This window comes from Copadichromis virginalis, linkage group LG3 (genome assembly GCF_057382275.1).
Source record: "Copadichromis virginalis isolate Kocher_CV1m ecotype Utaka linkage group LG3, C_Virginalis_male_GT1.1, whole genome shotgun sequence".
NCBI lineage: Eukaryota > Metazoa > Chordata > Actinopteri > Cichliformes > Cichlidae > Copadichromis > Copadichromis virginalis.
In genome coordinates, this window is record NC_140620.1 from 56465811 (window position 1) to 56609989 (window position 144179).

At 40.4% G+C, this 144179-nt stretch overlaps 2 protein-coding genes and 2 long non-coding RNA genes across 5 annotated transcripts; 1 reads left to right on the forward strand and 3 right to left on the reverse strand.

Annotated features, from left to right (window-relative positions):
• Positions 1-6872: 6872 nt before the first annotated feature.
• LOC146715353 (uncharacterized) lies at positions 6873-12724 on the reverse strand. Its single transcript, XR_014919346.1, has 4 exons — positions 12666-12724; positions 8255-8399; positions 7682-7808; positions 6873-7572 (listed from the first exon to the last, which is right to left on the reverse strand). It is a non-coding gene; the product is annotated as an uncharacterized LOC146715353 (long non-coding RNA).
• A 2146-nt stretch (positions 12725-14870) lies between these two features.
• Positions 14871-84246, forward strand: pde5ab (phosphodiesterase 5A, cGMP-specific, b). Its single transcript, XM_085451780.1, has 22 exons — positions 14871-15147; positions 18384-18906; positions 19718-19891; positions 25429-25518; positions 26215-26286; positions 26597-26686; positions 26780-26917; positions 39794-39876; positions 53332-53440; positions 53520-53604; positions 54557-54732; positions 59684-59734; positions 61995-62141; positions 65243-65368; positions 66351-66445; positions 66539-66626; positions 74529-74629; positions 75326-75403; positions 75787-75850; positions 80166-80240; positions 81107-81190; positions 81305-84246. Exons 1-22 carry the CDS (start codon positions 15050-15052, stop codon positions 81422-81424), a joined length of 2667 nt encoding a protein of 888 aa, XP_085307906.1. The 5' UTR covers positions 14871-15049; the 3' UTR covers positions 81425-84246.
• A 290-nt stretch (positions 84247-84536) lies between these two features.
• On the reverse strand, positions 84537-91482 carry LOC146715355 (mitotic spindle assembly checkpoint protein MAD2A-like). Its single transcript, XM_085451781.1, has 5 exons — positions 91289-91482; positions 90685-90831; positions 89035-89155; positions 85143-85246; positions 84537-85069 (listed from the first exon to the last, which is right to left on the reverse strand). Exons 1-5 carry the CDS (start codon positions 91350-91352, stop codon positions 84897-84899), a joined length of 609 nt encoding a protein of 202 aa, XP_085307907.1. The 5' UTR covers positions 91353-91482; the 3' UTR covers positions 84537-84896.
• Positions 91483-92410: 928 nt separating this feature from the next.
• On the reverse strand, positions 92411-96396 carry LOC146715356 (uncharacterized). Of its 2 annotated transcripts, XR_014919348.1 has the most exons (5): positions 96331-96396; positions 95554-95726; positions 94534-94599; positions 92950-93227; positions 92411-92774 (listed from the first exon to the last, which is right to left on the reverse strand). It is a non-coding gene; the product is annotated as an uncharacterized LOC146715356 (long non-coding RNA). The 2 variants fall into 2 exon arrangements; XR_014919347.1 differs by having other exon boundaries at positions 92411-93227.
• Positions 96397-144179: the final 47783 nt, after the last annotated feature.

Here is a 144179-nt window from a genome sequence, read left to right on the forward strand (position 1 = left end):
ATTAACAGTGGCCTCACTGATTTTCCTTGCCGGGTTGAGCTGTGTTTTAGCTCAGTGAGATGAGCATCCGTTCTCGGACGGAGGCCGGGGTTCAAATCCCGCTTATGGCAACATTTCTTTCAGTCAACACTTAAACTTTTTTAACTCTTTTCAACACAAATTTAAGCTTTTTCTCCCCTTTTCAGCATATTTTTCAGTTTTTTCACCACTTTTCAGCACAAATACCAGCTTTTTAAACTGTTTTCAGCAAAAACCTCTTTTCAGCAGAATTCTACTCATTTAACTCTTTTCAGCACAAATTCTTCTGATTGAACTCTTTTCAGAAAAGTTTTTCAGTTTTTTCTGCTATTTTCAGCAAAAACCTCTTTTCAGGAGAATTCTGCTCATTCAACTCTTTTCAGTAGAAATTCTGCTGATTAAACTCTTTTCAGTAGAAATTGTGCTGATTGAACTCTTTTCAGCAGAATTTTCATCTCTTTTCAGCAGAAATTCTACTTATTCACCTCTTCTGTAAAATTTTCAGCCTTTCCACCTCTTATCAGCCCAATTCTCCGCAGCTTCTGCTCATTTCAGCACAATTGTCAGTCTCTCCACCTCTTCTTTGTGAGAAAGAGTGTGGCGCAGTGAGATATGTGCCTTCCTTGAGTACCAGAAGGGCCAGGTTCGAATCCTGCTCAGGGCAACTTTTTTTTTTTTTTTTCAACCTTTTCTGCTTTTTTCAGCAGACATCTTCAGCGTTAAGGCATCCACACAGCATTTTCGCAGGAAATGCAAATTTTTCTAGTTTATTTTAGTTGTAATGGAAATAAAGATAAACATAATGCCTTCTAAATTAGTGATGTGTCGGTCGCGAACGAAATGGCTCTTAGAGCCGGGTCTTTGACGTGAACGACGCAAGTCGTCTCCTTATCGCAAGCCGTGGGGTTTTTTTTTTCCTTTTCTCTCTCTCTTTTTTTTGCACTTCACTCTGCACACAAGCCTTGTGCTTTGCGCTGGGAAGAGGGGGGAGGGGCCGTAGTTACACTCACAGTAGCACAGGAACAGAGCGGGAGGAAGAGAGAGAGAAAGAGAGCCAGGGACAACAACGTCACATTAGAAAGGTATAGTAATCATCCACATCCAATAAAGGATTCAGAAAGTTTATTCATGCAGGTCCATATGACAGAGAATATGCATCTTCTTTTTGTTTTCATATTATAATTTATATTTAATTGTGTTGTGGTTTGCAGTGTTTTGTGTTGTTTCACTTTAAATTTGTTTAAAAGGAAAAAGCTGAAAATTTAAATAGTTAAAAGTTGAACTGTGACTAGTTGGTTTTTGTATTATATGATTTATTTATTACATTTTATGTGGAGTGAATAAATAAAAGTATATTTACAGTGGCCCCTAGAGACAAAGCACGTACAAACTCCAAAACACGTAAAAACTCCAAAATACGTAAAAACTCCAAAATACGTAAAAACTCAAAACAGGTACGAAACACAACAGAAGTGCTCCAGGATGCTAGGCGCAGTGCTGAGCTTTTGTTACCTAGTGGCTACACAAGCCAGCAAGTACCCACGACCAGATTTGGTGTGTGGTAGTAACAGGTAAATGAACATTTTTTTAAAATTATTTGAATATATATGAGTGCTTGTGTATAAATACACAAACAATACACACATGCTTTCAATTGTGTAATTTAAGTGATCTAGGTAGCTCTGTTTTGGAAGTTCAGTTAACTCTAGGAATGTGTTTTGGAGTTTGTACGTGCTTTGTCTCTAGGGGCCACCACATATATTTATATATAAACATATATAAATAAAACCACTTTTGTTTTTACATTAGTAATTCCTTTTGTGCATAATTTTATATTATTGTTAATAATAAATTAATTAAAGCAACAAAACAACCTGAAGAGCCGGTTGGGAGCCGAAAGAGCCGGCTCTCTAAAAAGAGCCGGAAATCCCTATTCTAAATGCATTCACACTCTGAAAGTAGATGAAACATCTCAGAAAGCTTTTTTTTCTAAGATGAAACTGCTGTGCAAACACATATACACCCTCTGTCTTTGTCATTATAATTTCCGTCTATTTTCACTCTGTGCTGTCTAACTGGAAACCTGCCAAAGTACAGTCAGAGCAGGCGAATGAATTATATTCCTCTACAAAAAGAGTCATTTTCTCTTGTCTCTTTTCTGCTGCGTAGGAATTTGCCTTTTTTTTCTAAGTATTGGGTGCATCCATTTTTCTGTATGTAGACTCAGACCAACAACACACCAACAAAGTGGTGTTTCTGGGGACGGTAGTTCAGTTTAGTAATGTGGTCCTCATTTCTAGCACAGGATAGGGGAAGATTATGTGATATTTGTACAGTAATTGTCATTTTTAGCTCGGTGCAATCAAAGGCTTCTCTGTTATTTCTGAGAAAAACAGCTCCATTTGAGCTGGAGGAGAGCAGCTCTCTGTCACTCTGACTCTCTTGTGAGAGTTATTCCTGCTGTCCTCACTCTGTGCTGACACTGTGCAGACACACATCTGTGTTTTCTCCAACTTTACTGGATGGAGGGAACCCATTACAGTTTTTGCTCGTTGCTTGAACACTATAAACCCATGCTTAGACTAAAGTAACACAACTTGAAGCTTTTGTTACCATACCTCAAACACATGTACCCATACCTTAAACAAAAGTGCTGCTTTGCACTCTGGTTGCAATTATGCAACACACTTACTCCTTTATGCAACACACATGGTCCTGCATACTACACTCTATTTCATACATAAGACACTTCGTTCAAAAATGAAATTTCAGGGTGCCATTTGGAAAACACATGTATCCAAAATACAAAACACATCGGGTAATTGCAACCACTCAAATATACACCTGAAGGCACTTACTTGCAAAACTGAACACCAATTAGCCAACCACAAACCACTTCAAATTGATTGTGGTTGGAGAACCAGGCCTGGACCAGAGCAGCCCGATGGAAACTGACATTATCCCATATCACCACAAACCTGGGCTGATCTGGTCTGTTCTGTACAACTATATCATGGAGAGCATCTAGAAATGTGAGTATGTGTTGGCTATTGTATGGACCTAGTATTGCATGATGGTGCAGAAGCCCTCGAAGGCATATGGCGGCACAAAATGTGATGTTTCCCCCGCGCTGCCCTGGGACGTGCACAATTGCCCTTTGGCCAATTACATTACGACCCCGTCGTCTTGTTTTGCTCAGGTCGAATCCAGCTTCATCAATGAAAATGTATTCATGAGGCTGTGCAGCTCCATCCATGGCCAAGATTCTCTGGAAAAAAGGGGAACATATCACTGTACTACAGTGCTACACATATAGCACCCTCACCCCATCACACAGGTACCTGTGTAGCTCTCAGAATAGATCCATGTGGTACTGATATGGTACATATTCAGCTGCTACTGGACTTCACCAATACTCTATTGTAAATGTAAGGGACAGTTACACGTACCCGTACATATTCAGCTCGAAGTCCTTTGACCCTGTCACTGTTCCTCTCGAATGGGACTCTGTAGAGCTGCTTCATGGTGATGCTGTGTTTACCCAAGATGCGTCTGATGGTGGTGATGCTCACATGGTTTATGCTGTTGAACACTTGCCTGTCTGCAAGTATTTTCCGTCGTAGCTGGTGGAGACAGATGGCATTGTCTGCCCTCACTAGGTCCACAACGGCAAGTTCCTGCTGTTGTGTGAACAGGCGTTGCCGTCCTCCCCCAGAAGGTCTTCGGGTCATTCTGGAGGAATACAACCACATATTGTCATCGGTTTGCTTATTTTTCTTACAGTACTTTACTGTATGTACTGTGTCATCCACTGTACAACACTGTACTTCAATATAAGGAATCAGCCACTTTGGCTGCAAAAGGAGCATTAGCACCCCGTACACTTGATATGGTAATGTGATATACTGTAGAACAGTGCTATGAAACCATCTGAGTAGAGCAGAAGGTATGGAGGTGAAGACATACCTGTTTTCTGGTCGGAATGTTCGTATTACAGATGCCACTGTGAAGCGGCTTAGATGTGGGTGGACTCTCTGCCCAGCTTCCCTCATAGTCAGGCCATGGTTGATGACATGGTCCACCAAAGTTGCTCTTATTTCATCAGAAATATGGGTCCGTGCATGGCCTCTTCGGCCTCCTCCTCCTCTTCCTCCTCCTCCTCTTCCTCTTGCTCTCCCTCCATCCATGCTTGCAAAGTTCTTGAAATGGCTACGCTGAGGGCTTTTTGTAGTTGGCTAATTGTTGTTCAGTTTTGCAAGTAAGTGCCTTCAGGTGTATATTTGAGTGGTTGCAATTACCCGATGTGTTTTGTATTTTGGATACATGTGTTTTCCAAATGGCACCCTGAAATTTCATTTTGTGAACGAAGTGTCTTATGTATGAAATAGAGTGTAGTATGCAGGACCATGTGTGTTGCATAAAGGAGTAAGTGTGTTGCATAATTGCAACTAGGGTGCAAAGCAGCGCTTTTGTTTAAGGTATGGGTACATGTGTTTGAGGTATGGTAACAAAAGCTTCAAGTTGTGTTACTTTAGTCTAAGCTTGGGTTTATAGTGTTCAAGCAACGGGCAAAAACTGTAAAAAAAAACTGATTGTGTGTGTATTTCTGTGTGTGTGTGTGTGTACCTGTGTAAATTTGGTCCCATTATGGGGACCAAAATACCCGTCCCCATGTGCTTGAAAGCATTTTTGAGGCTCAAAATGTCTTTTAGTGTTAGGGTTACAGTTAGTTAATGGTTAGGTTTAGGGATTCGTTTTTTATGGTTAGGGTTAGGGTAAGGGAAAACATTATATCAATGAGATGTCCGCACTAGGATAGCAACACCTGACGTGTGTGTGTTTATGCGTGATACTGTAAATGTTAACTCATAGTTTGCGCTGCTTACAGTGGTGACCTTCTTCTATCCCACAGCAGGCGTCTCAGTCCTTGTTTCATGGGAGAGTGACAGCTGAAGTCATCTCAAAGCTTTTCTGCTTCTGTGGGAAAGAATTAAACTGGAACGTTTTGTGGTCCTGAAGCCTTAAAAGGACAATTTGCTTTTTAAAGTTTAACACACTTGAACATGACTATGTTCATTCCATTTAGCTGACAAATGACAGTGTCGGTTTGTCCCAACCTTCAGTTCAGTACAAGACTGTAAGTTGTCTTTGAAACTTCTTTTGGTACATCCTGTGATCCAAACATTACTGTCAGATGTGTATTACCAACATACTGCCACTCCTAAAATGGAAATTCTACATTTTGATATTGTTGCTGTTGTTATGTGTCAGGTTTACTATGCTGTTAGTTTTACCCTTGAGAGCAGGGCAGACACTAGATTTAGGCAAATCAAATCAAGTGTTCTGCTTGCATTTCTTTTCAACTGATTGCTCAGTTGCTGATTGTTTATGGTTGAAGAAGAATGTCCTATTTCTTTGCCTTTAGAGATCCTTTACAAACTTTCTTGCTTTAGATCGTTATTCACTTGCACTATGAAGCACTGTGTGATCAGTTTTGCAGCCACTGGTAAAGCTCTACAGACTCCACAGTTAATCCTGCTTCTTCTGCCAGCTCTCACATTAATAAACATTAGTGACGTAGTTCCACTGGCGGCTATACATCATTCTGGTATGAGTTATTTATTTTTTCAGAATGCTGCAGGCTCTTTGAACGTTATTTGAGACATTATATTAATCTAATATGGCCTTCCTGTTCTTGTAAACAGTGGATTATTTTTCTTAACCATGGCATGCTTTATTTGTCCTGTATGGTCATTCAGACCTCTTGGTGTTGGTGAGTCTGCCAGTTCATTAAATCTTTCTAAGAATATACCAGATTGTTGGTGTGACCACTCTTAAAGTGTTTGTTATCTCTCTGATAGGTTTATTTGCTTTTCTGTTTTTTTTTTCAGCCTAGTAACAGCCTCTCTCACATGCACTTAACTCTCAGTGAAAAGCTATAAAAACATATTAACATTAACTTCAGATGTTACTGTATGTCTGCTTCATTTGTCATGAAAGAAAAAGGAGAGTAAGAAAGTAACCTAAAGATTTCTAAAGGCAACGAAACAGCATATTCTTTAGTCAGATAAATGATTACAACCTAACAGAGCACCCACAAACAAACAGCAACTGAGCAGTCGAGGAAAAAGAAAGCAACTGACTGAAACTGCTTTTCAGTCATTCCAGTAACTTTTGAGTCTCTAAAAAATGTGTTGCTAAACAATTAATATAATACTTTTGTTAAACCCCTTGAACTAAAGCCGAACTAAAGCTGAAAGTCTGCACTTCAGTCACATCTTGATTGTTTGATTTAAAATCCAGTTTACAGAGGTAGAACTAACAAAACTGCCTTCAGCCAACTAATTAGGGACCTAACTATTATTTTTCAAAATGAATAACAAAAAACGTGAATGGATGAAAATTCTGTGATTGTTCTGCTGTAACGAAAACTCTACTAAACAGTTATTTTATGTAACTTATTCCAAATATTCTGGTTTTCATTCAGAAAGCTTGCATGACTAAATCTTTAGTGCCTTGTGATGTTATGTTTTAATAATAATAATGGATTGCATTTATATAGCGCTTTTCGGGGCCCTCAAAGCGCTTTACAATGCCACTATTCATTCACTCTCACATTCACACACTGGTGGAGGCAGCTACTGTTGTAGCCACAGCTGCCCTGGGGCAGACTGACAGAAGCAAGGCTGCCATATCGCGCCATCGGCCCCTCTAGCCAACACCAGTAGGCGGTAGGTGAAGTGTCTTGCCCAAGGACACAACGACCGAGACTGTCAGAGCCGGGGCTCGAACCGGCAACCTTCCGGTTACAAGACGAACTGCCGATTCTTTGAGCCACGACCGTTTTAGCAGCTTTTCTATCCATGAAACTACATTACAGGGATACACTTAACAATGATTGTGAAAATAAAATTTATTTTTTATTCTAGCATTCAAATGTGCATCTACAATGCCTCCCAAATTTGGACACTCTCTCTACACTGCACACACACACACACATGGCACACACACACTCAGGCAGCCTTTCAATTATGTCAGTTCTGATCTGACCTGAGGGGATAGACAAAGAGAAAGAGGAGTCGGGTGGGGGTGAGGTGGCTTCCTCTTCCACAAACATTCCACTTTAATGTTCACACACATACAGATAGGTCCAGATATATTTGGACACTGACACAAGATTTTTTTTTTTTTTTTTTTACCAGTTTACTGAAACATATTCCAATTATAGTTATAAAATGGGCATGGGAATAATGTGTAGACTCTCAGCTTTTATTTGAGGGTATCCACATTCAAATTGGATGAAGGATTTAGGAGTTTCAGCTCTTTAATATGTGCCACCGTCTTTTTACAGGGGAAAAAATAATTCAACAAGTGACTCAAAGGCTATTTCATGGTCAGGTGTGGGCAGTTCCTTTGCCATGTTATTATCCATTAAACAGATAAAAGGCTGGAGTTGATTTGATATGTGGTGTTTGCATTAGAAAGATTTTGCTTTGAACAGACAACATACGGTCAAAGGAGCTCTTCATGCAGGTGAATCAAGCCATCCTTAAACTGCAAAAACAGAAAAAAAAACCATCTGAGAAACTGCTACAATAGTAGGAGTGGCAAAATCTCCAGTTTGGTGCATCCTGAGAAAGAAAGAAAGCACTGTTGAACTCACCAACACAAAATAACCTGGACTTACACAGAAGACAATTGTGCTGGATGATCGCAGAATCATTTCCATGGTGAAGAGAAATCCCTTACCAACAGCCAGCCAAGTGAGCAACACTCCAGGAGACCCAAGTCTACCATAAAGAGAAGAAAATTGAAGTAATACAAAGCATTCACTCTAAGCCCAAAATCACTCACAAACCTCAAGAATACAAAGGCTAGATTGACCTAAAAAAAAAAACATCAAAAGGAGCCAGCACAGCTCTGGGAAAACATTCATTGGACAGATGAAACCAAGATCAACATCTACCAGAATAACGGTAAGAAAAAAGTATGGGGAAGGCATGGAACAGCTCATGAGCCAAAGCATAGCACATCATCTGAAAACACAGCACAGGCAGTGTAATGACTTGGGCGTGCATGGCTGCCAGTGGCACTGGGACACTAGTGATAAAGGACAGAAGCATCCAAGTCTGAGTGTTCAGAGACATACTGTTGGCTCAAATGCAGTCAAATTGATTTATTTATTATTAAATACTGAATAGAGATATAAATAAGAAAAAAGAAACATTTGACTGACCAGAGGTTATATTGTCTCTGATTGGTTGGGTGTGTGTGCTGTGCGGTTGGTGGGAGGTTGAAAGGGGGTTGGGATGGATCCCCCGTAGATGAACAACCACCATCTGCTGGTAAGATGACACCACCAATGGGGTGCAAGTGTCCAGCTGGGAGGGACACGAGAGACCAAAGAGCAGACACACTAGATTTTATCAATAAAATCTGGAGCTCCTTCAGGCATGTGATTTGCTATAATAATTGAAAAGCTAATTACTGGGAGAGTTGATTGTGTGTAGTTTAACTTTGAATTAGTAGTTTTATTACAATGCACAGGTTAAGAAAGATCAGGGCAGATAAACAATGCATACTTTGAGGCGAACCTTGAGGAATTTCTGTATTTTCCTTCATTCACACCAGTTTTAACTGATAGAAATGATCACTTTTAAACAAAATACTGAAAATCTTGGTGACTGTTTCTTCCTTAGAAAAAAATGCATTGATATAATTCATTATAATTTAGTATAAAAACTCTTTGTTGCTTGTTTCTCAGCTTTTTATGCATTAGGATTATATTACACTCATGCATGTGTATTTACTGTAACTTGTTATAAATGCTGATTGTTCCATTGGATCTTTACATGACATATTTCAACATCTGTGACTTAAGAATCTGTCTGTAGCTTATAGTTGTGAAGTGTCTTGTAATTTCACACTATCAGTGTACTGTATAAGTTTTCAGTCGTTTAACAAGCTGAGGTCTAAAGTCACCATCTGTAGTTTTTGAAATATTTTTTTAGAATCATCTTCCAAGCGTTGGCAGTCAGGGGAAAAAAACAAAGGGTGAAAGGTTCTGAGATAGGTTTGGGGTTATCACTGATGATAACTTAAAACTCAAAAGGTTAAACAAATAGTTAAATATTTTCTCCAATAATATGCTAAGATATGCTGCAAGGTGAGTGGAAGCCTTTGTGTGGACATCTGTTTGTACTCTGATCAAATGAACCAATGCTGCAGTCACACAAGGGAAAACTACTTGGAAACCACAGTGGAAGCAAAATTAATACGAGCATGACCTTTGAGATGGTTACTTTGAAGACAGAGACCAGGCCTGTGACCACTCTCAGTTAGTTGCTGCCTTCAAAGTAACTTTGGTGTGTCAGATAACAAGAATAAAGATCAGTCTACCATCAGTTTGTAATTCAAGTTGGTGATTGCATTGCAATTAAATGATATTTAACTATGAAAAATTGGCAAAAAAAAAAGAGTTACTCCTCTAAAAATAGTGACATAGTTGTGTAATTAACAGCAACATAATAAAAACACTTAGCAGACTTGCTTTTATATAATCATAGCAAACCCAATTAAGTAGAGTCCTCTTTTGCAAAGGGACACGTCACAGATAAATGGTACTCTCTGGTGCAGACTCAGATGCATTGACTTAGATTTGGAAATAATTTGCATTTAATCATACACTGGGGAAATTCACTTCTTATAGCAGCTTTGTGAAGGTGCAGCAAGAAAAGGTTAATTAAAAATATATAAGAAAAAAATTATAAATAGAAAAAATAGATAACTAAGATAACAGTGTACAAAAAAACCCCAAAACTATGTAAAAGTGAATATATAGAGTAAAATACATCAATACTTTTCTTTTAATATGTACATCATCACCAGTGGGTGTGATAATGATACACCTGTGTTTTTAAACATTGCAGTGTCCTGGCAGTTGGCAGTCCTTTCACGATAACAAAGTTGGATGGCAGTTATGTGGAGAAACCCTCAACCCAGATGACCAATTGGATGCCACAACTACTTGCAACCATTTGCAAAAAGCAGGGAAAAAAACAACCACTGACTGCAAATTCACAACGTACACAACGTATAAAAAACAAAGAAATAAGAAATAAATAGAGATTATTTTTGTGTGCTAAACATATACAATCAAATGCACAGGAGAGACAAACAGACAGACTTAAATGCCAGTCAGTAAAAATAAGTTTTATGGGTAGACTCAGTGGAGGGAACAGATTTGACTCTCCTATGAATTTAAACCTGGAACCTGGAACCAAACCATGAAGGGGCAAACAGGAAGATCTTGAAATTGATTCTGAACCTCACTGGCAGCCAGTGGGGAAAAACTAAAAGAGGTGGGATATGATCTCTTTTTTGGGTGCCTGTGAGGAGCTGGCACCAGTATCTTGGACAAGATGAATATGGGAAAGAGAAGACTGACTGAGTCTGGTGTGAAGTGAACTGCAGTAGTCAAGTGGGAGGAAATTAGAGCATTAATGACAATTTCACGACAACGAGATTGCAATCCTGTTTTTACACTAGTGTGACTGATTCTTTACTCACTGGCATATGCATCCTTCTACTAAATGGACAAGCAAATAGTCATAGAGTAAATAGAAGCAGTAAAATAAGGGTAACTTCTGCTCCATTATGTATGCAGCTCTTGGTGTGTCCAGCCATAAGATAGTGGAATCCTGCAATATAGGCAGGTAGTCAAAAGCTAAACACTAGTGAGATTATTGTACAAGAAGAGGAAATAGCTTTGATTGATACTTCTATTTACTATTTACAGAACAATCAGCTGTTCTGCATCAAATTTGATGCCACACAAATTATTTGTGTCACTCCAAAAAATAATTTCTGTCCACTATGAGATAAAGGAGAACAACAGCCTGATACCTTCAGGCCTGACAACAGGAGATGTATCACTCCTGTAACACCTGTAACATTCAGCAGTTGCCTCACTGTTCTGACACACACAACAAAACTATTGACTACACTACACACTAACTACACAAGATTTGCGCTAAACGTGGCAAATCTCTCATCTCAAAACACCGCAGTCACTCCTAAAACTTCCCCCTTTCCTAAACAACTAAATGCCACGTTGCCATGTAATTTTTTGATTGGTCAACATGGTAATTTTTTCGACAAATAGGAAAGGGTGGGGGTGTTTGGTTTTGTTTTTGCTTACAGGCGGAGAGTGTTTTCGAACGTTTTCCTTATAAAATGCAGTTTTTACCGTTTCTTACCACAGTAAATATAAACAAACATAGCATTCAGGAAAAACAAACATTGCAGATATTTTTATCATAACTCTGGTTTTACGTGGCCTATCAACACAATTTAAAAACTGGTATAAAGTCCACACTTTTTCCGTCAATTGTTCCGTCTGTCCTGCTCACATCTCCAATGGTTGTACACGTTGTCATTAACGTGGCTTCACTCCACATCAGCCACGACGCTTTGCTAGCTAAAACACCGGTGTCGCACATAAGGACGCTGTCATAGCCTGTCAACCACGCTGATTAACTGCTTATATACGAATGTGAATCGCATCATCGGCTGGACTACAGGATAAGGTGGCATCGTTCTAATCCCATACAGGGAGCAGCCAGTCACTTACTGACTACACTGCAAAACAGAATTGTTAAAGTTTTATTTTCAATTCAGGTTAGATTTTTTTTTTTCACAATGCAGTTTTTCCTGTGCGCAGAGACCGAGCCCGCAGTGCGCAACTGCGCATGCGTGCAGCTTAGGGGGAACATTGGTGAATGGTGATGGGATTTCCGGCTCTTTTTAGAGAGCCGGCTCTTTCGGCTCCCAACTGGCTCTTCAGGTTGTCTTGTTGCTTTAATTAATTTATTATTAACAATAATATAAAATTATGCACAAAAGGAATTACTAATGTAAAAAAAGTGGTTTTATTTATATATGTTTATATATAAATATATGCGGTGGCCCCTAGAGACAAAACACGTACAAACTCCAAAACACGAACAAACTCCAAAACACATTTCTAGCATGAACTGAACTTCCAAAACAGAGCTACCTAGATCACTTAAATTACACAATTGAAAGCATGTGTGTATTGTTTGTGTATTTATACACAAGCACTCATATGTATTGAAATATTTTTAAAAAAAAAAGTTCATTTACCTGTTACAACCACACACCAAATCTGGTCGTTGGTACTTGTGTAGCCACTAGGTAACAAAAGCTCAACACTGACACTAGCATCCTGGAGCATTGTGTTTTGTACGTGTTTTGAGTTTTTATGTGCTTCTGAGTTTTTACGTGTTTTGGAGTTTGTACGTGCTTCGGAGTGCGTACGTGTTTGTACGTGCTTTGTCTCTAGGGGCCACCATAAATATACTTTTATTTATTCACTCCACATAAAATCTACAAAAACCAACTATTCATATTTCAACTTTTAACTATTTAAATTTTCAGCTTTTTCCTTTTAAACAAATTTAAAGTGAAACAGCAGAAAACACTGCAAACCACAACTCAATTAAATATAAATTAAAATATGAAAATAAAAAGAAGATGCATATTCTCTGTCATATGGGCCTGCATGAATAAACTTTCTGAATCCTTTATCATCTGCAAATGAAAATAGTTGTGGATGATTACTATACCTTTCTAATGTGAAGTTGTTGTCCCCTGCTCTCTTTCTCTCTCTCTCCCTCCCGCTCTGTTCCTGTGCTACTGCCAGTGTAACTACGGCCCCTCCCCCCTCTTCCCAGCGCAAAGCACAAGGCTTGTGTGCAGAGTGAAGGGGAAAAAAAGTGCGAGAGAGAGGGTGAGAGAAAGAAAGAGAAAAAAACCCCACAGCTCGTGATAAGGAGCCGGCTCGCGTCGTTCACGTCAAAGACCCGGCTCTAAGAGCCATTTCGTTCGCGACCGACACATCACTACTTGCTAGTAGTCCTCACTGCTAACCAGTTTTATTCAACTGGCATAACCTGAGGCAATTTTGGACTTTGCACAACTTTCTTTCTCCTCAGCATGAGTTACCAGAAAGAAGCAAGCTGTAAAATCTCTGACTGTAATGAAATGTTGTTTTTTGTTCAGAATATGGTCTTACTGAGATCTAGTCAGAATAATGTGGTAGATGTGGTGAGCATGATCTGACTTTTGACTAGCGGACAGGAATTCTAGTTTGCTTTGGGGCCATTTTTAGGCTTTGGTGTCATTTTCCCATTGCTGTTTGTTTATATTTCTGTTTGAATCACAAAAAGTACTTGGTTAGAGTTAGAAAAAAAAATTAAAACACATCTTTTTACAATGTGAACCACAAATGACAAGCCATATTTGACATACATTACTGCTTCTTTCTGTTAAAGGATACTTGGGGCTATAACACAATATACAATATATATCAGAATATGTTTAAATAACCTCCAAAAACAAATGTAATTTAAACCATATTGTGCCTGAAATTGCACTGGTATACTCATTCAAATCGACCACTCAGTATTTTTTCTACATTTAATACAACAAAATCTGAATTAATAGAAATGTTTTATTTTAACTATTTTAACTCGATGGTTACCATAAAGCTGTTTTAACCATGGTACGCGGCAAAACCTGTCTTACAATTAGTATATTAGATAGGTCGCCCAGTCCTAGTTTGAAACTTTAGTATCCTATAGTAGTTTTGCTTTTGAGACAAGTACTTTATTCACAGCACTGATGTACATATCACACACTGCAGTGTCTACAGTAAACACTGACAGACAGGGATCTGACATCAAATGTTTTAACATTTGGTAATTATTACTTGGGTTCTCTTAAACAAAGAATGTTTAATAAATGTGCACTTTTCTTAGTGTGAAAGGTGGCGCCAATGCAAAAAAAAAAGCTTAAAACCTAATAGCCAGTGAAGGATGCCACATCTGGTGTCAACAAGCTGGTTGTATGCAAGTTTATGGGAAAATAGCCCTTTGCCTCCCTTATCTATGACCTCAATAAACACATTCCTTATGACTTTATGATCTCAGTCACAAGCTCACATGTCTTATTGAATACAATATGAAGTTTATTTTGGAAATATTACTGTCAAACAGAAGGATAAACAAGATTAGACTTTACCCATTTGATTGAAACACAGCTGAATATTTAGAGCCAGACAGTGTGTTCTACATCCAGTTTCAAAACACCACAAATATGGGACCTTACTAACCAGAGGCTGATGCCCATTGTTACAGTACAGATAGAATAAAGTTGGGCTAGTTTGGTAATGTGTTCCCAGGTTGAAAAAATCTAGGGAAGTAGCAAGAATAGGCTAACTAGTTAATAAAAGACAACGATTTATCTACGCAGAAGTGTGTGGAACAATGGCCACACGATGCTATTTTAGATGCAGAGTTAGTCTGATTGGCTGACCCATGGAAGCAAACATATAAACATCTAATGGCAAACATCAGTGACTGGAAGCAAAGCAGAATATTTCAACAATACAAATCAAACCCATGTAGCAGTAGGTTACATTTGTTATTTCTTTACTTAAATTATCATTAGACTTATATATATATAGACCAATTGTTGTCGTGTTTGCCGTCCTCCAATTTAAAATAACCTTAAGCATTATTAATATTATATCTAATAATAATAATAATAATAATAACAACAACAATAGTTAGTAGAAATAACTTTGTCAGGCTATAGCCTAACAATGTGGTTTCTACATAAAACAAACAAACAAACGAAACTAAACTATAACATCTCTCATACTTGGGTTTTTCGATTGCTATCCCCTCTCTCCTCACTCCCTCGCTCACTCGTTCTCTCTCTCCAGTTCACTCAGAGTCGCTTGACCAACTAGGAAGCGCGCAGTCACAGCTCTGATCCGCGCGCACCGACCTACCAACCGGCTAGCGAGGAGCTCTCTCTCGGATCCCCCTCTTTCTCTCCCGCCTTGCTCCCTCTTTATTCCTCCACATATATTCGGTACCGGGTCTTCCGCGGATAAATGTAATCGGAGCTCACAGTGGGGAGACGCTGTTGTCGCTTTTCCACCATGGAGGACTGTTGTTCCCTGGAAAACGAGAGGATGGAAGCGTGGCTGGACGACCACTTGGAGTTCACCCATTCCTACTTTGTCAGAAAGGCGTCAAGGTAAAAATAAGAAAAAAAATAACAGTGGAGAGGTCAGTGTACGTTCAGCCGGGTGTATGTGACTTTCCAGGGCTTTTCTCTGCAAATAAACTATTTTATGTGCAGCCGCGCAGGCAATCAGATTCCCTTTGTTAGTTCTGACTGTTTCCATTGTAGGTGTCACTTTACCTCGCTGTTTATTCAGGAAGACTGTAAAACCTGCACTGATCGTATCTTGACACCAATCATCGTGTGCAGTGGAGGTGAGCCTGCTCAGGTGCGCTACCTGCAGTGTTTTGGATGTCACAGAGCTGCTGTGCTGGCGAGCTCCTTTCAGTCTACGACTTTATTTCGTTTCACCGTCCACGTCACAACACCTCTGAGAGTTAGACTGAGCCCTTTAATCATTAACTTTTACTGCTGCCAGTGATTCTGTTTAATTCTCATAGTTTGCTGTTCAGTGATAATTACACTTACCTTCCATATAAAAGAAAGCACTTCATTTGTGTTGTAGCGTTCAGTTTTTGAACCTCAGAGAGTGTGGTTTGGAACAAATTAGCCTTTCAATTTATTCGGCAAACACAGAATCCAAAGCAGTCTTTCTGGAACTGTAGCGGCTGTGTAAGACTTTTTTACAGCATGCATACCTGGGAATTTCATCAGTGCACTTCATCAGGGCACTTTATGTCTGTGTTTGCTTTAGTGACAAACCCCTTCAGACCTATTTATTCACTACCACCAAGGTAATGTCACTCAGTGTTTTTTCATCTGTCACAACATCCCAAGTCCATCTTGAAATATTTTCCATTGTCAGAGGACATTTTTTTCTCTCCCTCCTGCATTTTTTGACCACATTACTAAAGCAAAAAAGTTGATTGGCTTGGAGCAAGAGGTTTGCACACATCAGCCATTCTGCAGTTCTGGTTGAGAGGCATTTCTTAGAGAGGTATTGATTCAGCCACACATCCCCTGGATACATTAGGGTCAGCCCTGTGGGGAGTCAGGCAGCTCAATGGGAGATGGAGGAGGAGAGGACCTCTGAGAAACTGCACATAACGAGCACTTTGTCTCCTACAAAGTTTTACTTGCTTGGATATGCCCAAGATACCACGGACAATTTCACAGCCAGCACTTTTTATCACCTTCTCAAGGTTCTGACCTTCCGTTCAGGTGAACAGAGCTTTGGTGACAGGCATAGAAACAGAATGAGTCACATGACCTTCGGCGCGTTTGAAAACTGGACCTGAAGTGGAGTGCATGCTCGAAATGTGTGTGGGTTGATTAGACAATGTGTTGGCTGATTGGAGAGATTCTCCATAATCACATTCAATTTAATGTTTCTGTTTACACACTAGCATACACTCTGTCTAATACACACACTCATATTTGATTTGTTCCAGTAAATGTCATCATTAGAGGCTTCCAGTGGTTATCTCACACACAAACACACATAAACACATAGCCTTGATAAAAGTATTCTGGCTACTGCTGCATTTACATTCATTCAATTTACATTGTTATCACTGTTTACTGTTATTTAATATCATATAATAATTTCATCTTCTAAGCATGTAAAGAGCACTCTGCTTGCTCAACATTTCATCTCTTTCTCACTCTCACTTGTACATTTATTTCTAAATCTTTTTGCAAGCTTTCTCTTATTAAATTTAAAGGCTAACTCTGAATACTTTCAAGTATTTGAGATTCATTTTGAAGGTGGTCTGGCTGTTTATGAACACAATTTCAGCTGTTTGTGTCCTGAGCCACAGTGAGAGACAGCCTGCTTTTAGTTATTTCTTTTGCATAAAGTTTGTGGTTAATTTTATAATAAGAAATATTGCAGGTTGTATAACTTACTGTATGCTGTTTGTTAGTGTACTTGGAAATAATTGGCAGGTCAGCGTGGGTAGTCTTCTCAGATATATAGGCTCAGATGGGGTTTTGCAAAAGTAGAGCCATGGAGGACTTTGGAATTCAGTGTTTTATCATTGCATTTAAACATCTGTAAACTCCTGACACTTTTATGTCGAGGTGTCTGCTGATACTGAGTTGATGTTGATGTGTGATGTCGTAAATGCAGAGAATAGAATTGAATTTCATAAATCTCCCAGCAGTCATTGAGACCCTGTCCAGCTTTCTTGAGTCAGGATTAGATTGCATCCTTAGAAGTAGACTTAAGAACCAACAGCTTGTTTCTCCAGCAAATTATTGACTCTTTTCTGTCCCACGTGCCCTCATGAATGTTGGTCAGCAAAACTTCCATTCTCCCTAAAGGATAGCATCAGCTTCAGACTTAAAATGCAAGAAGGAATAAGAAGGAATAGTTTTCATGAGTTATTACATTGAATGAAGAGCAGCTGAAGACGCATGTTTGTTTGTACATAATCAACAATTCTTTTGTAACTTTGGTCATTTTTGCACTGTTTTCATTCATTTGAGTTGAATTTCAGTTAGTTGATGTAAACAGGTTTTATGGAACCTCTGTAATTTATGTTCAGTCGATGCTGATCCTGTTCTTTTGGTGTGGAAGCTCTGTGATCCTCATCTCAACTAAGTCCTTTTGAAGTTGAAGCTTGTGAGCTTTGATTAGGTACAAAGAAGAGATTTTTATTAGATTAAAGTGTGTATAATGTGATCATCTGGTTAAATTTTAATGTTCTTCTTCTTTCCACTACACGGGCATGGAACTCATTTCATGATAGAAAAAATTTAAAATTCAGCCTGTAATGAGATGCCTAACAAATGATTTGAATTCGTATCGTTCTCCATTTTTATTCTAATTGCAGAATAAATTTCGGCAAACTGTTCTTGATTTTTTTGTTTTGATGCAGTAGCAGACAAGAATTTGTGCAGGAGTTTGGCTTTGATTAGCAACACAGCACTACTCACAGTCTACCTGTCAATCAATTTGCCTTGTGCATTTACTCAAAAAGGCTTCATATATAATATAGTATATCTGCAGGTAATCTAACCCTATGAGCCAAAACAGTATGTCTAGTCACAGTTGAAGCAAATTAGACTGATTACCTCCTAACAATAGATCTAACAATGGAGCATATTAAGGTTTGAGATATATGTGTGGGTAAGTAAGACAGTTCTTCTGGTCAATATGTGTACTTGTGCAGGCAAGGCTTATGTGGTCTAAAGCTGTTTTGGTATCATGCCAAGTGCCAACAGCCTTTTAGTTGTGGGTGGTCATAATGTTTTGGAGATATTCTAAAAACTTCTGACGGACATTTTCTTTTTAATTTTGACAGGGAGATGGTGAATGCCTGGTTTGCTGAACGCATCCATTCCTTTCAGCCATCTGTGTCCAAAGAAAGTCCTTCACAGCAGCGAGCCCACCAGCCCACCACTGACCTTGGCCCTTCCTGTGCCTCCACCATCCTCCCACCTACCCTCAGCCACTTGGACAACCGCTGTCCATCCCCAGCTACAGTCTCCAGCCCGGCCCCTGGTACCCCAACTCGCAAAATCTCAGCGTCAGAGTTTGACCGCCCACTCAGACCCATTGTGGTTAAAGACTCAGAGGGCTCGCTGACATTTTTGAGTGACGCTGACCGTGAAATTGTCCCTGTGAGGGGCTTGGTGATGGGTGAGGGTGGTATTGGTGGGGGAGGTGGGAATGGAGGTGGTGGTGGTCTTGAGGGTGACCGCTGTGCCAGGCTGCTGGAGCTGGTGAAGGATGTATCGAGTCATCTGGATGTGACAGCGCTCTGCCATAAGATCTTCCTCCACATCAATGAGCTGATTGCTGCAGACCGCTACTCACTGTTTCTGGTACGTCAGGAAAGAAAGCTACAGTTGTAACTGATTTAACTGTTGCAGAGCACAAAAAGAAGATACGCCTCTTTATATGCTCACTAGTATGTTACAAGAAGCGTATTACATTGCCACCCTCGTTTTATTTAACAGTTTATGTAGAACAACGTAAATCTCCTGTCACTAAGCCTGTCACTGTGCTCCCTAACAAAAAGTTACATGTATGCATGAATGTTATTTCATTTCATAAGTTTATCATTAGCGGTAAGCTTAAAGCAGTAGTTACACATTTAAAAATTTGATTCTGAGCAGTGTTTTTCAGAGTTGGATGGAGCTTTAATACAGGTATCAGGTACTTGTGTTGCAAGCTAGAAGTGATTAGCATGCTTAGCTAAGTTAATTACCCTCTGGCTCTAGCTCTGCACGCAGTTGTTGTTCTTGTCTCATCTTGGAAAGAAAGGAAGTGACTACAGCGCACGGTCATCTGGTAAAAACAAAAGCAGGCTGTGGTTTATTTCATATTTCACAGTTATTGTGATGCTCTCTTAACACTGTGATAAAAAAAGAGTGTAGCAATATTACTTTGCTATAAATGCTATGTTGTAAATGCTAAAAATTCCTCTATATCATTTTTTTTATGATTTAGTCTTTTGGAATAAAAAGTTAAACTCTAAATATAAGATGCTAACAGTCACCAAAACTGGAACATGCAAAAAAAAAACCCACAATTATTTGTGTTTTTGTCATATGTACAGTATTGGCTTATAACTTCTATTTCAGTCATTAGTTTTATTTCAGTTGTGTTGCTACTTTTTGTTTTTGGTCTCAGGTGGGTGAGGATAGCTCAAACAGGAAGTTCTTGGTCAGCCGGCTGTTTGATGTGGCAGAAGGAACCACACTGGAAGAATCTTCCAGTAACTCTATCCGACTGGAGTGGAACAAAGGGATTGTGGGACACGTAGCTTCTACGGGACAACCACTCAATATCAAGAATGCTTACGAGGTGAGCACTTTTAAGTCTTCTTTAAAAACAGAGATCTTTAGCAGCATCAGTTAAAGTATCTTACATGAGCTGATTTGCCGTGTGTATGTGGGTGTTCAAAAACAGACTTACGTATGCTTTAGTTTAGTTTGATCATTCTTGCTGATAGAGCTCAGTGGATATGAGAGGAACCAAAGAGGGTGAGTAGGTCAAAGTGCTCCTCTCGAGTTTCAGCTTTTACCACACATGTGGACGTATGGACGTAATACAAACTAGCGATTTAATTTTTGGGAGGCTTGCAGTGCCTGTTGGCTTTGGTCATGTAATAAAACATACATTGGTTGTGTTTTTTCATATCACTCTGTATAGCCACATGGCAAAAACAGCTGCTGACAACAACCAAACAAATAAAAAAGAAATACATACAGTCAGAAAATTATTTAAACCCCTGCTGATTTTGTAAGTTTGGCCACTAACAAAGAAATGATCAGTCTATAATTTCAATGGTAGGTTTGTCTGAACAGCGAGAGACAGAACAATAACCAAAAAATCCAGAAAAAAGTTAATAATTTGCATTTTCATGCAGGAAATAAGTATTTGATCCCTTTGAAAAAAGTGCTTGGTCGCAAAACCGAAGGTCAAACGTGTCTTGTAGTTGGCCACAAATTTTGCACACATCTCAGGGAGGATTTTGTGGCATTCTTCTTTGCAGATCCTATCCTTGTCATTATTGTTTTGTGGCTGATGTTTGGCAGCTTGAACCTTCAGCTGTGGGATTAAGGTCTGGAGACTGACTAGGCCCCTCCAAGACCTTAATATGCTTCTTCTTGAGCCAATCCTTTGTTTCTTTGGCCGCTTGTTTTGGATCATTGTCATGTTGGAATACCCACCCATACCCATTTTCGATGCCCTGTTCGAGGGAAGGATGTTCTCACCCAAGATTTGACGGTACGTGGCCCCATTCATCCTCTCTGTGATGTGGTGCAGTTGTCCTGTCCCGTTGGCAGAAAAACACTCCCACAGCATAATGTTTCCACCTCCATGTTTGACGGTGGGGACAGTGTTCTTGGACTCATAGGCAGTTTTCCTTCTTCTCCGCCAAACACGAGTTGATGCCAAATAGCTTGATTGCGGTCTCATCTGACCACAACACTTTCACCCAGTCCTCCTCTGAATCATTGAGATGTTCAGTGGGAAATCTCAAACAGGCCTGTACATGGGCTTTCTTGAGCAGGGGGACCTTGTGGGCACTGCAGGATTTCAGTCCTTCACGGTATAGTGTGTTACCAACTGTTTTCTTGGTAACTAGCGTTCTGGGCTGGTTCCAGACTGTTCTCATTGTCATTGAAACTCCACGGGGTGAGATCTTGCGTGGAGCTCCGGATTGAGGGAGTTATTTTATGGTTCTTCAATTTGCGAATGTTCGCACCAGCTGATGCCACCTTCTCACCCAGCTGCTTGGCAATGGTCTTGTAGCTCATTCCAGCCTTATGTAGGTCCACAATCTTGTCCCTGACATCCTTAGAAAGCTCTTTGGTCTTGGGCATGGTGAACAGCGTTCTTTTATACAGGTAACTAGTTGAGAAGGCTCCCAGTGTCAGCTTGTTACCTGTATAAAATACACCTAGGATCCAGAAATCTTGCTCACTAATAGGAGATCAAATACTTGTTTCATTCATCAAAATGCAAATTAATTTGTAACCTAATTTATCACTGTTCAAATAAACCTACCATTGAAATTATAGACTGATCATTTCTTTGTTAGTGGGAAAACTTACAAAATCAGCTGGCAGTTCAAATATTTTTTCCCTTACTGTATAATTAGTCTTCTTATTTTTTTGCAAGCTTTATGTAAAGCTTTATGTAATGTAACACAAAGCGACAGGTACTAATAGCATCAGTGTTTGATGAGCATTTATTTACAGATATGAATGACAGCACATTCATTTCTGCACAGTGACCCCAAACTGCCACTGCATTAAAAATTGTTTTGCTAAATATATTTACAAACATAAATTAGGCACCATGTTGTTAAAATATAACAACGTTATATAGAGCATATTTATAAAAATATAAATAACATTTCTTTTAAACAAAAGCTCATTTTGTATAAATGCTGTGTAGATGCTGTGTAAACCAGAAAACATGAATGCCATGTGGAGGTGCTGGATTGTTGAATTCTTGCCAATAGAACCTTAATGTGTTTTGGCACATGAATAATTAGATGCCTGTTTCTACTGTCATGCATAAGCTGCTCTTCTTTTTTGCACCTGTGCACAGATAAAAGGCAAATTAGAGGCCTGATTACAGCTATATAGGACAAAAGCATCCATGTTCTACAGGACAAATCCCGAGTACAGGGGAAGCAAGTACCTGACTGTTAGCATGCTGCTGTTATGCTTGTACTGCATTGGCAGTGTGTTTGGTATCGTTGTCATACTGAAAAATGAGCATGTTGCTAATCACATACTTTCCAGATTGCATTCATAATTTGATCAATTTTGACAAGATGCCCAACACCACTCGCTGAAATTTAGCTATGAGTAGATGCATCTGAAGGGCCAAATGCATCTCCCTGTTGTTGTTTCTCTGTATTTTTTGATTCTGTCAATCTGCTGTAAATACTATACGCCACACACCATGATAAGATATGCCAAGTTTTCAGCTAATAGTTCTTTGATAATAATGTTGTTGGGGTAAAAATGCAGTTTCATGCCTGTCAGACTGTTTTATCTTTGTAATTTTTCAAAGATTCAGCTAAAGAAATTGGAATAACTGTGTTATGTGTTTTTGTGACAGGCTTAATTAATAATCTCTGTTAAGTGTCTCAATAAATATAGAACCATTCCTCTGAAAATAGTCCGGTACAAGGACTAGAGTAAAAAAAAATCCACCAATGCCCAAATAAACCCTTTGAAAGACCTTCCAAAAGCCTGGAATACTGCTGCCCAAGACCACTTTAAAAATTACAAAATGGTCTGGTAGGCTTGAAGCAAAATAAAGAAATGAAGGGAAGCTCAAGACTTTTTGCATGACACTGTAAATCAAAACATGCACAGCAGCAAATAAGATGGACTGGTGTGGTGTGATTCTGTGTGTGCAAAAAAGATTTCCTGCTGGGTACCATCCTCCTTTGATAACACTGTCATCTGGTTGCCTGCCAACCACAAGATGATGATTATGGAGCTGGAAGAGAAAGAGAGAGAGGAACAGATCAAGAATGACTTATGGGATGTGCATGTGCATGTGTGTGTGTGTGTGTGTGTGTGTGTGTGTGTGTGTGGGTGTGTGTGTGTGTGTGTGTGTGTGTGGGTGTGTGTGTGTGTGTGTGTGTGTACCTGCTAAGTGTGCACTTGGGGGTTCAAGTGTTTTTGAGTGTGTCTGTGTGTGAATCAGAATCAGAGTTCTTTATTAATCCCAGAAGAAATTATAATTGTGTATAATTAATGCCTGCATGGATTTGTGTCATGAAATGTAAAAAAAAAAGTGCACATATGAGATTTGTTTTCCAGGTCAGATTTAATTTGTGCTTCTATGGCTGACCTTATTTGCTTTATAGTTCCTCGTATTTGTGTTCAAATATAATAATGCGTAATGTTTGTGTATGCATCGCCTCCCTGCCACAACTGCAGCTGTGTTGGTAAATGCAGTGTGTTAGTCTGACAGTCAGTGTAGATGTGGCAAGCTGTGTGTGTGTGTGTGAACACACATGCCTGTGTGCTGCTGCAGAACCTCGTACTGCTTCCAGGAAGTCTATCGACATCATCTGACGGAGTCCCCAACCCTCTGATTGGATCTTTAACTTCCCATTAGTCTGCACAGGATTACATTGACTTCAGCAGCACAGGCCAAAACAGCTCCACCTCTGCCCGTTTATATTAATACAGCTCTCTGTGGAGTGGACTAAATAATGTGTTTTCGAAATAGCCTGGACCAAACCAATTTACAAAGGAGCTTGTGTGTGTGTGTGGACGGTGATCAGCTTATTAGTGCTGCGTGCTGGATTGCTGAATTAAACTGGGAGCACCTTTTCAGGAATGGAACCAAATGTTTGCCAAAGTGCTGTGTCTCACTGAATGGCCTTTCACTTTGTAGAAAATGAGTCATATAATTTATACTGAAATTAAGGATTTCTGAGAAAATTAAAGCAACAGATTGAGTTTTGAGGTGATAATTCTTTCAAAAAAACTACTGGACAGCTCGAACACATGCTGACAAAAAGCAATACAACCTGTAATACTATTTAATTCAATTTTTTTTAAACTTTTATTTATTGTTTTATTTATATAGCACTAATTCACAACAGTCACCTCTAGGTGCTTTGTATTGTAAGGTAAAGCCTACAATGTTATAGAGAAAGCAGCAGCAATTTAACGAATTCTTCCTTATTAGTATCCCCCTCTTAACACAAAGAGATCCCTGGTAAAATCAGTTGAAGGGAGGAGCAGCGGTGAAGTGAAGAGAGATGAGAAAAAAGGAGCGTATACAGAGATAAGGACTAAACACAAACTATGGGAGAGAAAAGGTAAAAGTTGAGGGCATGCAGTAGTTGTATATAAAACACATGGGTAGCAAAAAGAGGCGAGGGTAGAAGAAGGGTAAAAGAAATCCTAAAAATAGAGGTGTTTGTCTCCAGAACCCAAACTGGGAGGGTCCTGATATCTGACAGCTCTGCCTCCCATTCTACCTTTAGAGAATGCAGTCTGAGACCAAAGTGCTCTGGCGCTCCCTATTATACTTTGTATTGCAGCACTGGACATGAAGCTACTACAGATTGTACATTGTTTGCATGATGCACTGTGTGCCTGTATTGTTTTCATAGTATCAACACACGGCGGTGTGTACACCACTGAGGGCTGAGCCAGTCATATAATCCATTACTTGCTGTGTTAAGAGTGTAACTGTGAAGTCAGTGTAGGACTCCTCTTGTATGCATGTTTTTGTCAACACACAAACACACAAATCTCTTGGGTCTAGAGAATCATAGAAATGGACATAGAAGCCGAGTGTTTAAAGGTCAGCTGGTGGGTGGCAGAGCTGCAAACAGGGGAATAGTTCTCTAAACAAAACATGTCTCCATCCGCGGTCCTAGTATGCTCTTGTTAGCCTCTTTGTCACTGATCCCAAACAATAAGAGTTCTAATGCACGTGAGGTGTTTGTTTTGGAGAAGAGCGAGGCATTTGTTTGCATAATGATTGTAGCTGCAGGTGTTCAGCTACTACAGAGTATCTGCTTCTTTATGCAAATTGGACACCCAGTTGTGGTGAGTACAGGTCACTGAACTGGTTGTTCAACAGATGGGAGTGCCTCACGCCTGCTTGTTCAACAGCTTGTACTTTGATACACTACAAAAACACAAAAAGCTGAGCATTCAGAGATGTTTGAAGCATAAACCTTTTGGCTCACAGGGTTAGGATCACAATATTGCTTTTGCATTTTCATTCAAAAGCTACAGCGCAAAAAACCACAACAGTGTCTATTGAAAGCTAATGTAAGTATCAAAATGTTTGATAGCAGCTCTTTGAAAAGGGTTATATGCATGTTCTTGTTCCCCCAGGACCCCAGGTTTAACGCTGAGGTCGACCACATCACAGGTTACAAAACCCAAAGTATCCTTTGTCTGCCTATCAAGAACCACAGAGACGAGGTGAGATGCCATGATCAATATAATTTGTTATGGTTTGTTTTAAACCTTACTTTACCTTTACATAGATAAGATGTTTAAATTCTAGTGGAGCTTCTTGTCCAGTGTGTGCTGGCTATTACAGCAATCAAATCTGAGATCTCGAATTATCTGCTTGAGAAAGCGTTTCTTTTTTGACAACCTTTTCTTTTTTTTCTCCAGCGTACTAGCAATAAGACTCTCCACACACAGCTTAGCAGTTTGGCAGAGTTTACTGTACTTATTCGTTTAAAAGGCACATTCTTTTATTCTTTTTAATTCTTTTTAATTCTTTTAGAGAAGCCCCTTACTGGGCATGCATCTGGACGATGATTGAGCATGCATCTTTGAGAGAAGCTAAAGATAATTCATGCATTATGACATGACTCGTGATTTGCAGTTGTGTGAGCCTCTGCAGCCATTAAAACATTACATAGATTTGTGCCCCCATTCTCCATTTAAAAAGAACCTTGATACGTCTTATCCAAACCAAACTTTCAGTTTTCCTATTAGTATAACTTTTAATAACATTAATTAGCAGATAATTTAAATGTAATATGAATGAAGTATGCTCACATCAGTGCACATTCAGACTGATGATGTTTCCCTTCTTATTGCAATACTAGTTTAATATGTTATTTTGCTGGTTTTCACTTAACATTTTCTTTTAATTTATCGCAGGTAGTTGGAGTGGCTCAGGCTATAAACAAGAAATGCGGGGACGGTGGAGCCTTCACTGAGCAGGATGAAAAGGTTACATCATGGTTCCACCTAAAATAACACTTTTTTCAATTTAAAAACATTTGAATTTTCACCAAGACATCATCAAAGTGTGTTACTTTGTACTTGTGTTGGACAATATGACTTATATCTGTTAAAATATAACTGCGGATCAGATTTTAAGAAGCCATCCTTTAATAAAATCCTTCTTTCTCCATATTTCCCTGCTCATGTCATCCTCTCGTTGCTCTCTAATTTGCTAATTTATCTTTTTGCGTACATTTTTCCCTTTATTTTTCCTCTCTTTCTGGTACTCAGATGTTGCTCTGTTTCTTTCCAACAGGACTTCTCAGCTTATTTGGCGTTTTCAGGCATCGTACTACACAACGCACAGCTGTATGAGACGTCGCAGCTGGAAAACAGACGCAATCAGGTATGTGCGAATGTGTTTTTCTGAAGGTTAGCGTGAACATACAGTCACGCTCAGATCCATAAATGATGTTTATGTGTGTGTATGTGTTTGTAGGTGTTGCTGGACCTGGCCAGTCTGATCTTTGAGGAGCAGCAGTGTCTGGAGGTTTTACTGAGAAAGATTGCAGGAACCATCCTGTCCTTCATGCAGGCCCAGGCTTGTACCGTCTTCATCGCTGACGAGGACTCAATGGTCAGCACACACACACTAACACACATGCTCGCAACATGCTAATGTTTCTGTACTTGGTGTGCAAAATCTATTTTCAAAGAATGCAAACTGAGGTGATACGATTTACTGGCTAAATGGATGTTCGATCTGTACGATAGTGGTTGTTTGAATGCAGCGCATTAAGAGCTCAGGGCAGGAAGATTTTGATTTGATGTCATTTAAAGTGAGGTTACAAAAAAGCAGCACCTCAAAGAGTTCATGTGTTTCATTACAAGACATGATTGATATCTTGTAGACAGGTCATATATAATATGTGTAAATTATTTTAGCTGGTTGCATTTTTTATTATAACTGGACATTTTGTGTGTGATAGATTCTGGCAAATATATTGGCTGTGCGTGTCTGACAAAGAAGAAATATCAGATGATATATTGGAATATTGGATTTTTTAAATTCGTTTTAAAAATCCTATTGTAGTTAGACTTTAGAACTTGAGCTATTGGTTTGAGTGATTTGAATCTTTCTAGTGTCAGTTACTAGATCACAGAGATTTCAAAAAAGAAGAGAGAGCAAAACTCCCACATAAAGTGGCGTAGTGTTTAATGATAGATTTATCAGCATGTAAAACTTGCTTCTGGTTTTATGTGTAGTTAAAATAGACATACATTGAACTGATGCTGCAGAATGCCTTCTTATGATATAAATTTAGTGCAATAAAAAGTGTGTTTCATGGTAATTAGAAAACAATTTAGTACATGTCCCATATTTACTGTCAGAGAGAAAATACAATCTGATAAGGCAGGAAAAATTTCATGAATAATTCAGTGGCACAAAGAAAGACAAAGTGAACATTTCTTAGTGCCACTCTGTGCAAACATTAAACTACAGTACACAGCCTCCAGAGAATAAAGTCAAAATTAAAAAATGACAAATGCACCAAACAGGAAAGTGCAGTGAAGCGATTTGGAGGAAGAATTCCCCTACAGTATAGTGAGATATTAAATAAATAATAAGCTTTACTATCAAGTACAAACACATTGTAAACTTACCTTGTTGTTTGCTATATTCCTTAAAATATTTAAAACATTTTCAGTTGTGCTTTGTCTCTAACTGTAGATGACAAAACAAGTTAAGGTTATAAAACAGCAAAGTGTGATTTTGAGCAGGGCGATATGACCAAAATTATTTATCACGATATACATTTGAAAATTTGCGATAACGATATAACTGACAATATAATTGACACTAGACAAAATACTTTACAACTCCACAACTTTATTAGTGCAAAAAAACCACTTAAACAAGCAGCTGTTTTCTAAGTGCATTAAAGTTATATAAAATTTAACAGTGCAAATGAAAATTCCTTGCTGACAGTTTAACCAAAAGGCATTTCCAGTGGAAATTGGCCGACATATCCTCAGCATAACCATGTATAATATCCACAAATCTTAAAAAGGGGTTATACACACAACACGGTAATATTATGTTGAAGCTTAGCAAAGTCGTACTGAAACATTTGACAGATTTTCGAGCGCCGTGTACATAAAATCGTTTCAAGGTCAGTAAACACAACCAGAGTTCATACATGAGGCACACGGGATTATAACTTTTATAACACTGTCGATTTTCAGAAAAATCAAAGGATTGATTTTAAGTGTGCCGTATTTTCCAAACAACACGGTAATAATGACGGCCCGCTGGCATGCTCTACCAAAAATAGTGCTTTGTTGTGTATCTGACGGACGAAAGCCAACCCAGTTCCACACCACTGAAGCTGCAGCATTTTTACAAACCAGTTCTGGTTCATCTGTTTCATTCAACTTTCAGCTTTCGCCCTTCTCATTCTGCGTCGCCGACATGCTTTTTCTGCCATGTGCGTATGAAAACAAAGGCATTGTGCATGTGCGTTTTACCCACATTCTATCACGATATTTCATTTTCTTATCGTTGCCCAACATTATGCCCGTAATTACTGTGAATGGTATGATATGGCAAAGCGCTAATTCTATTTTAATTGTTAATTCCAGCAAGCAGCGTGTCAGAGTAGATTTTAAGAAGGACAAATCATATTTTATATATTTTATATCTTTTTAAAGATATATCTGGTACTAAATAGCTGTTTCAAAATAGTTAGATTTCAAAATTGGCTATTTTGACTTCCTTGTTTTAAAGACTCACAGTGTCAAGCTTTCAAATGGAAATCTGTTGCATTGCATTCTCCATTGTCTTTTTTTTTTGGCTCCTTGTGATCATTCTCGTGTTAGAAATATCTCTTATTACCTTCCATGACCTGGGATTATTAGTTGCTTTACATTTTTTTGTGATCTTTAGACAGATTGGTGCCTTTCTTCAGGATTTTGTCTGTGCACTACTTTGTAGTGTGGTGACTGTTTTATTTTTTCACCTTATTCCCTTACCTTTTCTTCAAAAAAAGATATCCACCTGGTGTAACAAATGCCTGATTACCTGAAGTGTTGCTAAGTCAAGCTTTGACACTATTTCTAAGGGGATTATTGGCACACCTTTAGGGGCACCATGCATATTTACTTTTTGGATATTTACTTGGCTGGTTTACACAAATGAAAAAAGGGTTGCAGTTAGCAACCTTAACATATTGTGTCTATCCATGTCACAAATTATCACTGTCAACCTCAAAGAAAATGCTAATTCTTGTTTAGCACCTTTAAAATTTATTTTATGTGTAGTTTTAGGCTCTAGTCATCATCTTTGTGGTTATTTTACCTCCACCAACATGTTTTTAGTAATGCGTGCATGCAAATCATCGTTCTGTCTGTAAACAGAATCGCTCTAAAAGTTTTGGATGAGTTTGGGTAAAACTTTGTATGGTTCTACAGTGTGTTCATTATAGCAATTCATTAAAACTGGCCTTGCAGCACCCAAGGTCTTTAAGGTCAGCTAAATCGTTTATTGGTCAAAAATTAACAAAGAGCCCTAAAACTTACAAACTATGATTCTTACAACTGTGGTGTGTATTGTCAACATATAGAAAGTACCATAAAGATATAAATAAATAATTAAGGATTTCAAATATCATGTCACATTTGACCTCTGACCCCTCCTTCAAGGTCAAATAAGTTAAACCTTTCATAAAATATATTACATTTAGAACTATGCTTAAAATGCCTTTGTTTGTATTGGTAACATTTAGGAAATGATACAGATATATGGTGACTTTAAATATCACATTATAAGTATCATGTCAACTTTGACCAAATATCTGACATCTGCCTTTCTTTGAAGTTGACCCCAAAACGTGCTATTTTACTGCACTACAAACTTTTAAAGATACATATTAAAAAATAAAACAAAAGTAAAAGCTGCTGTGAGCAGCCTTGGTGGAGGTTTGCACTCGCTGAGTGCTTCTTGTTTATTTTTCTTGTTTGTGTATGTTTTCAGGCAAGTTGTCCTCAAGAAGTGCAATGGATACTCTCTTTTCATATTGTGTCTATTTGAACAGGCCCTCTGTCCTTTTGCTTGACCTATCCAAGAGCAGTAATTCATTGAGAAGATTAGAGGTGTGGTATTGCTTCCAAAACATCATGTTACACCCTACATGCTATTTTTATCACCTTTTTTAAAACTATCATGGAGTTCCTTTTATGGTCAGAAATTTTCAAAGCTAACACTACTGACAGACACTTCAGGTAGCTTATGTAGGCCTTATGTAAGGTGCTTTATGTTAACATTAGTACAGTGGGGAATGTGGCAGATCAACCTTTGAACAAGAGATATTTTGGGAGATGGAAGAAACTTTTACAAAGCAGGTGCTCCAGGGAAATATTCCACTGCTGAATGAAACACTGCATTAAACAGTGGTTTGTTAGTGTTCCCATTCCTCTGTCTTGAACAAGACCATTCAGTTTTTAGTAAGGCAAAACATGTAAAATATTCTTAAGCAAGAAAAAATAGGCAGTGGAATAATTTTTTAAATTCATTTTTTAATCATAGTGGTGCAAACTTTGGAGAAAATTAGAAGTTTTGATATTTTTTTGTTAGTTTGTTTCCTTTTTCAACTTTTATTTCTGTCCAGCAGTCAAGTGGTAATTTGTTTTTTTTTTGAGCAATGACACCTATTGTTAGAAAGTGAGGAGCAAGCTGAATGCACCTCCAGTGCAACTCTAAAGAGATGCATTGATGTCACAGTACATATGCAAGCAGTGACCTATACTGTAATATCAAAAATCACTACATCAGTGTAACTTGTTAATTTGTAGCTATGCTTTTATGAGTAATAGTTATTTTTAAAAATTAGAGTTAATATTACATGACTATGCTACTTAACTAAGATGGCACAGGGTTCTGATGAGTAGAAAATGGCCTTTGGTGCATGACATTCATCTTTATGTCTGTATTTTTAATGTAGAATTAAAGGTTTTAATAGATATATTAGTATATATATCAGTCGAATATATGTGGTAATCACATTGCCACCATCGTCCCTGCCAATGCGCAGCACAGAATGAGACCCTAGGGCTGGAAGATAATCCACAGATAACACAAGAAAACTTGGAGCAATGAGCATGAGGAAGCAGGCAGGCTGGCAGCTGAGCAAAACACACAGTATTAAACTACAGGGGTTCCAGTGACTGGGCAGGCACAGTGGGATTGTCTATACAAGAAGTCACAGAAGCTTTAGTCACAGGAATATTTACGAAGGATGAATGGTGACCTGTCAATGCGTTACCGGTGTTTGAAAAGAGAGCACTGCCTTTAGCTAAGACACATGGAAAAAGGTGTGGATCTTTATGTGTCTAGGAAGTTTTAAATGGACAGTCACAGGATTAATCTATGAATTAACTTCAAAGGGGCCTACAAAACTCCAAGATTGTTTTCTGGACTAAGCACATAATTGACTGTGGTTACCCATCAAACACCTTCTGACCAGGACGGTAGACATGAGCAGCAAGCCGGTGCTAATCGTCCAGGCATTTGTTTTGTTGTACGTACAGAGGAGAGCCGCCTGTGTGATTCTACAGAGGTGGTGTTCTCCTTCTTGCAAGCAGAATAGGGTGGCCAGGTGGTCCATTTCCAGGATGTGGTTTGGAGAGCTAATCACTTCTTATTTGGCACTCAGTTTCCCAAGTAAGAGTTCCCACCACAGACGTTGGTGAAAGGATAGTTTCTGGCTTGGAAGAGGTGTCCTTGGGGGAATATCGAGCATCTGGCTTTACATTTTGTGAACATTGGCGGTAAGTTATTTTGAAATTTAAATGGGTACAGAGCAATGCCCACCTGGCCTAACAAGAATTGAGATGCTTGACTGCTTGGATGTATGCTAGGTCCAGACATTGAATAGTTTTTCTGTACCCTCGAGCCAGTGCCTTGACTCCTCTGATGCCAACTTACTACAGTCAACAGCTCACAATCACCCACACTGTAATTTTTGCTCCTTGGAAGTCAAACAAAAGGAAAAGCAGGCCTAGGGATGCATTTTTGTTATGATGATGTTGACAAGGGAAAGGATCAGGATCAGGTGTAGGACCTGATTTTGGGGTTCCCCTGCCACGATGAACTTGCCCTGGATGTTGGGTTCTGTGAGGACCAGGGCAAAGGAGAACTTGTCCTTCGGGAAGTTAAACGTACGTCGGGCCGTCAGCTCCCACTGAAACAGGGCCTTGGTAGATGTTAAACAGGTAAATGAGGAATATTCACGATGGTCAAATGGTGGCCTGTCAATACATTACAGGTGATAACACGACAAAATGGCATCAACTGGAGAATTTCCACAGCCTTAAGAATGCTGGGAGAAAGGTGAGTGACCTGAGACCAGAGGCCTGCTGCCAGGTGTGTCCAATAAAAGTGGACACAGGGCACAGCAAGGCAGAACCTCCGGAGACAATTAAACAGAGAACCAAAGAGAGAGTGACGGAGTGCGAGACAGAGAGCGAGCAAGGACGAGCAAAAACCACCACACACACCAAAACCCAGAGCCCAGTAGGGCTGCCCAGGAGGACAGAAGAACTTCAATACTGTGGATTTGGAGTTGGAATAGCTGTCTGTTGTTCTGGATTAGATTAGATTATTTTGGCTTAATTCAAAAAAGGTTGATTAGATGTATTTTACCAAACTTTGAATTGTTTCTTAGCTTTTCTATATCTTGCAATTGGTCACTTGACTAGCCCGGGTTCCATGGTTCCAGAATTTCTGCATCTCAAAAGGTACAAGGACCTCAAATCACAATGTGTGGGTGCACACAAACTGAAATTTTTGTTTTACTATCAGCAGATTCACACAAACATCCAAAGATTAGGGGCTGACGGCCAGTGACCTCCACTGGTCATGGAAAAACAGAGCAATGAAAACCTGTATGATTAACCCCTGGTTAATGATCTGACTGGAAGTCAGATCATTACAAGAGCAACATTAAAAGCAGTCACACTGACCAAGAGAACTGTTCTGATTGAAAATTTCAGATCCTTCTGTTTATTATTCCAGGAAAAAGAGGTAGCGTATTTAAAAGTGTTTTCTCCTAATTCAGTTCTGTATTGTGAGAGTGTAGGTAGTACTGTTTTCGCTTTTGTACACATATAAACACACAGATAAGAATGACCATTCCCAAAAAGAGATGTATTTACAAAAATAACTAATAGGCAAGTCTGGAAGCAGAGATGACAGCTTAGCCGCAGCATAACAATGATGTACATGATTTTGACAGTCAGTAATAAAACATAAAGCACAATTATAGTTCTTATTAATCTCTGGCTCTCTTCGACAGCATGTCTTTTATTCCGTCTTTTATTTTATTCCTTCTCTCACTCCAACCAGCAGATGGCCGCCCCTCCCTTAGCCTGGTTCTGCTGGAGGTTTCTTCCTATTAAAAGGGAGTTTTTCCTTCCCACTGTCGCCAAAGTGCTTGCTCATAGGGGGTCATATGACTGTTGGGTATTTCTCTGTATATATTATTGTTGGGTCTTTAACTTACAATATAAAGCGCCTTGAAGCGACTGTTGTTGTGATTTGGCACTGTGTAAATAAAAGTGAATTGTATAGAATTGAATAGACATTATCCAGCTTCTTTATGTGCTGACCAGGTGCATTCCTAAAGAGCAGATCTAATATCACCTTACTCTAGTAAATTTAAAAACAATTGCAGAAAAGAAGTGCTCTTAACCTGAGGTAAGAAAGGGAGTTTTACCTAAGGATGGAAAATTGATAAAAATTCAAAATCCATTACGATATCACTTTGATTCAGTTGTCTCATAATTACCATCTAACATTATATACCTGTAGGCTACAGTTCTAGGCACCAACAAAAATCTCTATGCTAATGAGGACACACAAATAGTCTTTCTCTTAGTATTTATGTATGAACACGAAGCCAACAGCACAAAGCAAAAATAAAAAACAGCACAAAGAGACTTTAAAGTGATCACCACAATGATTCTATGTTACAAACAAGAACAGGTGGAAACAGAGGCTCCAGCCTGACTGCTAATGACTATTTTTTGTTACCTGTTGAAAGTCCAGGTCTGGCTACTGGGCTGTGGTTGGCATTCACTCAGCTCTATCACTCTGGGTTCTTGGCTAGCTTAGCGTTAGCATGAGGTGTGTGGAAGTGCTTGCAAAGAGCCGAGGTTTTGTTATCAGCATAATGCAGATATTTCTGCCTGGATACAGTTTTCAACTTTATCATTGCACTCTTATCTTTGAGTGCAATAAAATATAAATAAAATGTTCATGTCCAGACTGTAGACTGTGCCACTAATTTCTTCCTCCGGAAAACAGCAGCAGATTTGCAATCACAGTTCATCACCATATAATTAGTTACTTGACAGGACTGAATCAGAAATTGATTCCAGACTGACTCCTCCCTTCTACCATCTTTATGCACCAAAGTCAAAGGAGCTTGCAAAGAAAAGCGTCTGGACTTCTTTAAGTTGCTTGAAGACGTTTCACCTCTCATCCGAGAAGCTTCTTCAGTTCTAAGGCGTTAAGGCGCCCACTCACATCCTGGGCCATCTGACCTCAGGAATTCGCATGATAAGGTGGGGCCAGGTTTCACAATGAACGCACCCGAAACTCTGGCTGATTGGGACCCACGCCCAGTTTCCCACCTTGGCTCAGGCGATTAGAGGATCATCAGGGGGTCCTTTTGTCCCTCTGTGGGGGGAAACTCCCACTAGGTTTATATCTGGGACTCTCCACCATTTGACCTTAGAACTGAAGAAGCTTCTCGGATGAGAGGTGAAACGTCTTCAAGTAACTTAAAGAAGTCCAGACGCTTTTCTTTGCAAGCTCCTTTGACTACGATGACCTGGATGACTGAGAACATTCACAGATTTATGCACCAAAGTTGCTATGAAGACAGCAACTGACTGGAAGTGCTCAGAGACCTGGTTCTCTGTCTTCAAAGCAAAGCTTTGTTTCCTTTGAAATAAGGAATCAAGTTCATTGCACGTGGTTGCACTAATTTTGGTCATGCTGCACATGTTCCAACCACTTTTTCCCCCTAGTACCACTGTAGGTTGATGCAGTGAGTGAGTGGACAACAACAAAGATGATGCCAGAAAGAGATGTTACTACAGGGACCACAAGGAGGAATTCTTTGGTAGGAAAGCTGTGATTCAGGGTGATTCAGAGAGGAGAAAATAAAAAGATCTAATTTTGTTGTTGAAAAAATAATCTTTTGGGGCTTAACGTTGTCCAGCAGACGTAAGGCTCATCAGAATAGCTTTTCCATCATTAAATATACCTGGTAGTAATCTATGATATGTTCACTCTATAAAAATACATATTAGCAGCTGCAGGCTAAAAAATAATATAAAATAATATAAACCACATTTAGGCACAACATTCTAACTATTATAATATCTAGTTATTTTATTTAATATTTAATTAATTGCTATATTTTTTTCATTTATGTGTAAAATGAACCCATACTTAGTAATATAACAGCTTTTTAACAGTATGTACTAATGTGTAAACATTATGTGCATGCCTAAATCTGGATAAAGCTGAAACCATTAATACTTTAAATCACTCAAGTCAAGGCAGCACCAATGCAACCTTTAAACAGCCACAACATGATGGATACTCGCATGTGCTCTTCTTATGACCTGTCACCATAATGTCAGAATATATTGTCTTGTTGATATCTGTGATATGTATATACTTTTATATATAGTGAAGTGGATGACGGAGCACCAGATGTGTTGGGTGGACTGCTGGGTTGGGTTTATTTTTCAGGAACGATCCGAGCATGTACAATGTCTTATATTTCTCATTAGAGATATTTTTCAGGAAATAGATTTCAGCATTCATTTATCTTCACTTACCTACATCACTGCACTTGGCTAAGCAGTGCAATTCCAATCTCATTGCCAGTCCCAACATCAACAGATCAGTTTTATATTTCTTTCCATCTGGCTAGTGGGTAACTGTACTGAATGTTGAGTTTTTCTACATATTGGTTTTGTAAAGCATCAACTGCACAGTCAGTTCACTGTTTAATGTTTGTGTTTAGGCCTGATTTAACTGGCTTAGGAATGATGAAATGGTTTGCATTAGGTTACAAAACACTGGTGCTTTACTTTGTCTGGTATTTATTGTAACCCAGTTAGCCCAATTAAGATGATTGCTTGTTCTGAATGTTATCCAGACAAAGAAAGCAGCTGTCATAACGATTTCAGAATAACCATTGTATGGAAAATAGTGTAAAGCTATGTCTACCTTGGACTTCACTATGAGGAGTATAATAAAATTACTTTGCACAGAGGGAGAGATTACCCAATAGGTCCCAAACCCTCACTTTGTTTGAGACCTCATGCAGTATGTCCTCTTGCAATTTAAAGGCCAGAAGATAATAAAAATATAATCTTTTACTTACCAGGTTCTGGATTTCTGCTACAAAAGCAGTGAAAAACTAACCTAAGATTCACTAGCTTGTAGAACTATTTTTAGCAGCAGTAATCTGAGTAACTTGAAATAATAATTTTCTGTAAAACTTTCACATCAGTGGGGAGGGATTTTGGTCCAATCTTCTCTATAACATTGCTTCAGTTCGTTGAAGTTTGTGGTCATTTGGGTCTCACTGTGGTGAGACTACAGTCATGTTGAAGGTTGAAAAGCAGAGGGTTTCTCCTTGCAGCCCTTCCAAACAAGCCATTCTTGTTCAGTGTTTTTATAATTCTACTGTCACAAATTTTAACATTGTAACTGAGGCCTGTAGAGTCTGAGGTGCGGCTTTTGGTTTTTTTGGGGGTTTTTTTTGCAGTCATCAACTGACTTTGGGGTGACTTTGCTGGGATGTTGATGCCTTGAAAGACTGGCAACTATCTGTGAATAATCTTTCACAGTGTAAAATGATGGACTTCAGACTACAGACTACAGGACTGTGATTGCAGCCATTACCCAACTCTCTGTGAATGGTACTCATGGCCATTGATCAGTGGGCTTTGATCAGTGGTTGTTGATCAATGGTCATGAGAATTTGCATAATTAAGATTAAGGAACTGACCTCCCAGCCCACTGTTCCTTCAGTGGGCTGTTTTCAGTCATTGTGGTGATCGTGGTTCAAGAGTTAGCAGTTCGTCTTGTAATCGGAAGGTTGCCGGTTCAAGCCCCAGCTTGGACAGTCTCGGTCGTTGTGTCCTTGGGCAAGACACTTCATCTACCTCTTACTTGTCAGTCTGCCCCAGGGCAGCTGTGGCTACAACTGTAGCTGCCTCCACCAGTGTGTGAATGTGAGAGTGAATGAATAGTGGGATTGTAAAGCGCTTTGAGGGTCTCGAAAAGCGCTATAGAAATGCAATCCATTATTATTATGCAAATGTACTGTTTATAAGATTTGGGGAAACCTGCAGTCAGCTGAGATTGAAGAAGTCACCTGGATGAGTGACGAAACGTTTCTCCCACAAAACGCTACGTCCAAATGAACAGAATCAACTTTTGGAGATTTACTTAGCTGGATGATTGAGCGTGCATCAAGATGGACTTCAGATAGTGTGGAAATGGCTTTATAACCTTACAATGATTAACTGAATTTCAAGGGTTAAAGAGTATCTCAAAGTGATTAATATGTCAAAACCACTTCACCCGCAATTCTTTCAGGTGCTCTCGATGTTTTTGGGTAAAGTGACTCCTTTTTACAAACCACTGCTTAAGTTTGCGTATAGATTCTGGGCATGTGTGTGTGTCTTTGTCCCTCTCCTGACCTCACAAGTTGTCAGACTAGCTGTCTCCCTTTCTTTTATACCAATCCCCCTTTCTCTCTTACCTCTTTCCTTTCTTACTAAACATTTACTCTGAGAAGAGACTTCTTCTAACCTTATCTACAAGACAGCCCTCTGTATACACGTGTCAGTGTTAGATATCTGTACTTTTTCAAGCAGGACACACAAGTCTTTGGATTTTAACATAACATTTTGTCTAGGAAAGGAGCTTTCCTGTAGGAAGTCTACTAAATGAAAGTGCTGTTCTTAAACACTGACTGTACCAACAATAACATGGAACTTTTTAAGATGTGAGCCTGCATTAGCTCACTTCATTTTACTGCAGTACATGGTATCTCTTTGGACACAGTGCTATATATTGTGTGTGTGTGTGTGTGTGTGTGTGTGTGTGTGTGTGTGTGTGTGTGTGTGTGTGTGTGTGTGTGTGAGAGAGAGAGAGTCTGCTTGTATGTGAGCGCCCATATCTAATATATGGGCTCTCGAATGCATGCACTTGTATGGTGTTTAGCATTTTGCATGTAAATATGTGCACAGTAGATGTTCATAGTGTGGAGATGTGGATGTTTGGCTTGGTGCGTGAATGTGATAGGGTTTGACATTTGGCACACCACCATAACTATGTTGTTGTTCTGTATAGTTTAGCTCTCCCCAGTAGAAATAAATCTGAAATTGTTTCCTAAAAACATATTACGCCATTAGCGTGAGTGAATTTGTGTGCGTAGAAACCAGCCAATGTTTTAGACTTTCTTTTTATCATTTTCTGATTTTCCCATTTCCGACCGTCTTATTATTTTCCTATCTGAACAACAAAATAGGGCTTTTTATATCAACATAAACCACCACTATGATTTCTTTAATGACTTGTATGTTTAATCTGTTTAATCTATAATCTGCTGTAGTTAACTATTTCTTCGTCTTTCCTTCACATGATGATGCTTCGAATGAATATAAGACAAACCTAATTTATTCCAGTGTTCCCACATGCAGGAAAACATTCCACTATCATGTGTCATCCTGTTATAAACTATTCCACTTGCCAAAGACCCCAATAAATGTCATAACATCGTTTGGTCCTATTTATGTTTAAAACAGCTTTATTACACTCACCTAAAAAGATCAGTTACCCAAGAGCAAAACTATGTGTAAGTATGTACAATAATGGGGGCAATCTTTCCAAATGAAGAAAGATCATTCGTCTTTAACATCCTGTCCCAACCTTTTTAAAATAGAAAAAAAAGTATCCTTTGTGAAGGGTTGGGAGTGCAGATTGAGAGAAACAAGTCCCTATAAGGGGGGAAAGGAGAAAAGAGGACTGGAATGTCAAAATAAACTCTCATTCTGGCAAGGCTTCATAGGTAATAGATCAACATCCCTTTTTCATGCTAGGAAATCTGTTTTAGGCGCTGTGCACAGTACCTCTGTTTAACTTGAGGCATCTGGATGCTGGGTTTTGCTTTAGTAGCTTAACTGAAGGGCAAGAGGAAATCAATATAGCCAGAAAACACACAGTAGACCTGCAGCAAGTCATAGAAATGTTTATGTTTATATTAAACCACACAAAATTCTGAATGTTTTTTTTATAATCTTGCTTCTAATAGCAACTTCTACCTCTTGTTATCCCCTACACCTCACCAAACTCCACCATCCAAATTAGTCATGTTTTTGACATCTCAGAGACGTAAACTGTCTTTCATTCTTTTTGCAGAACACTTTCTCCAGCGTCTTTCACATGGATTATGAGGAACTGGTGAAGGACTTTACTGGTGAAGTCCTAGATGCCCCAAAAAGGTAAGAGGATCACCCTCAGCACAAGCCTGTTAAAATGGCATTCGAGTGTTAATGACTTTATGCCTTCAGGCATACTCTAGCTATTTTCATCAGTATTTTTGCAATGTTGAAAACTGTCCTTTCTCTCTCCCTAAGAGGCCTTTAGATGATGTTTGCATAATGGGCACTTGCACAAAGATCTATTATCATCATGTAGAAGGAGATGTTTTGGAAGTAATGAAAGTCTTATTATGCCCCTTCAGTCACACTGAATTGATACAGTGTAGACAAGAACGAGGGGTTCAATACTCTTAAGTTTGCTGAGCTGATTTGCAGCCTGTTGGGATCTTTTTAAGGTAATCCAAATTCTTCACCTGCCATGTTCCTAGATATTCAACTGCAGGATTTCAATACAAAGCTTTTGGTCCTCATTAGCTGGGCCCTTTTGGCTTCATTGCACTGTCCTTAGGTTAAAGTTGACAGATCTTGGGTTACAACCCATTTACCATGATGATGTGGACACTTTTACTGACTTGGAGGCCATCTGAAGCCTTTCTCAGACACCATCCATTATGAACATTGTTTTGAGATACATGTGCACTAGGGCTGCTCAATTAATGGAATTTTAATATCGATTACGATCTGGGCTTTCAACGATCATTAAAAATAACTGAGCCGATTATTAGCCCCTCCCTCGTGCTTTACTCTCGTGCTGCTCCGTTATTATTACTAAGCAGTTTTTGTGGCGTTGTAGGGCACATGGTCATATTGGTGGAAACAGCTGCCATTTCCATGAGCTGTGTGCTTGGTCTATAGCTCAGGTGGTAGAGCAGATCACCTACTAACCGGAATGTTAGATGGGAAGCACTTAGGAACAGCATAGAAAAAAGTGCTTGTGCAATTTGGTGTGAATATGTGAATGTACAAGTTGTGTAAAGCGTGTTGAGTGTTCAGATAGAGTAGAAAAGTGACATATAAGAACCAGTCCATTTAACCTGCAACTTTCCAGTTAGTACCATTGATCAATGGGGTTTGATGAGTGGTTGTTGACCAGTGGTCATGATAATTTGCATATTAATGATCGAGGAACTGACCTCACAGCCCATTGTTCATTTAGTGGGCTTGTTTCAGTCATTGTGAAAATATACTGTTGATAAGATTGGGGAAACCTGCAGTCAGCTGAGACTGAAGAAGTCACTTGGATGAGTGGCGAAAAGTTTCTCCTGCTGAAAACGCTGCGTCCAGATGAACAGAATCAACCAGTCCATTTACCATTTAACAGTCATTAGGGGTAGTCACATCCATAGCAGGACATCTCTGTCATGGTCCTGGGTCGTTGATCCAGCATTTTGTGTTCATTATTATTATTATTATTATTATTATTATTATTATTATTATTATTATCATCATATGTTTGGGGGGTTCTGTCTATATGTATTTGGGGTTGGATGTTCTAGGTCTTTGGTTATAGTTTATGCTCCCGGTTAGGTTTCGTCAGTGTATACTTCCTGTTTTACTTTGTATATCCATGTATGACTCCTCTGTGTTCAGTTTTGTGCTCTCCCTGCCTCGTCTGTGTAATTAGGATCAGCTGTGCCTCCCTCTGGTTTGCCATTTTGTGTTCCTCAGCGTGTGCATACATAGTGTCTGGTTACCTGTGTTCCCCGATGGTTCGTCTGTGTTATTCTGCGTCATTGGGTCATCTTTGCGTCTCTCTGCTCCACATTCTGCTCTCCATTTGCAGCTCTCCATCCCCTGTGTACCTCCTTATGTCTTTCCCTGCGTGTGACTTTGTGAGTTATGGTTTCGTGTTTTGTTATTATTAGTGTTCCCCAGTTTAGGTTTATGTTAAGTTCTGCCCTCGCTTTTGTTATTGTGCACTGTAAATAAACTCACTCGCACCTCCGCCGCTGTCGGCAACATTCACTCCACCACACGACTGCTGCCCCAGCCGTGACAATCTCACTCCAACTAAATAAACAATTTCATTCACAGTATTCTCAAACTTGGAGACTTGAAGACGGGTGATTGGTAATAACAGTGTGTCCGGAAGGGATGTGACTGGGAAGGACCTAAACCCAAGTGGCGTTCTTTTATTGGACTTATGCGCTAACCACAGTTTGTCCATTATAAACACCAAATTTAACCATAAGGGTGTTCATAAGTACATGTGGCAAAAGGACAGTTGCAGGTCGACAATCAATTTTGTAAAAGCAGGTTTGCAAGCTATATTCTGGACACTAAGTGTAAACAGGCACTCAATTGTGAACTGATCATCACCTAGTGGTGAGTTGGCTCATGTGGTGAAGGAAAGGCCTGGTGCATCCAGACATATAGTGAGGGTGTACTGGCTTCATCTGGAAGAGGCCCAGTAAGCAAGGTATTCGGTTCCCACTTCCAACATGTTCTGCACCTCCTCCTGTCATGGTCCCATTTCAAATCAGATAGAGGTTGCTGGAGGTGACGGGAGCCATCAAGCTGAAGAAGAGGTTGTATGGGGGCTCGGATTGTCTGTAGAACTCTGGAGGGAGCTGGCAGGCACTGGCAGGCCAAGTGGAGTGCAGTTCTTGCAATAGCTCAAACAAAAACTCGGATGTGGGAAGAGCTCGGTAAGGTTATGGAACAAGACTTTTGATTGGCCTTGAAATTATTCTGGTAAACCACCAAGCAACTAAGAAGTGAAAAGTAGTGCTTTACTCACACAGTGTATGATGTGCTGCTGACTTCCACTGAGCATGTATTTGGGCAGTGGAAGGAATACTTTCAGGGTCTCCTCAATCCCACTGACACATGTTCTGGAGAGGAAACAGAGTCTGGTGACGAGGGGTGACTCGTCCATGTCAAAAAGCTTCCACTTTGATGGCCTCATCTCTGCTTTTGGTGAATAATGTGGTCCTGTCAGCTTCATTGGTTGGTGCTGACTTACACTTAATTGTCCTGGTCTGTTGGTCATGAGTCAAGGGAGAGAGGAGCAGGTGATTGAGAGATGGATTCATGAAAAAGTAGATTCTATTAATCTGGATGTAGGGTTTTTTAGTGGGAAAACTAAAATTGCTAGATGAACGGAACAAACTTTTTTGGATTTCTTTACCTGGATGATTGAGCATGCATTAAGAAACAGATGGATTTACAACCTCTGAGCAATAACAGAAAGAATTACATTTTGGATACAAAAAGCAAAAATTATCTTTCTCCAAAGGCTAGCCGTTCCTTAGAGATAGAGTGAAAAGTTCAGTCATTCAGGATGAACTCAGAGTCACTCCTCCTCCTCACTAAAAGGAAGTAACTGAGTTGGTTTGGGCATCTGACTAGGATACCTCTTGGGTGCCTTCTGGGCAAGGTTTTCTGTGCATATCCTACTCATAGGAGTCCCCACGGTGTTAAGTGACGGCTGTGTGCAGACAGGAATAGGACCCAAGGTGCAGACTCCAGAGACAAACTTAAACCGAAACAGCTTTAATGCTGAACTCAAACATAACATAACTGGAAAAAATCAAACTAAACTAACACCGGCGGACTGACAAAACACACAGCAAAATAAATGGTAGATCACGACACGGACACAGCGAAACACAGGGCTTAAATACACAGAGGGAGCAATCAGGGAATGGGTAACAGGAGGGAAACACAGCTGGGGCAAATCAGGCCTAACGAGACAAAGGAAGCAAAACACGAAATTAACATGAGACATGGACTTTCAAAGTAAAACAGGAAACATAACAGAGATGGAACAAAAGACACAGACTCACATGCAGTCACTACAACAGAGGGAACAGAGACGTGGGACCAGGGCAGACACAGACACTGACTGGACACAGGGATATAGCAGACAGGGGAGACAGCAACTAAGGATTACACAGACAGAAAACCAGAACACTAAAACTCTAACCAAACCCCACCCAGAGAACCTTAACTAAGAATAATCCTAAGACCCGTAAAGCAAAGCTAGAATATAATGAAATAACAAAATCAAAGAACCAAAAACACAAAACACTGGGTCAACGACCCAGGGACCCTCACACACGGTAGACCCAGGGAACACTGGGAAAGATTACATCTCTCAGCTGGCCAAGGAATGCCTTGATGTTCCCTCGGATGAGCTGAAACAACTGACAGGGGAACTATTGAACTGTTCTATATATGGTTTTGGTTGCTCATTAAAAGTTTGTGTACATTATGACTACTAGTGCATTCTTATGCTACGTCACTGGTTGCCTGTTAATATGATGCAATTATAATATGTCATGCATAATTAAGGTTTTGTGGGTCTAAATTGGAAGTTATTTTTGTGATATTAAAATTATATTATACATTTATAAGGTCTTACAGGTGCATAAACTTTACAAATAAGCCACTTTAGCAAGTTGTGTATATATTTGCCATGGCAGGAAAAAATTAATGATCAGTAGTTTTTATCTCTGTGTCCTGTTTGTTCTCTAGAAATGATAAAATGTCGCAAATAGTATAATGGTCATTTGTAAGGGAGAAACGGGAAAATAAGAGTCGTGAAATGATTAGAAAGGAAACACAAAGAGGTGAAGACTGAGTTCCCAACACAGGGTTAAATGGTTTTAGTATTTACAGCCAGGATGAGTAGAGGGCCATGGTACAAGGGAAAGGATTTGGGAATCTGCAGTTGTAGACTTGGGTTGCAGCCAAGAGGGGTGAATAAGAACTAATCTGATTTAAGATACAATGAGATAGAGATCCTTCCCCTTTACTCCCTCCCACTCACTCGTCTTTTGGCATGCTGCTCTCTAGGGCGGCCTGACCTCCACAGTTGCTATGTAGCATCTAAAATTCAATCTTAATCTCATCCTAAGCAATACAATTGGATTGCATGTTTGTATTTGTGTGTGTGTGTGTGTGTGTGTGTGTGTGTGTGTGTGTGTGTGTTTGTGTGTGCAGTTAAGTGTGCATTCACTACATTTTCTGTGTATCAACATATCCATATATAACCTATGCATATATGTTAGTGCTTTATGTGATTTTGATTAGTCAGTTTGGTTTGCCTGGGGTAAGAAGAAGAAAAAGAGGTATGCTATAGTTTGATGGACTGCATATTTATAGGAGAAGTGAGAATAAGATTTTATACTAATAAGAAGCAGATAAAATTGGATTTTAGTTTCTGATAAGTTTCTAATTAATGACAAGTTTCTGAAAATAAACTCTGCATGAAGTGCAGCCATATCAGCTTGCAGCCATGGATAAGTGTAAAGAGCTCACTGAGATTGAGTGTGGTACTATAACGGGATGCTATTCCTAGATATTGTGCTATCAACTTTCTAAATAGTATTACTGCAAAGTGAAAGTATTTAGGAGGCATAGTACCTCAGACACAAGGCTGAAACCCACATAAAATGACAGAGCATTATTGTCAAGTGCTGAGTCATATAGTGCATAAAATTCACCAACACTCTGCTGCTAAGAGAAGTGTGAAACCCCAAAAGTAGGGATATTACTATTTTCCACCAAAAAACATTAAAAATGTAGCTTTATGAAAATAAATACAATATGACAGAACAAACCAACTCAATAAGTAAAATATTAATACAGAAAAGTTAGGAGCTTAATAAATTAAGATCTAAATATGATTCAACAGGGAGCTTAAAATGAATGCAGGTATTGTGGTAGTAAATATACAGTACATGAACGTAGATAAAACTTTAACCAAACTTTAAAGTAGTTCCTTAACTTTAACGTAACTCTTTAATTCTGTGATATTATTTAGTAATGTGTGTATTTTTTATTGCATATTTCATAAACATTCCTAACTGTAAAATTGCAATATAAGCAAACAAATGAAGCCTGAATATAACATGCTATGTAATGTATTAACACTGCAGTTTGTAGACCCAATTTGAAGCTAATCTACATAAGAAAATATACAGCTCAAGAATCGAGAGGAAAGCTCAAATCACACATGAGATTTTGACTGAAATATTCAAGTTGAAAAATATTTTATGGCGTGGACAACAAATTGATGTGACAACATTACATATATTTCCTACAATATACAAGTTTAAGTTTTTTTTTTAACAAAGAAGTCAAATTATTTTGAATTCAGCTATGCTACTCCAAATAAAAATCAAAAGCATGTCATGCACTACTCAACGACTCACTACAACGTCTTTGAAAATTAATTTAAAATCTGAACCACATATTTGTGGGTTAATTCCAAATATTAGGAGGGGCCAAAGCTCTTTGTGCTGAGAATCACAACAAGAAAGGCATGTCATAAGATTCTGAGAAATGGAATAACACACTGATTAATGTTCATGGGATTTGGTGACGATAATAATGTAAGTGGTCTTTAAATGTAACCTTAATGCATTTAAAATAAAGAAAACTAAAAATACAGAGAATTCATGGTTTGGTATATTTTTATTTTATTATTATTAAAGATCAGGTAATACATAAAACATGCTTTTGATCAGACTTTAATCACTTTTTCCATTACTTTTCCCATTCTGTGTCTCTTAGCTATATCTTTATAGCTAAGACACAGCTAGGACACAGTAAAGGAAAGTTTGGTGAAACAAATGGACCTGTGAGTTTCAAAACAGAGTTTTAACATCCTTTTCTTGTGTGTGACTGATTTAAACCCAACGTACAGATATTCTTCTTACTAGGTCTTTTATTTTTTAGATATTCTGCTCTCCAGGCCTCCTATTTTTGTGTCTGAAATTGAAATAATTGGTAGATGGACCAGACACAAACCAGACCTTGCCTTGTCTTCTATAGGGTCTCATTTTGTATATCCCACTTTCATTCCAGTTTCTCCTAATCTAATAATTCTGTTTAAATGCTGCTGTGTGTATGTGCTAGATTTCCTCTGGGACAGCTGCGAAATGGCAAAAATGAGCAACTCCATCTGGGCCGATGTGGGAAGGGAGGGAGGAGCAGTGCAGGATGTTAGCTTTGACTGTCTGGAACTGCTGGAGGCTTTTTATAGTGACATTAACTGCCACGGCTGTGGCTTCCCAGTGACACGAAATCTTTTTCGCTAAAGCTGGAAGTTCAGTCATGCTGAACTGATGCTGTAGATACAGCTCACAGGAATGGCAGGCAGATGATTTCAAGCAGACAAAGTGGGACAATGAAGTTTGTGTGGGTCTGGAGCTTGATTGTTGCCCGGAATCAAAACCCAAAATTTTCTGTCATGGTTTACATGATGCCGGCAGGTTTTCTATGACCTTGTTTAAGTCAGTCACAGGGCAAGGGAGAGGAAGGGTGGATTTTAGTGTGGATTTCAGTTTGAGTGATTAAACCCAAACACAAATGCACATAGTCTGCTCCTTTTCCATCTGTGTGTGGGTGTATACTGAGGTCACTTTGGATAGGACACATTGAGGTAATTAGCTTGAAGGATCAAATTTATCCAAATTTAAAGGCCTACCATGCATTAAATCTTGGAAATCAAAGAAAAATACTAAAAGACTCACTTTTACTTGAGTAAACGAATGACTATCAGAGACTTAAACACTCCATTGTGCTACAAATCTGCACACACATACACACTACAAAATTCATGTTTTAATGTTAAATGTTCTATTTTTGCTCTTAATAAAAAACTAGACAAATAATTTAAGTAAGTAACTTCAAGGGCCAAATACATTATATTTCTTTACGTCAATATAGTAGGGGTGTCGTGGACCGCAAGTGGCCCCCGGGCCACGAGTTTGAGACTCCTGCTCTAGTAGAACCAGGCTTAGGGAGAGGCAGACATCTGCTGTGTTGGGAGGAATTTGCCAGTAAGTGTACTTCAGGTCTACTTCACTGGATGGTTAAGAGTGTAAAGAGTCTCAGAATCTGTGGGCACAGTTGGCTGGAATCACTTGCCCATAATTTTACCTCTAACCCTAGCCAGCCAATGGAAGAACACCCACTGGTTGAGGAATGTCTTCTCCTGGTCCACAGAGATGTTCACTTGCCCTAGTGCCCCATATTAATCATTTGCCAGTAAAGCCTTGCATAATGTATAATGGGCTTCTAAATAGTTCAAAACACAAAATACATCAATATTCAGTTTTTTGTTTTTTATTTATTTATTTATTAATCAATCGTTGTTTTTTGGGTCATCCACAGGATTTTTCTGCTGGATTATTTGAAAGAAAATTGGAAAATTCACAAGTAGGCATAGATTTCACTGTACTTTGTTGGACATTAATAGCAGATTAACACAACGGATGCAAAGACTATGCAATGCTCTTAAAAGTTAGTTAAAGAACCAAATTCTTTAACTAACTTTTACCACATGAACATGAAACCAGCCAGTGTTTGTGTCCACTTTTTTGACAGTGTTACAGCAAAGAAATAATTTAACACTATAAAGCTATATAGTAATCTACCGGAGATGGAACGGTCTCACCTTACTACACAACAACAGCAACGGGACTTGAGGCTAACCTCAAAACTGCTTTCACCTTGCTGTCTGATCACTCCATTTTTTTCTGCTTCCTTTGAGATTTAAGCTTCTCTCTTGCCAAGGTTGTGGTCTTTGGCAGGGATAGCTCAGTTGAGGCAGGAATAGCTCGGTAAGGAGAGTGGTGGTCCCATGATCGGAACATCGGGGTTTCAAATCTCCTAAACAGCTACTCTGAGGTACCCCTGAGCAAAGTACCTACACGCTGCTCCTCAGGCGCTAGATTCGGTGGCTTCTCACTGCTTTACTGAGTGAATGGGTTAAATGCAGAGAGGAATTTCCCCACAGGGATCAAGAAAGTATACAATTTTTATTTATTTATTTTGAGTTTCTCATTTTAAGGACGTAAGAGATTATATTTCTGTCCTTAACCTGATCCATTTCCTCCCAAGTCTCCCTCTAGTAAACCTCTGACCTGATGGGCAAACAGAAACACAAAAGGTGAAAAACCTGTAGAAACCTGAGGAAACTTACAATAGACAAACAGGAGAAGGTCTACCAGGTCTGTAAAAGGTTTACCTGTACAGTTATGACAGATAGTCTTGTCTGATCATCAACTGATGCTAAATGCTCTGGTCTTGGCACATAACACAAAACCAGAAGCTCTGTATATCTTAACTGGACAAACTGATATGACCTATCTACACCCATTATAATAGACTACTTCTGCTGTTTCCTTTGGCGGGGTTATGTTTCCCTTGTGTGAAGTAGATAAGTTTGCTAGATCTAGTCTAAGAAAATGAATTACTGAAATACTCCTTGACCCAAATCGTTATCAGCTATTTTGAAACAAAAAAAAGACACTTTTTATCCATAACAAGAACTCCATAAAGCAAATGAACTGTACAATAGAAAATGCAAATGCTATTTATGGTCTCCTCACAACAATGATAAGAAAACTAAACTGGGCCAATATGGCATGTTTGTTAATAGAGGGATACACATGTTAATGTGATCTCTGGTCTCCCACTCAGAGACACAGGACTCCGAGCATCCAGCATTCAGACGGCTACCTGAGGACACTCATGTGAGAGATATGTAGAACCAAATACTGTCAATAAGACAGTATTTGGACAGTTAAACTTGTCAGGTAGTGATTTCCAGCTGGTGAAAATGCAAGCTCCATGAACACGCACATATATGGATTCCAGCTGCTTTGATGTTGCATTAACTGGCATTACCGGGCATTTTGACTAGAGACCGGCCTACCAGGTATTAAAGCCATAAACTCCACCTAAACTTGGTTTATATCTGACCCAGATAGACTGCAGGTCATAACTTCTCACCTGAAGTTCAGTTCACCCGACACTCGGAGCGGCGGCTGCCTCGAGTCTCTCCTCTTGCCTCCCCTTTCTCTCATCCACCCGCTGGCCTCCACCACTTGCTAATGTTACTGAATCTGTGGAAGCTACGCCATAGCCACCACCAAACAACTGAGTTGTTTTTACACACCGACCGGCATCTGGCCAATCCACCACCTTTCATTGTTTATACCGTTACAAAAAAATAAATAAAAAAATCATCGGCCCACCGAGCAAGCAGCCTGGTATGCCTGATGGCCAGTCCAGCTATGGCCGTGCCATCAGTTAACCTTTCGCGTGCCACATGTTGCCGACCCCTGCTTTAGATAGAGCACTCTGAGATACTAGCCTAGGACAAGAGCTTCCATCATCCAAGACCGTTCTCGTCCATGATGCATTCACACTCGGTCTTCACGGAAGGTCTACTTTGCGCAGTCTCCTCTGAACAGTTGATTTAGAGATGTAACTGCTGCTGGAACTCTGTGTGGCATTTATCTGGGCTCTAATCTCAGATGCTGGTGATTTCTGAGGCTGGTGACTGAGATGAACTTCTCAGCAGCAGAGGTGACTCTTGGTCTTCCTTTCGTTTGGTGGTCCTCGTGTGAGCCAGTTTGGTTGTAGTGCTTGATGGTTTTTGCAACTGCACTTGGGGACACATTCAAGTTTAGCAACTTTCCGGACTGACTGACTGTTCCCATCTTCCCATTAAGAAGGCAAAAAATTCCACAAATGAGTCCTGACAAGGCACACCTGTGAAGTGAAAACCGTTTCAGCTGACTATGTCATGAAGCTCATTGAAAGAGGGCCGAGGGTTTGTAGTGCTGTCAACTAAGGAAAAAAAACATATTTAGGGGCGATCGTGGCTCAAGAGTTGTCAGTTCGTCTTGTAACCGGAAGGTTGCCGGTTCGAGCCCCGGCTTGGATAGTCTCGGTCGTTGTGTCTTTGGGCAAGACACTTCACCTACCGCCTACTGGTGTTGGGCAGAAGGGCTGATGGTGCAATATGGCAGCCTCGCTTCTGTCAGTCTGCCCCAGGGCGGCTGTGGCTACAACTGTAGCTGCCTCCACCAGTGTGTGAATGTGAGAGTGAATGAGTAGTGGAATTGTAAAGCGCTTTGAGGGTCTCGAAAAGCGCTATATAAATGCAATCCATTATTATATTTAGAGTTATTTATCAATTTCTTCTTTGCTACATAATTCCATATATCTTTCCGCATATATTAGATGTCTGTAGTACATATCTACAATGTAGAAAGTAGCTAAAATGAAGAAAAAACATAAATGAAAGAGCACATTAAATGTTTATATACTGTCCAGTATGGTGCAGAAACTTAAATAAAGACTTTCCAGTGATCCACGTTCACTGTTGACTATAAGGAAAAATCTGTAAGGTCCATCCTTGATCATTTTCATAATATAATTGCTAGATTTCATCAAAACATGCTTAACAGTTTGTGTCTCTCATCATGGGGTCCTTTCTGTCATTTGCTAACACATGCTCATATTCCCTCCCAGTCTTACTCACACACCACTTACACCACAGCACTACAGCCAAAATCCATTGGCTTTAACTTTAGCTGACTTTAAGCTTGTGCCATGTTTATATATCCTTTTTCCATCATTTCTCATGCAGTATTATAGCTGGACTCTGTGGTTAAACTTGGAGAGACAAAAGATAACAAACAGGGTTATTAAGTGGTGACAGACATGACTGATGGCTTTAGCTCCCAGGTCTGAGCCAGGGCACACTGAACTCAGGTGCGGCTCTCTAGCTCCCCTAGTTTTTATTAGCCAGCAGCTATTTTATTATTCAGTGCTGTTAGCCTAGAGCAGGGGTCGGCAACCTGCAGCTCTTTAGTCTTTAGACTGCGGCTCCTTGGTTTGAGAAAATAAATTGTAAAAGTATTTAGCTGAAGTGTATTTTATTTGTGTTAGTTCTTTTTATTTATTTATTTTTTATTTAACTTGTAGTTCTAAATTGGAAGATTATCATGATCTTGAAATATAAAGTAGTACTATGTATAAATACATAGTAGTGTGCCACTACTATGTCAAAGTTGATACTATACATACTACTTAACTGCTTGTTGCTAATTTTGGCTGTTGAAAATACTCAGGGCTGCTGTTACTTCTAAAAGTCAAAGTACTGATACAGCACCACAAAGTCCCCCCTAGTAGAATTAATAGAAAAGGTTGCGCATTTTAAGAAAAAAAAAACTATTAATTGAGGAAGCAAAAATACTTAATACACATTATGCATGCATATTATGCCATGACCACCACATAATAAATGTTGCCACCCCATAACCAGTAGCAAAGTATGATAGAAACTGCATACTAGAACTAATAACTGTTATTTCTCTGCCAGAAATATTAAAATTGATACAAGGCAGAATCCATTTTATGTTGTTTATCCCAAATTCTGACCCTCCCTATTGCAACAGAGACTCATCAACCCAGAGAATGTCTTTCCTATCCTCTGTTGCATAATTTTGGTGAGATGCTCTTCTGCATATCTTGAATGTGTTTTGCTTTCCTATAAACTCAAAGTCATCTGGGTATTCTCCTCTGACCTCTGGCATCAATAAGGCATTTTCTCCCGGACAATTGCTTCTTACTGGATATTTTCTATTTTTTTGATCATTCTCTGTATAACTTGGATAGTTGTGTGGGAAAATCCCAGTAGGTCAGTGGTTTCTGAAAAACTCTGGTTAGAACAACCATGCCACATTCAAAATCACTCAAGTCCCCTTCTTTTTCCAATCTGTTGCTTGGGAGATCTTTTGATATCAGCGTCCCTCAATTCATTGAGTTGATTGGCTTATTACGCATTTGTGTTAATAAGTAGATGAACTGGATATACCTAACAAAGTTGCTGGTAAATGTATAAGAAATTATAAGAGTGACCGAAAAATGTGTCTTCTGCTTTCAGTGATATGTGGGCCTATGTGATAAACCGTTCTACCATAGCAGTTTTTGGACAAAGCTGTGTCTGTTAAAAGAAATGCTTTTTTAAAAATGGTCGTCAGGCACATTTACTTAACCGCCCACATCTTGTTTATTTACCTTTTCACAAACAGTAATGTAGAACTTTCAGTTTTTGGTTTTAAGTGCAGTTAAATGGTGTAAATATTTCCTGACAAACACCAGTTTCACCATCTGCCCAACAGGCTGCCAGCAGGGTGGTGGCAAACCTGGCAGGGTAATAAATCCCACTCCACCCCCCAAATGTATTTTTTTAACATCTGTTTTACATTTCATTTGGAGCACTTGAAACCAACAACATTAGTCAGGTTGTTGGTAGCTGTACATTTAAACAGAGCCTTTTAGACGAATCCAGCTCCAACTGGGAGCTAATATGGTCAGTGCATTGCAATCAGCGACAAAACACAGGCTGCAAAGCCAGTCAAATTAACAGTCACATAGCAGAGATGGTCCCAGTCATGATGGAATTATCATGACTGGGACCATAATGTTTCAGCTCTTTTTTAGTCTTAAACCCTTGAAATGCAAATGTTTTAACATTTTATACAGTTGTTGCACAATGTTTGTATTTATTTCCGCTTCTTGGAAAATGTCTTCATTTTGGGGGAATATTATGCCTTTTCTCTTTTGTGTTTTATGTTTGGTTTTGAGGATAGCCCTTCTATGGTATCATAGTGTCCACAAGGGTTCAATGGATTATTCCAAGTGAGCTTGATACTAAATGCTTAGTTGTGAAGCTCTTTCTCTTTGTGTGTTTCTTCTCAGGGGCCACGATAACAGCCAGATTAACTATATGTACGCCCAGTATGTTAAAAACACCATGCAGCCTCTGAACATTGCCGATGTCACCAAGGACCAGCGCTTTCCTTGGACGGTCTGTACTCTTTTCTTTTCTTTTTTCTCTCTTTTTTTCCTTTTCCAAAAGTGAGTAATTATCCATCTTTTTCTCACAGAGTGAAAACCCAGCTCACTCCAGCAATCAGATAAAGAGTTTGCTCTGCACTCCCATCAGGAATGGCAAGAAGGACAAAGTCATTGGTAGGCTTTGCTTTGTTGCCCGAATACAATGTTAGCATTGAAAGCATTAGCAGTTAGAAAGTAATATTGTGTTCTATGTCCAGATACATAAAAGGGAATAATAATTGTATATATTTTTTTGATAATGTAATCAGGAAAAGATTTTTGCATTACAGCATGTACTGTAGACAAAGTGTCTTATCACTGTCTTCAATTAATACCTTAGTTTTGTTTTTCTTTAAAAGTAATATAAATTATTTCTGTTTTGTGAAGCTATAGCATTAGCTAACCTTAGATTTTATGAGTTGCACCCTGAGTCAGTTGCATGCATGCAAGGAGAATACTAATGGCCTTACAATTAGTGTAGACTTTGACCATTATCCTACTCAAAACAAATGAAAGCATAAAGTTAAATTGAAAGCTTTGAAATAACTGACTAACTGGTAGCATTGTAGAAGTGCTTGTGTTTTGTGCTTGCAGGGACATTCTCCTGGTACTATGGTTTCCATTTTAAAACATGCTTGTTTGTTTTTTATTAATTACATAACACAGAATGATAATAAGATTTGGACAGTACAGATCCTGCATTAATATGGAAGCAATCCCTAAGAAATTCTGATCAGAGAGGGGTTTTTTCTCAGCAAGTTTTTCTCAAGATCGTTCTTACCTAAATTATTAGCTAGTTGTTTGTTAGTTGGTACAAACCATCATGAGATGGGATAACTATGGGCAAACTCATGACCCTGAGTCAGATGTTAGGTATTTAAAGATTTTGTTGGACGTTGTTCATTGACTCCAATTCTGGAAGAATGAACTGATCCAATGACAAGATAAAATTGTTGTTATTCTAAAGCTCATAATCTTACCTGAAGGTTTGCTGAACTAACCTTTATATTAAGGCCTATTTAAAGTGAAGTGTTCTATACTAGACATTACCAAATATAAACAGTAATGTGTTTGTGTTTGCATGTAGGTGTTTGTCAGTTGGTGAACAAAATAGATGAAGTGTCAGGCAGCGTCAAGGCATTCAACAGAAATGATGACCAGTTCCTGGAGGCGTTTGCCATTTTCTGTGGTCTCGGCATCCAAAACACACAGATGTATGAAACCGTAGAGAGAGCTATGGCCAAGCAAGAGGTCACGCTGGAGGTGAGTCAAGCATAAACTAGGGCTGCTACAAACGATTGTTTTGATAGTTGACTAGTCACGGATTATTTTTGTGATTAGTTGGCTAATCAGATCATGCATCCATTGGACGTAAAATGTACAGCTTATTGCACCAGCAGCATCTGCTCTTATATAACTATTATTAGCTTACAGCTTTAAGTGTTTAAGGTATGTGCTAACTAAAAATAAAGACAAGATGATAATTTATTAAATTTTAATGAAATTTGCAGATTGTTTCAGTGGAGTTTAATAAACTCAGCCGTATGCTCCTTGCTATCTAACATATAACAGGACACCGGAGTATATTCTCGAGCATCTCACACTTCTGATAATCAGTTGTCTGCTTGACGTTTATTCAGCTGTGTGAAAACTTAATGTAATAACTTTAATCTCAGCCAAACCGATTTACTCAGGAGCAAATAAATTACTGAAAAAAGCCAAACAATAACATTTCTAAGTTATCTAAGTGTATTATATATCATGTTTAACCTGAGTAGCGAAAAACGGCGGTGGGTTTGAAAACGATTTCCCGGGAGTCCGGTGTTCTCACCGGCTCTAGTGAGCCTTGAACCCCAGCTAGCATCAAGCTGGTGGGTAACAGACGTCTCCGAAAACGTTGGAGCGCTTTTGAAAATATGTGGTGTCTTGATAAACTGAGCAGATATTTGAAGTTTACACAGCTACATTCTTGCCTGAAAGAATAATAAGAATAATATTAAAACTAAGGAGCTGCCGCCATTGTTGGAAACTGAGCAGGACTGCGCTATGAAGGATGGGCCACGAAGTATATACCCGACCCATCCTTCAGATCTGGGGAAATGAAGGGCGCATTTGTCGGCCGCATTTGTCGGAGTCTTCGAATGTGGACAGTCTTCGTCGTGTCGCTGTAACATAAACGCCCTACTAATGCAGGCACAGGAGGATGCGGTTCCTTAATTTGGACACAGCTACGATACCGGACACTGCTTCTTCTTCTTCGGGGTTTAACGGCAGCTGGCATCCTTGTACATGCAGTGTTGCCATCTTCTGTTTCAGTCCGTTATTACACTCTTAAATCCTTCTACTTATTCCTGCGTCTTTTGGGATCTTAGAAAGCTTCAAACCACGCGCCGACTATTGAATTAGTCATCGACGATTTTGACTAGTCGACTCATCGTGGCAGCCCTAGCATAAACACACATATTGTACAAGTCTGTTTCTCCTCCTTTCCAACTCTTAGAAGGATATTGTAGATTTTCTTATTGTTAGCAGCCTCGCATTTGCATTTGCAAGGCCATTGTTTCAACTAGTGGTTTGAAAGGACGTTACAAAAAAAATAAAGGAACGAAAAAAAGGAATTTTAAGCCCCATTTTCACTAAAATGAATCTTTGTAGAACTTTAATTCACATGAATACTTTTCAGGGGGAAAAAAGTCTTTCACACTACATTCTCTAGATGAGTAAAGATAATTTGTTTGAAAAAACTGAATTTCATCTTGCTATCAAAAGGGATGACAACCATTACCTATATATAAATATTGTATAGTGTTCTGAGATTTCCCTTCATTTTTTTAGTGAAGTGAAACCCTGAGGTATCTTCTCATCTCTCTGTTGGAGACACAAGTATCTAAGCTGATGTTAATTTTGGTGAACTGCATTTATCGATGGCTGTCAGCCCCTTAGTTCACTGCAGAATCACAGAAACTGCATCTGAAATCTCTTACATTCCACTTTTTTTGGAGCACTAGAATTATCTTAATTTGTTCTGCATCTAAAGACTGCAATCAGATCTTCTTCTTTATGCCCAAAATCACACGATGTAATGTGGATCATTTTTCAGATGTTGGTATTTGACTCAGCAGCTGGTTGGCTGGTGATGACAGTTAGTTACCAGTGAACTTTGAACTGTAAACATGAGTTAAAACCACACAAGTATTAGACAGCTGTAGCCTTAAAATGTTGAAAAATATTACATTTTAAATGCAACAAACAGGAGATGAAATCATTTCAAATTAGTCAAAATTGTCCACAAATCCAAAATGAACACTGGTCATTTGGACTCTGAGTCAGGACGCCAGTCAGTTGCTGTAGATGGCACAGCAGTGAGCTGTGTTGATGAGGAGGTGAGCAGATTAATCTTTTGTGACATTTAACTGTCGGCTCTGTCCTAAAACACAAGCAATCACAGCATGTTTTCTGGACTTCAAAGACATGATTTAATATTTAATATCTCTTCCACATAGAGAGGATCAATGAGCACTTCTACTAGAACAAACATTTTTGTCCAAGTTCCAGTGTCAGCAATCACGTGACATCAGACACACTTTTGATTCTAAAGGAGATCACTGTCACAGTGGGGAGGCTTTGATGACACAACAACACATTTATGTGGACAGTTCTGAAAGCATATGAAAGGCAGCCACTGGATTACAGGCAGGGAGAAATAATAAGTTTTGCAATGTTTGCTGCAGGGCATGAGTAGGAACAAAATGGATAACCCTGTTCCATGTCCTTCATCATGTTCTCACTGAGCCATTAATCACACTATTTTATGTTTTTAAGCTTGAACAAAACAAAGGAGCTCTTCTTATTTTTAGGAGAATGCCATTGTGTTTTCACATATGTGAATATGTGATAATATATGTGAGACAATGACATTTTCATAAAAATGCACTTCCATTCTGAGCTAAGAAGCTACAGTGAAAGATCTTTATTTGTAAATTTGTATCAGTTATAACAGTGACAGCCAGTGCATGTTATGTTTACGGGCAAAAGAAGGAACAACACGTCTACATGGCTTCTGTAATAAAACAGCAGTCAATGAATTTGCTCCAATTAAAGCCACATGATACTGAAATATTACAAAAAAACATGTCTAATTAAAAGCTGATGAGCTCTGAGAAATTCACCTGTATTGTCACGCTGGAGATAAAACTAGAAACCACAGCTTTATTGCTGGCACAAAAGGCAATGGGGAAAAAAGCTAAACTATAACAGAGCATGGAAGGATCTAGCTGACTGACTACAGACCAACAACAAGCTGAATTGACAAACAAACTGAATTCACACACACAATGAGGGAGAATGTGATGATGAACAGAGGGAGATGCAAACAATATACACACGGAGGGTGATTAAGGAAAGCGGACACACCTGGAGAACACAGCTTAAAAGAATCATAACTAACAAGACAGGGGAAGCAAAACAGAACATGACAAGACACGAGACTCAAAAGAAAACAGGAAGTAACACTGACACAGACACACACACACAGACACTCAAGACTAAGACGTGACGTTGACACTGGGACTGGGAACATACACAGAGACGTTTACAAACTGGGGAGACAAAGGGACGAAACACAAAGAGATGAACATGGGAACAGGAAGGGAGAAAACACAGGGCCAGGACTACAAAGGTATTCACAGAGACAGAACACAGAGAGACCAGGTAGAAACAGGGACATGACTGGGGAGAAAGGAAGTAAACAAACACAGGGACACTGATGACAGGATACTGAGATGAGACAGAGATAGATTGGAAACGAATGGGAAGAAAGATAAAACAAGAACCAAGAGTTTAAAATAACAAACTTGCAACACTAGTGAAATACAGAACTCAAACCTAATACAAAATTTGAATATAAACAATTAATACATTTAAAAGAATGAATAAAGAGTCCAGAACAACCTTAAAAACTGGGTCGAAGACCCAAGACAATGACACGTATCAGAAGATGTTCTCTGATCTTCTTTAGGGTCCTAGATCCAGTATCAACAAAAAGAAGAGCTGTAATGTGTATGGATCCAAAATTAACAAGACAACATGCATGCATCAAGTGCAAGAAACACACAGCAAAATGAAATGTTATGACTATGATTTCTGTCCCCTAAAGGAGAGAAATGAGTTGTCGTTGCCCCCACACTTGGGGGCTGACCCTTATAAATTTCACCTCTCAAATGGTAAACAGCCACCACAGTTCTGGGTGGATCATCCCTCTTCCCACCTGAGAGAGGAGGTCCCTGTAGAGACTGATTATCTCTGCATATCATGGCCACTGACAAGCCTTTAGAATCAGAAAACAGCTCCGCTGACACACTCTCCTTTGAATTGGTGGTATCATTTACACTGGGGGAAATGCACACAGCAGAGAGTGATACAGCTTTAACAGGGAAAGGCGTACTTACTGAAGCTGCTATGAGTCCTATCATGCAGAAAGGCTAAGGTGCTCCTCTCTCAGTGAGGAATTAATGCTATCTTCGTAAAGATGTAGGGAGCAATAAGATAACTTCACCAGGCAGCAGCACCAGGAATTTGTAGGATTATGCTGTTGAATGCATATGCACATATCAGCAAGTGTTTGCGGTCTGGATCTATGGCCACTTGAAAGGAAGTATCTGTTAGATCGATTGCTTTATACCAATCCCCTGGTCCAACTGCTGTTGGACTTGGAAGGAGCTTCCTACACTCAGAAGGGAGAAGGTCCACCCGACCGACAAGCACTGCACAAAACACTGATTGTATTTTCATCTGTTGGTAACTAAAAATAGTAAACACAAGATTTAGTCGCTGTGTTTGACAGTGCACTCCTCTTCATAAAGGATTCTTTTTTATTTTGGATTTGACTGACATCTGGTTGATGAGTAGTGCCACTTTTCTTTTTTATAGCCTGTCAAAAGCCTGTTGAGCTGTCCGTTTCATTTTGACAGCCTGCAAGTATCAGAGCCCACTTTTTTTTCTTTATAATTTCCAAAAGTCTCTGAACATGGCATGTTTACATCTTGTCTTTTATACTGATGTCTATTAACATGCACTGTGCCTGCTAAATAAAAGAAAGGTCATGCAGAATGTCCAGTCAGTCAGACATATTTGTATTTGGTGAAATAATTACTTGTGCAATAATCATATCTTTTTTTTCTGCAAAACTCATCTTTTTTAAATACATGTGTTGCAGGTCTTGTCGTATCATGCCTCTGCTGCAGATGAAGAATCACGGGAACTCCAGGTAGCTGAAGTAAATTGAAATGCATTAATTTAACATTATACACTTAGCATGGAAAGAGAGAAACACAGGCAGGTGATGTTGTTAAGAGAAAGAAGGCTTCGTGTAGAAATAACATCTTTGGCTGAATCAGTAAGAAAGTATGGGAACTACATGGGCCCAAAGATATTTGGCATGTAGACTGAAGCAGACGGGGATCAAACCACCAGCCTTCCAGTTAGTAGGTGATCTGCTCTACCACCTGAGCTACAGCCATCCATGACTGAGTATCTCAGAGATAAGCTGAGATACTCAGTCATTTGGGAGAGGCTTAAAGTAGAGTGGCTACTCTTCCACATCAAAAACAGCCACTTTTGATGGTTCTGGCATATCCTGGATTCCTCTTAGGTGACATGTTTTGGATATGCTAAGGATATGCTGGATAGATTATCTATCTATCAGTGGGATTTGTAATGCCACAGTTAGGGATGGGTATTGATAAGATTTTCACGATTCCGATTCCATTTTCGATTCTGTTTAACGATTCGATTCTTTATCGATTCTCTTATCGATTCTTATTTTTAAAAAAGGAGAACACTAAGGTCGATTAGCTTAGAACTTTGTTTTATATCTTCTCTTTGAACAAGACAGACATTTAGGAGTAACATGGCCTTACAAACCCAACAGTGAGATCTTAAGAGATCCACAGCCTACGGCTCTTTAATGGGGTGTCACAGGGTCCCCAGGAAAAAAATTGTAAATGTAAAATAATAAAATAAATATTCTTCTGTAGCAATAACAAAGTATAGCATAAATTATTCTGTAGCAATTACACAAGAATATCCAGTAATGTCCCTGCCTACAATTAAACACATTCACTTACTGAAAATCGGGGGCATCTGCTGTGGCAAAGCCTTTTACCACAAACTTAGTCACTGCTCGGTGACATTCGTCTATCCTGCCTGAAAGGAGACGCTACCGGTAGACTGCAGCGAGAACTGCCAGCATCTGAGCCAGCCAGACTCTGTCTGTCTCTCTCATCATGGTCACTAAATGCACAGTAATGGCAGGTTTGTAATAAGGCAGATCTCACTAACATAATATGCACTGTTAGTTGATTATTTATCTGCCACATTAACGGGAGAGGACGTGCAAACGTTACCGCTGCTGCTGGGTTGAGATTTACGAGTCCGGAGCGGAATTAAAAACACGACATTCATTTAAGGTTATCACGTGTTTTGTGAGCAAATGGTTTTGCATATTCGTAGTGTTTCCTCCCTTAAATGAAATATTTACTTTGCAAGTATTGCAAGTTGCCCTGTTGTCATCCGTTCTCGTAAAGTATAATCAAACTTTTGAGCGTTGAGCTTAGGCGCCGTGTTTCCTGTCAGGTAAATGACGCTCCGCAACGACTGGAATCGATAAGGGAATCGTTTGCAAAAATGGCAAACAATTCCAAGGAATTGACAGTGGGAACCGGTTCTCAACAAGAACCGGGTTTCGATACCCATCCCTAGCCACAGTATCCCCCTGGAACACATGGAGGAGAATGAATTGATGGACGGATGGAGTTTTGAATCCATGTGTCTTGTTTATGGGGACATTAGCACTTAATTTGATAATGTTGGTGGTAATATATCTGGTGATAATATATACTTCTCTTCATTGGGATTGGATCATTAATATGATTCTTTCTACTATTAGTATTTTGTGTCTAATTTAAATATTTTTGAGCAAATCGTGTATGAATGAACCCCACAAATCAACCAAAAAAAGAATAAAGGATATTCCAAGTGATTTTGAGTAGCTCATTTGTAGCATCTAACTGGCTCATTGACTTCAAGGTACCTCTTAAAATATGAACCAATTAGAGCAACCCATCTTCCCCACCAGCACTAACAGTGGCACTGCTTGACCATCTGAAAGGATCCTGCTCTCTTCCTCTCTCCTTATAGCAAACTGGCTGAACTAATAGCGTAGTGTCCTCCCTTGGGCACAAGAGAGAGGATGTGTCACTTGGTAACTAGGACACAGAATTGATTATTTTGGTAGTCTCTACTCAAGAGGTAGCTACATACTGTATATTTGGCACATTGCACACCTCATAACTGCATTTTAAATTAAAGTTGCTTCTGTAACAGCAACAGAATTAAGAATTGAGATTTGAATCTGATTAATATTTAATCATTAGTCTTTAGTTCAACTATATAATGCAGAATTTCTGAATTTGAAGCCTGTTGTTTTTCCTGCTGTTTGCATGTATATATTCTGTGTGTGTTTGAAGTTAGCAACCATTCCATCAGCCCAGTCGCTCCATCTTCTGGACTTCAGCTTCAGTGACTTTGACTTGTCAGATAGTGAAACCACGCTGGCTACTGTGCGGATGTTTGTTGACCTCCACCTGGTCCAAAACTTTCAGATGAAGTACACGGTAAGAACTGACCTGGGATTTTACACAAACAGGTTAGACTTAACATGTGCTCCATTAAAATCCATGAGAACTGCAAACTTGCTTTAAAAATACCACTCAGGCCTTTGTTTCAGAGGTGATGCTCTGTTCCCACTGCTCTTCTGCATAGGCCTCAACCACCTAAGCCAGCTCATCACTAAGAATGAATACAGATATAGATTCAGTACTGATTTAGGTCAAGCTGAGTGACCACTAGTTACCTCCTGTACAAGCTCTATGCCAGTAAGACTTACTGATTCACCTCACCAGCCAAATGTTTGCAAAAAGAAGAAAGGGGATCCGGATTGAAGGGATGAAATTCTCAGAAGGGAGAATAGCAGATGTAGAGGACAGCTTCAACTACCTGGGTATCCCACAGGCCAACAGGAACCATGATGAATATGCACTAAGTTAAGCCACAGCCAAATAAGGTAAGACAGGTGCTGAGAAGCCAGTTGAGTGTTCGGAATAAGAATCTGAGCCATCAGTACATACATCCTACCAGTCATCAGATACCCTGCAATAATAAGCTGCCAAAAGGAGGTTATTACTATGTCAACGCACAAGAATTCCCCACAGTGCATGGTAGTCTTCAAGCAACAAGCAACGGAAGATGTCCAAACTACAATTCAGGATGAAACACTGATCATGCACAAATAAATCAGGAAGATGACACCCTGAGTTGAGCTGCTACAAAATGCCTCAGGCAGCTTAAGACAGAGAGTGACAGGACGTGGAACAGAATAAAAACAGAGTTGGTCTAGTGTTCCACGACTGGGATGAAAACCGCATTGTTCCTCCTGTATCCGAGGTTTGACTAACTGACGGACTCTCCCTTCCAGCATCCTGGCATAGACTTTCCTGAGCAGGCTGAGGAGTGTGATCCCCCTATATTTGGAGCACACCCTCTGGTCCCCCTTCTTGAACATGGAAACCACCACCTCACTCTGCCAATCCAGAGGTACCGCCCCAGATCTCCTCAAGACATTGCAAAGGCATGTTAACCAAGACAGCCCTACAACATCATGCAATGGAGGCGCTCAACATGCTCCATTCGGACTCAGTGTCCCCAGTCTCCCTCAGAATGTTGCCGAAGCTCTAACAGAGGTGAGAGTTGAAGCTCTTGTGGACCAGGGCTTCAGCTAGGCATTCCCCATCTGAGGTGGATCAGTGAGTCTTGCTCAATACTGGCATACAGCTTGTACAGGAGGTGACTTGGTGCTCATTCAACTTGACCTACGATTTAAATAGAGCTAAAGCGTTTTGGGTTTTTTTGGTTTTTTTTTAAAGGCTCAGCTACTGTACATGCACTGCAAGCCAAACCATTCATAATCTTAAGAGAACTAGCCTTAAAGTAGCTCTTATTGTGCAACAACAGATATTTTACTCAGAGTAGAAGGTTTGACTTTAAAAGGGCAGCACAGAAACAACCAATATCTTCAGTGTATATGATGAACTGTTGCAAAAAAAACAACCTCCTTTTTGTCAGCAACATTAAACCATTACATTATGAGCAAATGTGTCGGAGGACAAATAAATGCATTTACAGCTGAAGAAGTATCATCACACAACAGTATCACACAACAGTATCATGCACATAAAACAATACCCCTCCAAAAGTCACCGACACGAGACTGTGTCGGTGACTCTGTCATCGCTGTCTGTTAAACCCAATTCTCTGCTCATCTGACTTTTAATTGGCGCCAGCATCAGCAGATCATTGGCAGGATTGGCTCTCCACCTTTAGGTGCTCTTGGTGGCTGACCCCTGGGTGCCTGCGGGGAGAGGCCTCACAAAAAGAAACTTTGACTGGAGGAAGTTATGGCCCTCCAGCAGTGCAGGCTGTCAGTTTAACTGTCACACCAATAGCTGACAAACTGGCCATCCCAGAGCATCACACCCTGGAAGCTGAACTGCACACCAAGTCATGATTTGATTGCAATCCTAACATGTTATACAGACACTCATTCAAGTCTGAGATCAAATTATAATGTTTCCTATAGAGAAAATGAGCCCCGATTTGATTAGATGAATAATAATTTGGATTCTCGTGGTGCCTCAGATTGGAATTAGTTTTATTCACAGTGTGGTCATGACGAGCGTGCAGCTTAGCACCCTGCCAGCAGATCAGGGCTCTCTGCTTTGTTCCTGCTAAGTGTTCACTTTCGGAAATGGCAAAGAAAATGACCCTGTGCTTGTCACATTTGCCTTTACTTTCAATTGCTAAAATTGTACCCCACTTACAATGTACTGCTTTAGTTTGTTTTTCATTTTCATTTTGGTCCCATTGTAATAACAATAATAATATTTAATATTTATAACAAGGTGCAATAATAACAGTGTGCGATACACATACACTTATTCTTCTTTTTTATACTAAGTTAATATACTGTGTTGTGTTGTTTGTCGCGTTGTGATGTTTCATATCGTGTCATGTTGTCTTATATGTAGTGCCGATGTAGGACAGTTTTCCAATTTCATTGTACTACTGTACTATGTATGACTGTGCAATGACAATAAAGAGTTATCTTATCTTATCGTATCTTATCTTGTACGTGTTGTGTTCTTGAAAAAACATTGTTCCTCTAGCATAAATTCTGTAGAGAATAATTTAACTTTAATTTATAATTCATTATTATTTTCTTAACTTAAATTAGTTTGTACTAGTATTAGTTCGTAAAGACATGATGGCTTGGCTGTCTGTGTCAGACATCTTCTAAGTGCTCAGCACATTAAAACCACACTGACTGTAGTAAGATCTTATTGACATAACATGGACATAAATGTCAACCCTTTTTATTTTAACCTGTGTCACAGTTTGTATCTCAGTGGACACAAATTTAAAAATTATCCCTGGTTGCTGTTGCTGTGGCCTTAGCCTTTTTCACCCCTTAGAAATGTGTCCCTTGTTGTAGGAAACTTACTTTCAGACAGATAGAAGCAGGGTAGTATTCTGCATACAAATAGCAGTCAATTTAGAATGATTGTCTCTACAATCAGGCGATGCAAAGAACAAAACCAAATTAAATTTTGTATATGCTTTTACTTTGCAACATTTTTATAACACTGGCTCTCTTCTGCAGAGTTTATGTCAGTGGATTATGAGTGTTAAGAAGAACTACAGGAAGAATGTGGCCTATCATAACTGGAGACATGCCTTCAACACAGCCCAGTGCATGTTTGTTGTCCTCAAGTCAGGGCACTTACAGGTAAGTGCAGTCAAAAAATATAGTCATTGATTCCCAGAGCATTCTCATTCCCAATAAGTAACATACCGAGGATTTTCCAAGGCATCTCACAGTAACAGTAATCTTGCTGCAAAGGGCAACCACTTTTTTTCTAAGTAATCCAACATGTTTTATTGACATTTTACATAGTTACAGTTTGTCAGAGCCACTTGCTACTACATTTGAAAGCAAAGTGTACCTTTTTAAAATTAATTTTTAATGTGTAGTAATGCAATGTGACACTAGTCAAATGTCCTCTTGTACAGAACTTGTACTGAGGTAAAGAAAAATGATAGAGAATATTTTAGCAGATGCAAGAACTTTGCTGTTTCAGATAGTTAATAAAGCCGTGAATGGTTGTTTTTAACCCAAACCATTCTTTTTTCTGACCATGCATTAAGTGCTTCTGGTGCTAAAATGTAAAAAGTACCGGTAGTCATTGCCTGACAAATTCAAATCAAACCTCACCAAACTTAATATGAAATCAAAGTCCAAAACAAAAGTCTAAAACTTAAAATGAAGTAAAATGCTAACACCCCCTCATTCACCTTTTTTCAGTTATTTGTGCGTTTTTGGCTCTTTTTGAGGTGAGGTGAGACATAAAAACCAGCTCTCTTAAAAAGAGCCTAAATTCCAATTAAGAATCCTTGGCAAGGACTCCAGAATACCAATATCAAATAATTTTTGATTCGGGAATAATTCACATTATAAAAACTAGTGATTTTTGTGTGCAAAATTGGCAGCTGGCTGCATAAAAGCTTTTGTGTCATATGCAGAACCAGCTTTGATGTCCACTCCAGGGTGCATGCTGAGCACACACACTGCCAAAAGTGTATTATAACAGCATTGTGTACACAACTGTATTTTTTGGTTTGGTTGTGGAGGCAGTATGTCATCTGTTAACCTGCTGCCATTTTTCCCGCCTTCCTTCCTTGCCTTAATGTACTTATTCATCTCCTAACAGAGCTATATGAGTGATTTGGAGGTGCTGGCTCTAATGATTGCAACACTCTGCCACGACCTGGACCACAGAGGAGTCAATAACTCCTACATACAGAGGTACATCAGAGAGCATGAGTCACAGAGGTGTGTGCATGATCATATATGCATGCGTGGGAGCACACTATTCACCCTCGGTTTCTTCTTCTCCAGGAGTGACCACCCACTGGCCCAGCTCTACTGCCACTCCACCATGGAGCATCACCACTTCGATCAGTGCCTCATGATCCTCAACAGCCATGTAAGCACACTCACTTGCTCACTCACACACGCGCTCATATGTAGGAAGCCTTCTAGTCAGACTATCATTCTTCTCTCTACTCTATCCCTCTACTTGCCACCTGTGTAATTACATAAAACATTAGTACAGAATGGCTTCTTACTTTGTCTAATAAGCAGCAGACAACTTATATTGTGGGCTTTTTACATCCCTTCAGAAAGGCCTTCAGGAATAAAGATGTGGTGTGGTTCAACCATTGCCTCACAATACAATTCTCACACTGCATCCACAAATGCTAATTAAAAATTTCCCAAAATAAACGTAAAATCCATCCATCCATCCATTCGCTTCCGCTTATCCTTTTCAGGGTCGCGGGGGGCGCTGGAGCCTATCCCAGCTGTCATAGGGCGAGAGGCAGGGTACACCCTGGACAGGTCGCCAGTCTGTCGCAGGGCCAACACACAGGGACAGACAACCATTCGCACTCTCATTCATTCGCACATTCACACCTAGTGACAATTTGGATTATCCGATTAACCTATCCCCACAAGCTGCATGTCTTTGGACGGTGGGAGGAAGCCGGAGTACCCAGAAGGAACCGACGCAAACACGGGGAGAACATGCAAACTCCACACAGAAAGACCCCGGCCTGATGGTGGAATTGAACTCAGGACCTTCTTGCTGTACGGCAACAGTGCTAACCACGGTGCCACCGTGCTGTCCTAAACGTAAAATATATAAAAAGAAAAAAGAAAAAAAATCCAGAAACACATTTTTTGGTGCCAGGAATGTAGACATTTGGATATTTGGTCATGGACACAAACAGCTGGAGACCTGACAGCCGAGTAGTCAGTCCTGTTATCCCGTCGTTAAGTGATGACGCGACGAATCCTACTTCCGGGTCTAAAGTAGTCTGCGTTTAATGTGGCTTTTGTGTTGTTAACATGTTTAATGTTATGTATTTTCTTCTATTTAATCTCAAAAAGCTCCTAAAACAGTCAGTGATCACTGTTGACCTCCCTCTGCTTTTATTACCGCTAATCATTTATTTAAGCTCAGTTTTTAAAACCTTAGGATGTAACTACAGCCCAGCCCATGCAGCAGTATATGAATGACTAACCTCGTATTGTGGATGGATTATCTCAGTTGTTCTCCTGACTGAAGTTTGGTCCTTTTACAGCATCCTGCCATGCGATTACATTTGTTCCTGACCACCGAGAACACTCACGTTAACTTTTATCGAGTGGAAAAAAAGTTAGCTTGTTTATATTATGCTAACATAGCTGTGTCGCTAGCGGTCACGTAGCACATCATTATATACCAGCTAGCCCAACTTCAGTAACCCTACAAATGTCACTGCTGTTTAGTTTTCTGTCTTCATTTATGTTGGAAGTGATAACAGAGCTGTACGTTTTAATTTGTTTCCAAAACCCCGCAGTCAGGACATGGTATATTGTATTTAGATAGAAGCTAGCGAGCTAACTTCCTGCTAACTTCTAACTCCGTTAAATGTCATAAATTCCGTTTTCATGGATGCCTGGATGTTAAACTCAATTGTTACACCTGGTAGAGCAGAACGCTGATCATTTTATTAAAGATGAAAGACTTTAGACAGTTTTTCAACTCTCAGTAATGCCATAGTGATCGTTTGATATATGGACCTGCAGCGGAGTTTAGGTCCAGACACGGCTAGTAGTGACGTCAGACTGAACAACCGGATACTTTTTTTGAAGTCCGCTACTTTGGGTGCAAGCATAGTTGGTGCACTGTGATCTAAATTCTTCACATACAAGTCTCTATGGTCACAAAAATAGGCAGGCATCTCGACCTCCTCACAGACCCTTGTGCTTACTATCTGATTAAACTTATGTAGTTTAAACTTATATGGAATATTTCATAGCAAGGAAATTTCATACCGACTGGGATCCTATCCTATGGTACAACGCTGGAATTCACAGAGCTCCTGAGACTGACCCATTCCTTCACAAATGTTTGTAGAAGCACTCTGCATCGCTTGATTTTAGACACCTGTGGCCATGGAAGTGATTTGGATGGATGAGTAAATACAGGGAGTGCAGAATTATTAGGCAAATGAGTATTTTGTCCACATCATCCTCTTCATGCATGTTGTCTTACTCCAAGCTGTATAGGCTCGAAAGCCTACTACCAATTAAGCATATTAGGGGATGTGCATCTCTGTAATGAGAAGGGGTGTGGTCTAATGACATCAACACCCTATATCAGGTGTGCATAATTATTAGGCAATGTCCTTTCCTTTGGCAAAATGGGTCAAAAGAAGGACTTGACAGGCTCAGAAAAGTCAAAAATAGTGGGATATCTTGCAGAGGGATGCAGCAGTCTCAAAATTGCAAAGCTTCTGAAGCGTGATCATCGAACAATCAAGCGTTTCATTCAAAATAGTCAACAGGGTCGCAAGAAGCGTGTGGAAAAACCAAGGCGCAAAATAACTGCCCATGAACTGAGAAAAGTCAAGCGTGCAGCTGCCAAGATGCCACTTGCCACCAGTTTGGCCATATTTCAGAGCTGCAACATCACTGGAGTGCCCAAAAGCACAAGGTGTGCAATACTCAGAGACGTGGCCAAGGTAAGAAAGGCTGAAAGACGACCACCACTGAACAAGACGCACAAGCTGAAGCGTCAAGACTGGGCCAAGAAATATCTCAAGACTGGTTTTTCTAAGGTTTTATGGACTGATGAAATGAGAGTGAGTCTTGATGGGCCAGATGGATGGGCCCGTGGCTGGATTGGTAAAGGGCAGAGAGCTCCAGTCCGACTCAGACGCCAGCAAGGTGGAGGTGGAGTACTGGTTTGGGCTGGTATCATCAAAGATGAGCTTGTGGGGCCTTTTCGGGTTGAGGATGGAGTCAAGCTCAACTCCCAGTCCTACTGCCAGTTTCTGGAAGACACCTTCTTCAAGCAGTGGTACAGGAAGAAGTCTGCATCCTTCAAGAAAAACATGATTTTCATGCAGGACAATGCTCCATCACACGCGTCCAAGTACTCCACAGCGTGACTGGCAAGAAAGGGTATAAAAGAAGAAAAACTAATGACATGGCCTCCTTGTTCACCTGATCTGAACCCCATTGAGAACCTGTGGTCCATCATCAAATGTGAGATTTACAAGGAGGGAAAACAGTACACCTCTCTGAACAGTGTCTGGGAGGCTGTGGTTGCTGCTGCACGCAATGTTGATGGTGAACAGATCAAAACACTGACAGAATCCATGGATGGCAGGCTTTTGAGTGTCCTTGCAAAGAAAGGTGGCTATATTGGTCGCTGATTTGTTTTTGTTTTGTTTTTGAATGTCAGAAATGTATATTTGTGAATGTGGAGATGTTATATTGGTTTCACTGGTAAAAATAAATAATTGAAATGGGTATATATTTGTTTTTTGTTAAGTTGCCTAATAATTATGCACAGTTGTCACGGCTGCTGAGACGAGCCGTGTGGTATTGAAGGGAAAAAGGACCCAAAACACAGGCAGTAGATGATAACGCTGGTGATGATTTATTTACACAGTGGTGAGAAGGCAAAACAGGCAAGAGGGAAGACAAAACTAAAGACCTGAACTGGGAAAGCTAAATGACAAACCTGAGAAGATACAAAAAGGGATGAGAGGCAGAGAGACGAGCAGGACACCGAGTAACACAGACTGACACGGAGGAACACAGACAAACCGGTAACAGGCAGGAGAACACACAGGGCTTAAATACACACACCAGTAATCAGGGGATGAGAGACAGGAGGGCAACACAGCTGGGAGGAATCTGGGCTGACGGGACAGGGGAAACGTAAACTGATCACACTCACATACGACACGGACCTTCACAATAAAACAGGAAACTCAGACACATGTAACCAGACAAGACATTGAACTAAACAGACAGATTCACAAACAGATGGGGTGACACCATAGACAGACAGATACAGACGCAGACTCAGAGGCAGACCGAATATAACACAGAACTTAAACAATCATCATCTAGAAAATGATAACAAACTAAAAGCGCTGGGTCACCGACCCAGGACCATGACAATAGTAATAGTCACCTGCACACGCAGATATCCCCTTAAAATAGCTAAAACAAAAACAAACTAAAAACTACTTCCACAAACATTCAGCTTTGATATTAATAAGTTTTTTGGGTTCATTGAGAACATGGTTGTTGTTCAATAATAAAATTGTTTCTCAAAAATACAACTTGCCTAATAATTCTGCACTCCCTGTACTTCTAAAGCCCTTGTTAACGTGTACCATCTTCTACTGTATTGTTGTGTTTTATAGCCCATTTAGATAATCAGACATTCATCAACTCCCACAGGCAGCAGAACCAGCATTAACAAAAGAAGCCTACAAATTTGTTCTTTGGTACTAAACGCTAGCTATTCTGCCTACACCTGAATGCCTCCTCTTTTAAACTGCACTGCATACTGATAGATGGAAATACAGACTGTAGCTAGCATCACTAATACAAGAGCAATACTAGGAAGACAGAGGGAGCAAATCTAGATCTTTTTCCACACCCAGATTTTAACCCCAATACTGTTATGTAAAACATGGCTTTAGCTGGCCTTTCACAGCTGCAGCTCATTCTTTATGCAGCAGCTGAGCTCTTGGCAGACTCAGTCCAGAGAATCCATCTCCACCCTCTGGTGTTCCCACATGGCTCCCTGCCAGCAGAAATTATTTCAAACTTTATAATCTACAAGGTTCTGTGTTATGTCCCACAAGATCAGGATGTCCAAAGTCTCCCATTTATGTTCTTTTGTGGAACACTGAAAAAAATTGCCAAAAAGTCACAGAAGAAAATGATAATTTAATAACTACCTCCTGGTAATGCAATAGCATGCCCATAATCCAATAAAAATACTGAGCATATAAAGTAATACATTTTTATGTGTAATGCAATAAGCATAATGTGTGTCTTCACTGAAAAAATTTAGCACAAGGAAACATTCATCTAGGCTCATTTCCTTAACTGGCGAAAGTTCCTAGTGTAAAAACAGGATATTATCTCTAACTGGCTTCCCACCCTCCACCTACAAACCCTGGCCAGGTTTTATGACTTCCTGCCAAAGACTAAAGTCAACTCTTGTGAGTCCTGTGAATTTTGATCTGTGTTTCATGTGAGGCCTGATTTAGATTTCTGGTAGGAAACATTGTAGAGCCTACGATGTAAGCTATGTAAGTGGCCGACGCTATTGCATTTATGGTTGTGAGTGGTGTATTATGTGTTAATTATCAAGTGTTTTACATGCGGTGCTGCCTCATAGAAACAAATAAGATGCTGGGACCTTTGCCACCCTTGTGCCCACTCTTTGTTTCTGAAATAAATTGCTGATATTTGTGAGTCCTTATATTGATGCTATGATTAGTATTCTCATATTGAGGCAATGATTGTTATTCTCTCACTGATAAATTTAAAAATTGTGAAAAAGTACCCAGAAATAGACAGAAGGAATCAACTGAATAGTGTAATCACTATAGTTTCGGGCTGCGTTGATCCAATGCATAGTTATCTTTCTTGGGAGTTTTACATTAGGTTGTCCTGTAGGTTATGTACCGATAAGCCCAAAGTAGAGATGTTTGACAATAATGCACAGTGCCACATTTGGTAAATATAGCATAAACATGTCATACCAACTGCCTAGCACAGTGGTGGAAGGGTAATGATTTGAACTTTGCAGTCATTAAATCAGCTTTATTCTAGAGTCAAATATGACGCTAGTTGTCTGACAGCTAAAGATTGGGCAAAACTCGGGCATGCAAGCGAACAGTGATCCCAGCACACCAGCAAATATACAACAAAAGGGTTAGAAATAAAAGAATTAAGGTGTTGCAGTGGCTCAAAATCGAGACCTCAACCTGATTGAAATGCTGTGGTGACACCTTAAGAAACCTACTGTATATGTAATCAAATACCCACAAACCTCAATGAACTGAGGCAATGTTGTAAAGAAGACTGGGGGAAAATTCCTCCACAACTATGTGACAGACAGATAAAGTCATAATCTTTAACTTATTGCTATAGGTGGTTTTACAGGCTATTGAATCTTGAGGTATATTTATCTTATCAGAGAACTGAATATATATTTCAGTTTTACATGACTGTTTCACCCTGAATGTGTAGAGAACAATAGGAGATAGCATTATCCTAACAAACTCCATATCCTGAAAAATCTCAAAGTGTAAACTCCCCTCGCTCAGGGTTAAGTCAGACACTGGGATGAAGACATAGATACCAAATCAAAATCTTAAATGGGGTTCTTTATCTTGCTCAAGAATACTTTGGCATGCAGAGTGTCACAATCTGGTTGTAGGAATTCAGGCGCAGAGCGGTTAGACGTCTCCAAAAAACAGTTTATTTACAGCACCAGTGCACAGTGAAGGGAATCCAAAACTCCAGGGAATCACAGGGTAGCTCTCTCACACTCGCTCACGTCTTCTTGCCCGCACTCACACATGTTCACACGGCAGGGAGGTCAAAGGTCCGGGGAGAAAGGTCTGAAGCAGAAGAGAAGGGAAGTCACAAACTAATCACGAATCTCAAATTACTAAGCACAAGTCTACAGGAGCTGCGAGAAACACTAACGTCAGTAGTACAATCATCCAGCGACGAGAGGATCTGTGTTCCAGCCTCAAATAGTGCTCCCGGTGATGACAGGTGATTGTTGTCAGGTGTGTGGGCCAAGGGCGGGAGCCCACAGTGAGCTCCGCCCAGGCAGAGAGGGAGAGAGAGAGAGAGAGAGAGAGAGAGAACCAAAACAGCACATGTAGCCTTGTGGGGCCAGCCGGGCAGGCACGGAGACCATGGATCAAACCACCAACCTTCTAATTGGTGGAAGACCTGTTCAACCTCCTTAGCAACAGCTTTCCTTATTGAGATACCTAGATGTTCCACAAACTTTTGCCCATGCTCATAGCGTAATTCAGTGAAGCTCAGACACATATACATTTACCATTTCACTGCTGCACCTGTTGGGAGGAAAATCATTTTAAAGTTCTTGCAATGAACTTTGTTTATTATGCGAGAATCACTGCACAGTACTACAGAGTACTACAGTTTTTTAATATTTTAAAAATCTTTTTGGAAATCAAATGTGCAGCAGGTGCTAACTTGCCTGAGAATATTACAAATGGGACTGTGTATTACTGCGGCTAACTATTTATTAGCTGTAGAACTGCAGCTTCACTACTTTCAGTCTTTTCTCAGAAAATTGCATTGAACACAGTATCATTTAGTTTTAATAATTACGTAGAGAATCAGACAGAATCAGACAGCTAACCCTACCCTGACCTTTAACAAAAGATTTACACTGTAGACCCAGTTGCTTGATAGTGGATAGCTATTTTAATGCCATTGCCCTCTTCTGCTGAATATCCCCATTTTATTTATTACGCGTATTATTCCGGTCATTTTTGAGCTGCTAGCCTACCACATATCTTTCAAATGGTCCAACAAAATGCAGAGAAGTACACCCTGCTCTGATTTCTATGGCCTCAAAGCAAACTCTAAATGCACTCCCAACTTCACAAACACCACTTAAGGCCACTGCTGCTGCACACATAAACACAGATGGAGGGATACAGACACCTTATCATATGTAGTGTGATAAGCCGTAATGCAAGTAATCACTAAACAGTGCTCAGCATTGAAGGGACATGTAATGATGTGTCAACATTTGCATATAAACACTCTGTTTATAGTTTTTGTGCAATCATTGCAATTGCCACAGTAAAACCTTAGTAGTGAAACCTGCAGTTAGCTCTGTTGCTACCTTACTGCGAGGACATGAAAATTAAACTCCCATCCAGCAACTCAGTATGAGTATAACTCATGATATAGCATGCAGAGGTTTTCCTGCACTTACACTGTTTTCTCTCTGTCCCTCTCTCTCCAGGGAAACCAGATCCTGAGCGGCCTTTCTCTGGACGAGTACAAGGCCACTCTGAAGATGATTGAAAGGGCTATTCTGGCCACCGACCTCGCCCTGTACATGAAGTAAGTACTAAACATCAAGCCTCAATGGAGACTGAATGAGAGGAAAAGAACGGAAGAAGAAAAGCAGTATTTTAAAGGTTTTTAATCAGTGCAAAATTGAGTACAATTGAGATTACACTCACCTTGTGACTGTTAAAGCCTTCATCACTTAAGTTCTACTCACTCCTTATAGTAATTCTGTAGGTCTAGATACAAGTTAGTGTTTAAAAGTTGTGTCTTTCTTCTGGTGAGTGTGCATTTGTGTGTGGGTGTGGTGGTGTGGGTGGGTGGATGGAAAGGGGGTATTTTCTTTCTTTGTAATATAATTGGCTTAGAACTCATGTATGTCTACAGCCCCAGAGCAGCTAAAAGTTAAAATGAAAATAAAATACAGACTGTATAAGTACTCAAGCAATTTACCTGCCAAGTACGTTTGAACTGGTGGGATTTTAAGGGTGGCTTCACAGAAAATTTATAGTTTTTCAGTCTTCACAGTGTTGGTTGTTATACCCAGTCTTCTGAAAAGAGGGGTGACAATTTTTTACTACATCTTAATGCATTCATGTTTTTTCTTAACTCCCTCCTACTACCTCAGTGACTTCAGCTCTTATCTTAGCCCACTTTTAGTCTAGACAGTGGGTGGTTTGGGGGCTAAGTGGGTTATATATGAGGATAATTACCTGCTGTGACATTGTTCATGTGGGTGTGTGCTGTCAGGAGGCGAGGGGAGTTCTTTGAGCTGACCAAGAACAACCAGTTTGTTTGGGAGGATGAACACCACAGAGACCTGCTGAGGTGAGTATAGAGTCTCAGATGCCTGCATTTACATCAACATAAGATAAATGTTCGTGAGGGACAGGCCACCTGCTGTGCAAAGTCTGAAAAGTAAAAAAGCATCATGACAGCGTGATGATTAACACTTCTATTGATCAACATATAGTTGTAAAAGTTATGTGTTGAAACCATTTCTTCAAGAAAAATGGTTTAGCCATCAATGCAGGCATTCTTTGCATTATAGGTTGCCAGATATGGGTTAAGACCAAAGTTTTAGGTTTTGCTATACAAACCTTATATTCAAACCTGGCAATACCATGGTAACAAGTCCAGAGTTTCTCCTGCTATGAGAAACTAGTGTGTCTGTGGAAATTTAATGTCTGTAACTTTGTCACCCCCTTCAGGTCAATGCTGATGACCGCATGTGACATCTCTGCCATCACTAAGCCCTGGCCAGTACAAAAAAGGGTAAAAAACAAACAAACAAACAAACAAACAGAAAACCCCGCAACCTTTACCTGTCTGTATGTTGGTACGCTGCTTTTCTGTGTATTTATGTTTTTACTGTGGTATACACACACATCCCCTCATTTCTGTTTTCTATAGTTACATAGTGTTTCTATGAGATATAAAAAAAAAACCAGCTGAAACTACTCACTTTACATATAAAGGGAAAATGGCAATGAGTAAAATATTAAAATGTATTTAAAAAATATAAAAATGTATCAAAAACTCAAAATGAAGCAAACAAACCAAATTTTAAAAATAGATTATAACTGCTAGTTAATTTGTTTAATGTAATTTAAAATCTTAGTTAAATTGATGATACAAAAATAATTAAGTTCCTTAGTATCAAGACAGTTAACACTTCTGCTTTGCAGAAGATGAGAGAAACTCAGGGAAAGAGAGTTAACTTCAACTCTGTGTCAGTTACTGGGGTAACAGAGTCTGAACTAAATTTTTGTCTCTGACTCCTCCCCTTCTGAGCTGGCTGTGTGACATCCTGATTCATTCATTCATTCATTAGATTACAGTTTTTTCTGATTGCTTAAGCACATTTTTTGTAACTATTGGCTAATTTTGCAAAACTCTTCACACAAATAAGAAAACCTGTCACCCAATAATCAAAACATTGTAGTTCTCTTGCAAAAGCAAACACAGCTAGATTAACTCTTCACACCTTCGTAAAAATGGTGTTTCCGTATCGAACAGTACACACAAGCCATCATCTACTAAGCACACAATGCGCCAACTGCACACCGATGGTATGAATACAAAACACATCTGGCGTTTGCCTTCCCTGTGCACAAGGTAGGCTATGTCAGTTTGAGCTCATACTTCTGTCATAGATCCATAAGCATGGAGGGATCCAAACTTCAAGTACTGGTGTTTAGTCAAACACATCAAAACAAACACAAGTGTTTATTTCCAAGTATAGGATTATTTGCAATCGCCATAATGACTATATGGGTTACGTGGTCTGCAGTGAACATGCTTCCTCTGCCCCCTCCTCGTCTTCCTCTTGCTCCTCCTTGTCCTTGTCGTCCTCTTCATCCTACTTCTTCACCTCCACGTCCTCTTCCTCGGCCTCCTCTACTTCTCACTCTTTCTGCTCCCACCATTGTACTCCGCACACACAGCTTACCTGTATTATAGTGCTTAGGCTGATTGCAAAGTGAACGAATTATCTAAGAAAGTTTTCACATGTGAAAGTGTGCCAGACAGTTGGCAAATTAGTGTTAATGATAGCCATACATGTGTATACTTTTGCTAGGAGTGTGTTGGAAATTTGGAAATTGAGTGTTGTGCAGTGAATTGTGCCTACAGTCTTGCAAAGTGTGTGTTACAAAATTGCAAACTGAGTGCAAAGCAGTTTTTGTGCTTTTAGTTTTGCAAACTCAGTGAGTGGTTTTGCTATAAGTCTGAATAGTTTTAGAGATTGTGCTACAGGATTCACAGTTAGTGTTTAGGCATTCGGTAAAAACTGTAATAATAACTAATGATTAAATGAAATGAAATCTAAAAAGGTGAGTAAAGAAGAAACAGGAAGTACATCACGAGAAACTCCCAGCAGCCTAGACCTATTGAAGTGTAACTAACTGAGGATTCAGGGTCACCTGATCCATACTTAACTATGAGCTTTATCAAAAAGAAAAGTTTCAAGTTTTATCTTAAATGTAGAAATCCAGGCCTGGAAGCTGAAAGCTTTATATCAGTATAAATGGTTAAACTGGGCAACATTAAAGCAGAGTTTTTCTCTAAATCTCATGGAGCACTTTCATTCAGTAAGTACAATTCTGTCAAAGGATGGAAGGAACACATTTCTTACATTTTTACTGATTAATTATTGGAACAAGAAAATAATCAGACTCATAAAAGCTGATTCGAGGGTGGATCTTCAGGTTTTATCTTCAGTTTCTGTCACCTGCATTTTGTCTCAATTGAATCATTACATTTAACAAATCAAACATAAAGAAACAGAATTCCAGCTTCATCTTATGAAAATTCAAGTTGGGTAAATGATAACAGCAGACACCATAAAAAAAAAAAATTATATTATATTATATTATATTATATTATATTATATTATATTATATTATATTATATTATATAACAAGCTTCCTGGAATAGAGCCCTGCTGACTGTGACCTGAGGTGCAACGTGCCTTAAAATGTATTCTTTGTTATTCATATCTGATCCTACAATTTCTTACTCTAATTACCTTTCAGAGCTCCTCCTTGTTTTCTCTTTTTTTCTTAATCACTGACCTACTACACACACACACGCACGTGAGCGTGCACTATATTCAATGCTGTAGTGTGCCTGCTGTCCCCCAGTGACCTTCATTAGTCTGTGTCTTGTTAGGAAACTCAGGCCCAGAGGAATTGTTATACAGATAAACATTCTGTGTGTGTGTATGAGAGTGCTGATAAATGAGAGCTTGTTAATAAAAACAGCTGGGCCCTGTCCTCAGATGACAACTCTAAAAAAAAACATTCAGGGCAGCAAACAAGTACATACGTTCCCTGGCTTACACACACTCTGGCAAATCACCTGCTCCTCATTAACAGATTGCGCTAAACCCATACCCCTCCTTCCCTGGTCTGTTTTACTTTCACAGCCTCCATCCATAGACTTTATATAAAGATTAACATATTCACTGTGACGTCACCCAATGGTTTTGGATTCTGGACTGATTCTAATGGTGTTTTCCTAGCATTTAGGCTGATCTGCCATATTGTTTTTGTTTTTTAGACTAGCTCTAAATCTGAAACTTCCAGTCATACTTTTTTCAGTCAGGTAAAGTCATTATAATCATTTAAGGTTATCACTGAGACTTAACAACATAAAATATCATAACGAAAAAGTTGTATTTAAAAAATGCAGTAAAGTCACCACGATTTACAAATATAGCATTCTTTAATATCATGCCATGTTTTTTACTTAAGAAATACATTCTGGTTGGTTTCCACTTTTGATTTTGAAGACCTTAAATAAGTGTCAGTGTTGATGGTATATTTGCACATAAACCACTACATTGGACACTGATGTGTCACTCCATACTCTGCCACACACTCCAAAAGTGATGTTGTTCACCTAAGTGGACAAGTAAAAAACTATTTAAAAAGTACCTGTTTAAAAAAATGTATTTCAAAAATCTTTTTTTCATGCCTAAACAAAAATACTTTAACAATAAAGTATAATCCTGATTGAGGTTGTCGTGATTCATGCATGAAAGGGTTAAAGAAATGATATGAGTTTGTGAAAGTAACCTCCATAAGCACTGCTAAAATATTTTCATAGATCATGGAGGAAGTAAAGGCAAAGCTTCTTAGTTTCAACAATTAACAACTGCATCATAGTACTTACGTTCCTTGCAGCACCACCGACTCAATCAAGAGCTGAAGACGGCTTCAGCAACACGTTCACACAGAGTGATGTTGATTGATCTTCTTTATCTCTTTGTTAAAAACTTGAGAACACTAACTTTGTGTGGCGCTTTTGGGAGAGCTCTTGCTATTCACTTGTTTCATTTTCCTTCTTCCTTCCAGCTGTCACACAGGCTGTCAGTCTGTCTGGGTCATTCCCAGTCATTTCCTCAAGATTAATGTTCTAACGATGCTGCCTCCAGCAGCAGTATAAGCATTTTGTTATTTCCATGTAGGAGACCTCTTTCTTATTACTCAAACTGCCACAATATGCCACAAAGTTTCCAAGGTTGCAATGACACTATGACTTGCATAGTATACAATTCACCCAACTTAGTCTTCTGTCCAACAATAAAAGAGGATTTAAAATTGATGCTTTCAGAGCAAATTATAAATGGATTGATTCTTATATATATATATATATGTATATATATATATATATATATATATATATATATATATATATATATATATATATATATATATATATATATAAGCGCTATATAAATACAGTATTCAAAAACGGTCATTCATCCCTTCACACAAGCACTTTTTCTTTACTTTCTATTTAATTCATACACATTTACACTCCAATGAACATATCAGAGAGCAGCTTTGCATTCGCTATTTTGCCTAAGGATACTTTGGCTCACAGACTAGAGCAGCTAGGGATCCAATCACCAACGTTCCAATTAGTAGATGCCCTGCTCTAACTCCTGAGCTACAGCCACCCCATCGTAAAAGCTTACTTTGCTTCTATCTTTGGTTTTACATTTAGTGTTATAAAATTTTCCTTTTAAGAACTAAAAGCTCATAAAATGTTTCAATGTTTCTGCATTTGGTTTCTGATGCAGATAGCAGAGCTGGTGGCCACTGAGTTTTTCGAGCAGGGGGATAAGGAGAGGCAAGAGCTGAACATTGAACCAATTGTAAGTAATTTCAGGGTTCATTTGAATGATATTGGATAAATCCTTCTCAACAGTGCAACATTTGCCATCGAGTGCCCGGGAATCTGTTCTGAATCCTCTGGTATTTCATCCTACTGCATTTAAATATATTCCCTTTCAAATCATGAAGTATCACAACACATTTTCAAGAACTGTGCTGATGTTACAGCCATGTGAAAAGAATGTTTTCTTAGGACTTTATGCAGTCTGTATTGGAAGATCTTTGTCCTACAGTATAAAGTGCCCTGGGATCACTGTTATTGTTATTTGACACTATTTAAACAAACATTTGCATTTACAGTCATGATTAGTTAATCAATTGCATTTGATAAGCAGCACCTGGCCTCTACTCACTCTTTTAATTACCTTTTTAATTCCTATTGAAGCAGTGGGAGGGTACTCATTCTTCACAGACGGTGCATTTATGTGACAAATTTCTTTTTTACATGACTATAAATACCTGTGTCTTATCTTGTCTCAGTTATTTTGTTTGTAAAATGATGTTGGACACACATTATAAATTTAACTAATTGTCATATTTTGTGGTAATCTCTCTCTCCCTCGCTCTATATATATTCTCTCTATATCTATATATAGATAGATATAGAGAGAGTGAGAGATAGCTATATATAGCAATATATATATGTATGTATGTGTATGTGTACACACACACACACACATATATATATATATATATATATATATATATATATATATATATATATATATATATATATATATATATATATATATATATGTATACACATTTTCTCATAGATTTGTCTGTTTTGGGGATAAACAGTTAACTTATATAAAGTTTACATCTCATTTTTTCAATCCTTTCACAGGACCTGATGAATCGTGAGAAAAGGGATAAGATACCAAGCATGCAGGTGTCCTTCATTGATGCCATTTGCATTCAGTTGTATGAGGTAATTCAGCCCTTGCTATTTTTGCTGACCAGTGTAGCTGATGAATAGCAATTCTTCCTGCATTCAGTTCTGCCTCTGATTTCCCATGCTGAATTGTCTTTATCACTGTCACAGACCTTGGCTGGCTTATCGGAGTATTGCTCCCCGTTGTTGGAAGGATGTCAGAAAAACCGGCAGCAGTGGAAGTGTTTAGCCGAGGAGTGTGAGAAGGGGCTTGTCAACGGCTTGGTGTGATCCAAACACCAGTTTGGTTTTCATCCAACTCAGATTTCCAGAGTTCTACATTTTCAACCTAGTCTCATTAAAATTATCTAATAGCGTATTGTGTGGACTGACAGTGAGGTAGAAAAGTAATTTTCCTATCATGAAATAAAACACTAGCTATGGTCTGATAATAGAAGAGGTCACCTGCCTTGAGCAGTCTTAATACTTTAAGACTTAATCTATTACGGTTGAGGTGCCGCAGTCAGGTTTCACAGCTTGTCTTTCTTTTCCTTGTTGTAATCTGGAGTTTACTCACCCGGCAAAGCGTTTGCTCAGATATAGGAAAATTACAAACGATCATGCATAGCCATGCCAATGAGTACAAGTTAAAAAATAAAGTAAGATAGAAAAACAACTGTAAAAACATCTACAAGTCAGTGAGTTGACTTGTTGGTAATCTGCATAGACTTGTCAGCACTTTTCCTGTCTCCCGGAGTATCAGTAATTCTTGTGAGTACTTTTCACAACAGATAAAAATAGATAAACTATGAAATAACATCAAAGTTGTACCTTTCCACCCCCACTATCAAACATTCGTTAAAAAGTTGTATGCTAGTTTTACAGCTAAGCCCTACCATGAACAGAAAGGAATGAAATGTGTCCATAACAAGAAATCATGGTCATTTTATCCTGTCACCACCATTTTTTCTCACTCACCAGAGATAATAACAAAGTCAGCACTAAGCTATATTTATTACCATAGACATTGTTATTTTTGCATAGAGTGGCTTTCATATTGATGGTCTCACCTACACTATCTGTGAAAGGTAGTGAACTTTAGGGAACACTGAATGGTTAAGCTGCATACACTGGAAGCTCTACATATTTACTTCCAGTTCATATGTATTCTTTATTCCTATTGGCAGTTGCTTCGGTTAAAAAAAAAACAAAAAACGTCCCTTAGCAAATAGGAAATGGTAAACGGACTGATTCTTATTTAGCACTTTTCTACTCTGCCTGAACATTCAAAGAATTTGCCTGTGGTTATTTCATCTGTAATCACTTGAAGTTGTGGGATGTGATTCACTTTGAATGGTCTATATTCAGTATGTCGCTTCCAGTGTTCATGGAGCTTTAGCACCATTAGCACCATTCTAGTGGGATGAAAACAATGCAACTACTATATACTTAGTAGTATACTAGTGTCACAATAATCTTATAGACTTGTTATATGTCTTCACGGCACACACACACACACGACGTGGGTTTGAGTCTTTCGTACATTTTATTCACTGTCTTAACTATTGCATATTTATTTTTGTTTTATATATTTATTAGAGTCTATATTGTAAGGTCATTCTTTTGTCAAAGCACACAATTATCTAGAAAATGTTTTCATATGTGGAAAAAAAATCCCGTCTTTTTTTTTAGGCCCTTTCTTAGGAACAACTGCTTCTTCTGATGACATTTGGAAATGTACTGTATTGTGTTATTTGGAATTTAGATTTTCTATTTTTCCAGCTGTAGGAAGAGCCAAAGATTAGATCTGTGATTTCAAAGGAAAATGGATCTAGATGTTGCCACTGCCTTGTTGCGATAAAGTAGACAATTCAGTTTTACAGAACCACTTATTTTTATTTATCCATGTCCAGTAATGCTGTTTATGCATACCAATTTTACAAACTGAACGACGGAGTAATATCTACAGAATATAAAGTATGATTTACTCACCGAGGGTGGCATCTAGCTCTGATACATTGTGACGGTGTATAATTTCTATTTCTGTAAACCTGATTCTCTGATGGGTAAATGTAAAAATCTGTTCAAACAAGATATTTGCTACAAGGGGGCAAAAAGGATTCTTTAACATTTAGAGCAGTTTCTGTTGCACTACAAAGACTGACTAAACAACAGAATTTGGCAGAAAATTTCAGTGTGTAACCCAGAATGTATCCAGGAGCAACTTTTTCATTAGATAAGATATTAAGTGTTTCAGCGTTTTGATGTGTTTGGGTTCACTGCTGTCCACCCTTTAGAGGCAGAGGTTTTCAGTCTGTAGTCAGAGGCGAGGTGTCATCACCAACACATTTAAAAGAACAATCTGGTACCTTTGGACCTTGTGAAATGCAGGTTTTTGCTGATCCTGCAAGAGGGAACAATTACTCCTCAATAAAAGTGATTTCAGCATGTCCACACTAGGAATAAATAGAAAATGCAACATTACTATGACATTTTTCTCTACACCTAGAATGTTTGTTAATATCTAGTTTTGAAGGATGCTACTGTTACCCTTCAGAACTTCTTTTTTTTTTTTATGCAGAAAAGAAAAAGTTCTGAAATGTTTTGGTAAATGAAACTGCTGAATCAGCAGAACTGGTAAAACAGTTAATTGTCCAGCCAATAAACTGTTGATGAGGAGCCACATAGGTGCATTTAATGAACAGCTTACTAATGGACATGACAGATTCATTTAAACTCAAGCACTTTTGTAGATGTACATGCTCAGAAAGTTAATTTGTGTCCGTGGTTGTCATTTGTACATTGAATAAGTCTCCAGGACTATTTTACTTGTGCTTGTAGCTTAGCCTCTGTGCTCTCTGGAGAAAAGAAAAAAAAAAAAAAAAAACCCTCACTGCTTGGTTGTCAGTTTTTTCTTTTGCATGTATATGAGAGGGCATTACACGACAGATGGATGGATTTTTTTAGGTAAGAGAATTGTGGGTTTTCTTTTGCAAAATGTAATATGCTGATACGGTACTATGATGGTGTTACACATCTGCAACTGTCGACACCTTTCAACACTGTGAGCGAAGTGAATAGTATGTCCCATTAAATAATACTTATTTACTATGTCTCCTGTGTGCTGTCTATAATTTCTCAAATGTACTAAACAAGCAATGAATGGATGGATGTCAGTGTGCTTTCCAGTTATTAAAACACATTACAAAAAGAGTGCATTCCAAACTAACTTCTCTTTCTTGACCTTGATGAAAAGGTCAGCTTATACTATTGAAATGCACCCCAAGACGGCATCGTCTCAAGGCTCCAAAAACCATGTGATATCTTTTATATAATGCTCCAAAATAAATAACACGATGAAAAACCTTGGCACCTCCTGAACAAAAGAAAACCACAGAATCACTTCTTTGGGAAAAAGCAAAATGCATTTATTTATGTCATTTTATAAAAGTTCAACATATATACCACTATCTTCTAAAACAGACTGAAAGAATGAAAGAAAGCAAAAGACTAAAGAAAAGACAGTTGTTTTCTACAGACAAATGCCACGTGGCAGAAATATTTACATCAATGTAGAAAGAACACATTTCCTTCATGTCCTTATCATATTGACAAATAAGACACAGTGAAGCTCAACAAAGGAAAACAGGTCCTCGTTGTCCAGTCACGCACAGGCAGTGAACAAAGACACGGCAGTGTTAGATCTACTGGTTTCTATGAGAATCAGTGGTCGGTGCTGTAACAGCTCATGTGGTTTAGAAGTTTAAGCTGACTCAGTCTTCTTGTACGCCACCATGCTGTTCACCTTGTGGATCGAAGTGGTGAAGGAATGCAAACGCACCTCCTCTGGCTGGTCAATGGTCTGCGGCCCTGATTCTTCCCATTTATCTGGAACCACCAGGTCCTTGTCTGTATAAACCAAGAGGTCAAAAGCACCTGAGGGGAGGAGTTGAAATTATTACCCAACCACCACATCAAAGGCTCAAATGTCAAAAGTCTCATTACTCACATGGCGTCTCCAGCAGGGGCAAGAAAGTAACAGTGGCTGTTATCTGTCTGATAACTGAGCGGATCTCATGCTGAATTGTCTTAATGGACTTCTCTCTGGGTGCACTGGGAGACACATGAGAACTCAGTTAACATGCATTATTTATTAGTCAAACAATAGTCAGTTGAGTGTAATGACAGATGCTCATTTAACCAAATTACATAATCTGTTGTAAAGACTCTTCTAAAGTACAAATTTCATGTCATTTTATTGCAAAAAACCAAAACAAAAAAAACTAATCCACTGCAAACATACAAATTCACATCTGTGTTGACAAATCAGCCCAACCCAAAGTCTGCACCATTCAACTCCTGTCAATAAGTGTAAGTAAACAGATCTGTCCAGATGCCTTAGAGCAGGGGTAGGCAACCTTTCTGATGATGAGTGCATCTAAAATGTCCTCAGAAGTCAGTGTGCCATATGATTGTATTAGCAAGAAATTGAATAACGCTCTATATTAACAGTTACACACTATATAGAACCACTTTATAGTTCGCAGCTTTCAGCTATTTTGAAACAAAAAAATAAAAAGACACTTTTCATCCATAACAGCAAATGAACTGTACAACAGAAAATACAAATGCTATTTATGGTCTCCTCGCAACAATGATAAGAAAAAAACTGAGCCAATATGGCATGTTTGTTAATACACTCTGATCTCTGGTCTCCCACTCAGAGACACAGGGCTCCGCGCATCCAGCATTCAGACGGCTACCTGAGGACACTCTTCATGTGAGAGGAAATCTGCTCACACAGATATGTAGAACCAAATACTGTCAATAAGGCCTCTGTAATGTTTTGAAGACAGTTAAACTTGTCAGGTAGTGATGTCCAGCAGGTGAAAATGCAGCTCCATGAACACGCACATATATGGATTCCAGCTGCTTCGACGTTGCATTAACTGGCATTAACTCAGCCAGTTAATGTGAGACAAGTCTAGCTGCTCATTAAAGCTTTCTGGTTTGATCAGAAAATAAAACATTGGTCCAAACACCTGAAAGTCCCAAAAACACATTGTGAATTCTGTCTCAAATCTACAGATGTATCTGTGTATTTCTTCCTTCCCTTATAACTTCCCTTCAGCTCATTCATGTCACCTAAAAGGTAAACCTGTTTCTCCATCACCTGTTCGGCTCTGATGATTCAGTAAGGACATCTCCTGGTTTCATCTTCATGTTTCCCTCTCACCACATATCCAAACCGACACCATGACCAGCAGCTTTTACAGCTGTGGCTCCAGCAAACATCAGCTGATAGTAGAAATTAATATTAAATAAATTCTAACAGCTGATCAAGCTTAAACATGCTGCTGTTGTTTAACGCGACATCCGGCAGTTTCCTCTTTCTGGCGCAAAGTGGGCAATAAAAAACAAACAAGAGAGACGATCAGCTGATCATTGATCAGTTTCATGATTGAAGTAGCAACAGGAGAGGGAGGGGAGCGGATGAGAGAAGAAGAGGCAGCTGTACAGCGTAACGACAGAATAAATCCAGCTTTGTGTGTTTATTTTTTCATTGTAGCTGAAGTACGGGACAAACTGTGCTCCTTTTCAGCTCAATACGAAACGCGTAATATTTTCTCTGAATGCGGGACGATTCTTTTTTTTAACGGGGCGTTTGGCAACTCTACTAACTAACCTTATGAAGAAAATAAAGTTCACTATCAGTAGGGATGGGTATCGAAAACCGGTTCTTGTTGAGAACCGGTTCCCACTGTTTCAATTCCTTGGAATCGTTTGCCACTTTTATAAACGATTCCCTTATCGATTCCAGTCGCCCCGAATGACGTCATCACGTTGAGTAGCGTCTTTTACCCAGTAGGAAACACGGCGCCTGAGCGGCACAAACGCTCAAAAGTTTGGTTACACTTTATGAGAAAGGATGACAACAGGGCAACGTGCAATACTTGCAAAGTAGAGATTTCATCAAAGGGAGGAAACACTACGAACATGCAAAAGCATTTGCTCAAAAAACACGCGATTGCGTTCAACGAATGTCGTGTTTTTGATCCGCTCCGGACTAGCGAAGCTCAACCCAGCAGCAGCGGTAGTGTTTCCACGTCCTCTCCCGTTAATACTGCAGGTAACTAATCAATTAGCATTGCACATTATGTTAGCGCGATTTACCTTATTACAAAACCTGCTATTACTGTGCGTTGCATTTAGATAACCATGATGAGAGAGACAGAGTCTGGCTCAGATGCTGGCAGTTCTCGCTGCAGTCTACCGGTAGCGTCTCCTTTCAGGCCAGGATAGATGAATGTCACCGAGCAGTGTCTAAGTTTGTGGTCAAAGGCTTGCACCCATTTGCCACAGCAGATGCCCCCGATTTCACTTTGGTAAGTGAATGTGTTTAATTGTAGGCAGGGACATTACTGGATATTCTTGTGTAATTGCTACAGAATAATTTATGTTAAACTTTGTTATTGCTACAGGAGAATATTTATTTTATTATTTTACATATACATTTTTTTTCCTGGGGACCCTGTGACACCCCATTGAAGAGCCGTAGGCTGTGGATCTCTTAAGATCTCACTGTTGGGTTTGTAAGGCCATGTTACTCCTAAATTTCTATCTTGTTCAAAGAGAAGATATAAAACACAGTTCTAAGCTAATCGACTTTAGTGTTCTCCTTTTTAAAAAAAAAAGAATCGATAAGAGAATCGATAAGGAATCGAATCGTTAAACAGAATCGAAAATGGAATCGGAATCGTTAAAATCTTATCAATACCCATCCCTAACTATCAGTAACATCATAGCATCCACCCAGCTGTATAAACTCCGTCATGCTAGCTAGTAGCAGTACGAGTTATTCTGATTTAAGAAACTAAACTACTGATCTAAAAGATCCAGTGCTAATTGAAGAGGTCAGAGGAGAATTACCAAATTGGGTGAAGTTGACAGAATGGCTATATTAATTCTATACAGTAGTGCCAAGCATAAAAGCAGTCAGACTCACAACACACCTAATGTTGAGGCTCATGGGATGCAACCTAAGAAGCCAACAATGGATTCTCTCTTGCAAGCCACGGAAATCTGACACTGCAGTGGAAAGGGCTTATATAAAACTGAACACAACCTGGTCAGATTGCTACTGAGGCTGCAGATGACACACAGCATGAGTTCATGCTGCTGCAGGGGTTGACCTTAATTTGCCAAATACCAGTTAAGGTTTTAATATCATTGCTTGAGTAACAACAGCATGAATGTGCATCTAAGAACTGTGCAACACAATCATGTCAAGATATAGCAGATTCTCAAAAACTGTCCTTAAAGAGGAAGACTACTCCAGCAGAACCAGGCTCAGGAAGAGGCAGTCATCTGCTACAACTGATTGGAGAACAGCCTGGCAGCTCCTTCTCATACTGATCACACCAGCATTTGTTGTAAGCCAGCCAGCTTAATTATGTTGATCACTTTGGCACAAACAGCACAAAACTAAATTGCAATTGGTTAGACTGTAGGCAGACCATTGCATCCTCCCTACTCCCAAATTCTGGCGGTAGTTTGATAAACCACACTCTTCGGTGGGCTGAGCATTATCATCTTTCATGTCCCAGATTGCCACTGGTTGCAGAATCTCATCTCAATATCTCTCTGTAATGAGACAAGCTAATCACTGTTGCAGAGTCCATGCGCACAGGTACTGCCAATCAGGAACCTGATAGTCCACACCTGGGGTACCTGAAGCTCAAAACAATTTATATAATATATCACTCCACTCAAACTGACGGTGGGGGAAGTACAAGTGCAACATGCCAGGTGTTGGAATTAGAAGACAGCAAATTAATGACCATTAGCATGGAGCCTTTAAAACAAAACAAACAAACAAAAAAGGTAATAGAGGTCCTGACCTGCTCTCTTTAGCCGACTTGTCACACTCAATGTCAAACTGCCATCTCTCGAGCACCTCGTTGGTTTCCAGACACGTGATCACCAACACCAGCTTTTGCACAGTGCACTCAAACAGCCACTCTGCAACACCAAAAGAGCAAGCAACACTTATTAAAGTTTGTTATGCAAAGTGAGAGGTAGTTAAACACCCTAAAAACATAATACAAACATGCACAGAATTTTGTATCCACAATAGTTGTGGATACAAAATATTGATCTCTTGGATATAGTATCCAAGAGATCACAATTTCTGTGAGAAAAATGATGATTGATTTGTATTCTGTAATTTCACTACTCTTAGCATTACACAATTGAGAGCTTGAGTGATTTGACATATGCACCCAAAAATATGAATATTCTGGTACGAATTACATTAAACTTGAACTGACAATTCAGAGATATTTACTCCATTTAGTTTTATTTACATTGCACTAAAAATCACAACAGTTGCTTCAAGAGACTTTATACTTTAAAGTAAAGACCCCACAGGCCTAAAAAGAAAAACAATCAGATGATCCCAGAACAGCAAGCACTAGGCATTGATGGGAATAAAAAAAAAACTTCTTTTTAACAGGAAGAAACCTGAGGAGGCAGCCATCAACAGTTGCATTGCATTGGATTTAGGAAAAAAATAAAATATTACAATGGCATCACCTTGGACAGAAAAGGGTGCACCGATCTCCTTCCTCATTCACATACATAAGTATTTATGGCAAAATCAAAAATTGGTAAATCAAAAATTAAAAATCTAGCGTTTTTAACCAGAAATAGCTTGTAGTTCACCTGACAAGAGCCTAAGAGTAGCTTAACACAAATTTGTGTAACATGGGAATGGAAACTCACGTGTGCTGCTTTGTATGTTACTTAACATTGATCATAAGATGCCAGGTCATACCAATTAAAATCTCAGGCATGAGTCTCATAGGCATCTGCGTTCATCTTCAACATCATGCTGCTCTGCTGTACGTTAATTGCCCCTTGGGGATAAATAAAGTCTTTCCGATTCTGACTCTGATCTAATTCAACGCAACAAAAAGGGGAGGGGGAAATGCACCACCACGTGGCCCTACTCAGCAATCGCAACTAACAAGTTACTATTTATTGAGTAAAGACGATCACCGAATTAGCAAAATAAATTGACAAAATCATTCATTGTTCACAAACATCATCTTATTTTGTACTTCACTACGGATTTTGCCTTTACTTTGCCTTCTCCATAAAAATCCAAAGTCACTCCCCACCAAGCTGTGAGCTCAGTTCTCACCAATTACGTTTTTTCTTTTCTATCTGGTGTTCAAGGAAATCCACTTAAAGTAAAGTAGACTGAAGTTTTGTTTTTTTTCTTAAGTACAATATGTCCACATTTTTTTCAAGGTCTAAGAGTAAATATGTAAAACGAAGAAAAAAAGCATCTCCATAGTGACCAAAATAACCGTGAGTAAGATTTCTTGCCGTAAGCCAGCAGCCTTGTAGATATAGCTACAGAACTCGAAGCCCAAAACTACAACTGGAGTGCCTTCAGACCGCAGTTGGTTAGCTCACTCAGTTCCACAGTTATTCCACTTTCTCCTTAGTTGTGTCACGAGTGGGGAAGCCCACTATTGAGATACCTTTAAGTTGAGACACCACGTTAGTCAGATAGCTCTTCAGCTTGGGGTCGGTAGTTAGTAGGAGACTCAGGTCATAGTGGGTAACTCTGGTGAATGTCTCTGGAGGATAGATGCCCCGTTGGTACAAGATGCTGTTGATGCCGAAAGCTGTGAATGACAATGGGGAAATCAAAGGCTTCAAATACGCCGGAATTCCAGTATTCGTAAACTTTAGAGGCTTATATGATTCAAACTTGAAAGGCACAGAAGATTACAAAAACAACTACACAAGAAAGCGAATAACACGAGAGAAAACTAACTGGGAATCAATTAATATATTAGCTCGGTAGAATAGAAACGATGTATGGTGTACGTTCACGGGCAGACAACTAGACAGTCTTTACAAATTATTCGGTTTGAAGTTGTGAGTTGACGCTTATAGGACACATCAGGCTTAAACACTTTATTTTTCATCAACTGGAGCTATGCTTGCCATGTGAGTGCATACATGCTGCGTTGATGCTAATATGTTATCGGGCACTATGTAGGCCCAATAGCATATTAGCGTTACATGCATGCGTGTCGAAAACGAGCGACTAAAAGACGAAATAACAGAAATACTTACAAAAGAACTCGGCTACTAACTCCGCGCTTCCTTTGAGAGTAATTCCCTTCAACGTGCTTGTCATTTTCTTAACGCTTTGGTCTAGCTCTCAACAGTAAATATATTGTACTCTTTATTTTCTTCTTCTAGGTCTTCCGACTTCAACTACCCGCCACCCAGTTTGAATTTTGTCACCTTCCACACTATTGCGCATGCGTGTGAGATTGCGGCGCGATTTTGATGACGTTTTAGGTTACGCTTACAATTTTTCTACACTAGAGTGCAGTGTAGAATAATTAAAGACCTTTCTACCTTGTAATTGACAGTATATTAATTTATTTTATCTAAAACTTCAGTGCACGGATGCAGGGACCAGCTGACACAGATCGCTGGCACAGTTTGGTTAGTCATTTAATGCTTTCAACTTAATTTATTTCATCTAAAACTTAGTGCAGGGTTGCAGGGATCGGCTGACACAGATCGCTGGTACAGGCTGGTTAGTTATTTAATGGTTTCAGCTTAGTTAATCCAGGAAACGGAATACAGTTATCATCTCTTATGTGTTTATTTTTGTTGGATAATTAACACAGAGCACCCTAAACCAAATGTTTCTCTATAATTGCACTCACCTGCAGATGCAGTGAAAGTAAGACATCAGCAATCACATATATACCTCTTATACAGTTTTTTTGTGTCCCCTGCAGTACTCAAACATGGCAGCGTTTTAGTCTTCAGATGATTTCTGCAAACATTCGTCACATGTAGATGCACAAACACATCAGCCGAGGTTTACCAATGCTAACAAGAGCTTAATTTATGATTTAATCACCTCTTCTCTGTGCTTTCTCTCTGCCTCAACACTTCAGTCTGGTGGAATCCTTTTATTTCCCTGAAGACATTACACTGGCTACACATGCTCCCTCGGAAGATTTTAAAAAGAAATCTGTTCTCATTTTCCTGTAAGTCAACCTCAGAGGAGGAAGTGCAGCCTTACAAAACATGTAAGGCTGCACTTCATCCCCGGCTGCCTCCCTCTTCCCGCTCCAACACACCCACCCACAAAAGTAGGGCCTTGGGGTGCAGGTGTGTCACCAGGGTGCAGGGGAGGCATTCCCCCCCCCCCCCCCTCCCCCCTTGGGGGTGGGCACGTTTTAAATCCATGTAGACATTGAGGGTTCTCGGGAGGGGCCGTGCTAACACCTGCTGCTCTCTGGCAGCAGCACCATGCTCTCCCGTGTTTTAAATGCACCTTAGAACAACACGCAGCAACACTACACATCAGCGAGAGGAGGGTGGTTTGGGGTCTTCACACACCCCCTGTTCTCTGCTTGCCATCGGGGCGGGGGGGCTGGGAGGAGGTGTTGGCCGTCTGATTGGGATCTGGGATGCGGGGCCTCCCTGCTGCTGCGGAGCCTGGGGCGGTCTGCTTGCTTCCACCCCGGGGGAAAGTGTAACATCTCCTGGGTCTAGGTGCCGTTTCCCCCTCCAGGGACGAGGGTACCTGGACCTGGGGTATAGAGTTTGTTTGGGGAGTGTGATTATTTGTACATTGTCCATGTATGTCTATCCCTACATTGGGTGAGTGCTGAGTATATTTGTATATGTGTGCATGAGGGTGGGAATGCATGTTTGTGTCTGTGTGTGCCTGTTTGTCTGTGTTTATATGTCAGGTCGGGTCTTACACTCCACCTCTCTGGGAACTCCCAGGCCCTGAAAGGCCTATCTCCCCTCACCACACTGCCTGCCGGTAACTGATGCCCTCAGTGGTCGGTGGGTTGGTGGTTCTTGGTGTCCGGGGCTGGGCGCTCAGGTATGTACCAGCTCACTCCCGGTGACTACTTGGCAGGGCCTGGTGCCTGTTGCTCGGTCAGGCCTCTTCCGGGGCAAATGGGGCCCTCGGGCCTCCGGCCTCTGGGCCTGCGGCTCGGTTCACTCTGGCACAACTGGCTGCCGGCAGAGCCTGCGGGCACGCATATCAACAAAATGATAAAACTCCAGCAGAGGCATGTTTTACTCGCAGCCATCTTCCAGAAAGGCATTATAAATAATTGAGAAAGTAATTTAGTTATGGTTGCTTCACCAGCATTTGCTGCTGGCTGAAAAGACTGTAACTTTTCAAGAATGGAGAAAGGCAGCTTTGTTTGCAGCAAGTAAGGTCAAGGTGTGCAAAGTTCCCTCTGAGCAAGTAAATCCTTCAATTAAAGGAAAAATTTTAAAATCACTCTAATGAGAGGTTAACTAAGAGCAAATGATAATGAGCTGCTTAAAAGGCAAATAATATTTTAGGCTTAATTACTTGTTGCTTGAAGAAACTATTAAATGAGCAGCTGTGATTTGAAAACTCGCAAAGCAAAAAAGATTTGTCACCAACGTGAGGTTACACTTCCATCGCCAGGGAAGAGACTTCTGTGAACACCACAGCCTCCAGTTTAGAGAACAACTCGGGGTTGCTGTGGTTCAGCAGATCGAGCAAGAAATCTACTAAGCAGGTGGTTAGGGGTTCAATCTCTTGCTGTTCCAGTCTGCATGCTAAAGTGCAAGATACTGAACTACAAGTTGCTCTGTGATGTTTTCAAGTAAGCTGTGTAAAGCACTTTGCACCTTTGAGTAGAAAAGCACTACATAAGAACTTCTCTGTTGTCTTGAGATGATCAACATTTGTTCAATGGCTTGTCTGCAGAACTAAATACACAAATGAGGAGCTGGTTTATTTAAAAAAATAATTAGTTCTTCTGTGCATCCCAAGACACCTGATGGGATTTTTGTTGACAGAGATAGAGATAAGAAAGAAGCTGCCACATTTCACTTTTGGTTTTCATCAGGTGTTATTCTGGTCAGAGCTACATTTTCACCCATGGAGGGGCATTTTTACCTTGGAGTCTTTATTGGGTTTGGGAACCTTGTCATGGTTTAGGGTTTGCCTGGATTTCTTCTGTGGGCTTTCAGCTTTCCCCCCTGCAGCTGACTATGGGTGGCTCTTGCTCCGAGCTTCACCCAGTGCTGGAGCCTTCCCTGTTCACGCTTCTTGCTCATCATGCTTGTGGACCATCTGGTGATCAGTGACCATCAGATTTGCATCAATCATCATGGTAATCAGGCTACACTAGCTCTCAGAGATTGCTCGATTGCTATTCCTGCACTAAAATCTTCTTTCTTTGTCTTCATACCCTTGAATTACATGTTGAGCAACTCATCTAAGAGAAAAACTTATCCCAGGATTGACAAGATGGTCTGTATTTAATGAAAAGGGAACTAAGGGAAGTTACCTGCCAGTCGCACCTGCCTGTCCTTCCTCCGGTGCTCCAAGTTATCTGAGGAACCCAGTGCAGTCTCTAGAAAACAGCAAGAAGCATGATTAAAGTTTTCCAATTACACCTCAGAATATTGTGTAAATAAACTTGCTGACAACAGTCTGTCTTGTTGTTGGGTTGTGAATTTAGGGTCCAAAACTTTAGAGCCAACTTAGGCTCATGTCAAGCCTAATGTTTGTGACACTGAGCATTAATACTTGCAGAGCAAAAGCCTTGTAGCTGTTCCTTTAAATGCACTGGAAATTCTAGGAAAAACACTTATTTACTCTTTTCTTGGTGAGAGAGCTAAACGTTGTTATAAATAACAATTTGTCCTCAGTGACTTGCCTGGTTAAAGAAAATAGATTAACCCCAGCAGAGGCTACTTGTGTGAAAACCTCTAAATCACAACACTCATGGCAGGGATTTAATATGTCCTCAACAAGAGCCAACTCAGTGAATATCGCTGTACTAACTAATTAACAAATCTATAAGCCATGTGAGAGGACAATAAGCCACAAAATCCATAAAATCATGAACCTCACTATGTTGTGCAAGAGCACTTTTCAAGTACTGCTCAAAGTACATTTGTGCATGACAGAGAGAGACACCAAATGTGTGAGGTGTGAGGACACTGTTACATGCCCACAAAGTCCACAATAGGAAGTCAGTGGCAGGTTTGTCAGTGTGACAATCCAGGTGTGCTTCTAGCTGTATTTGTATAGCAAATGAGGCAGCACGAGGTGGGAATAAAGTAAATATTCTTCACAGTTTAAAAGACAACGCCACCCTGGGGATTTCACCCAGAGAATACTGGATGTAACACTAATCATCAAGAAGGCACTTAGGTTCGCTATACTCAGTACAGAGACAAGGTTCAATGATAAAACAGTTGGACAATTTATTAATAATTATTTAAAACAACATATAAAAGCACAATCATAAATATCAATGTACAAATATGCTTAAAAAAGGGTATTCAGAGCCGAGGCTTACCAGTGGAGGGGCAGGGATGCCACGCACAAACTTAAAAAAAAGAAAACTCACCAAGACACAAGTGCAGCACACTATCACACACTCACACTAATAAACTAAAAAAGGCAGGTGTGTACACTCAAAGGATCCCACCACCAAGGCACCCTCGTCTCCTCCACGTCGGCATTCCGCATCTGGATAAAAGAAACAAAGAAAATTTTAATATATTACAACAAAACTAATATAACCCAACTGCAGGACCACACTGGTGATCTGCAGCTAGAAAAAGGGCCTCCCACCAGTGGCATAACAAAAATCAAAACAACAGAAAAACAACATACAATCTAGATAAAACTTTAAAATATGGAGCAGGCAGAATCGCTGTATTGCTCCAACTTGCCGTCTGCCCGACTATAAGTTAATCATCCAGTCAATCACTATGCACGCCAACCGACTCCCATAACCGGCATGCATATAGCCGCTGTCCACGCCAACGTCCACTTTAAAAAGCTGGCAGCAGCAGGAAAAGTAACCTCGCAACAGGAACAGACAGTAAAAGCAAAGCAGCAGCACTTCGGTTACCGTAGCGTTCTGTAAAACTAAGGGCCACACTTCCTGCAAAGCATAATAAGTATTTACAATAAAAGAACAATAAAAGGCAGAGATCGTAACAAAACTGAATTACGTACTGAGTAAACAGCGTCATGAATCATGAATGGAGTGGCTCATAGCAGGCTTCTACAGCTACGACCTAAAAACAATACCTGTTTACGACCAAGTAAATGAGTAAACACCTACCAGCCACGATGGAGGCTTCAGAAGGGTAACCTGCAAATGATCTCTGCAACACCAAGGGAAGTCAGGTGACCAAGAAGGAGATTCAATTCAATTCAATTCAATTCAATTTTATTTATATAGCGCCAAATCACAACAAAAGTCGCCTCAAGGCGCTTCATAGATACAGAGAAAAACCCAACAATCATATGACCCCCTATGAGCAAGCACTTTGGCGACAGTGGGAAGGAAAAACTCCCTTTTAACAGGAAGAAACCTCCGGCAGAACCAGGCTCAGGGAGGGGCGGCCATCTGCTGCGACCGGTTGGGGTGAGAGAAGGAAGACAGGATAAAGACATGCTGTGGAAGAGAGACAGAGGTTAATAACAGATATGATTCAATGCAGAGAGGTCTATTAATACATAGTGAGTGAGAAAGGTGACTGGAAAGGAAAAACTCAATGCATCATGGGAATCCCCCGGCAGCCTACATCTATAGCAGCATAACAAAGGGAGGATTCAGGGTCACCTGGTCCAGCCCTAACTATATGCTTTAGAAAAAAGGAAAGTTTTAAGCCTAATCTTAAAAGTAGAGATAGTGTCTGTCTCCCGAATCCAAACTGGAAGCTGGTTCCACAGAAGAGGGGCCTGAAAACTGAAGGCTCTCCCTCCCATTCTACTTTTAAATACTCTAGGAACAACAAGTAGGCCTGCAGAGCGAGAGCGGAGCGCTCTAATAGGGTGATATGGTACTACAAGGTCATTAAGATAAGATGGGGCCTGATTATTTAAGACCTTGTATGTGAGGAGCAGGATTTTGAATTCAATTCTGGATTTAACAGGAAGCCAATGAAGGGAAGCCAAAACAGGAGAAATATGCTCTCTCTTTCTAGTCCCTGTCAGGACTCTTGCTGCAGCAATTTGGATTAGCTGAAGGCTTTTCAGTGAGTTTTTTGGACATCCTGATAATAATGAATTACAGTAGTCCAGCCTGGAAGTAATAAATGCATGAACTAGTTTTTCAGCGTCACTCTGAGACAGGATATTTCTAATTTTAGAGATGTTGCGCAAATGGAAGAAAGCAGTCTTACATATTTGTTTAATATGTGCGTTGAAGGACATGTCCTGGTCAAAAATGACTCCAAGGTTCCTCACCGCGTTACTGGAGGCCAAGGTAATGCCATCCAGAGTAAGAATCTGATTAGATACCATATTTCTAAGATTTTCAGGGCCGAGTACAATAACCTCAGTTTTATCTGAATTAAGAAGCAGAAAGTTAGCGGCCATCCAGGTCTTTATGTCTTTAAGACATTCCTGCAGTTTAACTAATTGGTGTGTGTTATCTGGCTTCATGGACAGATAGAGCTGGGTGTCATCTGCATAGCAGTGAAAATGTATGCTATGTCTTCTAATGATACTGCCTAAGGGAAGCATGTATAATGTAAACAGAATTGGTCCTAGCACTGAACCCTGTGGAACTCCATAATTAACCTCAGTGTGTGAAGAGGACTCTCCATTTACATGCACGAATTGGAGTCTATTAGATAGATATGATACAAACCACTGCAGCGCAGTACCTGTAATACCTACAGCATGTTCTAATCGCTCTAATAGGATATTATGATCAACAGTATCGAACGCTGCACTGAGGTCTAGCAGGACAAGCACAGAGATGAGTCCACTGTCAGAGGCCATAAGAAGATCATTTGTAACCTTCACTAAAGCTGTTTCTGTGCTGTGCTGAGCTCTGAAACCTGACTGAAACTCTTCAAATAAACCATTCCTCTGCAGATGATCTGTTAGCTGTTTGACAACTACTCTTTCAAGGATTTTTGATATGAAAGGAAGGTTGGAGATTGGCCTATAATTAGCTAAGACTGCTGGGTCTAGAGATGGCTTTTTGAGTAAAGGTTTAACTACAGCCAGCTTGAAGGCCTGTGGTACATAGCCGATTATTAGAGATAGGTTGATCATATTTAAGATCGAAGAATTAATTAATGGCAGGACTTCTTTGAGCAGTTTTGTAGGAATGGGGTCTAAAAGACACGTTGATGGTTTGGAGGAAGTAATTATTGAAGTTAACTCAGAAAGATCAATTGGAGAAAAAGAGTCTAACTTAATATCAATGGTACTAAGAGTAGCTGTAGATAATATTACATCTGTGGGATGATTATTGGTAATTTTTTCTCTAATGATAAAAATTTTATTTGTGAAGAAGTTCATGAAGTCATTACTAGTTAACGTTAAAGGGATGGTTGGCTCAAAAGAGCTCTGACTTTTTGTCAGCCTGGCTACAGTGCTGAAGAGAAACCTAGGGTTGTTCTTATTTTCTTCAATCAGTGATGAATAGTAAGATGTTCTGGCTTTGCGGAGGGCTTTCTTATAAAGCATCACAGGTAAGCGATCCAGGAATGCTCAAATGGCCATTATTTATACTAGCGCCTACCTAATGTGCCAGGCCGAAAGTGGGCTGAACCGAGAAATAACATTCATCCTGCCACACAAACATTTATTTAGAACCTGGGACCATTTCGTGGCCTTTCCGTTTTTTAATTCCACGCCATTTCCACTGTGTTTAATGGAGTATAGCCAAATTTTCAAACATGTATTTTTTTCCCATTTTATTTTAAAATTTCAGTCTGAGTTTTTTAAATGAGCTTAAATGGCTGAATAAAAGGCATACATCCACTATCGAACCTCGTGGCCGATTTGTGCCCCATTGAAACCCATTATAAACGCTATTTTTCACTGTACAATTATTACCATTAAGGTAGTGGCGATGGCTTAACTTTCACTTTCATTCTGGACTCAGGGCCTTAGAATTGTAATTTTTTATTTGGCCACCGGGTGGCGCCCTTGTTCCACATGTGACGCCTGCTGGAACATACACACCTTCTCCAGCGGCCTGCTCGAGACAGATACCCGGAAAAGGCAGACTAATTTCCCGCGTGCAGCAGCAGCTTGGCCCGCTGCTCGTTCCGGACCATTTTCTGCCCTTAGGATCGTTTGAGGGTGCATTAATTTTTTTTAATCAACAGGAAATGACGTATTTGTTTTCACGTGGTAGCGGAAGTGTGTGCTGCAGACACGGGAACCGAACCATATGCTCCGGCGCTGCGCGAAACACACCCGCGGCAGAGGCACTCCTCCCCTGGGGAGCAGGAGCAGCAGCCCCGCCTGGGGACATTTTCGGCTTCTGCAAAAAAAATTAAAAACGGATCGAAATTAATGTTGGTGCCAATCTTTTGTCCATCTAAAGGCCTAATTATAATAACAAACAAATATTACTTCAAATGTTTTTTTTGGAAAATATTTTATGTTTTATGTTTTATGTTTTTGGGGCAAAAAAAGCAGTGCGCTCATGTGACGAAACCGGGATATAAAGGGTTAAAATCCGCGAAATGTAATTAAAACTTGACATGAATATTTCAAGGAGAAGTAGGTCTAAAAGATTGGCTAATTTAAAGTGGAATAAAATATTAATATATAAATTTTTTATAGCACTTTTTGGGCGTGGTCGATAGTGTGCATTTTATGAAATGCGCTCCTGGAAAAAAAATAAAAGGCGATCGAAATGACTGTTGGTGCCAATCTTTAGTCCATCTAAAGGCCTAATTATAATAACAAACAAATATTACTTCAAATGTTTTTTTTGGAAAATATTTAGTTTTTTTGTTTTTTGGGGCTAAAAAAACAGGGCGCTCATGTAATAAAACTGGGATTTAAAGGGTTAAAACAATGAAAATATAATTAAAACTTGACATGGATATTTTAAGCAGAAGTAGTTTTAAAAGATTGACTAATTTAAAGTAGAAAAAAATATTGATATATAACATTTTTAGAGCACTTTTGGGGCGGGACCATTTTTGGTCCCGAGGTTCACGAAAGGATGGGATTTTGAGGTTCTACCAAAGGTTAAACAAATATTAGAACATTTGTATTCTGGGATGATGAACTTGAACAGCAAAGTTTGCAGTGAAAAGAAGAAGTCTGGAAACAAAAGTAAAGATCCCAAAAAGTCCTGCAAGAAGCTCAAACAGTGGCTGCATTAAACAGGCCTCGAGCCTATAGAGGGGTCCTTGATTATCTGGAAATCACCAATCAGTGAGGGAGAGCCTAGCTCGCTGGTGAGTGGTCACTGGGGATGAATCACAGTCACTCTGAAATTAATTGCTAAAGCCCAGTCATGCAGAACTGGAGACCAGTCAGTGACCTCCTTGGAGCCACAGGTCACCAGCAAGAAAACTATATCCCCCAACCTGTTGGTGCAACTTTTACTTTGAAAGCGAGAACAAATGGTGGGGAATATTTAATTTCTTATTGGTCTGTTAGGCCTTTAGAGTCATTGAATGAGTCCATAGTCTCCACTGAGGACTGTGTTGAGGCCTAAAGGAACATAATTAAGGGTGTCAATATTACAGTCATATCTGTGACATTTTGATAATCAAGCTAGCCATGCAGTGTTACAATAAGCTAATAGCCTCCTGCTAGACCCGATTTTCTATATATGGTCATGTCCACAATGCCTAATTCAAGGCTTCAAACTTCAATCAATTAACCACACTGTCAGCATCTCTCTTTTATATGGATTTGTTGCTAATGCTGTTGTTTTTGTTCCAGCATTTAGACATTTAGATAATATTCCCTAGCTTCGGCTAATCGTAAAAATGGCAACGAATAATTCATTCAGCAACCATAAAAGAAAGCCTTGAGATGTGCCTCTGTCATCTTTTGGTTCCTTCCCACTTCTGTAGCTGATTTAGACATTATACTGTATGATATACTAGCTTATGTCTATAAACTTCTTAAGTTTAAAATCCCCTCCAAGAGCTCCTTGGTGTCCTTTTTGCCTTTGAAGTGTGTACAGAGAAGTCAGTTACATATGTGCTAAAATCTGGCACAGATAGATAATTTGTCAGGAACTGATGTCTTCAGCCGTAATGCAGACTGTCTGATACAAAGAAAGCCTCTAGAAAACAGAGGACATGCAGACAACCCTTGCAACTATTGCTGTCAGAATCCGGTTTCATGGCCTGCATGCGGGGTATATCACGAAACAGCCTTTGCTGTCCAACAAAAAATACAGTTTGCCCTTGAAGGCAAATAGCACGCTCAGGACAAATGGATCAGTAGAAATATATAGCTGCTTTTTGGGTGAAGAACTGTGAAGCACGGAGGTGAAAATGAAACTGTTTGGGGTGGCTTAGCTACCCGAGGGACTGGCCAGCTAGCAGCCACTGAGTCAGTTATGAATTCTGGATCATGTCAAAGAGTGCTTGAAAATATTGGGAAGCTATCTGTCTGAAAATTGAAGTTGAACCTGAAATGGATCTTTCAACAGGATAACAATGCTAATCATGGTAGCAAATCCAGCAAGGAACAGCTCAGAAAGAAAAAGAAATGTGAAATGTTGTGAAGTATTATTATGGGTGCTACATGCATATAATACATGTCATTAATATATATATAAATCAACAAAAACCTTTAAAATTTAGGAAAATATTTCAGTTTCTTTAGGATGAACTTTTATTAATACAGGTTAGCCAAATTGATATATGTCATATGGTCAAAAAGTAAAATGTATTTCACAAGGTAAATCTTAAAACCTTAGAATACAATTGAAATTAAAAATGCTTTCTTTTATTATTCATATATATATTCATTTATTAATGAATTGTGTTTAATGAATTTAAACTTGTGTTTAAATGATCTGTGTTTTGAAAGATTCCAAAGTGGGTGAATATTCAATATGCTTCATTTCATTTTCTGCCCACTGTTGAGTGCTTTAATTAAGATATTTCAGCTTGCATCAGAAAACGTAACACTGTAAATTTGAAGTGTTTAATATCGAGCATTTTGCTCATGTGTTCTCCAGTATGTGGTCTTTTACCACATGTTTGGGTAGGCAGGCTATAATCTGAAAACAAACAACTCTTCTTATAATGATGTATAGAATTGCTTGACTTTTGACAGTTTGACTTCATGTTTAAAATTAACACTTGCAGCTTGAAAGAAGAAATGCTAATGTTAAAGTACTGTCAGATTTGCAAACAAGCTAAAAAAAACAACAGCAATCCAGTTAGCAAGTTAGAGGGACTTTTCAAAAAGCGATTCAATTGTAAAAAGTTAAAAAATGAAACACTGTACTTTATTGGCACCATCGAAATTTACTATACACAACACTGGCTTTGCTCATAGGCAGTGTTGGTCAAGTTACTTGAAAAAAGTAATCAGTAACTAATTACTGATTACTTACCCAAAAAAGTAATCCCATTACTTTACTGATTACTTATTTTCAAAAAAAAAAAAAAAAAAGAGAATGGTAGATATTATTGCTTTAAAATAGCTGGCAGTCATCATTTCCAAACTAGTCATCCAGCCCACACACATATTTTTTTTCTTTGCATAAAGATTTGTCTGATAAACTGATTACAGACCATGATTTTTTTCTACCTATCTTTTATATTTCTTTCTCTGGCAGCAAATAGTTTAACATAACATGTTAATAAGCACTTACCAGGCCTGCTCAGATTGTGGATTGGGCCAGTCCAAGCGGCACATGCGGCCCACAGTACCATTATGCCTTGGGAAACACCGGATAGGGCACCATGATTAACAATGACACCACCCAGGTAGCAGCGATGACGCGATAGGCGTGAGATCGGGTCTGCCATGCACGGGATTTCAGTGGGTTACAGATGGCACTGTAACTTTCGATAGCAATGGCCACCAGGCTTAAGTTGGAGATGCTGACAGAGACTCCTGAAAGAGGAAAATAAATCAGACTAAGAAAACATTTGCAAAGCCAGAGAGACACATTGTTGCAAAATATACATTCTACATTCGTACTCCTCAATAGATAAATCATTTGATTATCCTTCAGTTTGGACTCTCCACAAGGTTCTCCGGGTGCCAGCCGGAGATACTGAAAAAAATCTGAACTGAACAAAAACACATAAAGTGAAAAAGTGGAAAAAGAAGGCAAACATATTTGTTCATTCATTTGACTGAAAACATGCTTTGCTCCTGACTTTTAAGTGGCACACCTGGCAAAATCATGTTAAAATTGCATTTAACATTTTGTATTGTTATGCTTAATTGGATTCCCTGTGTCCACAAGAGGAAAACATGAGAAAGAGAATATTACTTGAATTATTTTTTATGACACAACCTATCCCCTTGGATTATCTCACAAACTGTGCCATCACTATTACTCAGTATAACAAATATCAACCTGTTGGCAAGAAACATGTCCATGTACAGATGGCACATTTTGGAAATAGAGCAGTACTAAGCACATACATTTAAGTCTAATATTTGCTCATCTTTTAGTTAACACTAACAAACAAATTGATCAAACTGTTTAAACATGTCAAAAGCAGCTGTGACTATTTACAGAGCAGAAAAGTATGTGAAAGAACACACCCTTGCAATACAAGAGTCTCCCAGTTCAATAAATGTCAGGCTGCTCCATCAACAGTAGCAATGAATGTGGCCTAGTTTTCTATGGACCCAAACTGACTGATGGCAGCAGTTCAGCCACAGATCCAACAGGATACTTTTCAACGCTGTAACTAAGTGCCAAACATCGCCCAGATTAGGTTTAAATGTCTCTGCTATCTGGATATCAGTCAGACTAGAAAGCCAATTCAATTTGTGGGCTTTAAGCACACTTTTAGAGATGTGCATGCACTATGCACTTTAGACGTGAAGCATACAGAGCATAATTTATGCGATAGCAGTGTTAACAGTGTTAACAGTGATGCCATCTTCACTGCCTAGAGAGTGACATCGCTACCCAGACTGCATTCCAATGTAAGCAAGAATTGTAGCTTAGGAATGAAAGGACCTTTACAAGTCTAACAGGTTTTTGGTATGAGTTTTAAATAGCTAGTGTTAAAATCCAGGTTATGGTCACATTTTGTTTTAGACACATGGGAAACAGGAAAAAAGGCTAAAGGATGTTACATTTCAAATGAAGTCTTGTAACGAGTGAGAATCAGCTAAACTCAAACTTTACCACAAAGCCTAACCCAGGTCGCCTCAAGGCGCCTTACATTGCAAGGTAGACCCTTTGACACAACAAAGAAAGGGATGCGACCCCCACGTGGGGGTGTGAGGGAGGCCTCCCATATTCAACGTGCTGGGACCTGATGAGTTTGTTGTTGTTGTTGTGTGTATGTGTGGCTGGCGGCTGAAAAGCTGCAACTGGGAAAAAAAGGGTGTCAAAAGTGTGAACTATGTGGTCGGGTCCGTCCTTACTGCCATAGACACAAACCAAGGCCAAGTTGAATTTGCATGTATTTGTATCCATAATCAGCTGAGGGGGAATGAAGTAACTTGTTGTGTGTCTGTGCTTGAAGTGTGAGTCCAGATGAGACAAATAGCACACTCACATACCTGAGTGTCACAAGCAGGAATAAATTCCCTGCGCTGATCATGTGTCGCTACGAGAGGCAGCAACCTCAGTCCTCCATTTCTCTGTCACGCAGCATATTAATCCCCATTTATTGTTCCTCCAGGACGGAAGAAGATATCCTGCCTAAACCCGGGCTTTACGTTATCACTCACGGGAGGAAGTCATTCTGCATTCTACTGTGAGCACGGTGCAACTCAATTTACAGAAACAATACTAAGCTTTTGAGTGATGGTCAGAAACTGTTTCCCTTCATCCTTTGGTGCAGGCTTTTCCTGCAAACCTGTGATTAAAAAAAATAAAACTGTGTTCCTTTCTATTGTGATAAGCTTTTATCTTATCAATGGTAAAAGATTAAGGATTTAAGTATATGTTGAGTGGAAAATGCAAGAATTGAAACCCCCAGAGGAAAAAAAAGGGGGAACAGCAAGGATAGTTGGTGTTGGATTTGGTGTGGATCTGATGGGAGCAGGGAGGAGCTGTATCTTATTCCTGCGCCACCAGAACAAAGGAGCTGACTGGTAAAGATAATCAAAAACAAAGAGAACATCAGCTGCACAAAAAGACGTCTGAATGCCTTTTCTGTTCCATGAGCTGTAGAAAAAAAGTATTTCAGCTCTTTGCAAGACGGGTAACTTTTTGATCGCTGCTTCACTTGCATGAAACCTGAAGGGATAACAAAGCTGCCCCTTGATAATCAGGCAATCATTAGTCCAACCAAATCAGTAAACCCAGTGCAGTAAAAATGTATTTTTCCCTTCCTGATTTCGTAGTTTCTTGGTATATTGGCGAAGCTCAGCCACAGCACCGGCTTACACTGATTGCAGAGAAAGGGAACACAGAAAGGGAGGAATGTTGTTCATTCATTCTTTCACTGCAAGGCAAAGAAGAGGTATAATCAAATAAACAATGCAATGAGTAGATGGAGAAAAACAAGTATTATTTATAAAGCACATTCAATGATGCATTAGAAAGCAAATATGTGTGTGTGTGTGTGTGTGTGTGTGTGTGTGTTATAGTTAAGTTAGAAATGAACACATGGTTGGGGACCCTGCCAACAAACATGGAAGATGCAGGTTTTGGGAATGAATGACTGCAGGAGTGACACTTTCATATGTAGCCTGTAAACTGCATGAGGACTTGGGCTTTCTGAGGACATATTAATGAAGATAAGTAGGTTTATAGTTATTACTGAGGCCTGTAGAGTCACAAATTCACATGAGTGATGATTTTAAACCCTACACTTATAGTAACTGATGGCCGTGAGGCTCTGTAGATCCATTCTGACAGGAAATACACTTTCAGGTGATGTACAGCACCGATCCTTCAGTGATTTAAACTGATGACACTGTTACACAGACAGCACAAGGAAATTCAGACCAGACTAATGTGCTCTTAATCGGAAAGTTTGGCCCTAATCCTTCAACCCTTTCAACATTTCAGAGAAAAAAATATCAGACCATCTGTTTTATTACAGCCACTAGAAGTCAACACTGAGATGAGATCAGCACCATCGATGGACCAATTTATGAAACCTCTAAAAAAAAATTAAACTTAAAATTAAACTCCAACCAATACTGATGGGGTTCTCCCACACAGGCTGCCCAGGTATAATACTGGCCTCTGAGATGTATTTTTCATTTAGCATTTTTCAGGTTTTTGACAGGACAAAGTTACCTACAATGCCCCCTTCTTTCTTATTTTTAAAGTTCAGTCCCTCCTAACCAGGTAGCACTGCTTATTTTGGTTTCGTAATAGCTGGCTTGTTAGCCAGATTTTAGCTGTGCTCGGTATCATTCACTCAGAGACCCTACTTCAAAGAGGATCTGTGCTGTGAGTTGTAGAACCTGCAGCAAATAGCAAAATGGGTAAGCCATGCTCACCAAGGCTAACAAGTAAAACAAGGACTACCAGCTGCAGCCCAAAATAATGGAGTTGAAGCTCTTTACTGTGTCCAAGTCGTCCCCTCAACCATCCCAAAAGAGAATTAGAAAAACTCTCTTTTTTGGCTTATTATGCTTGCTTATTTTAGCCTATGACAGTACTGTTCACAACCAGCCATAACATAAAAACTAATTGACAGCTTGGATTTATAAAACTTGTGTCTTGACATTCATATCATCAGCATTTTATCACCTAAAACTCAACCAGACATTGTTCCAAATTAAGCTCGCCCCCTCACAGCTTTCCACAGCAGGAAAGTATGACCTGCCACACCACAAAAACTGCAACTGCCTCCAAAATTGTTAAAGTCCAATCTGGCCGAGTGTTGGAACAAACCTAATCCACAGGCGTCGAGGTGAGGACAGAGGTGTGTGTACTGGGACTAATGACTCTCTCTCCTCTATATACAGTGATGACAAAAACAGACAGGAGAGGAATGTGAGTCGAGCAGCTAGGGAAGTAAAAGCTCATAGAGTTACCTGTGCTGAAACACAGGAGAAACTGCTGTTCAAGCAAAATAAAAACTTTCACTAGCACAGAAATCCTGTGTGGGTCCTTTGTCAGAAATATGTATGTGCATATATATACACACATCCATCCATCCATCCATCTATCCATCTAGATATATATATAGATATATATATATATATATATATATAGATAGATATATAGATATATATATAGATATATATAGATATATATATATATATAGATATAGATAGATTTATATATACAGCTTGAAACCTGGATCCCCTGTAGCCGGTTACCAAGATTACGTGAAGTACCCTCAGAAGGTCTGCTAGATGATGTTAATGCAGCACTACGGACTATACCTACAACCACGATTACCGACACTAACAAGCTGATCTACAATACGGCAGCAGTGATCAGTGAGATGCTTGGCTACAAGTTGAACAGCCACAAGGGGCAGTACCCTCCATGGAGAAGGAGGCTAGAGAGCAAAATCAAAGTAGCACGGAGGGAGGTTAGCCAACTAACGGAGTTGCAGAAGGGTGCGGCAAAGAAAGTGCATAAGAAATACAGCAAACTGTCCATACCTGAGGCCTTGGATTGGCAAGAATACCAGAGGCGCAAAACACCAGCTACTGGTAGACAGAACAGTCAGCCGAGACTGCAAGACCAGACTGACCAACCTGTGCACTGCCTGGATTGATTACAAGAAGGCCTATGACTCAATGCCCCACAGCTGGATACTGGAATGCTTAGAATTGTACAAGATCAACAGGACCCTAAGAGCCTTCATCAGGAACTCAATGGGGATGTGGCGTACAACACTAGAGGCCAACTCCAAGCCCATAGCACAAGTCACCATCAAGTGCGGGATCTACCAAGGAGATGCTCTGTCCCCACTGCTGTTCTGCATAGGCCTGAACCCCCTCAGTGAGATCATTAACAAGACTGGTTACGGATACCGACTACGGAACGGAGCAGTTGTCAGCCACCTCCTGTACGTGGATGACATCAAGCTGTATGCCAAGAGTGAACAAGACATCGATTCACTGATCCACACTACCAGGCTATACAGCAATGACATTGGAATGTCGTTCGGACTGGAGAAGTGTAGTCGAATGGTAACAAAGAGAGGGAAGGTAGTCAGAACTGAGGGGATTGAACTACCAGAAGGCAACATTGCAGACATAGAGGACAGTTACAAGTACCTGGGGATCCCGCAGGCGAATGGGAACCATGAAGAGGCCGCTAGAAAGGCTGCAACCACCAAGTACCTGCAGAGGGTCAGGCAAGTCCTGAGGAGTCAGCTGAACGGTCAGAACAAGATCCGGGCCATCAACACCTACACCCTGCCCGTGATCAGGTACCCTGCTGGGGTAATAGGCTGGCCAAAGGAGGAGATAGAAGCCACTGACATAAAGACAAGAAAGCTCCTTACCATGCATGGAGGGTTTCACCCCAAGTCCAGCACCCTGAGGCTGTACGCTAAGCGGAAGGAAGGGGGCCGGGGACTGGTGAGTGTCAGCACCACAGTCCAGGATGAGACAACGAACATCCAAGAATACATTGGGAAGATGGCCCCAACTGACCGAGTGCTCAGTGAATACCTCAGGCAGCAGAAACCCAAGAAAGAGGAGGGAGACAAGGAACCATCATGGAAGGACAGGGCCCTGCACGGTATGTACCACTGGCAGATAGAGGAGGTGGCTGATATCCAGAAATCCTACCAGTGGCTGATAAGTATCAGTCAGTTCTCACTTCTATGTCCTTCTATGGCTAAGAACAACAACATGTTCCAGATGTTTCCACTCCGGGTTTCTGGGAACTTAACCAATAGTGTGTAGAATGTGTAGTTGTGTGAGAGTGTCCATTTCCGGCCAACAAAAGTTCACCGTGTCCTCATATGACTTTACTGGGGCCTGACTGGACCCACAGCTTCTGCTGGTGTTTTCGCCACATCATAGAGTATTACTTCTAGAATAGGTTTTATCCTGCGTGCTCTGAAATAAATGATAAATGATACATGATAAACTGATGATAAGTGATGCAGACTAATGAAGTAATGATGAAATAATGACGGTGCTTTATGCATGATATATAGTGACAGTAAAATAAGATGTTTTTCTCGACAATATTTATATATATATATATATATAACAACATCGGAGATCTCTGTCCAGAAGAGCGCAGTCCTAGGAACAGCTAAGATACTGTGCAGGACCCTCAAGCTCCCAGGCCTCTGGTAGAGGACTCGAGCTTGAAAGATTGACCGCCCACAGGGGCGAGCGGGGAAAGAAAAAAAAATAAATATATATATATATATATATATATATATATATATATATATATATATATATATATATATATATATATGTATATAAGATTGACCGCCCACAGGGGCGAGCGGGGAAAGAAAAAAAATAAATAAATAAATAAAATTATATATATATATATATAATTTTATTTTATTTTATTTTTTTTCTTTCCCCGCTCGCCCCTGTGGGCGGTCAATCTTTTTATATATATATATATATATATATATATATATATATATATATATATATATATATATATATATATATATATTGTCATGATTCGAGTTTTTGAGGAGGAGACAAAACGACTGCATGGTCTCTCAGTAATAATAATAATAATGGATACTTTATTGATCCCCATGGGGAAATTACTTGTTTTTCTCTGCATTTGACCCATTCACTCAGTGAAGCAGTGGGCAGCCCACTAAGCAGGCGCCCGGGGAGCAGTGTGTAGGGACGGTACCTTGCTCAGGGGTACCTCAGGGTAGCTGTTCAGGGGAATCGAACCCCCGACCTTCCGATCATGGGGCCACCACTCTACCTACTGAGCTATCCCTGCTATCCCTGAAAAAAAATAAAAAAAAATAAAATTATATATATATATATATAATTTTATTTTATTTTTTTTCTTTCCCCGCTCGCCCCTGTGGGCGGTCAATCTTTATATATATATATATATATATATATATATATATATCTACACGCCTTTGGAGCCGAGGATCGCAAGTTTCATTCCCGCCTGGGATGTCTGTATCCAGTAAGGGTCCTGAGGCTAGACCCCCTATGCTAAGTGAGCCTACTGCAGACATGAGCGAGACAGATTTTTTTTTATAGATATATATAACATATCAGAGGGGCTTTTAATAAGATATATATATAAAAAAACCCTCTTTACATCTGCTAATGAAAGTGAAAATGAATGAAAATAAAATGCTAGAGAAAGGGCTGTGTGGAGAGCTGTTATAAATGCATGATCTGTTGATCTGTTAGAGTTTAAGTTGAGTTTAAACTACATACATCTTATGTAATACTCAATACAAATACACTATGAACACCTTCATCTTGTTGAATTTAATATGCTGTGTGTATTATATTCTGACAAGATGAAATGTAAATGTAACTGATTTTGTTCAATAATGAGTTTGAGTGGGTTTTATTTCTTTTATGTCATTTTTGATTTCGTTGTTAGTTATTATTTTGTTTTGTTTATGACTTTGAATAAATAAAGTTTGGAGGAAAAAACACCAGTGGTTGTTATCCTGCTGGGATTTGTGGTTCATTAAATACTTGGTGTTGATTTTTAAATTCACTTCTGGAACCTTATGAAGTGGAGTCAGCTTTGGATACCATGGGAACCATTGGTGCATCTCTCAGAGTTCAGTGAAGGCAAGCATTAAGCAGGACCAAAACAAATGTCCCTCACATGCCAAGGGTAAGAAAAAAACTGGTGGTCAGTGGTAGTTTTAGTAAATCAAAGGACATTCAGTGTTTTTTTTTCCTTTTAATTGTGTTATTTTCAATTGAATTCATGTTTCAGGTCCAGTTTATCTTTAAAACTAGGCACAAACACGAGACGAAATGTCTGTAAATTTGTAGTATCTAACTTGATTATCTTTCTTATTGCTACTTTAAAGTATTTAATCATATTTTCAAGCTAAATTTTAAAGGTACATATGTTGTTTTTCATTTATGTGCTTGGATGAGAAGTCTTAACATCATTGTTGTTTTTAAGGCAGTATTTGGATAATTTTTCTCTAAACTTATTATCTTTATGTTTGTCAGAGCTGATTCACTGAGTAACACCAGCAGCCAAATGCTCACAGTGGCAGAGGTAAGTCACTTTAACGTGACACATTAGATAAGGAAGAGACATGGCATTCCAAGTGTAACCCACCTAAAATTGCCTCATGAAAATTAACTGCTGATCCCGAGGAATGCCAGGTAGGTGGCACTATGAGATTATGTAGTGCTTGTGAATTTAAATAGCGAAGGAAAACGACGTTAAGGCTGTATCCCAATTCGGGGTCTGCAGCTTTAAAGTACGCAGCCTTAACGGTCCTCAAGGTCCGCGTACTCAAAGACCGTTAAGGCCGGAAGTGCGAGGCTTGGAAACGTTTCATACAGCTTTGTTTGACAGAAATGAAGGAGAACATATTTTGTACATTTGTTTCTACATGAGCTCTGTGTGATTTGATAAGAATCTGAGGCTGAGACCACAGGACTGTACAAACATGATTGTTGGGCTTCATTTCTGTACTGAACAGTCATTTTAAGATTAGCTAGTAAATAACAATTAGATAGTGTTGTTCATGAGACTAAAATCATCTCACTTTGGTAATGTAACTATAATATGGCCAATATTATAGTTATTATATTAATCATTATTAGTTATTACAGCAGTGAGTTTGAACTCTGTGTCAAATACTGAGCTTCAGTAAAGATTCAAGTTGCAGTTATTTATTTATATCACCTTAAATCTTCACTCAAAGACAAGTATCTGTTACAGTGTATATATAGATGTATCATACATAAGAGACAAATGTTGTTCTTTTAATGTGTTGGCATTACTAAATTTGGCTCAGTGCTTACATATATGTGTAAAAAGAAAATGTACGAGCTGTGATAACTGTTTCTGATAGAATGAAGAGTAGACTTTGCTGCTCTTAACTTTTTACTGTCCACTTTCTGCTGTGAACAAACAAATTTCCTATGTGTGGGACTAATAAAGGTTTATCTTATCTTATCTTATGTGAAGGTGAAAGGTAAACTTCACAGTGACATAAAAATGTTCCCAAAGGGGCCAGGGGAACAGTTAATTTAGCATTTTTGGCATTACAGGTACAGCCAGGATATATTTTTACTTACCTTTCACTAAAATTGCAGTTTCCCTGCTGACTCCAATTATGGAATCAGATGGGGAAGCACAGAGTTTCCGTTGTTGAATAGTGGGTTTGTGTATGCATTTGGTGACGTGTGAACAGGATTACTTTGCTTACTTGTAAATAGCCTGTTTAAGTTACATATAAATGGGTAAAAAACATGTATAATTAATATGCAAAATATTGTTGGGGTAATGAGCATGCTGACTGCATCAAAACATCTTCTGACTACAAACACGTTTTTCATCCCTCACCTGGCGGGAGGAGTTTATGAAAGAAGGACACAACAACTCTTCAGTAATTTCCCATTTCCACTTTTTCACAACACCTCAGTCTTTGTAAGGAGGAAGTCTATCAGATCAAATGGTTGTAGATTGTTGTTACTCTGTCCATCTCTTCTTTCTCTTTATATACAGACCGGGAAAATGCAAAGAAGACCTCACCATAAGAAGGGGGTAGATTCAACTGAAGAACAGCTGGATCTGCGCACAAAAGTTCACACCAAACGATACCTCTGTGAGCAGTGTGGGAAAATGTTCAAAACACTATTAAGTTTGAAGGTCCATCAGCGTCTGCACACTGGACAAAAACCCTATTCTTGTGATCAGTGTGGCCAGAGCTTTGCCCAGTTAGTTCATCTTCAGGTGCATCAGTTTGGGCACAGTGGAAAAAAACCATTCCTCTGTGAAGAGTGTGGAAAGACCTTCACTCACCGAAGTCCTTTGAAAAGACACCAATACACCCACACAGGAGAAAAACCATTCCCCTGTGATGAGTGTGGAAAAAGGTTCTCTCACTTAGGGAACTTGAAAATGCACCAGCGTATTCACACAGGAGAAAAACCATTCCCCTGTAATAACTGTGGAAAACGCTTCGTCCAAGCAATTCATTTACAGAAACACAAGTGCATGCCACAGGTGTAGGAAGCATCCTGCCCTACATCGGCACTTCCACAAATGTTTATCAACCCATTAAAATAATTTGCAAGCATATTAACATGTTGTCATTCTAATTTCATTTTCAAATGAAAGCCAATGACAGGGAGATATTTTCTTTCTTTTCTAAGTGCATGTCTCATGTGTCTTAGTTATTGCTTCTTTTGATAGAGTTTTCAGATGCACTGATCAAAGCTTCACTCTCTGCAACTTGGCAGAATTGTGAGGATTTTGTTTGACTAGAGGATTTTGTGCTGCAATTCTGGATGAGGTGCTGACAAATTAATTATCAGACAACTAACTGAACCAAATGTTTACATTTTCCCCTTGCACTGTCTCTGCTCTGCTCCAAATGAAGATGCTCTAATTCTTTTTTTTTTTCATTAAACCTGACTCGAGTCAACACTCACAGCCTGATAACTGGCTTTTCAAGCTCTGAAGTTTGGTGTTGCAGATCTCTCGGCACACCTCAGCCTGGGAGAAAAGATTTGCATTCCTCAGGTGAAACCATGCGTGTTTATTGTAGTAACACCTAATTTTCTGCTGAAGGATGGCCTCAAGAAGTGCAAAGGTCTTAAAACTGTACCAGTGGAATTAGTGTGTTACAGGTGCCAGATATCCTTACAGCTGTTTCTGTTCAGACGTTTACTGTAAGCCACGAACGTCCCAAACCACAAACATGGATGCCTAAATATGATTGAAGATTGTGCTCGTACATGAAAGCATACTCTCTGAATATTACAACATCAATCTCATAACTGCCATGGAAACAACACAGGGGCTATTATTCGTATGATTACCGAGCTGGAGCAGATCGGTGGATGCTTAGATGAATGGGCAAGTAGAAGGATGCATGGTGTATTATATGTCTAGTGGGTATGTGTTAACAGATGGGATTGCAAAGCTTAGATGAGTCCCTTGAATTGGTTTGTCATAATATCGATAGCTGAGGATAGGCACAGTGATGCTGTTTATTGATTGGTTTTGGCTAGATCAGGGGTCGGCAACCTTTCTATCTGTTAAGAAATATACTCTAAAACACTTCTTCAGTAAAGACTCAAAGAAGAGAAACACACAGAACTTCTTGCTAGCAAGGGCAGTCTCCAGAACAGACTCGCACTGAGAAACTGCCCCGGTCTTTATTTATATGCTTCAGTGGGCGTTTGTTCCATACATTGAAATGTGGAGCTGTACGTGTGTGTGGTGTGTGTAGTGTGTGTGGTGGGTCAGAGTGTGACCCTATAAATGACTTCCCTACACCTGCTGGTCTCGAAGTCCAGCAGTTCATCAAACCAAAAGGCACTTAGACTAAGACAGATATAGCTACGTTAATTCTACCGTAAAACAATAAGACAAGGTACGACCTCTCCCATACTCCTAGGATGTGGGTGTGAACACCCTGGAATGTTACAGACATTCTTTCAATATGCCACCAACTATATACTTCTAAACACAAATGATTACATGCAGTATTCTACCATATGCAAACTTATATCATTAAAAGATTATACTGACTACTAAGTACAATTTTCCTATTGACACTATCTAAAAGCCATCTAAAATTTTCTCAGAAGTCAATGTGCCATATGATGTATTAGCAATAAATTTAATAATGCTTTATATTAACAGTCACACACTATATAAAACAACTTTATAGAACTATATTTGTTCGTAGATGTTGGTGTTACACCCCTGAAAACAGGGGGGAAAGAATTACGAGAGTGATTATGACTTGCGTCTCTCATGCAGTAGTTTATTGCAGTGAGGAGAACGCGCGAAAGCCCTCTAGTGGAGAATAGAGACACTACTAATCGATCCCAGAAAAGGCTTACTAGCCAATCACTGATGTATAGATTGTAGTTCTCTTAAGTAACATGAAAGCAATTAATATAACATGAAAAATAATAAACTCTTAACCATTTTCTTACCATATTTACATTATTTTCGTCCTCATATCAACTGATATGAATTTGTATTAACTGAACAGCATATGCAGTAGTCCTTCAACCTGTCACACTTGCAGCTATCAGCGAATAGTTATCAGCTATTTTGAAACAAAAAAATACACTTTTTATCCATAACAAGAAATCTATAACAGCAAATGAACTGTACAGCAGAAAATGCAAATGCTATTTATGGTCTCCTCACAATAATGATAAGAAAAATAAACTGGGCCAATATGGCATGTTGGTTAATACAGAGATACACATGTTAATGTGATCTCTGGTCTCCCACTCAGAGACACAGGTCTCCGAGTGTCCAGCATTCAGACGGCTGCCTAAGGACACTCTTCATGTGAGAGAAAATCTGCTCACACAGATATGTAGAGCCAAATACTGTCAATGAGGCCTCTGCAATGTTCTAAAGACAGTTAAGCTTGTCAGGTAGTGATGTCCAGCAGGTGAAAATGCAGCTCCATGAACACACACAGCTGTGGATTCCAGCTGCGTTCGTAGTTCTGCAAACTTCGACCCCCACAGAGTCGAGCTCTTTAGTTCAATCAGCTGCATTTGGATGTCCTCTGTGTCCAGCCAGTTAATGCGGGACAAATCCAGCTGCTCATTAAAGCTTTCTGATGAGAGCATGAGGGTGGGAATGGATGTTTGTGTCTGTGTGTGCCTGTATGTCTGTGTCTATATGTCAGGTTGGGTATCAGACGCCACCTCTCTGGGGACACCTCAGGCCCTCCAAGGTTTGGAGGCCTATCTCCACCCACCACCACTTCCCCTGCCGGTGGCGGACTCCCTCAGGTGTCGGTGTGTTGGTGGTTCTTTGTGTCTGGGGGTGGGCGTCTGGGTACACACCGGCTCACTCCTTGGCGGCCGCTTGTCGGGGCCTGGGGCCTGGGGCTCGCTCGGGCCCCTTTGGAGGTGGGGTGCCCCCGGCCTCTCGGCCTGGGGCTCGGTCACTCAGGCGCAGCTGGGGGCCGGCGGAGCTCACGGGCGCGTCACTGCAACTCCCCCTGACTTCTGCTCCGCGGCTGCTGGGCGAGCCCTCATCTGGGACTCTCCTCAGCTCTTACTGGAACAGTGGCGCGGCTGCCCCTCTGTTGGTCTTCCATGGTCTCTTGTGTTCTGGGGGCCTCTGGATGTCTGGAGTTTTGATCTCCTCCATACCCGCTTCACACCCTGGAGGACGGGGCTGTGGCCCCCCCACACTCCCTAGCAGATCATTACATGGAGAAACCTTTGGAATGCAAGCATGCTGATCCACACAGGTATGCACACATGGGTATTCACAGACGCGGACTAAAGCTTTCTTGGCTGCTACCTCAAAGCACACTGTGCGCTGTCTATCTTGCGTGCTGCACAATATCGTTTATTATTTAGTAAATATTGATATCTATGGCTAGCTAGTTTATTGTGATGGTGCTTTGTTTTCTCTATTATTATGTTGCTCTTTGTTGTTTGCTGTCTCCTCTGTTTGTTTTTTTTGTTTGTTTTTTTTTTTCTCCATACAGGTGACCCAGGAGTTCTTTTTTTTTTTTTTTTTTTCTCTCTCTTCCCCCCCCTTCTCACCGTCTCTTCTCCCCTTTGGTTTTCTTTCTTTCTCTCCCCCTCTTTCTCTCATTCATTCCCCCTGTCCTATTTATTTAAAAAAAAAAAAAAATGACAAAGGATGAACTGAAGCTCTGCCATCACGTAATGTCGCATACTGCTGTTTCTGATGTCATTTAAAAGAAAAAAAAAAAAAAAAAAAAAAAAAGCTTTCTGATGTGATTTGAGAAGAAAACATTGGTCCATACACCTGAAAGTCCCGAAAACACATTTTGAATTCTGTCTCGAGTCTACAGATGTATCCGTGTATTTCCGTGGTGCTGATGCTGCACTGAGCTGAAAGCTCCTGAAGCATTTGAAGTGTCGGAATGTGGAAATTTCAACATTGCTTGAAAAAACTGCCAGCTAGCAACGTCCCTCTTATTTTTAGCCAATTACAAGTTGAATCTGGTAGTTGGGCTTGTTAGCTAAGATACTGTCATTAAGAAGCGGCACAACTAATGTGTCTATGCGAGCTAATTTGCGATGTGCACCGCTGGCCCGGCCATTTATTTTTTAATGCACCTTCTCAGATTACTTCACTGCGTGTCGTGCCCAGGGCTGGACTGGGACAAAAAAAATCGGCCCTGGCATTTTGACTAGAGACCGGCCCACCAGGTATTAAAGCTATAAAGCCTTTGAATGAAAACAAACGCTGTTGTGACAGTGATGTACAGTCTTGTTGGTATATGTATGATATCTATACATTTTACATTAGATAAAAACTGCGATTTGATTATCTTAAGATAATTATTTATTAAAAGCTAGACATTTTAAATGAGAATAAGAAAAAAAAAGTATTTCTTTGTGCCCTCCTTTCCCTGTTAATGCCCTACCTGGCCCCCTGGCAACACTTTGCTAGACCCGCCCCTGTACACATAGCCGTCAGCTACGTACAAAATGTATTACCCTGCTAAAAGAGTTCCCTCATCATCTTTTAAGACAGAGCTTCCCAAAGTGTGGGGACCGCCCCCTAGGGGGGGGGGGGGGCGCAAAGCCATGGCAGGGGGGGCGCGGTATGAAAAGGAAAAAGCAAAAACAAAGAAACAATGCTTGTACACTGCTAGCACGGGGCGCCCACACAAACGCAAATCAGGAGATGAAGCATCGCTGAATATGTTTCCAAACCAACTTCATTCTAAGCCAAAGACTAGAAAGCATATCTTCCCTTTGGCTTCACCTGCACAAGTGCCAAGGTAGGTCTCCCCTGCTTAATTGGTTTTACCTTCGTCGTGAGCACGCGCTGGGCTCTCCAAATTATGGACAAACAGTATCCCACATTCTTGATTTTTAGTTCACAAACACTTCTTGTAATGACTAACTACTCCTGACATTTTGGAGATGTTAGCTCTTTATACAGTAAAGTTACAGTGGGATAGTCAAGATTAACAGTAACAGTATTTTGTCATTCTGTCTGCCATTCTATCTGCCATTCTGCAATTCATCTCATGTAAACAATAACGTACCGCACAGCGTGACGTGAAAAAAGGCACATACCTTTGACGTTGAGTGACGAACTCTGTATTCCTCGTCCACACGTAAACGCAAAAAAGGAGTTTAAAAAAAAATCTCCGTTTTAGGTGATTCCAAATGCCATTTAGGTGTGGACGAAACAGCTGCATTTTCAAAAATACCTGTATAGGTGTTGTTTGTCGTTCAATAATGACTCAGGGTTCGTGAATATCATCGAGCATCATTTACTTCGAAACAAAGCAACCATTACACGTTAGTCATTCCATTCCCGGGGGCGGGTTCCCTCTTCTTGCTTCCCGTCTCACTGCGTGCATGCGCAGCATACTAATACGGAACAGGTATATTAAAGCAGCATTAATGAACAACATTGGTCAGATGTTCTACATCCCCTCTCTTTAGCTTATGGCTGTATAAACTGCTAACAACACCTTTAGCAATAACACGTTAACAACATGTCCATATCATAACATTCTAGCCTAAACATTAACAAATTACTTCACACCTTGAACTGTGTCATTGGTAAGGACACGGAGAGCATTTAACTTTGCTGACATCACATCACTTGTACTGTCCACTTTTTTTTTTCTTTTTTGTGTTACTGTCCATCTCTAATGCCTTAGTGTTCATACTTGGGGTTTGGTTTGCAGACCCTCCCAGATCGTGTGATGTAAGCATCACGTGCCGGGCGACAGGGGGACTGGACTGGGGCTTGTGTGAAGTGTTGCGTGTGGCTATGTGTTTGTTCGTCGGTTTGTGTCACGGGTTCTTGGATGTGCTGTGGGGAGTCAGTGGTAGGTGGTTGGGCTGCGGTGTAATCATCACGGGAATCTCCGTGTGGTGGTGGCGGTTCAGAGACTGGGAGGATATGTCTGCGGTTTCGCCTGTACTCTCCAGCTCCTGACTGGACGATGTACGATCTGGGCTCTTCGCGGGCTTCCTTGATGGTTCCTAAGGAGTCATGTCCTTGACGCGTTTGCATCCGCACAACCTCACCTGGCATGAGGGGGCGGAGGGGTCTGCTGGACTTGTCATAGTATCTCTTTTGTGCCTGGCGCTTGTGAAGTAGGTTTGTTTTAACTGTTCTGTTGCTTTTGGGGCTGGGAACGAGCAGACGTCTACACACGGGTAGGGTCGTGCGCGTCTGTCTTGACATCAGCCTTTCAGCTGGGGAACCTAATGTGTTGTCTCGTGGCACGTTGCGGAGATTGAGTAGGTTAAGGAAGACATCCGTTCCATCTCTCTTTGATCTTTCCATCAACTGCTTTGCACTGCGAACCGCACGTTCAGCCAATCCATTGGCCTGCGGGTATTCTGGGCTACTTGTCACATGAACAAAGTCCCATGCTGAAGCAAAGTCTGCAAAGCGTTGGCTGGTGAACTGAGTGCCGTTTTCTGATATTACTTTGTGCGGGCTGCCATGGACAGAAAAGTGTCTTTTGAGCTTTGTGATGACAGTGTTGGCGGTTAGGTCTGGAAGCAGGTCTACTTCGAACCAACCTGAGTAAGAGTCGACTACAACCAGGTGATGTTGTCCGTTCCACTCGAAGATGTCGGTGGCGACGGTTGACCAGGGTAGGTCCGGCACTGGATGTAGCTTTAACGGCTCTTTCTGTTGATGTGGCCTTGTGCTGTTGCACACTGGACACGCAGCTGTTTCTTGCTCAATATCTGCTGTCATTGTGGGCCAAAACACAATGCCACGGGCCCTGCGTTTAGTAGCTTCCATGCCTGGGTGCCCTCTGTGGAGGATGACGATATAATCTTTTTGCAAAGATTTAGGAATCACTGTTTTCAGCCCTTTCATGACAATGCCATCTTCTAGAGTGAGTTCGTCTCGATATGGGTGGTATTGACGAAGTTCTGTGGGCAGCTGAGTTTGTCTGCAAGGCCATCCTCTCATTATGACAGTGCTCAGTTTCTGTAGCTCTGGATCTGAGGCAGTATGTTCCTTTAGCTGCATCAGCCTGTAAGAAGAGATTTGCTGGATCGACATGATCTCGTAGTCAGCTGTTTCATCACTGTTCTGATCCGTCGAGGTTGTGGGAGCACGGGATAAAGTGTCGGCGAGGTACATCTGCGAGCCTTTTTTGTACACTATCTGAAAGTTGTACTTTTGCAGCCTAAGCATCATGCGTTGCAGTCTGGCTGGAGCTGAATGTATTGGCTTGTTCAAGATAGTGACTAATGGCTGATGATCGGTTTCAATTTGGATTTGTTTCCCATAGATGTAATCATTAAACTTGGAACAACCAAATACGACTGCAAGAAGCTCCTTCTCAATCTGCGCATAGCGCGTTTCTGTCTGTGTCAGAGTACGAGATGAGTAGGCAATCGGGGCGCCTTCTTGGAGGCATGCAGCCCGGAGTCCATGCTGCGATGCGTCACACGTTAGCGTGACGGGTTTCTTTACGTCGTAGTATCTGAGGGTAGGAGGACTGATCAGGCTTCGTTTTAAAGCATGGAATGCATCTTGATGCTGCTTGAGCCAACACCACTGTACGTCTTTGCACGTTAGCTCCCGAAGTGGGGCTGAAAGCTCGCTGAAATTAGGAATGAACTTTCCTAGGTAATTAATCATCCCTAAGAAGCGTTGGAGAGCTGTGACGTTTTCAGGTGTGGGCATCTCTTCAATTGCTTTGGTCTTTGCTGGGTCAGGCTTCAAGCCCTCGCTTGTGAAGACGTGGCCAACGTAGCAGGCTTCTTTGAGACTGAATTTGCACTTCAGGGGGTTAAGTCTCAGCTTGACTTCCCTTGCACGGTCGAGTACTTTTCTGAGATTGTGTTCATGCTCTTTCATATCTCTTCCACCGATGAGTATGTCATCGACAATGATAGCACAGGGGTATCCAGCAAAGATCTGCTCCATTGCACGCTGGAACACCTCACTGGCTGAGTTTATTCCATATGGCATTCTTAGAAAGCGGAATCTGCCAAACGGTGAGCTGAAAGTTGTGAGCATGGATGATTGGTGGTCAAGTGTTATCTGCCAAAAGGAGCATTTCCACTTCCTTAGTCACATGGTGGACTTCTTTGTTTAGTGTGATTAATTGTAAGTGAAGTGAGTCTGGTAAGCCAAGTAGGGGTTGTACGTCTCGTTTCACTATGAAGAACTGCAGAGGGTAGTCCTTGCCTGCAGAGTGGCATGAGAGTGTTGCTGTGCCAGCTGTTTGAATTTCCTCTCCCCCATATGCCACCAGTTTAGTGTTTCGTGATGGCATGAGTTTTTCATCATGTCTCAGTTGTTCAAAAAGGTTAGCTGGCATGACATTACATTTGGCGCCAGTGTCCACTTTGAGCTCTAAGGGTTTTCCATTAATATGCACCGTGGTGAAAATGTCATTCTTGTATGGAAAGCAGGGATTTATAGTGTCTATGTCAATTCCATTCACATAGAACATTTCTTCATCGCTGCCGTGCGCCTGCATTTCAATGTGATTTACGGGTCTCTTTTTGAATTGCCGTGTTTGTGATGACTTGCAGCATTTCTGGAAATGATTCCATTTTTGGCACTTATGGCATTGCTGGCCATATGCTGGGCATTTGTCCCTTTTTGCCTCGTGGCAAGGGGGGGCGCAGTTGTTACAGTTTGTGATTGCGTGAGCGAGCCTATGTTCTGGATGCGTTGCACGCCGTTCATTGCCTGTCTTTGTCTTGACTTTGTGTGGATTCTTTTTCTTTATTGTGTGATGCAAAGTGTCGACCTTTGCCGCCATTTGCTTTGGAGCCGCTAGAGCTTTCGTATGTCGATCTGTCTGCTCGAATATCTGGCACATTTCAATTGCTTTACTCAAAGTTAAGTTGCTGTCGCGCAGCAATTGCTTTCTCATGCTGTCGCTGTTTATGCCACAAACGAGTCTATCTCTGATGAGCTCGTCTTTAAGCTGGCCAAATTTACAACTGCCTGCCTTATTTTTTAAGTCACTCACATAAGACTCAATTGTTTCATCTGGCCGTTGGTTTCTGGTGTTAAACTTGTGCCTTTCCATTGTTATGTTTGTTTGGGGATTACAGAGTTCACGAAATTTGCGCTTTAGGCATTCCGGGTCTTCTCTCGATTCTGCTTCGGTCACCAGTCGTCTGTGTTCTCCTTCCCCCGCGTGCACAGCGGGTGCATAAACGAATGCGCGCTCCCGCTCGATGGCTTCAGAGGTTTAGCAGGATGAACGCTCTGGTCCGAGGATCCTTATCAGAATGAGCAGCGGCTATAAATATGTCGTATTCCTGCTCGAATATACGCCACTTCTCGGCGATGTTTCCACAAAACACCAATGGGTCTGGTCTACGGAATCTGTCCGACATGGTCGTTGACGTTTAATAGCCTCTTGCTACGATAGCCTAGCAACGCTAGCTGGTTACTTGCTTGCTTCGTCCGTAAAGTGCTGGGAAAACTTTAGTCTTACCACTCCGTCGGCAGTGCTGGAGTAGATGACCGAACCACAACTTCTGACACCATGTTTGTCGTTCAATAATGACTCAGGGTTCGTGAATATCATCGAGCATCATTTACTTCGAAACAAAGCAACCATTACACGTTAGTCATTCCATTCCCGGGGGCGGGTTCCCTCCTCTTGCTTCCCGTCTCACTGCGTGCATGCGCAGCATACTAATACGGAACAGGTATATTAAAGCAGCATTAATGAAAAACATTGGTCAGATGTTCTGTCATGGTCCCTGTGCCCTGCTGGTCAATCCTCTATTGGGCAATATGTTTGTGGTTTGTTTGCTCTCTCGCCCTCTCTCTCTCTCACTCTCTCTCTCTCGCCACGGCGATGCTCACTGCGGGCTCCCGCTGCTGGCCCACACACCTGCTCATCACCACACCGGCCGCTGATCCCAGCTGATTACTGCACTACTTAGATGGCGAGTCTGCACTAGTCTTCGCTGGATCGTTGAACTATCAGCGTCAGTCAAACTTGTGTATCTGCCAACCTGTATCTTGAAAGCCCTTTGTTATTATCCCGCTAACCCGACCTTTTGTGTTTAGATCGTTTTTGGAACCGGATTCTGAGAGGAGTGACTGAGGAGGAGCTTTTGTACAGAAAGTGTGGAGCACCTTTTCCCCTAACCCTGTTTCCCACGGACCCTGGCGACCCGGACCCGTTTCCCCTGCACATTGTACATAGCCACTTGGTGATTGTGTTCACTGTGAATAAACGCAATGTTCTTCGCTTAAAGGGAAACCCTGGCCTGCGCCTGAGTCTCTTTCGGAACCCCTAACATGTTCTACAGGTGTGGACCTAGCGTAAAAGTGTTGGTAGTTTATTTTCTTACTACCTGTAATTTATTGCAGATTACTTGTATTTGCTTAATTGTTTACTAAATGTTTGCGGTGTGAAATAAACCGCAATGGTGAAAAAGTATGGGTGTGTGTGGTTGGAGGATGTGTTCGTGCGTGCGTGAGCGCGCAAGGGGGGGCGCGAACATTTTTCTTGTAAAACAAATGGGGGCCCAGCAAAAAAAGTTTGGGAACCACTGGTTTATTTGATGTAAAACTTCAGTGCATGGTCGCAGGGATCAGCTGACACAAATTCCTGTTAAGGCTGGTTAGTTATTTAATGGTTTCGGCTTAGTTTATTTTATCCAAAACTTAAGTGCACGGTCGCAGGGATCAGCTGACACAGATCTCCGGCACAGGCTGGTTAGTTATTTAATGATTTCGGCTTAGTTTATTTTATCTAAATCTTCAGTGCACTGAAGTTGCAGTTGCAGTTGAAGTTTTAGATCAAATAAACTAAGCTGAAACCATTAAATAACTAACCAGCCTGTGCCAGCGATCTGTGTCAGCTGATTGCTGCAACCGTGAACTGAAGTTTTAGAGAAAATAAACTAACCTGAAACCATTAAATAACTAACCAGCCTGTGCCAGAGATCTGTGTCAGCCGATCCCTGTGACCGTGAACTGAAGTTTTAGATCAAATAAACTAAGCTGAAACCAGTAAATAACTAACCAGTCTGTGCCAGGGATCTGTGTCAGCTGATCCCTGCAACCGTGCACTGAAGTCTTAGATCAAATAAACTAAGCCGAAACCATTAAATAACTAACCAGCCTGTGCCAGCGATCTGTGTCAGCTGATCCCTGCGACCGTGCACAAAAGTTTTAGACAAAATAAACTAAGCTGAAACCATTAAATAACTAAATAGCCTGTACCAGCAATCTGTGTCAGCCGATCCCTGTGACCGTGAACTGAAGTTTTACAGAAAATAAACTAAGTTGAAACCATTAAATAACTAACCAGCCTGTGCCAGGGATCTGTGTCAGCGGATCCCTGCGACCGTGCACTGAAGTTTTAGAGAAAATAAACTTAGCTGAAACCATTAAATAACTAACCAGCCTGTGCCAGGGATCTGTGTCAGCTGATCCCTGCAACTGTGCACTGAAGTTTTAGATAAACTAAGCTGAAACAACTAAATAACTAACCAGCCTGTGCCAGCGATCTGTTTCAGCTGATCCCTGCAACCGTGCACTGAAGATTTAGATAAATTAAACTAAGCTGAAACCATTAAATAACTAACCAGCCTGTGCCAGCGATCTGTGTCAGCTGATCCCTGCAACCGTGCACTGAAGTTTTAGATCAAATAAACAAAGCTGAAACCATTAAATAACTAACCAGCGTGTGTCAGGAATCTGTGTTAGCTGATTGCTGCAACCGTGAACTGAAGTTTTACAGAAAATAAACTAAGTTGAAACCATTAAATAACTAACCAGCCTGTGCCAGGGATCTGTGTCAGCGGATCCCTGCGACCGTGCACTGAAGTTTTAGAGAAAATAAACTTAGCTGAAACCATTAAATAACTAACCAGCCTGTGCCAGGGATCTGTGTCAGCTGATCCCTGCAACTGTGCACTGAAGTTTTAGATAAACTAAGCTGAAAAAACTAAATAACTAACCAGCCTGTGCCAGCGATCTGTTTCAGCTGATCCCTGCAACCGTGCACTGAAGATTTAGATAAATTAAACTAAGCTGAAACCATTAAATAACTAACCAGCCTGTGCCAGCGATCTGTGTCAGCTGATCCCTGCAACCGTGCACTGAAGTTTTAGATCAAATAAACAAAGCTGAAACCATTAAATAACTAACCAGCGTGTGTCAGGAATCTGTGTTAGCTGATCCCTGCAACCGTGCACTGAAGTCATAGATCAAAGAAACTAAGGTGAAACTATTAAATAACTAAGCCGAAACCATTAAATAAGTAACCAGCCTGTGCAAGGGATCTGTGTCAGCTGATCCCTGTGAACGTGGACTGAAGTTTTAGATCAAATAAACAAAGCTGAAACCATTAAATAACTAACCAGCATGTGCCAGCGATCTGTGTCAGCTGATCTTTGCGAACGTGCACTGAAGTTTTAGATCAAATAAACAAAGCTGAAACCACTAAATAACTAACCAGCGTGTGTCAGGAATCTGTGTTAGCTGATCTCTGCGACCGTGCACTGAAGTTTTAGATTAAATAAACCAAACCTAAACCATTAAATAACTAACCAGCCTGTGCCAGCGATCTTTGTCAGCTGATCCCTGCGAACGTGGACTGAAGTTTTAGATAAAATAAACTAAGCTGAAACCATTAAATAACTAACCAGTCTGTACCAGCGATCTGTGTCAGCTGATCCCTGCGAACGTGGACTGAAGTTTTAGATCAAATAAACCAAACCTAAACCATTAAATAACTAACCAGCCTGTGCCAGCGATCTGTGTCAGCTGATCCCTGCAACCGTGCACTGAAGTTTTAGATTAAATAAACCAAACCTAAACCATTAAATAACTAACCAGCCTGTGCCAGCGATCTGTGTCAGCTGATCCCTGCAACCGTGCACTGAAGTTTTAGATAAACTAAGCTGAAACCATTAAATAACTAACCAGTCTGTACCAGCGATTCTGTGTCAGCTGATCCCTGCAACCGTGCACTGAAGTTTTAGATTAAATAAACCAAACCTAAACCATTAAATAACTAACCAGCCTGTGCCAGCGATCTGTGTCAGCTGATCCCTGCAACCGTGCACTGAAGTTTTAGATAAAATAAACCAAACCGAAACCATTAAATAACTAACCAGCATGTGCCAGCGATCTGTGTCAGCTGATTCCTGCATCCGTGCACTGAAGTTTTAGATAAACTAAGCTGAAACCATTAAATAACTAACCAGCCTGTGCCAGCGATCTGTGTCAGAGGATCCCTGCGAACGTGGACTGAAGTTTTAGATCAAATAAACTAAGTTGAAACTATTAAATAACTAACCAGCCTGTGCCAGCGATCTGTGTCAGCTGATCCCTGCAACCGTGCACTGAAGTTTTAGATCAAATAAACTAAGTTGAAACCATTAAATAACTAACCAGCCTGTGCCAGCGATCTGTGTCAGCTGATCCCTGCAACCGTGCACTGAAGTTTTAGATAAACTAAGCTGAAACCATTAAATACTGACCAGCCTGTGCCAGCGATCTGTTTCAGCTGATCCCTGCGACCGTGCACTGAAGTTTTAGATCAAAAAAACTAAGTTGAAACCATTAAATAACTGACCAGCCTGTGCCAGCGATCTGTTTCAGCTGATCCCTGCGAACATGGACTGAAGTCTTAGATCAAAATAAACTAAGCTGAAACCACAAAATAACTAACCAGCCTGTGCCAGCGATCTGTGTCAGCTGATCCCTGCAACCGTGCACTGAAGTTTTAGATAAAATAAACTAAGCTGAAACCATTAAATAACTAACCAGCCTGTGCCAGCGATCTGTGTCAGCTGATCCCTGCGAACGTGGACTGAAGTTTTAGATAAAATAAACTAAGCTGAAACCATTAAATAACTAACCAGCCTGTGCCAGCGATCTTTGTCAGCTGATCCTTGCAAACGTGCACTGAGGTTTTAGATAAAATTAACTAAGTTGAAACCATTAAATAACTAACCAGCGTGTGTCAGGGATCTGTGTTAGTTGATCCCTGCGACCGTGCACTGAAGTTTTAGATAAAATAAACTAAGCTGAAACCATTAAATAACTAACCAGCCTGTGCCAGCGATCTGTGTCAGCTGATCCCTGCAACCGTGCACTGAAGTTTTAGATAAACTAAGCTGAAACCATTAAATAACTAACCAGCCTGTGCCAGCGATCTGTGTCAGCTGATCCCTGCAACCGTGCACTGAAGTTTTAGATAAAATAAACCAAACCGAAACCATTAAATAACTAACCAGCCTGTGCCAGCAATCTGTGTCAGCTGATTCCTGCAACCGTGCACTGAAGTTTTAGATAAACTAAGCTGAAACCATTAAATAACTAGCCAGCCTGTGCCAGGGATCTGTGTCAGCTGATCCCTGCAACCGTGCACTGAAGTTTTAGATAAACTAAGCTGAAACCATTAAATAACTAGCCAGCCTGTGCCAGCGATCTGTTTCATCTGATCCCTGCAACCGTGCACTGAAGTTTTAGATAAACTAAGCTGAAACCATTAAATAACTAACCAGCCTGTGCCAGCGATCTGTGTCAGCTGATCCCTGCAACCGTGCACTGAAGTTTTAGATAAAATAAACCAAACCGAAACCATTAAATAACTAACCAGCCTGTGCCAGCGATCTGTTTCATCTGATCCCTGCAACCGTGCACTGAAGTTTTAGATAAACTAAGTTGAAACCATTAAATAACTAACCAGCCTGTGCCAACGATCTGTGTCAGCTGATCCCTGCAACCGTGCACTGAAGTTTTAGATAAACTAAGCTGAAACCATTAAATAACCAACCAGCCTGTGCCAGAGATCTGTGTCAGCTGATCCCTGCAACCGTGCACTGAAGTTTTAGATCAAATAAACTAAGCTGAAACCATTCAATAACTAACCAGCGATCTGTGTCAGCTGATCCCTGCAACCGTGCACTGAAGTTTTAGAGAAAATAAACTAAGTTGAAACCATTAAATAACTAACCAGCGTGTGTCAGGGATCTGTGTCAGCTGATCTTTGCGACCATGCACTGAAGTCTTAGATCAAATAAACTAACCTGAAACCATTTAAATAACTAACCAGCCTGTGACAGCGATCTGTGTCAGCTGATCCCTGCAACCGTGCACTGAAGTTTTAGATCAAATAAACTAAGCTGAAACCATTCAATAACTAACCAGCCTGTGCCAGCGATCTGTGTCAGCGGATCCCTGCGACCGTGCACTGAAGATTTAGATAAAATAAACTAAGTTGAAACCATTCAATAACTAACCAGCCTGTGCCAGCGATCTGTGTCAGCGGATCCCTGCGACCGTGCACTGAAGTTTTAGATAAAATAAACTAAGTTGAAACCATTAAATAACTAACCAGCCTGTGCAAGGGATCTGTGTCAGCTGATCCCTGCAACCGCGCACTGAAGTTTTAGATAAACTTGGCTGAAACCATTAAATAACTAACCAGCCTGTACCAGAGATCTGTGTCAGCTGATCCCTGCAATCGTGCACTGAAGTTTTAGATCAAATAAACTAAGTTAAAACCATTAAATAACTAACCAGCCTGTGCCAGGGATCTGTGTCAGCTGATCCCTGCAACCGTGCACTGAAGTTTTAGATAAACTAAGCTGAAACCATTAAATAACTAGCCAGCCTGTGCCAGCGATCTGTTTCATCTGATCCCTGCAACCGTGCACTGAAGTTTTAGATAAACTAAGCTGAAACCATTAAATAACTAACCAGCCTGTGCCAGCGATCTGTGTCAGCTGATCCTTGCAACCGTGCATTGAAGTTTTAGATAAAATAAATCAAACCGAAACCATTAAATAACTAACCAGCCTGTGCCAGCGATCTGTGTCAGCTGATTCCTGCAACCGTGCACTGAAGTTTTAGATAAACTAAGTTGAAACCATTAAATAACTAACCAGCCTGTGCCAACGATCTGTGTCAGCTGATCCCTGCAACCGTGCACTGAAGTTTTAGACAAACTAAGCTGAAACAATTAAATAACTAACCAGCCTGTGCCAGCGATCTGTGTCAGCTGATCCCTGCGAACGTGGACTGAAGTTTTAGATCAAATAAACCAAACCTAAACCATTAAATAACTAACCAGCCTGTGCCAGCGATCTGTGTCAGCTGATCCCTGCAACCGTGCACTGAAGTTTTAGATAAACTAAGCTGAAACCATTAAATAACTAACCAGTCTGTACCAGCGATTCTGTGTCAGCTGATCCCTGCAACCGTGCACTGAAGTTTTAGATTAAATAAACCAAACCTAAACCATTAAATAACTAACCAGCCTGTGCCAGCGATCTGTGTCAGCTGATCCCTGCAACCGTGCATTGAAGTTTTAGATAAACTAAGCTGAAACAATTAAATAACTAACCAGCCTGTGCCAGCGATCTGTGTCAGCTGATCCCTGCAACCGTGCACTGAAGTTTTAGATAAACTAAGCTGAAACAATTAAATAACTAACCAGCCTGTGCCAGCGATCTGTTTCAGCTGATCTTTGCGAATGTGCACTGAAGTCTTAGATCAAAATAAACTAAGCTGAAACCACGAAATAACTAACCAGCCTGTGCCAGCAATCTGTGTCAGCTGATCCCTGCAACCGTGCACTTACGTCTTTGATCAAATAAACAAAGCTGAAACCATTAAATAACTAACCAGCCTGTGCCAGCGATCTGGGTCAGCTGATCCCTGCGAACGTGGACTGAAGTTTTAGATCAAATAAACTAAGCTGAAACCATTAAATAACTAACCAGCCTGTGCCAGCGATCTGTGTCAGCTGATCCCTGCAACCGTGCACTTACGTCTTTGATCAAATAAACTAAGCTGAAACCATTAAATAACTAACCAGCCTGTGCCAGCGATCTGGGTCAGCTGATCCCTGCGAACGTGGACTGAAGTTTTAGATCAAATAAACTAAGCTGAAACCATTAAATAACCAACCAGCCTGTGCCAGCGATCTGTGTCAGCTGATCCCTGCGAACGTGGACTGAAGTTTTAGATCAAATAAACTAAGCTGAAACCACTAAATAACTAACCAGCCTGTGTAAGGGATCTGTGCCAGCGATCTGTTTCAGCTGATCTTTGCGAACGTGCACTGAAGTCTTAGATCAAATAAACTAACCTGAAACCATTAAATAACCAACCAGCCTGTGCGAGCGATCTGTGTCAGCTGATCCCTGCAACCGTGCACTGAAGTTTTAGATCAAATAAACTAAGCTGAAACCATTAAATAACCAACCAGCCTGTGCCAGCGATCTGTGTCAGCTGATCCCTGCGAACGTGGACTGAAGTTTTAGATCAAATAAACTAAGCTGAAACCACTAAATAACTAACCAGCCTGTGCCAGCGATCTGTGTTAGCGGATCCCTGCGACCGTGCACTGAAGATTTAGATAAAATAAACTAAGTTGAAACCATTCAATAACTAACCAGCCTGTGCCAGCGATCTGTGTCAGCGGATCCCTGCGACCGTGCACTGAAGTTTTAGATAAAATAAACTAAGTTGAAACCATTAAATAACTAACCAGCCTGTGCAAGGGATCTGTGTCAGCTGATCCCTGCAACCGCGCACTGAAGTTTTAGATAAACTTGGCTGAAACCATTAAATAACTAACCAGCCTGTACCAGCGATCTGTTTCAGCTGATCCCTGCAATCGTGCACTGAAGTTTTAGATCAAATAAACTAAGTTAAAACCATTAAATAACTAACCAGCCTGTGCCAGGGATCTGTGTCAGCTGATCCCTGCAACCGTGCACTGAAGTTTTAGATAAACTAAGCTGAAACCATTAAATAACTAGCCAGCCTGTGCCAGCGATCTGTTTCATCTGATCCCTGCAACCGTGCACTGAAGTTTTAGATAAACTAAGCTGAAACCATTAAATAACTAACCAGCCTGTGCCAGCGATCTGTGTCAGCTGATCCTTGCAACCGTGCATTGAAGTTTTAGATAAAATAAATCAAACCGAAACCATTAAATAACTAACCAGCCTGTGCCAGCGATCTGTGTCAGCTGATTCCTGCAACCGTGCACTGAAGTTTTAGATAAACTAAGTTGAAACCATTAAATAACTAACCAGCCTGTGCCAACGATCTGTGTCAGCTGATCCCTGCAACCGTGCACTGAAGTTTTAGATAAACTAAGCTGAAACTATTAAATAACTAACCAGCCTGTGCCAGCGATCTGTGTCAGCTGATCCCTGCGAACGTGGACTGAAGTTTTAGATCAAATAAACCAAACCTAAACCATTAAATAACTAACCAGCCTGTGCCAGCGATCTGTGTCAGCTGATCCCTGCAACCGTGCACTGAAGTTTTAGATAAACTAAGCTGAAACCATTAAATAACTAACCAGTCTGTACCAGCGATTCTGTGTCAGCTGATCCCTGCAACCGTGCACTGAAGTTTTAGATTAAATAAACCAAACCTAAACCATTAAATAACTAACCAGCCTGTGCCAGCGATCTGTGTCAGCTGATCCCTGCAACCGTGCATTGAAGTTTTAGATAAACTAAGCTGAAACAATTAAATAACTAACCAGCCTGTGCCAGCGATCTGTGTCAGCTGATCCCTGCAACCGTGCACTGAAGTTTTAGATAAACTAAGCTGAAACAATTAAATAACTAACCAGCCTGTGCCAGCGATCTGTTTCAGCTGATCTTTGCGAATGTGCACTGAAGTCTTAGATCAAAATAAACTAAGCTGAAACCACGAAATAACTAACCAGCCTGTGCCAGCAATCTGTGTCAGCTGATCCCTGCAACCGTGCACTTACGTCTTTGATCAAATAAACTAAGCTGAAACCATTAAATAACTAACCAGCCTGTGCCAGCGATCTGGGTCAGCTGATCCCTGCGAACGTGGACTGAAGTTTTAGATCAAATAAACAAAGCTGAAACCATTAAATAACTAACCAGCCTGTGCCAGCGATCTGGGTCAGCTGATCCCTGCGAACGTGGACTGAAGTTTTAGATCAAATAAACTAAGCTGAAACCATTAAATAACCAACCAGCCTGTGCCAGCGATCTGTGTCAGCTGATCCCTGCGAACGTGGACTGAAGTTTTAGATCAAATAAACTAAGCTGAAACCACTAAATAACTAACCAGCCTGTGCAAGGGATCTGTGCCAGCGATCTGTTTCAGCTGATCTTTGCGAACGTGCACTGAAGTCTTAGATCAAATAAACTAACCTGAAACCATTAAATAACCAACCAGCCTGTGCGAGCGATCTGTGTCAGCTGATCCCTGCAACCGTGCACTGAAGTTTTAGATCAAATAAACTAAGCTGAAACCATTAAATAACCAACCAGCCTGTGCCAGCGATCTGTGTCAGCTGATCCCTGCGAACGTGGACTGAAGTTTTAGATCAAATAAACTAAGCTGAAACCACTAAATAACTAACCAGCCTGTGCCAGCGATCTGTGTCAGCTGATCCCTGCAACCGTGCACTGAAGTTTTAGAGAAAATAAACTAAGCTGAAACCATTAAATAACCAACCAGCCTGTGCCAGAGATCTGTGTCAGCTGATCCCTGCGAACGTGGACTGAAGTTGTAGATCAAATAAACAAAGCTGAAACCATTAAATAACTAACCAGCGATCTGTGTCAGCTGATCCCTGCAACCGTGCACTGAAGTTTTAGAGAAAATAAACTAAGTTGAAACCATTAAATAACTAACCAGCGTGTGTCAGGGATCTGTGTCAGCGGATCCCTGCGACCATGCACTGAAGTCTTAGATCAAATAAACTAACCTGAAACCATTTAAATAACTAACCAGCCTGTGCCAGCGATCTGTGTCAGCTGATCCCTGCAACCGTGCACTGAAGTTTTAGATCAAATAAACTAAGCTGAAACCATTTAAATAACTAACCAGCCTGTGCCAGCGATCTGTGTCAGCGGATCCCTGCGACCGTGCACTGAAGTTTTAGATAAAATAAACTAAGTTGAAACCATTAAATAACTAACCAGCCTGTGCAAGGGATCTGTGTCAGCTGATCCCTGCAACCGCGCACTGAAGTTTTAGATAAACTTAGCTGAAACCATTAAATAACTAACCAGCCTGTACCAGCGATCTGTTTCAGCTGATCCCTGCAACCGTGCACTGAAGTTTTAGATAAACTAAGCTGAAACCATTAAATAACTAGCCAGCCTGTGCCAGCGATCTGTTTCATCTGATCCCTGCAACCGTGCACTGAAGTTTTAGATAAAATAAACCAAACCGAAACCATTAAATAACTAACCAGCCTGTGCCAGCGATCTGTGTCAGCTGATTCCTGCAACCGTGCACTGAAGTTTTAGATAAACTAAGTTGAAACCATTAAATAACTAACCAGCCTGTGCCAACGATCTGTGTCAGCTGATCCCTGCAACCGTGCACTGAAGTTTTAGATAAACTAAGCTGAAACCATTAAATAACTAACCAGCCTGTGCCAGGGATCTGTTTCAGCTGATTCCTGCAACCGTGCACTGAAGTTTTTTATGATAAACTAAGTTGAAACCATTTAAATAACTAACCAGCCTGTGACAGCGATCTGTGTCAGCTGATCCCTGCAACCGTGCACTGAAGTTTTAGATCAAATAAACTAGCTGAAACCATTAAATAACTAACCAGCCTGTGCCAGCGATCTGTGTCAGCGGATCCCTGCGACCGTGCACTGATGTTTTAGATAAAATAAACTAAGTTGAAACCATTAAATAACTAACCAGCCTGTGCAAGGGATCTGTGTCAGCTGATCCCTGCAACCGCGCACTGAAGTTTTAGATAAACTAAGCTGAAACCATTAAATAACTAACCAGTCTGTACCAGCGATCTGTTTCAGCTGATCCCTGCAACCGTGCACTGAAGTTTTAGATAAACTAAGCTGAAACCATTAAATAACTAACCAGCCTGTGCCAGCGATCTGTGTCAGCTGATCCCTGCAACCGTGCACTGAAGTTTTAGATTAAATAAACCAAACCTAAACCATTAAATAACTAACCAGCCTGTGCCAGCGATCTGTGTCAGCTGATCCCTGCAACCGTGCACTGAAGTTTTAGATAAACTAAGCTGAAACAATTAAATAACTAACCAGCCTGTGCCAGCGATCTGTTTCAGCTGATCTTTGCGAATGTGCACTGAAGTCTTAGATCAAAATAAACTAAGCTGAAACCACGAAATAGCTAACCAGCCTGTGCCAGCGATCTGTGTCAGCTGATCCCTGCAACCGTGCACTTACGTCTTAGATCAAATAAACGAAGCTGAAACCATTAAATAACTAACCAGCCTGTGCCAGCGATCTGTGTCAGCTGATCCCTGCAACCGTGCACTTACGTCTTTGATCAAATAAACTAAGCTGAAACCATTAAATAACTAACCAGCCTGTGCCAGCGATCTGGGTCAGCTGATCCCTGCGACCGTGCACTGAAGTTTAAGATAAAATAAACTAAGTTGAAACCATTAAATAACTAACCAGCCTGTGCAAGGGATCTGTGCCAGCGATCTCTTTCAGCTGATCTTTGCGAACGTGCACTGAAGTCTTAGATCAAATAAACTAACCTGAAACCATTAAATAACCAACCAGCCTGTGCGAGCGATCTGTGTCAGCTGATCCCTGCAACCGTGCACTGAAGTTTTAGATCAAATAAACTAAGCTGAAACCATTAAATAACCAACCAGGCTGTGCCAGAGATCTGTGTCAGCTGATCCCTGCAACCGTGCACTGAAGTTTTAGATCAAATAAACTAGCTGAAACCATTAAATAACTAACCAGCCTGTGCCAGTGATCTGTGTCAGCGGATCCCTGCGACCGTGCACTGAAGTTTTAGATAAAATAAACTAAGTTGAAACCATTAAATAACTAACCAGCCTGTGCAAGGGATCTGTGTCAGCTGATCCCTGCAACCGCGCACTGAAGTTTTAGATAAACTAAGCTGAAACCATTAAATAACTAACCAGTCTGTACCAGCGATCTGTTTCAGCTGATCCCTGCAATCGTGCACTGAAGTTTTAGATCAAATAAACTAAGTTAAAACCATTAAATAACTAACCAGCCTGTGCCAGGGATCTGTGTCAGCTGATCCCTGCAACCGTGCACTGAAGTTTTAGATAAACTAAGCTGAAACCATTAAATAACTAACCAGCCTGTGCCAGCGATCTGTTTCATCTGATCCCTGCAACCGTGCACTGAAGTTTTAGATAAACTAAGCTGAAACCATTAAATAACTAACCAGCCTGTGCCAGCGATCTGTGTCAGCTGATCCCTGCAACCGTGCACTGAAGTTTTAGATTAAATAAACCAAACCTAAACCATTAAATAACTAACCAGCCTGTGCCAGCGATCTGTGTCAGCTGATCCCTGCAACCGTGCACTGAAGTTTTAGATAAACTAAGCTGAAACCATTAAATAACTAACCAGTCTGTACCAGCGATTCTGTGTCAGCTGATCCCTGCAACCGTGCACTGAAGTTTTAGATTAAATAAACCAAACCTAAACCATTAAATAACTAACCAGCCTGTGCCAGCGATCTGTGTCAGCTGATCCCTGCAACCGTGCACTGAAGTTTTAGATAAACTAAGCTGAAACAATTAAATAACTAACCAGCCTGTGCCAGCGATCTGTTTCAGCTGATCTTTGCGAATGTGCACTGAAGTCTTAGATCAAAATAAACTAAGCTGAAACCACGAAATAGCTAACCAGCCTGTGCCAGCGATCTGTGTCAGCTGATCCCTGCAACCGTGCACTTACGTCTTAGATCAAATAAACTAAGCTGAAACCATTAAATAACTAACCAGCCTGTGCCAGCGATCTGTGTCAGCTGATCCCTGCAACCGTGCACTTACGTCTTTGATCAAATAAACTAAGCTGAAACCATTAAATAACTAACCAGCCTGTGCCAGCGATCTGGGTCAGCTGATCCCTGCGAACGTGGACTGAAGTTTTAGATCAAATAAACAAAGCTGAAACCATTAAATAACTAACCAGCGATCTGTGTCAGCTGATCCCTGCGACCGTGCACTGAAGTTTTAGATAAAATAAACTAAGCTGAAACCATTAAATAACTAACCAGCGATTTGTGTCAGCGGATCCCTGCGACCGTGCACTGAAGTTTAAGATAAAATAAACTAAGTTGAAACCATTAAATAACTAACCAGCCTGTGCAAGGGATCTGTGCCAGCGATCTGTTTCAGCTAATCTTTGCGAACGTGCACTGAAGTCTTAGATCAAATAAACTAACCTGAAACCATTAAATAACCAACCAGCCTGTGCGAGCGATCTGTGTCAGCTGATCCCTGCAACCGTGCACTGAAGTTTTAGATCAAATAAACTAAGCTGAAACCATTAAATAACCAACCAGGCTGTGCCAGAGATCTGTGTCAGCTGATCCCTGCAACCGTGCACTGAAGTTTTAGATCAAATAAACTAGCTGAAACAATTAAATAACTAACCAGCCTGTGCCAGGGATCTGTGTCAGCTGAGCTTTGCGACCATGTAGTGAAGTCTTAGATCAAATAAACTAACCTGAAACCATTAAATAACTAACCAGCCTGTGCGAGCAATCTGTGTCAGCTGATCCCTGCAACCGTGCACTGAAGTTTTAGATCAAATAAACTAAGCTGAAACCATTAAATAACCAACCAGGCTGTGCCAGAGATCTGTGTCAGCTGATCCCTGCAACCGTGCACTGAAGTTTTAGATCAAATAAACTAAGCTGAAACCATTAAATAACCAACCAGCGATCTGTGTCAGCGGATCCCTGCGACCGTGCACTGAAGATTTAGATAAACTAAGTTGAAACCATTAAATAACTAACCAGCCTGTGCCAACGATCTGTGTCAGCTGATCCCTGCAACCGTGCACTGAAGTTTTAGATAAACTAAGCTGAAACCATTAAATAACTAACCAGCCTGTGCCAGCGATCTGTTTCAGCTGATTCCTGCAACCGTGCACTGAAGTTTTTTATGATAAACTAAGTTGAAACCATTTAAATAACTAACCAGCCTGTGACAGCAATCTGTGTCAGCTGATCCCTGCAACCGTGCACTGAAGTTTTAGATCAAATAAACTAAGCTGAAACCATTAAATAACTAACCAGCCTGTGCCAGTGATCTGTGTCAGCTGATCCCTGCAACCGTGCACTTACGTCTTAGATCAAATAAACTAAGCTGAAACCATTAAATAACTAACCAGCCTGTGCCAGCGATCTGTGTCAGCTGATCCCTGCAACCGTGCACTGAATTTCTAGATCAAATAAACTAAGCTGAAACCATTAAATAACCAACCAGCCTGTGCCAGAGATCTGTGTCAGCTGATCCCTGCGAACGTGGACTGAAGTTTTAGATCAAATAAACAAAGCTGAAACCATTAAATAACTAACCAGCAATCTGTGTCAGCGGATCCCTGCGACCGTGCACTGAAGTTTACGATAAAATAAACTAAGTTGAAACCATTAAATAACCAACCAGCCTGTGCGAGCGATCTGTGTCAGCTGATCCCTGCAACCGTGCACTGAAGTTTTAGATCAAATAAACTAAGCTGAAACCATTAAATAACCAACCAGGCTGTGCCAGAGATCTGTGTCAGCTGATCCCTGCGAACGTGGACTGAAGTTTTAGATCAAATAAACTAAGCTGAAACCATTAAATAACTAACCAGCCTGTGCCAGCGATCTGTGTCAGCTGATCCCTGCAACCGTGCACTGAAGTTTTAGAGAAAATAAACTAAGTTGAAACCATTAAATAACTAACCAGCGTGTGTCAGGGATCTGTGTTAGCTGATCCCTGCAAATGTGCACTGAAGTTTTACAGAAAATAAAGTAAGCTGAAACAATTAAATAACTAACCAGCCTGTGCCAGGGATCTGTGTCAGCTGATCTTTGCGACCATGCACTGAAGTCTGAGATCAAATAAACTAACCTGAAACCATTAAATAACTAACCAGCCTGTGCGAGCGATCTGTGTCAGCTGATCCCTGCAACCGTGCACTGAAGTTTTAGATCAAATAAACTAAGCTGAAACCACTAAATAACTAACCAGCCTGTGCCAGCGATCTGTGTCAGCTGATCCCTGCAACCGTGCACTGAAGTTTTAGAGAAAATAAACTAACCTGAAACCATTTAAATAACTAACCAGCCTGTGACAGCGATCTGTGTCAGCTGATCCCTGCAACCGTGCACTGAAGTTTTAGATAAACTAAGCTGAAACCATTCAATAACTAACCGACCTGTGCCAGCGATCTGTGTCAGCGGATCCCTGCGACCGTGCACTGAAGTTTTAGATAAAATAAACTAAGTTGAAACCATTAAATAACTAACCAGCCTGTGCAAGGGATCTGTGTCAGCTGATCCCTGCAACCGCGCACTGAAGTTTTAGATAAACTTGGCTGACACCATTAAATAACTAACCAGCCTGTACCAGCGATCTGTTTCAGCTGATCCCTGCAACCGTGCACTGAAGTTTTAGATCAAATAAACTAAGTTAAAACCATTAAATAACTAACCAGCCTGTGCGAGGGATCTGTGTCAGCTGATCCCTGCAACTGTGCACTGAAGTTTTAGATAAACTAAGCTGAAACCATTAAATAACTAACCAGCCTGTGCCAGGGATCTGTGTCAGCTGATCCCTGCAACCGTGCACTGAAGTTTTAGATAAACTAAGCTGAAACCATTAAATAACTAGCCAGCCTGTGCCAGCGATCTGTTTCATCTGATCCCTGCAACCGTGCACTGAAGTTTTAGATAAACTAAGCTGAAACCATTAAATAACTAACCAGCCTGTGCCAGCGATCTGTGTCAGCTGATTCCTGCAACCGTGCACTGAAGTTTTAGATAAACTAAGTTGAAACCATTAAATAACTAACCAGCCTGTGCCAACGATCTGTGTCAGCTGATCCCTGCAACCGTGCACTGAGGTTTTAGATAAACTAAGCTGAAACCATTAAATAACTAACCAGCCTGTGCCAGTGATCTGTGTCAGCTGTTCCCTGCAACCGTGCACTGAAGTTTTTTATGATAAACTAAGTTGAAAACATTTAAATAACTAACCAGCCTGTGCCAGTGATCTGTGTCAGCTGATCCCTGCAACCGTGCACTGAAGTTTTAGATAAAATAAACCAAACCGAAACCATTAAATAACTAACCAGCCTGTGCCAGCGATCTGTTTCAGCTGATTCCTGCAACCGTGCACTGAAGTTTTTTATGATAAACTAAGTTGAAACCATTTAAATAACTAACCAGCCTGTGACAGCGATCTGTGTCAGCTGATCCCTGCAACCGTGCACTGAAGTTTTAGATCAAATAAACTAAGCTGAAACCATTAAATAACTAACCAGCCTGTGCCAGTGATCTGTGTCAGCTGATCCCTGCAACCGTGCACTTACGTCTTAGATCAAATAAACTAAGCTGAAACCATTAAATAACTAACCAGCGATCTGTGTCAGCTGATCCCTGCAACCGTGCACTTACGTCTTAGATCAAATAAACTAAGCTGAAACCATTAAATAACCAACCAGCCTGTGCCAGAGATCTGTGTCAGCTGATCCCTGCGAACGTGGACTGAAGTTTTAGATCAAATAAACAAAGCTGAAACCATTAAATAACTAACCAGCGATCTGTGTCAGCTGATCACTGCGACCGTGCACTGAAGTTTTAGATAAAATAAACTAAGTTGAAACCATTAAATAACTAACCAGCCTGTGCCAGCGATCTGTGTCAGCTGATCCCTGCAACCGTGCACTGAAGTCTTAGATCAAATAAACTAAGCTGAAACCATTAAATAACTAACCAGCCTGTGCCAGCGATCTGGGTCAGCTGATCCCTGCGAACGTGGACTGAAGTTTTAGATCAAATAAACAAAGCTGAAACCATTAAATAACTAACCAGCGATCTGTGTCAGCTGATCCCTGCGACCGTGCACTGAAGTTTTAGATAAAATAAACTAAGCTGAAACCATTAAATAACTAACCAGCGATCTGTGTCAGCGGATCCCTGCGACCGTGCACTGAAGTTTAAGATAAAATAAACTAAGTTGAAACCATTAAATAACTAACCAGCCTGTGCAAGGGATCTGTGCCAGCGATCTGTTTCAGCTGATCTTTGCGAACGTGCACTGAAGTCTTAGATCAAATAAACTAACCTGAAACCATTAAATAACCAACCAGCCTGTGCGAGCGATCTGTGTCAGCTGATCCCTGCAACCGTGCACTGAAGTTTTAGATCAAATAAACTAAGCTGAAACCATTAAATAACCAACCAGGCTGTGCCAGAGATCTGTGTCAGCTGATCCCTGCAACCGTGCACTGAAGTTTTAGATCAAATAAACTAGCTGAAACCATTAAATAACTAACCAGCCTGTGCCAGTGATCTGTGTCAGCGGATCCCTGCGACCGTGCACTGAAGTTTTAGATAAAATAAACTAAGTTGAAACCATTAAATAACTAACCAGCCTGTGCAAGGGATCTGTGTCAGCTGATCCCTGCAACCGCGCACTGAAGTTTTAGATAAACTAAGCTGAAACCATTAAATAACTAACCAGTCTGTACCAGCGATCTGTTTCAGCTGATCCCTGCAATCGTGCACTGAAGTTTTAGATCAAATAAACTAAGTTAAAACCATTAAATAACTAACCAGCCTGTGCCAGGGATCTGTGTCAGCTGATCCCTGCAACCGTGCACTGAAGTTTTAGATAAACTAAGCTGAAACCATTAAATAACTAACCAGCCTGTGCCAGCGATCTGTTTCATCTGATCCCTGCAACCGTGCACTGAAGTTTTAGATAAACTAAGCTGAAACCATTAAATAACTAACCAGCCTGTGCCAGCGATCTGTGTCAGCTGATCCCTGCAACCGTGCACTGAAGTTTTAGATTAAATAAACCAAACCTAAACCATTAAATAACTAACCAGCCTGTGCCAGCGATCTGTGTCAGCTGATCCCTGCAACCGTGCACTGAAGTTTTAGATAAACTAAGCTGAAACCATTAAATAACTAACCAGTCTGTACCAGCGATTCTGTGTCAGCTGATCCCTGCAACCGTGCACTGAAGTTTTAGATTAAATAAACCAAACCTAAACCATTAAATAACTAACCAGCCTGTGCCAGCGATCTGTGTCAGCTGATCCCTGCAACCGTGCACTGAAGTTTTAGATAAACTAAGCTGAAAGAATTAAATAACTAACCAGCCTGTGCCAGCGATCTGTGTCAGCTGATCCCTGCAACCGTGCACTGAAGTTTTAGATAAACTAAGCTGAAACAATTAAATAACTAACCAGCCTGTGCCAGCGATCTGTTTCAGCTGATCTTTGCGAATGTGCACTGAAGTCTTAGATCAAAATAAACTAAGCTGAAACCACGAAATAGCTAACCAGCCTGTGCCAGCGATCTGTGTCAGCTGATCCCTGCAACCGTGCACTTACGTCTTAGATCAAATAAACTAAGCTGAAACCATTAAATAACTAACCAGCCTGTGCCAGCGATCTGTGTCAGCTGATCCCTGCAACCGTGCACTTACGTCTTTGATCAAATAAACTAAGCTGAAACCATTAAATAACTAACCAGCCTGTGCCAGCGATCTGGGTCAGCTGATCCCTGCGAACGTGGACTGAAGTTTTAGATCAAATAAACAAAGCTGAAACCATTAAATAACTAACCAGCGATCTGTGTCAGCTGATCCCTGCGACCGTGCACTGAAGTTTTAGATAAAATAAACTAAGCTGAAACCATTAAATAACTAACCAGCGATCTGTGTCAGCGGATCCCTGCGACCGTGCACTGAAGTTTAAGATAAAATAAACTAAGTTGAAACCATTAAATAACTAACCAGCCTGTGCAAGGAATCTGTGCCAGCGATCTGTTTCAGCTGATCTTTGCGAACGTGCACTGAAGTCTTAGATCAAATAAACTAACCTGAAACCATTAAATAACCAACCAGCCTGTGCGAGCGATCTGTGTCAGCTGATCCCTGCAACCGTGCACTGAAGTTTTAGATCAAATAAACTAAGCTGAAACCATTAAATAACCAACCAGGCTGTGCCAGAGATCTGTGTCAGCTGATCCCTGCAACCGTGCACTGAAGTTTTAGATCAAATAAACTAGCTGAAACAATTAAATAACTAACCAGCCTGTGCCAGGGATCTGTGTCAGCTGAGCTTTGCGACCATGTAGTGAAGTCTTAGATCAAATAAACTAACCTGAAACCATTAAATAACTAACCAGCCTGTGCGAGCAATCTGTGTCAGCTGATCCCTGCAACCGTGCACTGAAGTTTTAGATCAAATAAACTAAGCTGAAACCATTAAATAACCAACCAGGCTGTGCCAGAGATCTGTGTCAGCTGACCCCTGCAACCGTGCACTGAAGTTTTAGATCAAATAAACTAAGCTGAAACCATTAAATAACCAACCAGCCTGTGCCAGAGATCTGTGTCAGCTGATCCCTGCGAACGTGGACTGAAGTTGTAGATCAAATAAACAAAGCTGAAACCATTAAATAACTAACCAGCGATCTGTGTGAGCTGATCCCTGCAACCGTGCACTGAAGTTTTAGATAAACTAAGCTGAAACCATTAAATAACTGACCAGCCTGTGCCAGCGATCTGTTTCAGCTGATCCCTGCGACCGTGCACTGAAGTTTTAGATCAAAAAAACTAAGTTGAAACCATTAAATAACTGACCAGCCTGTGCCAGCGATCTGTTTCAGCTGATCCCTGCGAACGTGGACTGAAGTCTTAGATCAAAATAAACTAAGCTGAAACCACAAAATAACTAACCAGCCTGTGCCAGCGATCTGTGTCAGCGGATCCCTGCAACCGTGCACTGAAGTTTTAGATAAAATAAACTAAGCTGAAACCATTAAATAACTAACCAGCCTGTGCCAGCGATCTGTTTCAGCTGATCCCTGCGAACGTGGACTGAAGTCTTAGATCAAAATAAACTAAGCTGAAACCACAAAATAACTAACCAGCCTGTGCCAGCGATCTGTGTCAGCTGATCCCTGCAACCGTGCACTGAAGTTTTAGATCAAATAAACTAAGCTGAAACCATTAAATAACTAACCAGCCTGTGCCAGCGATCTGTGTCAGCTGATCCCTGCAACCGTGCACTGAAGTTTTAGATAAAATAAACCAAACCGAAACCATTAAATAACTAACCAGCCTGTGCCAGCGATCTGTGTCAGCTGATTCCTGCAACCGTGCACTGAAGTTTTAGATAAACTAAGTTGAAACCATTAAATAACTAACCAGCCTGTGCCAACGATCTGTGTCAGCTGATCCCTGCAACCGTGCACTGAAGTTTTAGATAAACTAAGCTGAACCCATTAAATAACTAACCAGCCTGTGCCAGCGATCTGTTTCAGCTGATTCCTGCAACCGTGCACTGAAGTTTTTTATGATAAACTAAGTTGAAACCATTTAAATAACTAACCAGCCTGTGACAGCGATCTGTGTCAGCTGATCCCTGCAACCGTGCACTGAAGTTTTAGATCAAATAAACTAAGCTGAAACCATTAAATAACTAACCAGCCTGTGCCAGTGATCTGTGTCAGCTGATCCCTGCAACCGTGCACTTACGTCTTAGATCAAATAAACTAAGCTGAAACCATTAAATAACTAACCAGCCTGTGCCAGCGATCTGTGTCAGCTGATCCCTGCAACCGTGCACTGAAGTTTTAGATCAAATAAACTAAGCTGAAACCATTAAATAACCAACCAGCCTGTGCCAGAGATCTGTGTCAGCTGATCCCTGCGAACGTGGACTGAAGTTTTAGATCAAATAAACAAAGCTGAAACCATTAAATAACTAACCAGCAATCTGTGTCAGCGGATCCCTGCGACCGTGCACTGAAGTTTAAGATAAAATAAACTAAGTTGAAACCATTAAATAACCAACCAGCCTGTGCGAGCGATCTGTGTCAGCTGATCCCTGCAACCGTGCACTGAAGTTTTAGATCAAATAAACTAAGCTGAAACCATTAAATAACCAACCAGGCTGTGCCAGAGATCTGTGTCAGCTGATCCCTGCGAAC

Coding starts and splice junctions, on each gene's coding strand:
- pde5ab (XM_085451780.1), top strand. CDS start 15,050: ATGGAGGACTGTTGTTCCCTGGAAAACGAGAGGATGGAAGCGTGGCTG. Junction 15,148..18,383: donor TTTGTCAGAAAGGCGTCAAG/GTAAAAATAAGA, acceptor TAATTTTGACAG/GGAGATGGTGAATGCCTGGT. Junction 25,519..26,214: donor TCAAGAACCACAGAGACGAG/GTGAGATGCCAT, acceptor AATTTATCGCAG/GTAGTTGGAGTGGCTCAGGC.
- LOC146715355 (XM_085451781.1), bottom strand. CDS start 91,352: ATGACAAGCACGTTGAAGGGAATTACTCTCAAAGGAAGCGCGGAGTTA. Junction 89,156..90,684: donor CGTGGTGTCTCAACTTAAAG/GTATCTCAATAG, acceptor TTGGTGTTGCAG/AGTGGCTGTTTGAGTGCACT. Junction 85,070..85,142: donor GCCCCTGCTGGAGACGCCAT/GTGAGTAATGAG, acceptor TCCTCCCCTCAG/GTGCTTTTGACCTCTTGGTT.